Below are 108841 nucleotides of genomic sequence, written 5' to 3' on the forward strand. Positions count from 1 at the left end.
TCAATGGCTATAAACTGCACCCGAATAATATGGGTCACCTAAGTGGCACCTTGGCTATTCATATCTCGCATCTTTGATACAGTTAAATCCCATTTCAAATACTGAATTTTAACAGGCCATAACCCAAGTTTGGTATTCCTCTAAGTGTTAGCAATTCATGAACTCAACAGTAAGCACTACAGTCCTCTGTCAAGGAAGATGTAAATACAGATGTGTGGAACTTACATTTATGCAAATTAGGTACAGCCCTCAAGTTCCTACCAAGTTGTGAAGACACCCACTGGCGCTGTCAAGTTTGAGCATCTCTGATATAAAGGTGAAAGTGTGATTAAAAGACCAAGGAAAGACCTTCTCAGGAAACTCCTATATTTTCCTTATCTTCTGATTTGTCAAGTACGTAATGAGCCACAGATGAAAAAAGCTAATCATTATTATCAGTCCATTACAGAATGGAAAAAATTCAGAATTGCTGATGTGACCTTACACCTGTTTAAAAAAACAATACTATGAATTTTGGGTAGGGTTTTCAAAATAACCTGAGGGAGTTAAATGCTCATCGACCCTTTGTGAACTGTTCCTTGAGTGGTAGCCAACAACACTCACACTGAATAATAAAGCAATCATTTCCTTTTTAAAACATCTTCTTATAAATCAAAACAATATAATACACTAATCACCACAAAAACTAAATTTCAGATACATTTGAACTATTTCATTACACCACTTACAGGGACAGAAAATCAAGGGTACAGCTGTTTCACAACAAGGCCCTTGTTCTCTGTGCCACACTCAGAATCCTTCTCTCATTAGCAAAACCATTTTGCTAATGTTTAGAGGAGTAAAAATCTTCCAAAATCTGAACCACATCACTATCAGTATCTTGATGTATGTACATTAAAGCCAGCTCTGTGAGTTGACTTTCACATAAAGAGCTTTTTAGCCATGTCTTGACTGTCTGCAATACCCTTATATGTTTTTCAAAGCAACACTGATTGGCATGGTGGCCCAACAGAGAGGGCAATGTTGAGATCAGGATAGGATGCTGGCATCAGCTCTTGAAGAGTACTGAGAATGCTGTTTGGCTGCTCATCCCTTGGAATGTCTATCCATTTTTCAGGCCATCTTTGTAGTTCTGCTTTAAAATTATCAAGGTTAGAAAGGTCCACTTTGTATGCATCATTCAGAGCCATCACCGTATTTTCATTCTCTAATACATGAAGTTTATCTGGCACAAGGAACTGAGCAAGAAAACGTGAAGAGCAGTCTATCACTTGCCTCTGAAGCTCTGAAATTACATGGTCCAGGAATGGAATGAATACATTCCTCCTGTCATATTCACCAATGTTATCATAATTCATTTTTCTGCCACGTGTGGGTAGAAGTGACTCTTCAACAGAAACAGCATCAGCCGAACATTTCACTTCAGCATACAGGGAAGCAAAATGTGGGTTGTCATCCGCTCTCAATCTCCTGAGTCTATGAAGAAGAATATTTGCTTCATCCAATACATAAATTAGATCTACAGTACAATGCTGCATATATACGTGCAGAGATTTTGTACATGAAAGTACGTTTTCAACGCACACCATATTAACCAGAAAGTCAAATTTCGTGATGAAATACAACAATCTCTCAGCATCACCATCATTATCAACTATTTTCTCTTAAGTAATCAACAACCACAACTGACTGTTTTGAAGCTACTCATTGTATCCATCTGACTCATCCATTGTGTGCTGCAATCCAAAGGCACCCCCTCCATAATTTGATCCTCTTCTTTCTCACAGAATTTATTCAACAAGCTGTGAGCTCCTGCAGTTCTGTAGGCTGAATGCTAGGATACTTTATAACAGCTTTCAGCGTGGTTATGATTTTGGAGAAAGCATAAAAAAAGTTAGCCACTTGTTGCACTGCACAAGACTGAACAATTGCTGTGTTCAGCTTGTGCATCCTGCAGGCTGAGTGCATGGCTGCTGGAAGGATTTCACAAATTCTTGCCTTCTGACCACTTATATTGCTCATCATGTTACAGCCATAGCCCCTCAGCAGTTCCTTCTGTAACCCCCAAGTGGCTATTCTAGCCATGAAAAGCTCTGTAAGGCTTTGTGTTGTATCAAAGGCTTCTATAAAATCAATGAAGTCTTCAAGGAGTTCTACTTGCCCATCTTCATTTCAGTGGATGTAACGTATAGCCAGTGAAATGTTTTCTTTTGCTAGACAAGCACTAGCTGCATCAGCAATTAAACTGAAAAACGGTGCTGCTTTTACTCTCTATAATCTTTCTCCGTATATGGACTCCTACCAACTTTGTGAGCTCATTTTGCATTTGTTCTGATATGTCCACTGTACTATAGGGTCTATAACTAAGCTGCTCTTTCAAATTAGGGTCCAGTCCTGTGATATAACATGAAAGCGCATGTATAATCTTAGTGTTTATTACTTCTCCCCTCACTAAAATGTTCTGCCTTCTACAAAGGATGGTAATTTTAACTATTTGTTTCAGAGCATGCTGATTGCAGTCTGTCAACTTTTTCTTGTGCTCAAATGCAATGAATTCATCTGACTTTGCTATAGCGAGAACATGTTCTTTGGATTTGCTATGTCTCTCAAGTATTTTCTTGCCATTGGACCAGTCTTTCAAGGGAATGGAAATCAAGACTGCTTCCTTGCTGTTGTTAAACACAAAGAACACTCACAGAACACAGCATCCAGATGTTTGCAGTAATGTGCAAATTTATACCCTTGTAAGAGCTGCACTCTGCAACAACAATATTTCTGAGTAGCTCCTGAGCCCATTAGTGTTTTAGGAAACTGAAATTTGAAGGAGGCAACTTCCGAGTTGCTAAGATGTCCTTCTTCTGATTCTCAGTCAAGTTTACACAATTTAGATGGCCAATGTCATTATCCCTCTAGAAGCCCTGTAGAATGTCCTCACCTTCTCAGTCCTTGACTTGAGGTATGGCTGCTCTATAAAAACTTTATTTTACAATAGAAAGATTCAGTACTTCTCCATTGTGGCTTTCCTCAGCCTTCCTTCCAGATGTAACTTCACAAATAGCATGACCTGGTGCACTGAGACCTTCTTGGAATTACAGCAAGGAAGGCAAACATCACTACTGATGCATTGTAAACTACAGTGCTGGGAGTACCTTCATCATCGTTATTCTTACTATTTACAGAGCTGACCAAGTGTACAAACTTACTGCATTAGAAAGGAGATCGTGATTTTGGGTCACTTCTGTTTCTGTTCTGAATCTGGCTTGGGATTTTTTCTCATTTAAGCACCAGTTTCTCGGCAGGGCTGACTCCATGCTGAGACAACTGGTGAATGAAAGCAGACACTTGTTTATCGGAGGACTAATAAGATCAACTATCCTCTCGCACTGCAAAGGGAACCTCCCCCCCCCCCACACACAAACCAACGGCCCATGGGCAGCAAACGCACGGGCTGGCACAGCATCACTACGGGACATGCACCCTGTGTCCGCGCCCCGGCCCCGGCCCCGGCCCCGGCCCGCTGCCCTGCACCAGCTCTGGGCGCACCCCGCTCTGCGAACTCCAGCCCAGGCCCGGCCGGCTCCAGGCAGGACCCGCGCGCCCGCTGTTCCGCTCCGCGACAGGGCGCGCGCACGGAGCCGCCAGCCTCTCACGCATGCGCATCACAGTCGGGCCGCGAGCGAGACACTCCCAAAACAAGACAGCTTACTACGCATGCGCATCGGTGAGGCCGCATTCTCGCCCCTTCCGCGCCCGGCGTGCTTGCCACGCATGCGTGAAAAGGATGAGGTAAAAAAACTCGACCCGCCCACCTCGATCGTGTGGCACGCATGCCTATTGGAGGAGGGGCGGAAACGATTCCCTTCGACAACCACCGGGAGCGCCTGGCGTGCATGCGCACTCCAACTCCCGCAGGACCGCAAGGAGCATGCGCATCTGGAGGGCGAGCTTGCGCCCGCCTTCTCCAGCGCGGGTGCATGCGCAGTAGAGGATCGGAAGCGGCGTCCGGGCGCGGCGGAAGCTGCTCGCTCCTTTCTGCTCGCGGGCGGCCATCATGGTGAGTGCGTGCGGCCGCGGCCTCCGCCACCAGCCTGGGATTCCGCCCCTCCCCCCCCCCAGCCCGGCGCGGTGGGAGCCGGGCCCGGCAGGGCGCTGAGCCGCCCCCTCCCAGCGACCGGAGCGGGGCCGGGGCCGGGGCGTGGGGACCCCGGGCGGGACCCCACTCGGGGAACGTGTTCTGCGGAGCGGGGCTCGGCCACGTCTCCATTGGCGCCTGCTGCCCCCATCCCCGAGGGGGGGCCTAAAGCTCCGGTCCATTGGCGGCCTCACGGGCCGGGCCCCCAGTCGCTTGGCTGGCGGGGCCGATGGTCGGGTGAAGGCGCTGGGCCGGGCTGCCGTTGCCCGATTTTGCACAACCTGCCGCCCCCGGCCTGTCACGCTGGAAGCGAGCGTGCGTCTCCCGCGCCACCTTGGACCGGCACCGTCAGCACTGAGTTTATAGCCAGATTAACACACTCCCCCGACACACACGCCCCCACGCGCGCGCACACCCAGCCGTAAACTCTGAGGGGGCATATTCCACCCCCGACCCTTCGTGTGGTGCCTGCCACCGAGCTGGTCCCACCCCCCGGCGACCAGTCCTTGCCTCCCATCCTTAGGGATAAGATATATTACTCCCCTAGCAGGGGAGGGAAATGCCGGGTGCAGTTTGCTTGGAGTATGATTGACTCCTGACTGAAATGCTAGTGAAATTGTGGGCCACATCTGTCTGTCTCCTGGTTTCCCTTCTCCTGGAGGGGCCTCTTCTGTCTTACCTGAGCCTACCTCTAATGAGGGATTTTCAAATTACACGTACAATAGAAACACAAGACAAGAAGGAATCGCTGCATTTTCTGAATTCTAAACTGAAACTGGTCTGAATGTGCTAGATCTTCTGTCCCATGGGGCAAAACAGCCCCTGCAATTGAAGGTTTTGTAGATAGCAATTTCTGGTTTTGGTCGTATTACTTGTGTGCACACTCCTAATTTCAGTAAATCATTTCTTCCAGGTGTTCAAACGTTACGTTGAGATTGGCCGAGTTGCCTACATCTCCTTTGGGCCACATGCTGGCAAGCTGGTGGCAATTGTGGATGTTATTGACCAGAACAGGGTAAGCTTAGAGACCTTTAGTCTTTCCCCTCCCCAATTCTTTCATCCTCTATTTTAAAGGTATTTTTTTGTACAATATTGATTAAAATACTTCAGTTTTCTATATATCAGTTTTTCCAAGGGGTTTACAGTGTTAAGGAAAATGGAATACAAATACTCATGTGCACTTCAGGTTTTAAAAATTAATCTTTGTATGGAAACTCTTGTAAGGTTCCAAAAAGTTAATTTTTCAAACAGTTATGTTTCCCCTCTCAGGATCAATAGTAAGGATTAGAAGGAAGGTCCTCTAGTGGATCAGTAACTGGTTAAAAAACAGAAAACAAAGGATAGGAATAAATGGATAGTTTTCAGAATGGAGAGAGGTAAATAGTGGTGTCTCCCAGGGGTCTGTAGTGGGATAGTTAAGCGCAAAGTAGACTGCGAGGAGTTACAAAGGAGTCTCAAAACTGGGCAACAAAATGGTAGATGAAATTGAATGTTGATAATTACAACGTAATGCATATTGGAAAACATAATCCCAACTATACATTCAAAATGATGGGGTCTAAATTAGCTGTTACCACTCAGGAAAGAGAGCTTGGAGTCATTGTGGATAGTTCTCTGAAAACATCCACTCAATGTGCAGCGGCAGTCAAAAAAGCTAACAATGTTAGGAACCATAAGGAAAGGGATAGATAATAAGACAGTAAATACCATGTCATTATATAAATCCATGATACACCCACACCTTGAATACAGTGCAGTTCTGGTTGCCCCATCTCAAAAAGGATATTAGAATTGGAAAACGTAATCGAAGGGCAACAAAAATGACGAGGAGTATGGCTCATAAGAACATACTACTCCACACAGTGTACAGTCAATCTGTGGAACTCGTTGCCAGGAGATGTTGTGAAGGTCAAAAGTATAACTTGGTTAAAAAAAGAACTCTAGATATGTTCCATGGAGAATACCAATGGCTATTAGCCAAGACGGTCAGGGATGCAACCCTATGCTTTGGGTGTCCCTAGCTTCTGACTTGCAGCTTCTGGCAGATGGGATGGATTGCTCAATAAATTGCCCTGTTCTGTTCATTCCCTCTGAAGTACCTGGCATTGGTCACTGTCAGAAGACAGGATACTGGGCTAGATGGATCATTGGTCTGGGCTTGTATGGCCATTGTTGCATTCATATCTTTCTAACAGGAGCTGAATACCTGTATTGGATTCTTGTGATTTGCAGAGGGACACTGCCTCCAAACACCTCATCACAGTTTCTGCTCTTTTTTTTTAATTTTTCCTGTCTTTTATTTGTACTCATTTTCTTTAACTTTTTGCTTCCTGAGTCTCCCTGCTCATCAACTGAGCCTGTAGTCATATATAAAATGAACTGTTCCTTCTTGCATTAGGGAGGGGGAAGTTACACAGAAGTGTTCTGCACCTTTAGTTGCACCTGTGGGAGAACATGCATGGATGAGGGAAAGGGGATGCATCTGAGATTATGAAAGTTTCCCAGTCCAAACTCTTTCCTTTGTCTCCATTGGCCTTCTGTGTTGGGGAAATAATGCTTTAAATAAATGCCAGTTGATCTTGCCATAGAGTTTGGATAGTTTACTCTACTCTCGTTATGTTCTCCAGTGTTCCAAATGCATAGTGCTCTCTTCCAGTTTGTAACACTTTCTTCATGTTGATGGGTCACAGTTTATTTGGAAGTAACTTTCTGTAGTCTGTCATGGTATATTGGAAAAATGTTAGTGAACCCATTCAGTCACTCTTGTTCTAGGCGCTGGTTGATGGCCCCTGCAGTGGTGTAAGAAGGCAGGCTATGCCCTTCAAGTGCATGCAGCTAACCGATTTTGTACTGAAATTCCCACACAGGTGAGTTGTCCTTCCTTTTGGGCTGTGCAAAAGGTACTGACTGTTTAAACCTGACTTAATGTGAAGCTAATTTACATTGTTTTTGATTTGGTGGAATTTTGTTTCTACATTTTAGAAAAGATATGGATATATAGGTGTTTTCTTAAGTTATCCCTAGGGTCTAAATTTCAGAACTAATCATCTTTTATAATGTACTAAGTGATTTAATGTGTGTGCTGTTAAGACCTGGCAGACCATATGATCATGGTTAAATGTATTGGATTCATTGCTATGAGTAGCAGATTTGACTGAGGCAGATACTGGCCTGTGTTACATACAAGGAAAAATTATAAATGAATCACAGTAATGCATAACTTCATGCGTTGTCTCCTAAACAATAGACTATGGCTACATATTCAAAGTGAAGTATTCAAGATTTTCTTTATTTGGAGAACTATGTACCCTATATGTCGGTGGATTGAATTCCAAGTCTTTTCTCTCCAGCTTTTGTGATACATAAAATCACTAAGCCACAATCACTATTGGGTACAACTATGAGACCTACTATGCTGATAAAGCTTCCATAACTTTGAACTCATAATTTCTGTTTTTTACTAACCATTTTAGATGAATGCCAGGAGAACAGTATCCCAGTGCATTTTTCTAGATTGCTCCTCCCTTCAGTCCTAACTGCCAACACCAGAAAGAAGTTTAGTATACTTTTACAGGACTTTGATTACATTTGCTGTGTGTTTAGCACCTTTGACATGTACTAAAGATGTAACCTGTCTACTTGGTGTTTGACTTCACTTATTTAAAATTGAAAGCTGGAGCAGCACCAAAGGAATTGATTTGTGTATGATGATGATGCAAATAATATTTATATGAGATTGTTTGTTTAAATGCAGTGCTCGTCAGAAGCATGTGCGAGTTGCCTGGGAGAAAGAAAATATTAATGAAAAATGGATAGGTACAAGGTGGGCAAAGAAGATTGAAGCCAGAGAAAAGGTATGTTTGATCTGCAGTGTGATATAAAATACTCAACACTGCACTTAGCATGTTACTAAAGTTGTCAAATATAATCTAGTAGAAAAGTTGAGATTAAGTTTGCAGAGTAAGACTAAAGGCAGAGAAAACATGGGTTGTCAAGTTGTAAAGTAAGTTGTGTTACTGAAAACCAAATGGTTTTACCACTAAATTTAATCATCTATTTTTCTGCTTTGCCATCTCTACAAAATGTTTTTTGCCTATTGTCTGCATCATCTGATACTTCCCAGCTATGGAGATAAATGACATGTACACTGATTTGTAAAACCACCACTAAAATGAATTTACAAAGTTCTTTTGAGTTGTCTGGTTGAAAAGCGCAAAATATTTTTTTTTGCGAAGTTACATTTAACTAAGAAATTAAACACTGAAGATTTCAGTTACCTTTTAACTGAAGTGCAAATTTTCTTCAACAGAAAGCCAAGATGACAGACTTTGATCGCTACAAGGTCATGAAGGCAAAGAAAATGGTAAGTGGTTAAATGTATAGCTGTCTTTGGATAGTTGATTTGTGGTGTGTTACAGGCAAATCTAGCTCTTTATTCTGAATCAGATTCAAATACATAATTCCTTATACTAATTTTTCTGTTCTTTTTGGAATCAGACTTGCAGAAAACTAGAGAAGCAATATAAATTTGACCTTTGAGTTCACTGATGCTTGTTCATCACTGTTTTTCTTTTGAAACACTTACTTCAAGTTCAGTCTATATTTCTCTTTTAAGTCCATGCTAGCCTTCAAGGCTATGTACCAGACATCTCTGCAGTTGACAACTGAAGTTGTCTCAAATTCATTGATCCTTTGTGAGGGATTGCTCTTGACAATATGAAACGTTACTTTTCCTCTTTTTCTCAGAGCTACGTATTGCTGTAATAGCAATGCTGCCAACCTGTGAAAAAATAAACTGACTAGGAGTCTCACCCAGACTTGTAGCAGTCCTTTGCCACTTGAGCCATCGAAGTTTCTGAAATATGTCACGCCACTATATATAGTGCATGTGATATCTTTCTGCGATTTCAGTACAACCTACATCTGCTGAACAAACAGTGATTATGCTAAAAGGAGAGAATTTGAAAGTCATGAGTAGCACAGATTGTTCATTTGCTGCTCTTATGAGACTTAATGTTACAAAATTATTCCTTTAATTTACAGAGGAACAGGATCATCAAGCATGAAGTAAAGAAGCTCCAGAAGCAATCTTCCAAAAAAGCATAAACTGTCAGTAGTCAAATAAAGTTCCAGTTTACTATACATTTAGTGTCTGTCTTTGTGTTGTAATATTTACAAATATTAAGGTAATGTATATAGATCACTTAGGGTCTTACCCAACAATAAGTAGCTACCTGAGCAATTTACATTCCTATGAGTTGGCGGTGCTCAACACATCACGAGAGCAGGCCCTAAACCAGCAATGAGAAATGAGTGCGTTACTGCTTGCTTTTCATGTGCTTCTGGACTACAGTAGCTATAATGTTGCATACCCAAGTTAATAGTAAATAGCCATTAAAATCCTCAAATATATTTTATAGCAATTTGCTATGGAAAAAATGTAGCATTGATGAAGCTACTTTACAAAAAATCATACTTGAAACACAGGATTATTGAAGTAGAGTATGATCTTTCTGTACAAATCCAGGGTGTAGGTTAAAGTGCGACGTTGTCTCTGTATGAAGCAAGAAACAATCCCCGCCCTGCAGAATTTAAAACCTGTGTAAGTGCTAATGTTTTGCATTCTTTTTAAAGGCTCAGACAAATAAGAACTATTCATGGTTAAATTCTATTCTAAAATACATCCTGCTTCAAAATTTACTTCCACTACTCTTCTAAATGGTGTAGCTCTGTTCTCAAATACTTCAGAATTCTAGGCATGTCTAGTGACAAGATAAACCCTTGTCCTGTGTGGCAGAATTTTATACTGAATAAAATCATGTTATAAGGTAAACACTTCTGGAAACTATTTAAAGAGACACTAATTTAAAATCTAGTTGCTTAAAGTTAAATGTGTTTTCTGTTACTACAATTGTCCATTAGGCTATTTGTCGTACAGGACCATTTTCTTAATCTTAATTTTTTCTCTCCTATTGATGTAGAAAAAGCATGTACAAACAAGAGAAACTAAGGACTATGCGGGGGGGAGGAATGAAATTGCCTATATATTGAAGAATTGACTTTTCCCTGTAATGTTGTAGTTTTAATTAAAAAAAAAAAAAAAAACAGGTAAATGATTTTTGTGTTTTGTCCATTTTAATGGTAATTGAAATGCGTACTGAAGGCATCTGTTTGGTCTACTACAACGGTTGCAGTTTATCAGTGCTTACTAGGTCATCAACGGGAAAGATTAACAGCTGCAGAGGAACAATTGAAAGAACTATCTCCCAGGTTATTAGCTATTCTGTAACCATCCAGGATGTGTAACAATTAGCCCAATTATACCCAAATCACAACCCTTAGAATTTGTTCAGTGCTTATACTGGAACATAGGGCTGCATTTTGCATAAGTCTTCAATTCACAACATTGGTTTAATTTTTTCCCCTTTATTAAAATACCAGTGAAGAGCTAAACAGCCCTTAATGTTTTCCAAAGACTGATTCTAATGTGGAAATACCTGCTGTTAACTCTACTGTGGCAAAGCTGCTGTGACAGTGGGAGGAAGGCTGGTCCAGTGGGTAGGGTGCTAGCCTGGAAATTGAGACCCAGATTCAATTTCTTGTTCCATCAGACTTCGTGACTTTCACTAAGGCCCATGATGGCAGCACAGCTATGGTACTCTAGTGGTATAGTGTAGATGCTTCCTACGTCCATGGAAGAGTTTTTCTTTCTACATAGAGTAATCCACCTCTCGAAGAGGCGGTAGCTAGGTGGACAGAACAATTCTTTTGTCAACTAGCCGCTTATAGATTCATAGATATTAAGGTCAGAAGGGACCATTATGATTTAGTGTGACCTCCTGCACAACGCAGGCCACAGAATCTCACCCACTCCTGCGAAAAACCTCTCACCTATGTCTGAGCTATTGAAGTCCTCAAATGGTGGTTTAAAGATTTCAAGGAGCAGAGAATCCTCCAGCAAGTGACTTGTGCCCCATGCTACAGAGGAAGGCGAAAAACCTCCAGGGCCTCTTCCAATCTGCCCTGGAGGAAAATTCCTTCCCGACCCCAAATATGGCGATCAGCTAAACCCTGAGCATATGGGCAAGATTCACCAGCCAGATACCCAGGAAAGAATTCTCTGTAGGAACTCAGATCCCACCGCATCTAACATCCCATCACAGGCCATTGGGCCTATTTATCATGAATATTTAAAGATCAATTAATTGCCAAAATCATGTTATCCCATCATACCATCTCCTCCATAAACTTATCGAGTCTTGTACGTTAGGGATTAGTTAGGTTGACCTATGTTGCACAGGATGTGAAATTTTTCACAGCCCTGAATGACTTAGCTAGGGTGAACTAATTTTTAAGTGTAGACCAGCCTTGAGTCTGCGAGCCTCAGTTCCGTAGCTGTAAAGTGGTGATACAGCATTTTCTTCCAGGGATGTTGAGGATCAATACATTAAAGATTGTGAGGCACTATGGTAATGGGGGCCATAAAGTACCTTAGATAAGGTACTTAGCGTACACCTAAACTGCCAAAAAAACACCCCCAAACTGCAGCAGCGAGTCTGAGCCCCAGTGAACTGACTTGGGATTGTGCTATGGGCTATAAATAGTAAATGTTTGGGCTTATGTGAGATCCCAGGCTCTGAGACCCTCCACGCTGGCCGGGTTTCAGAGCCAGGGCTCCAGCCTGAGCCTGAACAACACCACTGCTATTTTTAGCCCTATGCTGCAATTCCCATGAGCCTGAGTCAGTTACCAGGGCTCTGAGGCTCTCTGACATGGGTCTCTTTTGGCCATGTGAACATACCCTTAGACTCGTAATACCTTTGCTGTGGACAGCGTCGTCGCTGAGTTGGCAGCAGGGGAATGAAGAATCCAGCCTTCGTTTTCATTCATAGCTAATAGAAAATAAGTTGAAGCCCAGACACTTGGCTCGTACCATATACATTTTTGTATAGTAGTTGTACCTGCCTTTGTGCAGTGCTAAGTACTACTAGCATTTGCACTTCAAGCAGTGTTTGTCATAGAAAAATTAATGTTTGGCCCCTTTTGACGCTTTCAGTAGCTACTGCTGTTTTTGTACCAATACTCTGCCTTTCTGTAAAACGCAGATTCTGTCATGCTGGTGTGTTGGCTGCACTATTGAAAATCTGGAGGGAATGGAAATAACATTTTGTAGCTTGTTAAATTTCTACTCTGCTCTTTAAAGCTAAATGACAGGATATAAACTCTTAACTATGTGTACATGCTAAAATGCTTTCTATTTCAAAGCACTGCTCATGCACGAATATGACAGCTGAAGCTGTTCGGAATGTTTCTTTTAATCTGCCTATTCCTACAGTGTGATAGAAGCCGTTACAAAAATTCAACATGTATTCAGTAATCTGAAAATACAAACAGGATTTAGAGGTTTCAGAGTAGCAGCCGTGTTAGTCTGTATCCGCAAAAAGAAAAGGAGCACTTGTGGCACCTTAGAGACTAACCAATTTATTTGAGCATAAGCTTTCGTGAGCTACAGCTCACTTCACTGGATGCATGTAGTGGACAATACAGTGGGGAGATTTTATATACACAGAGAACATGAAACAAGAGTGTGTGTTACCATACACACTATAACAAGAGTGATCAGGTAAGGTGAGCTATTACCAGCAAGGGGGGGGGGGGGGATGGGACCTTTTATAGTGATAATCAAGGTGGGCCATTTCCAGCAGTTGACAAGAATGTGTGAGGAACTGGGGGGGGGGGGGGGGTGTGTGGAAATAAACATGCGGAAATAGTTTTACTTTGTGTAATGACACCTCCACTCCCAGTCTTTGTTCAAGCCTAAATTAATGGTGTCCAGTTTGCAAATTAATTCCAATTCAGCAGTCTCTCACTGGAGTCTGTATTTGAAGTTTTTTTTGTTGAAGAATTGCCACTTTTAGGTCTGTAATCGAGTGACCAGAGAGATTGAACTATAAAAGGTTTTGGTCCCCCCCCCCAGTAATAGCTCACCTTACCTGATCACTCTCGTTACAGTGTGTATGGTAACACCCACTGTTTCATGTTCTCCGTGTATATAAAATCTCCCCACTGTATTTTCCACTGCATGCATCCGATGAAGTGAGCTGTAGCTCACGAAATCTTATGCTCAAATAAATTTGTTAAACAGAATTTAGTTTCTAGAGCCTACCACAAGATGAAAAGGAGTACTTGTGGCACCTTAGAGACTAACCAATTTATTTGAGCATGAGCTTTCGTGAGCTACAGCTCACTTCATCAGATGTTTACCGTGGAAACTGCAGCAGACTTTATATACACACAGAGAATATGAAACAATACCTCCTCCCACCCCACTGTCCTGCTGGACAGTGGGGTGGGAGGAGGTATTGTTTCATATTCTCTGTGTGTATATAAAGTCTGCTGCAGTTTCCACGGTAAACATCTGATGAAGTGAGCTGTAGCTCACGAAAGCTCATGCTCAAATAAATTGGTTAGTCTCTAAGGTGCCACAAGTACTCCTTTTCTTTTTGCGAATACAGACTAACACGGCTGTTCCTCTGAAACCTACCACAAGATGGTGCTGTTTAACTCCAATTAAAAGGTTTTGCAGTCTGAGGACATCTAGTCTTTTTCATCCACATCTGATGTAGGCAAATATGCTGGATTCAATTTGCAAAACATTCAGTGAAAAACAATCCTTTGTTTCCATGAAATAAACTAATTTGCAAGCATATTCTCAAGTGATGCATATTTAACTTTTGTTGCAAAATAGAAGGTAGTTTGCCAAGGCAAATGGGGAAGCAGTTCCTTGTTTAGTAGAGAGAGTTGTGTTGAAAGAAACTGAGAAGCAGGTGGACTTGAAATTATACTGTAAGACTGTCAGACTACTGTCATATATCTTCACAAAACAAATAAACATGGCCTCTGAAAGAGAAACAACTGTCAGAGGATGCACCAGTGTCTGCAGGTACTTCGGGCTACTTCTATAACTGCTGCTAACAGCAAAGTCCTAAAATAAAAAATCTGCAGGAATGAATACTGCAGGGGGTGAAAATGGGACCCTCAAGTCTTTTGTCTCTAGATTACACTAAAATCTAGCCTGAGTTCATTCTTAACATCTGCCAGTTGCACTTGTCTAAAGTGGACTAAATGAATTACTACGGCTGTAGACTCCTACATCAGACATAATTTAAATGAAACTTCAACAAAAATCCATTTTTCCCTGTGTTTGGGTAGTACATGTAGTTTTCTTATCTTTTCAATTAAATAAACCTGCAGGAAGTCTCTGCACAGAGGAACAGTGTGGTTTTGATAACATTCCACTTGTTAAAATCTTGTTTCTAAAATACAATGTATGCACACGATAAAGCATACAAATATTTCTCAGGGTCCAATGACATCACAACTGTCTCCAGCTTCACTCTTATGGTTCCTAGAATGTTGTGAAAAGAATCCTTTAGTTTCATGATTACCCGTGTATTAACAACCCTTTTCTCTATCTGGAAGGACTGGTAGTGTGTTCAGGCCTTGAAAAATCCAGTCACTCAGGGTGAACTGAAAGCTTGCTCTGGTGAGTATGGGGCCCTGCTTCTGCAGAATATAAGCAGACTTGGGAGGGGAACCCCCCTTCCCTCAAAGTGGCCCCTCAAACTGTGGGGTATGTCTCTCTAGGGGCATGTAGAGGAATGTTTGGGTGTGTGTGGTGGGGAGGGAGCACCACCCAGCCTTGCTCCATCCTCAGCTCTGTGCCAGCCCCACCACCAGCCTTGGTCCCTGGACTGGGCTAGTTGTTGGAGAGGGTTTGAGGCATTGGCCTTATGAAGTGCTTTCTTCCCCTGCAGGAGACCTCACTTGCCACTTCGCAAAAGGGGAGACGGTCTCAAGGCACAGACCACTCCATCTGGGTCTATCTAGTGCAACAAGCTCGCAGGTTTTAATGTCTATCTTGCATGCTTTGAGGTTGGTCTTCAAGGTGTCTGTATTTGTGGCTGGGGTGACTCGTAGGGCGTGTTCCTGTGCTCAGTTGGCTGTAGAGCACCACTTTCAGGATACAGGAAACCTCTGTGCAGACCACGTGTCTGACCCAGCGAAGTTGACCTCTGATGAGCATACTCTCGATGCCAGGGATTTGGCATCTCTCAGTGTTGGCGATCCTGTCCTGCCACTTGATGTTGATGACATGAAGGTGGAAGCTATCCAGCTGTTTAATGTGGCATCAGTAGAGCATCCCGGTCTCACATCTGCAGAGGAGTGAGGTGAGTACCACAACACGGTCGATTTTTATCTTAGTTCGGAGGCAGACTCCACGCTCCCTCCAGAGCCTGTGGGTGAGCCTGCCAAATGCCAAGCTGACCATTGCCATGCGCTGAATGACCTCATCATTCAACATGGCATTGCTGGAAAGTGTGCTACCCAGGTAGCAGAATTTCCTGACCAAGTTGAGAGCTGTATTGTCAATTGTGAGGATGGGCTTGTGGTGCTCATGATACTGATGGGCTGGGGCTGGGGCTGGCTGGTACATGAGCTGACTGGAAAGATGAAGCATTTTGAGGCACAGGCAAAATGGTTCACAATAAGCCAAATGTCCTCAAGCACACATGCAATGAGGGCACAGTGGTCACCAAACAGGAGCTCTCTTAATACCTGTTCAATGACCTTGGTGCAGGCCCTGAGTCGCAGTAGCTTGAATAGACCCCCATCTGATCTAAACTGGATGTGTACACCTCTCTCAAAGTCCTGGAATGCAAACAAGAGCCTGGCTGAAAGACAATGGCAAAGAGCACTGGAGACATCTTGCATCCTTTTTTGGTGCCATTGGTGACAGGGAAGGCTTCTGTTGAGTCACCGCACTCCATCACCCTGGCCATCATGACATTGTGAAATAAGCGGATGATAGCAATCCTCTTCTCTAAGCAACCAAATTTATGAAGCAGTTTCCATAGGCCCTCACGATTCACTGTGTCAAAGACCTGGGTCGGGTCAACAAACGCCATGTGCAGGTCCTTGTTCTGTTCACAAGCCTTCTTTTGTATTTGTTGGGCTGCAAAAATCATGTCCATGGTGCCATGGCCAGCACGAAAGCCTCGCTGGGACCTGGATACCCTGAGTCCACCAGATGGGAGACAAGCCTGATGAGGAGAGCCTGTGCAAGGATCTTCCCTGCTAAACACAGCAGTGAGATTCCACAATGGTTGTCACAGGTAGATACACTTTGCCTTTGGACAGATGGACTATGAAAGCGTCCTTATACCCCTGGGGCATGGTACCCTGTTCCCATGTAAACTTGAAAAGGCTGGTGAGTTTCCTGACTAGATGGGCATCTCCACATTTGTACACTTCAGGTGGAATGCTGCCAGGTTCTGGAGACTTGCCTGCAGACATCTGCTTAATGGCCTTAGTAACCTCATCTAAAGAAGGCTACCCGGCCAGCTCCTCCAAGACAGGATGCGGTGGGAAGTTGATATGAAATATACTGCTCCCAAAAAGGATCCAGGTACCTGTTAGAAATCTTATCACCTTCCCTCTTTGTGTAAATAGAACAGGCTTCTCACAAGGACATTGGCCCTGTACTTTGCTGATGGAGCTCCCTGCCCCACCCTTGTTTTTCTTGTCTACCTCTAGCAGTCGGTACTGGTCAATATTTTAAGACCTGTATGTTTCTATCATTTTTTCTTATAGTATGGGCGTCCCTGAGATTTCCTCTGTTCTCCTTTAGCAAATGAAAAGGCCTAACTGCTGTTCCCAGCTCAATTAGCATGTGAGCTGAGTAGAACTTGCAAGCAAGAATATTTCCTGGAAACAGCTATTAAGGAAGCAAAGTAAGGTAATGGGTGGGCGGTGGTCTTGGCTCTGATTATGGGACCTTGGGTTACAGTTCCTGTTCCTTTGTCCTTTTGGTTTCTGTGAATAATATCTTCAAAATAGGAGGAGGGCTCTTGACTACAGCTGGAAGGGAAATGGTTTTCCTGTCCTGTGAAAATTTTTGAGACTATATCACATTTTCCTGGTCTCATTGGAGCGAAATCAAGACCTTTTGTTATTTTTTGGAAAAAGAACATATCTTTTGTATGGGAGAGAGAGACTAGACTGGTGGTTAGGGGATTCACCTGAGTTGTGGGAGATTTGGAGTAAGGACTTGAACTTGGGTTTCCACATCCTACCTGAGTGCTATGACCACCAGCCTATAGAGCAGGGGTGGCCAACCTGGGGCTCCGGAGCCACGTGCGGCTCTTCAGAAGTTAACATGCGGCTCTTTGCATAGGCACCGACTCTGGGGCTGGAGCTACAGGCGCCAACTTTCCAATGTGCCCAGGGAGAGGGGTGCTCACTGCTCAACCTCTGGCTCTGCCACAGGCCCTGTCCCTACTTCCCCCCTTCCCCCCAAGGCCCCCACTCCTTCCTGCCCCCTTCCCTGAGCCTGCCATGCCCTCGCTCCTCCCTGTCCCGCCAGAGCCTCCTGTATGCTGCAGGAGGCATGGGGAGGGAGCTGATGGGGGGCTGCTGACGTATTACTGTGGCTCTTTGGCAATGTACATGGGTAAACTCTGGCTCCTTCTGAGGTGCAGGTTGGCCACTCCTGCTATAGAGTCAGTCTCACTCAAGTTATCCTGTAGGCGGGACTGGAACCTGGAGCTCCCAGCTGAGTGCCCTAGGCACTGGGATATTAGATATTCTGTGGTGAGTCAGGCTGCCTTTCTCTGATCAAAAACTCTGGCCTGGACACGAGAAACCTTCCTGATGAAGGTTTCATTGAAACCAGTCCTTTCCTGCAAAAAGTTTCAGTTTTGATGAAAAGCCATTTTGCTGAAAATTTCCCAACCAGCTCCTCTACTCACAGCATTGGGCTGGACTTGAGTCTGAATATTGGCACTACATCATCTCTTGCTCAGACATTTGGAGCTTGCATTGGGATCTTCATACCTCCGAACTAAACTACTGATTTTACTTGATTCTATATTGGATTCCTGGCTACCCGAGAATATTTGCATTTACTGTAGTATTTTATCACAGCACAAATATATGGGTATATAGGTTCTAAATGCATTGATTATTTAGCAGTCCTTCTGTAATACCTCTTCTCTTCCTTCTCTACACACACACACAAAAAAGGTTTAATCGTTGGAGGCTGAAGCAGCCTTGACAACTGTAACTTCATACTGATATCAGTGGGAGCTTTGCCATACTTGCCCCATACACGGCTGAGCCCTAAAATTCAGCTATTGATAGAGAGAGACACTTGTAAATACATGGAAAACTCTATCTTTTATTGAATCACTTGCTTCATGTCAGTTTCCGGATTCAGGTGCCAGCCTGTCAATGCAAATAAAAGCCACAATCCCCCTGGCCAAGTCTTTGTAACTGGTTTTTTAACAAAGCTTTCAAAACATTGCTTGCAGGCGGAAGTGGCTCTGTAATGCTCTTATCTGAATTAGCCCTTTGTGCTAATTACCAACGTCAGAGTTATGCTTTTATACCCAGCATGGAGTAAATTCCTTCTTCATAGGACAGTGACCTAGTTTTCATATAGAAGATTCTATTAGACAGTTCCCCAATGGCCCTATGGTATGAAAGTATTTTTTGTGGTTTTATCTAGTTACTATTTTTGTGCTTTAATTGCTTACTATTGCTGTGGAGAGGAGCTGAGCTATTATTGTTGCCATCACAGCTAGTAGAGTTAAGCGATTGTCTAGACGTGTGCTTCAGGCGTCTCTTTGAGAGCAGGATAGGGCCAGAAGCGGTTCTGCTGCTCCCTGGTATTGATAAAGGCATGGGTGATGGGGGTCTCAGTGGGAAATTCAGCTTTGATGAAAATGTTAGATGCTTTGAAGAAGCAATATTGTTTATATTTAAATAATATAAAAGGATATGATCTCTGAGATTACAGTAGGAGGCCTACTTTAAGGCATCCAGTGGGATACTGCAACATCTGAATACAAACTACTTCTCATAGTTTAATAAAATGTTTGATAAGTCACATGCTTATAAAAATCAGTGAATAATAGAACAGGTTAGAATCAATCATTTTGCAGTGAGGTGCTGTTCAAACGTTATGTTGGAAGGAAGGGAAAACTAGATTCTTGGTTTTTTTTCTGGGGGAAGAGGGAGACAAAGGAGCCTTCAATTTTTTTTTTTTAGGTTTTTGTTTATTTTTCCTGCTTGTCTTTTACATTATAAATTCAGGTAATAGCTTATGCTGGAAAAGTCTGTGGATGGCTGGAGAATTGGTCCATCAATTATGACATCAGCAAAATGAAGTAAGTGACATCAGATTGGTAGAAAGGGGAAATCATTTTTAGAAGAATGTTAAAAATGTTTTAAAAATGTAATTAAAATGCCTGAGAAGCAGTTGGGAGTCGATATGCTTTTGTTAAACAGTTGAATTAAGGGCTGAAAAAGCTCAGAGTTCTTGTCTGAGACCTCTAAGGAGTTCTCCAGAAAAATAAGGGAAGACCAGATTTGACATTTCTTATATTTCTAAGGTTAAAACAACAACTGCAACAACTCAGGAAAAACAACTTCAGACTAAAATCCCTTTCAGGCCTCCTTTATTCATGATAAGAAGCAGACAACAAGCACAAACCTTTCATTAAACTCTGCAGTTCACCTTTAAGGGTATGTCTACACTACCCGCCGGATCGGCGAGCAGCGATCGATCCAGCAGGGATCGATTTATCGCGTCTAGTCTAGACGGGATAAACCGACCCCCGAGCGCTCTCCCATCGACTCCTGTACTCCACCACCGCGAGAGGTGCAGGCAGAGTCAACGGGGGAGCAGCAGCAGTCGACTCACTGTAGTGAAGACACCGCGGTGAGTAGGTCTAAGTACGTCGACTTCAGCTATGTTATTCACGTAGCTGAAGTTGCATAACGTAGATTGATCCCCCCACCTAGTGTAGACCAGGGCTAAGTTTCATTAGCTCAGCTCCCTCAAAACATCTCCACCCCATATTGCAGCAAATCTGCCACTTCAGCTGGGGCTTTTCCTGAGCTGGGAGGGATAACTGCATCAGATTGTACTGTGAGGGCTTGATCATGCAAGCAGCTGAGGACTTTGCAAGACTGGGCCCCAGTATAGCTTTATGCCAGAGGATCCCAAAGTGTTCTGCTGCAATCACTCACCAGGGAACTACAGAGCTGCAGTAGCCATTCTGCATGAGCAGTGCATGACATGTGTAGTTAAATAGCATCTAGGGAATTAGGTGCCTAAATATCTTTGAGGATCTGGGCCTAGGGCCTTCTCTGGACTGAGCTTTTTTCTGGAAATCTCCCACCATTACTTTAGCATTGGGACTCTCCCCAGGTGCTAGAAATGGTGGGCGTGCTCGTGTACCAGCTACGACACTTTTACCCCTGTGCCCCCTAGCCTTGCTCAGATTTAGGCAACGTGGTGGTAACAATGCCAGTGAGTGGACTATGATAGACCTCCCACCATTGCTAGCACCAGGGCAGCTTCTCAGAGCTTCGGCAACGGTGGGAGATTTTTGGAAAAAGCTCAGGGAAGGGACAGTCTTGGAAGAGGCAGCCACCAAACTGAAATCATTTGGGCCACACATCAGATTGGGGGTCAGCTGTGAAAAGTTAGTGAAAGAACCTGCTAAACTCCTGACTGTCCGGAGCCGGTGAGACCGCTAACAAAGCATCAGTGAGCTTTCTCAGTCAGCCCATCTTCCTTTGTTGATAACACTCCTGCTATCTTCTACTCGTGCAGTTTAAAGTTTCTTGTCAGAGGACTAATAGTTTGTAGCTCACTTGCTTGGGAACCCAGATCCAAATATGGGAATGACCAAATGATCACAAGAGTTCTCGGCCCCAGATTTTGCTAGGTTTTGCCATCCCCGCAACAGCAGCATTTTAGGGCTGCTGGCAACTACAGAACTAATAATAACATTGCACTTGCATAGCGTCTTGCAGCAAGGTTCTGACAGTGTTTTACTGACATTGCACCTGTGAGGTGGTGGTGAAAAAACTTTATTTTACAGAGGAGGCCAGGGAGGCACAGATAGCTTAAATGGCCTGGAAGCAAGTTATTGGGAAAGCCAGGATTGGCACTCAGGAGTAGAGCTGGACAAAATTTTTCAGCGGAAACTATTTCACAGAAAGAAAGAAAGAAAAAATGCAGATTTGGGTCAATTGCAACATTCTGTGACTTGTGTTGACTTCTAATTGTTTGGGTCAAAATGAAAAAAAAGAAGAAAAAATTGGAAATATCAAAATGAAACAATTTGATTTCTTGGGCTATATTCACAATGGAATTCCAAAAATGGTGCTGGTGGTTCCCCCTTCCCCCCAAATCCAATAGTCCAGCTGCTAGCAGACTCCCCTGGGCTGTGGGAGACCCAGGTTTGACTCCCCATTCTGGAGCAGGGGCTTGACTGCAGGTCTCTGCATTGTAGTGGAGTGTCCTGACCACCAGGCTACAGGATATTCTGGGGTGGGGCACTCTCAGTCTTGCCTCCTGAAGCCGTTCCACCTTGTAATACATACTTGAATAGTCACTAGGCCAGAGAGAGAGCATGAGATTGTGCTATTGCTTGTTTGTTAGGGCTCTCCTGTAAGAGGCGGACACCTGAGTTCCAGTCCCTACTCCAGTGACCATATAATTATTTAACCCACATCCCAGGTGTATGCCCTCTGACCACCACCATCACCACGGCCTCCTCCACTTTTGTGACTCTAGCCCTTTATTTCATTTGCTTTTATTAAACATCAGCCCAAAGGACACATTTTGTTTGCGCTGAAATGAATTTTTTTTTTCAATTTTTTTGTGAAGCTGAAAATTCCAAAAAGGTTTGGTTTTGGTTTGACCCGAACTGACATTTTTCCCCCTGATATTCTTGGAACGGCCAGTGAACTGAAAAATCAGTTAGTCACACAGCTCTCTTCTGCGTCACAATTCACCCCTCTAACCTCGAGACACCACTCCTCACACCTATAACAGCCGAGCTGTCAGGAGGCATTCATGAGCCTGTATGTTTGTAAGATTTTTTCCTAGACCTGATCAGATCTTTGGGGTTAAGTACCACTGTACAGTTGGGTCAGTGCCTATATTTTTTTCTGTCCTGCCATAGTGCTGACAAGGAGGTTTTTTGCCCTCATTTTCCTAGTGGTATCATGTAAAATATAGCAGCTCTGAGGTCAAAACCCTAGCTTATGCTAATGGCCGCCTTCCAGACCAGGATTTCAAAAAGAAATAGACCACTTAGTTTTTTCTCTCCCTTTTGTATTTAAAATGTTATTAAAAGGTGTTTATTTTTCCTCTGTTATGTACAATCCCACTGATTGGAGCTGGAGACTTGCTGAGATGCATGGGAAGTGTGTTCTTGCCTGGTGCTTACTTGGCAGCGGGGCTATTGCATTAGAAGTGAACTTTCCACTGTTCTTTTGCACACACAAGCATTTAGCGGCAGCATGGTGTCTCTGAAATTTAAAAGGCCTTTGAGACCAGCAGGTCACTCTCACCTTCTAGAGAGGCAGAGCATGAAGCCAATGAAAACCACTGTGCCATCTGTGATGCTTTTTGAAATCTGGGAGACACTTTAGGATATTACGAATACCAATATTGTAAAATTGCAATGAGTTGTGCCAGATATGCCATGTAAGGTATCTGCAAAAAATGTTATAATTTGCCAGGCATGATAATCTTGTCTATATGTGTTGTGACAAGATGTCTGATGTTAGTCTGGTGGGTCCTGTGCTTTTCTTGGCGGGGAGCTAAGATGCTACCCCTTGCCCCTGTTCTTGGGGCATCAATGGCCCCACTAGTGGCTCAGGAAGGTGGTAAAGGAGGGAAGGGTCTGGGTTTGCTCCTCACTCTGAGCCCCAGCCCCTCTCAACCCCTGTGGGTTCTTACCCTCTTCCCCCTTGGGTGGGGTACCTGCAGTCCTTAGATGCTGGGGAAGGGAGTCTCCCTCCCCTACTGGGGCAGGGTCCCCCTTACTTTGGTTTTCTGATTTTCCAAGTCTCACAGCACACATCCAAGCTCCAGTCCGTCCGTCCGTCCGTCCGTCCGTCTTTCTTTCTTTCTTTCTTTCTTTCTTTCTTTCTTTCTTTCTTTCTTTCTTTCTTTCTCCTCTCCTGTCTGCCTGAAGCAGGGTGGTTTATTAGGTTCCTAACAGGGCCTTAATTGACTGCAGGTGCTCCAATTAACTTGCAGCCACCTTCCCTAGTCTACAGGGAATCATGCCTTAATTAGCCTTGATCTTATATATTTCCCCTCTAGCACTCTCCCACTGCCCTGTATCACAGTGTGTATCACTTTTTTATGATAAGTTATAGATATGTATGTATATGTATTTCCAAACTTGTGCTGTCTCTGGGTGACACCCCCAGAATGGCATCAGCACTAGGCCTGCTTGATGGCCCATCAAGGGACATCAACTGCACAACAAACCCATTGAAAGGGCCGGGGACTACATTTTATGACTCAGCCAGGCATGTAGGGACAGAACGCTAAGGTTTTTCCATGCCATGTGCTGGACAGCTTGTGTTTGGAACAAAGGATGCACAGGTTGCATGGCAAAATACTATAAAAGGCAGCTGCATCTTCTCCATTTGGTCTTCATTCCTGCTTCTTTTCTTCAAGCTTGCTTCTTGTCTTCATTCTTGCTTCTTACCTCTGGAGTAACTTTTCTACAAATGAAGCTCTGAACAAAGGACTGAATGACCCATCATCAGCTGGACTTTCAAGCCAGCAAATTCACCAATACGGCTAAGAACCTAGTATATGGACTTTGAAGTCTTTGTATGTATGTTACTGCTTTACCATTTAACATCTGTCTGCTTGTTCTGTCTTTTTTCTTTATACTAAACCTTTAGTTTGACACACTAAAGGATTGGCTGGTCGTGTGGTATTTTGGGTAAGATGCAAACCTCTACTGACCTGGTAACGTGGCTGGCCCTTTGGGGAGGAAGGGGAGGTTCCAGCACTCCTGCTGGAGTGTCTGGTTTTTAAATATTACAAAGTTAGCAACCCTAGCTCAACTGGGCTACGCTGAAACCCTTTGGCTGGTTGCTGTGGACGGGGCATTGTTTAAAACGTATTCCAGCCTAGATCGCTGCTTGAACTACAGCCTGGTTTTTAACCCTGTGTGGGACCATCCAAACCCAGTTTAGTGTACTAGCTGGCCAAATGATGTTATAAACTAGTCTGGCTGCAGCTGTGCGTGAACCATGCTTTACTCTGGTTGTACATACAGTAGTACCGGAGGGAGCCAGTAGTTATAGCTGTTTCCTGTGGAGCCCGGCCTCATTCCAGGGCATCGTCTAAGGTGTGCATAGAGTCAGAGAAAGCATGTTGCCTCATGCCGGGCCATATCCTCAGCTGGTGCAAACTGGCCCAGCTCCATTGACTTCAGTGGAACTACTCTGATTGACGCCAGGGGAGGAGATGGCTGTCAGAGTCCCTTGGCTTCCGCAGTTGAAAACGTGTATGTGCCCTGCTCCGGAGGACGTGGGGAGCCAGAGATTGTATTACATTTCCACTCTCCTGTCATGAGGAACCCCTTGCTTTTTAAAGGGAGCGCCTGGCATGTGACTCTGATGGAGCCAGGCTTTCAGGGAGCAGGGCCAGTGTTGCTGTGGAGGCAGGGGCACTGGAACAATTGGTATAGTGAGGGGGCTGACAGCCATTAAACCCTGAGCATGATGGAAACTGCTTCAAGCCAGGGGGTGCAGCAGCAGACCCAGCACCCCTAGTTCCATCACCTATGTGTGAAGGGGGCAGGCCTAGCATGGATGCCTCTGTGCAGGGTTTGTGGGACAGACCTTGCTTTCTTCTGCAAAGGGGGGGCGGGAGGGCAGAGGGAGAATGGAACCTTTCCTCCCTTTTCCCAAAGAAGCATGAAAAGAAAATTTACGGAGGGTATTCCCACATGGGGGTATGAACTAGCTCACAATTACTACACAAATGGATCAGGCAGCTGTGAACAAAAGAGAGGGTGAAAGATTTAGGACTCCCACTTGGGCAAGTTAATATTCTCAGTCAGTGCCTTGGGGAGGTGAGAGCTCATGCTGTCAAAATCTTTCTCTCATAGCAGCTGCCTTATCTGGGTTAAGTGCTGTGGCCCTCAGGCCCTAAAAGCCTTTGACAAGTACTCTCTAGCAACAAGACCATCAATGTCAAGCTGAAGTATAGCCTGGAATGCCAACATGCAGTAATGTTCACAATGAGTTCAAATGTAGTTGAACTTGACCTGTGCAATGCACACTCGAAATAGGGCTAAACTGGGACTTGAATTGTGTAGAGGCCCTCTGCATGGGGTGATTTTCACCCCTTATGATGCATCTGCATAAGAAATACATACAAAATATTTAAGTGCTGTGCTTAGTGCTCTGCTTCTGCCCCAGAGAAAGCACAATCAATGACAGAAGTGGTGAAGGCAGGACACACTAAGAAACCTAGAGGAATAACAGCTCATATTCTGTTCACTTTTTGTGGGCATTGTGAAATAAGTGATGAATAAGGGGCTGGGGATTTAGAAAAGTAGCTTGATACACTGGTGTGGAGATGCCCGGCACAGAGGGGTGGCATGGAGAAGGGCACAAAGGGTTATATATCTCGATTGTGCTGCCTACAATATCTTACAAGAGGCAACCATTTCAAAACTGGTTTCCCAATATGGCAGAAAACATCACACACATGCGATGGGCGAGAATCACTTCTGGATGAAGTTTCAGGTGGTTTCTAAAGTAGCTCACTCACAGGAGGAAAATTTTGCAATGTGATTGAGACAGATATATAAAATCTTGTCATTTTAAAAAATCATACTCTTTGACATTGCCACAGCTTGTGCCCTGCAAAGACTATTCTGTGGTCAGAAAAGCAGTACAGTGCTTTTAGTATATACTCTAGGTTTGAGCTATAAGAATAAGTAGGTACCCCTGAAAGGCTTAATAACTCTGTTTTGTCCCTTTCTCTGTATGTTTGTGTTTGAGTCATAATGATAACCAGGGGGCAACAGAAACTTGTGGGACATGTAAAAGCTGCAAATGCTGAGAATATATGGCCTTCCCACAGATGTTGCCGTATTCTCCAGAATCTTAGGTTTCATTTAAAAAAGTATTCTAGCCTCTCTGGTTGTAAAGATACCCTTGAGGATGTGAATTCCCCCTCCCCTTTCTTCCGCTCCCCCCCCCCGTCTGCTTTGTCTAGAGTCCAGATCTGACTGACTGAAACAATAGCATCAAGGGAAATGTGAATTTACACCATTCATCTCAAATGGGATAAGTTCTTCAGCATGTTTATGGAAATTTAATAATTGCTAAAAGTGACTCATAAAGGCAAAAATAAAAATACATTTGTTTGTGATGTATAAAGAAAACCTGGAGAAAAATCTGCCACATGCACAGCAAAATCAAGTTTTTTCTCCTCTTTGTTTTTTACATTAGAAATTCAGGTCCTGTCTGCCGTGAAAAAACCCAGAGAACTTGGTTGGTGGTAGGGTTGGTCAGAATCTGAACCCAGCTTCAGAGCTCAATTTTTGTGACAGGCTGACAATATCCTGTAAAATCCTGAACAAACTATGGAATTAAGCTAAACCTTACTGAATTAGGGTTAATAACTTTGGGGCACATTATATTAAAATGCAATTGTGTATGTGTTATTGTGGCATTGTACATATTCTTCTCTAGTAAGAAAGGGATGCAAACATACTTTCTCTGTTATCTGCCCCTTCAAAGCCACCCCTTGGAGAGATGTGAATACACTAGTTCAAACTAGATTTTCCAGGGAACAGCACAGAAAGGATTTTTGGATAAACAGCCTGGTTTTAAACTGGTTCGGGGCCTTCTTCCTGATCCAGCAAGTGGACAGAATCCCTGCTCCACAGATGGCTCCCATCATTTGGGAAGGGTTGAAAGGACATGGGTCAGCTGAAGCCCCATAAAACTGTGTGCTTGTGCTAAGCTAAAACTGCGATGAACTTGTAACCATAAGGAAATCCCTGGAGCTGGAGGTGTGAAGAACTTGTAATCACTACTCCTGGGGAAATTCTGTGCCACTGTGCACATGCAGAATTCATGTCCCGCACAGATTTTTTTCTTCCACAGAAAATACATTCTGCTGGAGAATTGCTGCAGTTATGCCTTTCACCCACTAAGGGCCATTGTGGTACCAGAACAGAAGGCAGCCACTCACCAGACATAATAGCCAATAGTGAGAGAGCAGAATCTGCATTCCTCACAGTGCCCTGCCTGGGGGCCAGGGGAGTAGGCACATATGGAGGGGACAGACAGAGCAAGGCATGCGGGGCTGCTGTGAGGGCTCACAGACTAGAGTTCAGCAGGGCTAGTTGGGGGGACAGACTGGGGCAGGGGCTGAATGGGAGTGGGGGGGCAGGGCCATATGGGATGGGGTGCATTGGGACAGAGAGGGGTGGAGGGACACATGGGGATGGGGGGTGGGGTTCAGGGACACATGGGGACAGAGGGGAGAGGGGTGCAGAGACACACTGGGGTGGGGGAGGAGGGGTGGCTGAGCTGGGTGCAGGGACACATGGAGATGGGGGAAGGGGGGTGTAGGGACACATGGGGACAGGGGCAGATGTGCCTGACTGACAGGGAGAGGCAAGGGGTCTGTCAGGGTCTGCAGGGCGAGACTCCCTAACAATCCCTTCCCTGCCAAAAAACCCTGTTCCATACTTCTCCCACCTATACCCAACAACCCTCGAAGTTCACTCTTAGACTCCTTCCCAGCAAATACTTCCCTCTCCTTCAGCTCCTCTGTTATCCCTGACTCCCGCAAGCCTTTGCACTGCTTCTAAGTGGTGCAGGAAATGCGGTTCTGTATTATAATTTAAATGTAATTTAAATGTATTAATATGCCTAGTAAGGAAACTATTTGTCAAAAAAAAAATCCTGAATCTTTTCATTGTCTGTATTGTTACAAACATACTTGTTGACAGGTATTTTGAAATAAATTACCAAAATAATTGAAACTGGTGTGATTATATGGTGTTATTTTGACAAATAAAATATGCAGAATTTTGAAGAATTTTAAAATATTGCATGCAGAATTTTTATTTTTTTGGCACAGAATTCCCCCAGTAGTAAACCACAAGGAAACCCCTCGAGGGGGACCAGAGCCCATATTAGAGTTGGGGTGAACTTTAATAAGCTTCTTAGTATGCATGTAGGTTCTTTTATAGTTTTTAATATATTTTTTCAGTAGTGCTTTTTACCTTAAAGTAATCTTGCACTGAAAGAACTGTGTGGTTCTTATAACTGTTGACAATCACTCTATCAGTCTGAAGAGAAAGCAAACAGTTGTGCTTGGCAACCTGTCTCTGCTGGGAACAACACAGTTAAGGCAGGAAACTGTGCACTCTGGAAGGGGGAGAAAGACACAAGTCTCCACCCAAGAAAGGTTGGAAAGCTGGAAGTCTGAGAGGTTGTTGGACCACTGAGGGGGGTTGCCCTAAACTGTAGTGGTGGTGGGAAGGGTCGGGGGGGTTGCCACAATCTGAACCAAGATCCAGATCTCAATTTTGCTAATGGAGCAAACTCTGAAGCTGAACACCCCAAACCACTGGGGTGTTTGAAATCCAGAACTAAACTTTGCAAAAGAGACCCAGCTCTAACACTATGTTGCTTCTTCCACTCTTTCCATCTTTCTCTCTTTATTTTGCTTTCTTTCATGCTAAGAAAGGCTGCCATAGCAAGGCTGTTCATACAGCACCAAAAGTTATGATTTAATAAGGAGTCTAGGACCATTACTGACAGATGTCATAGATAACTAAAAAAAATGAGACATTCTAAGAATTTCTAAGCAGCTAATTTGTAAGCAGTGGCTGATAGGCAGTGATTTATGTGGGTAGGGTTCAGGCCTCAAAAATCCATTCAAGCTTATAATTACCTTGGTGGATATGGGAAGCTGCATTCGTAGGCCCCCAAACTCATTATAACCTCACATATTTCCAAATGAAAAAGAATAATTCAACTTTTCTTCTCCTAGAAGCAAAAATGGCTCTCTGTTCTCTGTAGGTTTCTTTGAAATCTATGCCACCCATTAACTGCCTTAGCCACCCAAGGCAATTAACTGATTCAACTTCACAGTGAAAGAAACAGACCAACAAAGTGTAGTTTGAAAAAATCAACAATATATTTCTCCCTTTTCTGTCTAGCTTTTCCTTTATGGCGAGGTTGAGTGCCAGAGATGAGGGATGAGCCTGTGGCACGAGACAGACTGGGGTTGGGTCTACACTAGACGTTTTTCCAGTATAGTCACGTGGGATAGGAGTGATTTTTTGGTGATATTGCTATACCAGCAAAAGCTGTAGTACAGAAACACTGCCATAAAAGTCCCTTTGCCAGGTTAGCTTATTTTGTTCAGGGAACTGGTATAAGCTATATTGACAAAAGTGGTTTTTTTTCTGGTATAAGCGGTGTCTGTCCTAGCAGGAATTTGTCAGTATGGCTATGCTGGCTCTCCTGGAAGTGGGGTCTCGGTCTGGGACTCAGGAGGCCTGATTCTCTGTTGCCCTATGTCTTGTTTAGACATTTACGTCAGTGCAAAGAGTGTGTAAAACAGCATTGTACACGGGCTTTGCACTGGTTTAAACAACGTAACCAGGGGCAGGGCAATGGGAGTCAGGCCCGGGATATTTGCTGTCTAATTCCTGGCTCTGCCACAGACTGGCTGTGTGACCTGGGTCTCAGGTTAGCAAAGGCACACAGGAAAGCGAGGTGCTCAACTTTCATGGAAAGTCAATGGGGTTTGGAAGCTTAACTCCACTTTGTGCCTTTGAAAAGTTCCCTCCTCCTAGATATCTTGCTTTCTGATTTTAACATTCAAAGCTGGGTTTGGGTGTGCTCCTGTTAATTTGGTACAGCGCCTTTTGTGAGAGAACAATCTGCCCTAAGCTTTAGAGAGGTTCCTGTCTGCTTGGCTAACCCTTACTTATGATAATCTGCCTTTGGGTTGTCCATTGTGTGCTATCACCAACCACAAGATGGCAAAAGCAGAGCTGCTCCTTACCTCCCACCCATTGGCATCTCATTGCCACTTTGGTGAATGTTTTTGGTCCTCATTTGAACTGGCTGCTCAGGAAGTCAGTACTGAGAAATGTGTGGATGAACACAGTTCTTCTGCTTAAGTTTGGTGTGCTTTATGGAAAAGTCCTATAGAATTGGCTATGGATGCAACCAACAGAGTTTCATACAGTATTTAATGGGGTCATCCTTCCTGAATAAAATTTAAACCTCCCCGTAGAGTTTGATAGAGAATCTACCCCTGCTATAGAATTCTGCTGGTTGGTTTAGAACACTACAGGAAGTATATCACGCTCTAGTATATTCTGTCAGACTCAGGAAATAGATCATCTTCCAAATGCTCATAAATTACTTGGGAAAGCTGGGGAGTGGGTGCCCCACCTCCAAACTCAGACCTAAATAAACCTTGAGACTGGACTGTTGTATAGCACAGGTCCTGCTCACCAAGCGATCCCCCTCTTTGAGCATGTGGGCAGAGAGGGGCTGCGAATGGGTGGAGTCTTTATTCCAGTTCCCCTGCTTGCTGGTTAGATGCAAGGCGGTGATGTAAACTGCTCCCTTTCCAAGGGTTGTTATAACTTATTTCGCCTGCCACATCAAAGGAAAGTGAGTGCGGAATATGGCCCCTCAGAGGGCTGTCTCTGCAGCACAGTGCCTCCTGGGAGACTGCAGCTCATGGCTGTATCTAAAGGCAAATGTAGCTCTCCGTGAATAGTGAAACCACTGCAGTGAAGCCAGCAGCAGCAGCTGCTAACAGTTCCAAGCTGTTAGTCTGACGATGCCATTTCTGAGTGCCTCGGCGCATGGAAATAGCTTCGACCCTCTCGTATCACTCAAGAGTGAGTGTGAGACGAGCCTGTTCCTGCAAAGTCAATCTGCCTCGAGGAAAGCAGAAATTAGTTCTATGATAGCTGGTCTGCAGGTGTCAGGAAACTTGATTTACTGTATCCAGTAGATTTATTGAAGGAGGGGTGTGTGTGTCAGGAAATGACTGTTTTCTACATGACTTGCCCTCCATCCACCCAGCACGTACTCAGAGCTGCTGATGGATTTGTGACATATATTCTCAGTGCAGCAACTTCTGAACACCTCTGGTTTATAAAGTGAATGTATCTGGCTACAATCCCAGCGTGCATATCTACCCTTCTAATTTTCAGTTCAAAGGCTGTGATGTTCATAGATCTCCAGGTGGAGTTCCTGATAACATTTTCAAGCTATTGTGTAAGAGTTGGGGCCTGTTCCCGTTCCCACAGAAGCCCATAGGAGTGTTGCCAATGGACCGCAGTGGGAGTAAGATAGGAGCCATTGGCATTAGTGGTGGGAGTTTCAAAAGCTGCTAAGAGACTTAGGAGCGCAAAGCTCCTTTGGCCCTGATTCTCTGTTGCCTGGCACATTGTGTAGTCGTTCACAACCATGCAAAGGCATGGCGAAATGATACCAAGTCAGAATGGAGCTGGGCACTGGGGGACTGGGCCCTTGTTTAGTTGGCTTGATAACTATGGGCCATTGCATTCCGCCCACTCATTATTCTCTCGTGCAGAGGGGATGACAGGCTCTCACAGGCAGAGTAGGGAAGCCCAAGCAGCATAATCCTTCCTTTTCCATCCATATCTTACAGAAGTCCCTTTGTGTGAACTTCAGGGGTTACAGAATGTGGTGGCTATATCAGTGGTTAGAGCGGAAGATTAGCTGCTCCACACAGCACAATCCACTTCCAGACCTGTGGAGATTCTGGTTGAATTCCCAAGGGCAGTTAATCACTATTTCAGCTTGCACCGTTTTAGTGCTAGTGTGGACGGAGGACTCACTGGCATAACAACGGTTTCAATAGTCCTGCCGCCACAGTCCCACAATGCTCTAGGCAATGCTGACATTTCTCACAAATTGTGCTAGGAATTGTGGGATAGGTTCGCTTGTGGCAGAGCAACTGCAACTGTGTGGATGTGGGGCAGAACTGTAGCAGTTCAGACTACGAATCAGCATGACTAGCATGGATGCACCGAATTATGGTCAGAGACTCTGAATACACTCACCAAGAGAAGCTAGTGAATAAACTGCTGAAGTATGATGCCTTCCTTCTTCGCTTTAGAGTCCGTAATTAAACAGAGTCCTCCCATCCTGGGTCTGAGTCTGAACAAATCTGCCAATTCTGCTCTCTGAAGGAGCATGGGGTGGCCAAGGTTAAGGAAAGTCGTTCTATCATCAAGTTCCAATGAAAGTCTTTGATGGTGCTGCATCTGCAGCTCTGCCAGCCACTGCTGGATTACGGGCTGCTGTATATCAGCATAGAGCCCAATCTCTGAGCCTCCCTGGGTAGCACCTTTGCAGAAATCTTTATTCTCCTGTATCACTGGATTCTATCTGATTTTTATGCTGCAAACCCAAGTCAAACCTTCCACATAAACAACACAAGCTTTCAAAATACTGGGAACGGACTTTTACTAGGAGCCCAGACCGTCAGGTTTGCCAGACAAGTTCAGCCCAATGATCCCTCAAGTCTGCCATCCTGCTTCCAGCAGTGGTCCGTGCCTAGTGCTGACAGCAAATTCTTCAGATGTCAGGCATGCATTATAAATGGTTATTTGCATGCAGAGGGAAGCTGGAAAGACGAGATGGATCACCTGGCACGTCAATCACAATTCACAATGCCAATCCTCCCCACAGAATAACCGTGTTCTCCCAGCCCGAATCATTGTGATAGGAAATTGCATATAAATAGAAACATTTCAGAAGAAAAAAAAAGGAAAGGCAAGTAATTGAGTCCAAAAGGAAATGAATGGTGAGGCAAACAGATGCAGCTCAGCTAAAATAACACTGCAGACAAATACACTTCTATTTGCCTCCCTCCACCCCCAGATAAGAAATGTGTGGAACTGCCTGTTCTCAGTATAGATGCTGTGGTACCCAAAAGCCAAGGCTGTGGTACCCAAAAACTACCTATCTATCTAGGGCATGGTGAGGGGGGAGGGGTTTCCCAAGGGCCCAGGCCCACCCTCCAGGCCACCTGACTGGAGCTGGAAGTTTGTCAGAGGGGCAGCTGGGCCAAGTCTGAGTGGTGGTGTGACCCCATGCACCTGCTTGCTCCCCCCACCTTTGCAGTCTCTCCAGCACCCATGGGCAGTGGGCACCTCCAGCCCCTGGGAAGAAGCAGAGCAGGGAGCACCAGGAAAGCCCGGTCCCTGGGATGGTGGGAGGATTGGAGCCAGGCTTTTGGTGCTTTCTGGGGAAGTGGAGCTGCAGAAGCAAGATGGGGTCTGGGGCTCCCCAAACTGCCTGGACCTTGGTGGGGGAGGTGCTCTCCAGTTTTACTGCCTCTCTGGGTAAGAGCTGGGGGCTGGGTGTGGGGCAGGGAGATCGTTCGGCTGAGTGCAGAAGCGAGAGCTGGGAAAGGGGCAGTGGGTGTGGAGCTGGGTGCAGGATGGAAAGTGTGGGTGTGGGTGTGGGTGCTGGGACAGTGTGGGGAGGAGTGTGTGGGGCTGAGTACAGTGGGAGAGAGCTTGAGGCTGGGTGCAGAGCAGTTGAGGGAGAACACTGGGCCCACTCATTAGGAAAATTATGGTTGTGCTCCTGTTATCCATTCATCCATCCCTCCCTCCCAGTAGTGTCTAAGCACTGTACTCCAGGGGACTTATTTTCTACTGTCTTGCATGTTGTGCATGACTTGACTTCTCTTGATAGAGAGTGCAAAGTTGGTGTGAAAAAATGGTACCATCCTGGTTTGGTAACTTAGTATGCCCATGTTGCACAGGTGTCAAAGACTACACAAGGGGTAAAGTAGTGGAGTATCAGAGCCAATGTTTGTTCTTTATTAGATCCCAGGTAGATAAAATACAGGGAGATAAGACAGACATTTCTGGAATAATTTAGGTTTCTGCAAATCCATAGTTTGGGCTTTCTTGCTTTTTTTTCCTGTTGGACCCTTTCTACAGCAGCCAGCAAGTGTTTGCAGGGGGCAATTTGATTGAAAGGGCAATTCATCTAATAACCTGGGGGCCCTCAGCCATTGGAAGGTCATGTACAATGTTAGTGAATATTTAGCTATTTTCTTACTTGAAGGGTGAGAGCTAAAAATCAGAAAGAGCAAAGTGTATGATATTACCCTGCTACGTACTACTGTAGATAGCATCCACCCTACTGCCAGCCATTCTGAACAGTCACTGATCACAACAAGGGCCATGTGGCCTAGGAAAGGTCCCATGAACTCCATGTGTATGCACTATCATGGTAAGCTTGGCCACGCCCATGTATGGCTTGACGCCTTCTTTGTGTAAACTGTGTATGTTGACAGACTGTACATCCTTTAGCCAACTTTTCAGTGTGGATATTGATGTCTGGCCACCAGACCTAACTTGTTGGCAACGCTTTCATTTTAACCCCCCCTTGATAGTCTCAATGCAGCTCTTCCAGCACTTCTGGTGCAGCTTCCTAGGGATGACTGCTCAAATACTCCATAGTAGGCATCCATCATTAATGGCTAGCTATAGAATGCGGGGAGAATACACTTGTGTTTGGCCCACAATTCTTTCTCAGTAGCCTCATACAGCTGTGCTAGAAGGGGATAGTTCCAGTTGCTTTCTTCAGCATCATACAGGTTATTGGTAAGGTATTGCTTTGAAATATGTTACAAATACATCTTTTGCGTCTGACCTGCAGGTTAATTCCCCACTACTCAGCAACAGTGGAGGTGCTATTAGCAGTTGAAACAGTTCCTGTATTCACTTTACATTGAGGATAAACCCTACTCCTCACCACTAAACCCCGTTTACCTTTTAGGGACAATTTTTAAGGCAGCCTTTACATTTGTACATCCAGTTTTATGTGTTTGTACATGCAAACCCTCTTATTTGGACACACACATATGAAACCATCTACCCATGCAAATAGGTGTGCATAAAAGTTGTGGAACAGATCCGAAGCTAGTGTAAACCAGTGCAGCGCCACTTGCCAACGAAGCCACTCTGAGTTAGACCAGCATAGATGCTGAAACTAGGGGTGCTGGGGTGCTGCTGCACACCTTCCCCCTCTGCCCCTCCCCACAGCGCCCTCTGGCTTGAAGTGGTGGTTTCCATTCTGTACAGGGTTTACAGTTTGGTTCAATGGCTCTCAACAGACCCACGATAAAAATTGTTCCCGCATCCCTGGACACCAGCTAAGGATCTGGCCCACATGTGTAGGTTTTAGAGGCTGGTTTGATCACTTCAGCATTTGTATGCACAGTTGCCTTTTTGCACATGCAAATGCAGTTTTTTGAACATGCAAGTGCAGGGAAACCCACTGACTGTTAAGGAAATGAGCACATTGTGGAGGGGACCAAAATATTTACTTGTGCCTCAGGAATGTTGTAAGTTTTAATTAATTAGGTCTCAGTCCTGCTCCTACTGAGGTAAGTGGAAAAATTCCTATTGACTTAAATTGAAGCTGTTCCAGGCCTTAATAAGAATGGTTTTAGGGGTATATCAGTATACAGCTTTACCACTAGATGGCAGTGTAGGCAAGCATCATTACAAGCAATATGGGGCTTTCACTGCCACAAAAGCATCCCAAACATTTAATTAATAAAAATGATGTGATGGGCCAGTAAAAAATAAAACTCCTGCCATATCAGGAATGAAACCAAGAGGCAAAAGGTGACCTAGAGTGTTCTCAGAGCCCAGCTGGCAGAGCTCAGTGCTTGGTTTAGTTGATTTACTTCGCTAGCTGGCTTATGCTAACGTGCGGGTTATAAATCATGCTGCGTGAGTGCAAGTCAGACTCATTTCTTTTATGTCTGACCTTTAATTCACCTCGTATCCTAGTTATTATTTGGAGTTTGAATAGCGATGAGGGATGTTAGGAGCCTCTTTATATATATATAAACAAGAGTCCACGAAGGAATTAAAAATCTCTGGGCCTGGAAGGACTAAGTGCAGTGAGAGTCAGGAAGCATTATATTGTGACCTTTACTTATAACTGTCTAACTCTTTGTGTAGCCTTACAAGACATGCCAATGAGGCAGTGTGGTCAGTGAATTGGGCACTAGACAAGGGCTCAGGGAACCTGGGTTTTAATCCCATTGTGTAACATTGGCCATGTCACCTCTGTTTCCTTTTAGCACACATATAGTGCTGGGTGGGAAACCGCTTTCTCATCCCATGAGAGATTTTTGACATTTCAAATTTTCCATCCCAAATTGGGACATTAAATTAAAAATGTCAAACAAATGTCGCAAACCAAAAATCCAAAAAAGGCTTTTGGTTCAGGTCAATCAGAATGGTTCATTTTGATTTCAACCTACCTCCGCCCATTTATCCGTGAAAATTCATTAACATTTCAAAACAAAAAGTAACTTTGACTAAAAAAAACACCAACATTTTTCCGTTCTACAATCTCAAAACTTGTTTTAAAACCAAAAATGTTTCAATTTGTGAGTTTAATTGAACCAGATACTATTTCACAAACCATTCTGGTTTTGACAAATCAGCATCTTTTGGCTAAAAAAAAAAAGGTTTAATTGAAAAATTCACGACTGGCTCTGAACACAATCTCAGTTGAGGCCTTCAGATGCTACCACAATATAAGTAAATAATAATGTGCCTTGATCTTGTTTATTTCACTGGTTGCTCACTGGGGTAGTACGATGTAATAACTATAAGGTGCCTGTGAACGGGGCCAGCTCTAGGCACCAGCAAAACAAGCAGGTGCTTGGGGCGGCACATTTCTAGGGCGTCATTCTGGCGCCGGTCCTGCCGCCCCTAGAAATGTGCCCCCGCCACCCCAGCTCGCTTCCGCCTGCTCCCCTGAGCGCACCGCCGCTGCTCCACTTCTCCACCCCCACAGGCTTGCCGCGCGAAACAGCTGTTTGGTGCGGCAAGCCTGGGAGGGAGGGAGGAGAAGCCGAGCTGCGGCGTGCTCAGGGGAGGCGGCGGCGGCGGTGGAGCGGAGGCGAGCTGGGGTGGGGAGCGGTTCCTCTATCCCCTCTCCCCCGTTACTTCCTGCGCTCCCCCCAACCCTCGCTCACCTCCGCTCCGCCTGCTCCCCTGAATGCACTGCCTCTCCCTCGCCTGAGAGGGAGGTGGAAGAAGCAGAGTGGCGGCATGTTCAGGGGAGCAGGTGGAGCGGAGGTGAGCGAGGGTGGTGGGGGGAGCGCAGGAAGTAACGGGGGAGGGCGGTAGAGGAACCACAGGAAGCAATGGGGGGGAAATGCAGCATGCCCGGGGGAGCAGGCGGGGAAGGGGTTGGGAAGGGGCAGAGTTGGGGTGGAGCCAGGGGCGGGGAGGAGGGCACACCAAAAAAGCCGGGGCGGCCAAAATTTTTTTCGCTTGGGTCGGCAAAAATCCTAGAGCCGGCCCTGCCTGTGAAGGTACTGGGGCATCAACCATACAGTCATAGTCCAACACAGCATAAAAGGGCCAAAGAATGGCTGCCCTTCTGTGGCTGTATAAAGGGAAGGGAAGGGAAAGGAAAGGACATGGGCAGTGGTGAGCTGGAGTCGGTTCGCGCGAACCGGTTGTTAAATTTTGAAGCAGTTTTAGAACCGGTTGTTAACCTGCTTCCCTGCAGGGGGTGCTGAGGCTTTGGTGGGCTCTGGCCGGGAAGTGATGTAATTCCTCCTCCGGCCGCCAGGGGCGCTGCGCTGCGGGAGTCATGTGGGCTGCCGCCGGGCCCTGGGCACGAGCCCTGGTGCTGCTGCTGCTCCCCCGACCCCTGGCCCTGGGGCTCCCGCTGTTCTGCTGGGCCTGGGCTACATCCTGCTGCCCGGGCTGCTCCGAGCCGCTCTCCCCGTGAGTACCCACCACCCTGCCCGCAGCCAACCCGTCTCCAGCCACCCCCCGCACCCCCTGCCCTGCCTGCAGCCAGCCCCACACCCCCTACCCTGTCCCCAGCCAACCCCTGCCGCATGCACCCTCTGCCCTGCCCGCAGCCAGCCCTGCACCCCCTGCCTCCAGCTAGCCCTGCCCCACGCCCCTGTCTGCAGCTGGCCCCTGCACTGATGCCTTGCAGTTCCCAGGGCAGTAACCCTGCACACCTGCTTCAATGAGGGGTGCAGGGAGCAGCTGGGACCCACACATGTGCACACCCTAGGGTGACCAGACAGCAAGTGTGAAAAATCAGGACAGGGGGTGGCGGGTAATAGGAGCCTATATAAGAAAAAGACCCCAAAATCTGGACTGTCCTGGAATTTTAAAAATTTCTCCTGGGAAAATACGGACGTGTGGTAACCCTACTGATACAAAAAATACATACTGTGGCACATCCCTTAAATCAGAACTTTTTATAGGGAACCGGTTGTTAAGGTTTTGGCAGCTCATCACTGGACATGGGGCCTCCTTCCCTCAATGCAACCATATAGGAGACAGACTTATTGCTGGGCAGCAAAATCCACTCCTTCCTCATAAAGCCCAAGAGTTCTGAATTTATGTGGAACACCTTTGTGCCAGTGGCACGGGGTGCTGAGCCACTGTGTCCATCGTAACCTTCTAAACTGAGATGCCGGGCTGGCAGGGACACCCTTTCCACAGGGAACTGGGTCTGTGTGGGCACCCTTCTGTGACCACTGGGTCTGCTGGCTCTTCTTCCCCACTGTGCAAAGTTTAAACAGTGTTGAGAGCCTCACCCTGTTCCTCTGCACATTGGTGAATTTCACTTCCAAGTTCAACAGAGGGCCCACTAACGGAGCTGGCAATGCTGCAGTCCCCAAAGGGAACATGCAGAGCTCAATGGGTTCCCTCTTGGAAATACCCTCCCTGCCAGCTCTAAAATTCCTTCCTCCATGATTTAACTCTGGATTGCACTCTGCTTTCCGCAGTATCCCCCCACACACCCCAGCAGTATCCCCTTCCTTCTGGCCATGCCCCCAGGTTCCTCCACCTCCATTAATACCCCCGTGCTGAAGCGGACAGGTGGATCACTGCTGGTTCACCAGTCCTGCTCTGAGGACTCAGAGGTGGTTCATTGGTATGAGATTGTCAGACTTCGAACTGTGGTGGTGTCATCTCTCCATGAACCATCTGTGGTTCACGGTCTGGGGCTGTAGCAGAAGGAAGGGAGCTGGAAGCTGTTCTTCTCATAGCCCTTCAACTACCAGCTCCCTTCTCCTGCTCCTTCCTAGCCTGACGGGGCAGGAGAGCTGGTAGCCAGGAGTGGTGAGGAATGCAGCGTTCACCAGCTCCCCTCCTGCTACTCCTGTCCCAGCTGGTCATTTGCTCAGTTGCAGAGCAGGGCTATAGCCAGGGCATTGCTGGGCAATTGCAGGGCATGTGGAGGGCTGTAGCTGGTAGAGGGGATACTATAGAGGGCTATAGCTGGAGGGAAGGAGGCAGAGACTGAGTGTCTTGTCCATAGGGTGACCAGATGTCCCGATTTTATAGGGACAGTCCCAATATTTGGGGCTTTGTCTTATATAGGCACCTATTCCCCCCACCCCCCATTCGCTGTCCCGATTTTTCACTCTTGCTGTCTGGTCAACCTACTTGTTCGGGAGTACAGTTAAGGACCTGTGGAGCTGGAGTGGGAGAGTATTTCTGGGGATGGTGATGGGAGGGAATAATGGGCACCAGGGTGGGGGTTTAGGGTGTGGGGCTGAGAGGACAGGGGCACTTCTGGAGAGCAGGCACATACGGTGGGAGTTCTGGGGGAAGGGAGATACTGCGGTGCATAGGGGGCAGTTTCACCTGGTGAACTCAGGCGTTTGCTGCCTGAGGGAGCTGGCAGAGAGGAGAGCTGCTCCAGCTAACAGCCCACACTTTGGGCCAGCACGTTGCATCCACGCTGGCCCTCAGTCAACCGAGCCTGCACTGACTGGGGCTCTGTTGGGGGTTACCCTACAAATCACAGGAGGGCTAACTAGCACTAATTGTTGGCTCACTGAAAGTTATATGCCTGCCAGGGGTATTTCAATTGGCTGAGGGGAAAAAATGCTGTTTACCCTTGCAAATGCCTCCAGTATGGCGCAGGCCGTGCCTCGCTGAACAGGAGTGCGTGTGAAGCGAGCTACTTCTCTGAAGGGGAGGCAGAATCCAGGCTTCAGTGAAATACTGTTTATCAGATGCTTTGAGCTCCTGAGCTGATGAAAGCCGCTACAGTAGCCAGGCCAAAGCATTATTTTTTTGATAATTTTATTATCAGATTGTATAGAAGTTTTGTCCCAATGTCCCAGTATGCTTGAACACGTATAGCACTATATGACACAGCCCTTCGTTATGTCATAATGGAAAGCAAAAATAATTGGATAAAAAGCAAAGGATTTCTTCTCAAGCATCTCTGCAGTTAGTTATCGTTTGCTTTCACTAGTCTGCTATTGAAACTCCAGGATAAATACAATCCCGCAATGTGTTTCCTATGGTCTGTGCCACTGAAGGCCGGGGTAGCTTATTTCTTCTAGCTTTTCTTTACCTGTGTGTTTTTTTGCTAAATGTAGCCTCAGTGTTTAAGAAAGCAGGCAGGGCTTTTATTGTGAAAAGAGCCTCTTCAAAGTAGCTGGCAGCCCCCCCCTCTCTTCTCCCCTCCCCACAGGGAGGTGGGTCTGGACTGCCGGGCTGTTACACACTTTAAAACTAGCAGTTGAAGTTTGCCAGTTGTACACTGTGGATATGCACTAGCTATTGAAGTGCATTGGGCCCATAATACCAGATTATACTCCTCACACTCGTGCACCCATCCAGCACACGGCTAAGAACAGTTCCAGCAAGGAAAAAATAACACACACTGGACCCTTCTGTAAAGTTTGATGACAACTTACCAGCAAGGATTTATGAAAACCAAACACTCTTTGGAATAATTAGCAGGAGGTAGAAATTGCAAAAAGCCCCGGCTGAGCAGTGCATATTGGTTGGGATAGGCACCCTGGAGTGACAACATCTGGTTGTAATTAAAAAGGAGATAAAAATGGAGAGAGGAGACATTGATTAGTAGATGAAGCTTTTTTAAAATTTTTGTGTGTGTGTGTGTGGTTTCTTCTGCAAACCCCGTGCAAAAGCCCTGCAAATGGATTATGCCTAAGAACCACAGGGTTTAGTTTCTGAAAAGGACAAGACTACAGTGTGCAGTGTCTTCTGCAGGAGATGAACATAGAAGGTGGCTAAGAAAGAAGAGGAGGAGCCCCTCTGTCTGCATTGCAAAGATATGGTATGATTTACATGCTTTACTGCAAAGCTTGTGGCGTAAAAAGGCGTTCGGGCTGTTAAGAAGCATTAGCCATTCAGGATAGTCATAGAATCAGCCAGGCAGGTCATTTTATTGTCCAAGGTGGTACTGAGAAAATTGGGCTTAGACCTGTTTAGATGGTTTGGTGCACAGGTAGGCAAACAAGAAGCTCATCTTCCCCCTGTTAAATAAACGTTGTCTGGATTCATTCTTTATAATTTTATGGCTGGACAGTCAAGAAACTGCAAAGAGGCTTTGAAATACAATTCCCCAGAGGTCAGTGGATAATGCTAGTCTGGTATATCTGGTTATTCAGAAGCACGCTTGCGCCAGTTTGCTCTGTTGGTCAGCTAGGTGAAACAGGGAACATGTCAGCAGAGAGGGTTTAAAAAAATAAGTGTAGTCAAGAAACTGCAAAGAGGCTTTGAAATACAATTCCCCAGAGGTCAGTGGATAATGCTAGTCTGGTATATCTGGTTATTCAGAAGCACGCTTGCGCCAGTTTGCTCTGTTGGTCAGCTAGGTGAAACAGGGAACATGTCAGCAGAGAGGGTTTAAAAAAATAAGTGTATAAAGAAATAAACTATGCAATCTCTGGTGACATAGTAATAAATAATTAACTGAATAATTGTTGGCTATACAGACTGAAAGGGGATGGATAATGAGCCTGGATAGTGAATAGTGGAACTCTGCTACCGTTATCATATCTGTATGTACAAATTGATGAAAGGAGTGGGAAAAGAAATCTAAATTGAAATTCCTAAGGCCACACAATCAGCTAGTTTGCTGGCTTTTCCCTCTCCAGACTTCCAATTATAACCCCTCATGATCCTCGTTTTCTTTCTCCCACTCTGATGTGCCTACTTGAAAGGATGGGGCAAACTTAGAGCCATATGAAAATACAACATTCCTGTGGTGAAATGTTCTACCATTGTGTTTTGTCTGTTTTCACACTCATGACACACTGTTTCCATTACAGTTTCACCAAAAATTTTTTAATTTGGCTGCATAAAAAGTGCAAAATTGAGAAATGCCACACATTAAACCCAACTTTTCTACAAATGGTCCTGTTTTAACATGAAGATTTCCTGAAAACCAGACTAGTTTTAACTTGCAAAAAAAAAATTGCTCAGATTTGTGGCAAATATTTTGTTACCCACTAGTACAAACATGTGAGCCTGATATGGAATGAAACCAGTTTTCTTTTCTCCCCTCAGTATTGGGTTTCATGTTAAAGGTGAATTGTCTGTCTCTGTTCAAGATATTTGTGGTTCCTGTAAAACCTGCTACTTGTGGAGATACCCAGCACACATTATAGAACATGTCAGTTGTCAAAGTCTTAGACTCCCTGTCCACTGCATGGATTTGTAAACTATTATAAATCAAACCCTTCGTTTCTGTTCTGCCAGTCAACACCGTTTATTCCCAACTAGCCTGAGGGCATCATAGGATGGCGCTGATGGTAACAGTGCCTCAAAAACCCTGGCACTAGCTAGCCACTGACTAGAGAATTATATAATCAACAGCTATGCAAGAGTCTTTTGGAGATCAAGAATGCAGAGCTTTGTGTTTTTAAGGTGAGAGAACAATAGGACTTCAAAAAATGTGAAGTATTGCTGAGTTGTGCATTGACAAGTGCACATACTGAATAAACCCATACAGTTCATGGTGCAGCTGCATGGAACTACTGCTGTGGTATGATCTGTGTAGCTGAATGGTTTTGGTTAGTAGAGAGCTCAGCTGTGAATCTGACCAGTTCTGTTATCTTCAGCATCCAAGAGGTGATACTCTTAAGGTCTGATTCTGCAAACTCTTGGCATATGAGTAGTCCCACTTTTAGCCATGACAAATCACATGAGTAAAGTTACTCATTGGTGTAAGGGATGGCAGGACCGGGCACTCCATCATGAATGATCCAGATGGGAAAGTTCTGCATGGTAACAAATGAGGATTAGGCACTGATTTCTCATTTTTTAACTAATTAAATTTAGCAGCACTGGTGAGATGTTCAGGATTGTCAGCCCTGGAGATGCTGTGTGCCAAAGAGAAGTTCCTTATGCACAATGTGGGGACAGACATCACTGATCTGTTCAGGCGATATATTAAGATACACCCACAACCGTGTATTTTATCAGTTAAGGCTTGTGTCTTGGCACCTGAAATGAAAAAAAGGCAACCTACTTCCCTAACAACAGCATTTCTCCAGTGGCCGTACTGTCATGTCTTATGCGTTAGTCTAGAGGGTTGTTATTTTTTTTTTTATATAAAGCAAATAGCAAACCCGCCTCCCCACCCCAACCATCAGGAAGAATATGGATCAGTCTGTTTCCTCTCCTTCCCTGTAATCTCACAGGTGCTGGTTGTTACCATGGAGAACTTTCCCCTCTGGATCATTCATGATGGAGGACCAGATCCTGCCATCCTTTACACAAGTGAGTGACTTTACTCATGTGAGTAGTCTCATTGACTTCAATGAGACTTCCCCTTCTGTGTCTCTTTGCCTGTGTCCTCTTGCTCCCTCCCAGTCACATGAAGAGAGTAGAGCATTGGACTTTTGGAACCTGTCTCCCTTTGTGTCAGAGTCTCAGCTATAGTTAGGTGAGAGCAGTCTCCCTGAGGAGTTTCACTGACTTCAATGGGACGATTCACACAACGAGAGTCATCCCTGTGTAAGTGTTAGCAGCACTGGGTTCTAAGATGGCTGGGTGTTTCAGCCAGGACCTCCATGACAACCAACACTTCTAGTTTCCGTTTCCAGTCAAATGGCGTTGGGTTTGCCCTGCTGGACCGCTCAATACCAAGCAAGCCTCCCCCAGGAATTTGCACAGTAATGTATAGCTGTGGCACGGGCTTTTTTTAACTATTAGGTATGGATCATCCTTAATAAAGGATGCTTGACTTCTCACACAGCTACTTAGAATAGTAATTATAATCTCATGAGCCTTGAATTTGCCTTTTTATTAACACTCCCTCCCACCCAAAAAAAAAAAAAAAAAGCTGATTTCCCATGACAAGCAGCCAGCCACATTGCCGAGACAAGGTCGGGTTCCGGAATGGCTAGGCTGGGCGCTACATGAGGAGGTGGTCCGAGCTGCCAAAGGACTTGCAGGCAGAAACCATGTGCCTGGGGGCTTGGCTTGTTTCACATTTATGGCTCCTCCACTGATGAGTTGTCATTTGGGAGCATTGTGGAACAGGAAGCTCCCGGGGACACTTACCCTAACTGAAGTAGAGCCTAATAAAAGTGGAGCCTGGTTCTAAAAGGTAAAGGGTCTGATGCATGTTCTTCACTCTGGTGAATGGCTGGGGGCTGGAAGATGGGGTGGGGGAGGGGGTTGCACAGGTGCAGCATGCTGCTGGGTAAGGCGAGGGGCCAACCCAGCACTGCGAAGGAACAGGAACACTGAGTTGATGCCCGCCCTTTCTCCTAGAGCTCCAGAACTGCTGGGTTTGGAGGCTGTGGTTACATGTTCTAAGGAACCTCCGGGTATATCCTAAACCCTCTGCCACCTGTGGGGGCAGGGGAGGGGGTTATTGCCACAGGAGGCTGGGATAGAAATTGTCCTCCATTTTCAGCATAAAAAGCATTTACTGGTATTTCAGTTTAGAAGCTATGGTAAGATGAGCTTCATCAGGGTCATAAGAACCTAGGATCCACCACGACAGTTCAGACCAATCGTGTGACCAGTCTGTTACCCTGCCCTACCCAGTGGGTGGCCTATTCTGAACACTTAAGAAGGTAACTTCTCACTTGCACCCCCCTGTACCCCTCCCCAATAATGTATGTGGAAAGTGGGAGCTCGGGGCTGGCCTCTAGCCTTACTTCAACCATCTGAAACCATGGAGCGTGATTACCCCTAAAACACCAGGTCAGACTACAAATGTAATTACGAATCACAACATTATAGCCAGACACTTAAAATCCGGCCACCGTATGTGACTCTCTGACCTCCAGCAGCAGTGAATTCCATAGGAGGACTATGTTCAAACTTATTTCCTTTATTATGGTTTTAAGTTTACCAGCCTTTAATTACAAGTGACTCACTTATTCTCTTATTGGGAGACAGTGTGAATAGGAGGGGCGATCAGATATTATTAATACTTGTACATCCCCAAATACTTCAATAAACTCCTCTCCTTCCTAGACTAAATAATCCCAGGATGCAGTTTAATCCCAGCACTGGACAGGTTTTTGCCTTTTTTTTTTTTTTGAGGGCTGGAGGAGTGATTTAAACTGGGGAGGAGGATACCTTTCTGAAATCCATACGGAAACAATTCTGTCTGCTTTCAATAAAGTCATCTGCGATGCAGGGCCTTCCGTATTAATTCCCTCCCTTTTCATCTGGGGTGCCTTGGAATGCTATGAATGTACTTCCTTGTTGTCCAGGAAGAAAAGATTGAAGAGATCTTTGCCAAACTGCTTTTGAGGGAACCTGACACTGTCCTCATTAGGCGAGAACTCTGTCGAAATGAGTGCACTGCAAGCCCTTTTGGAAACCGAATGATTGCTCTAAATTTTTTGTATTAATCTGGTGGTTAAAAACTAAAACTGAAAATAGGCAAATAAAAAAAATACCCCACAGAAAAATAAATAAAACTACTGCCTCATTGGATTGGGAGCCAAAATCTTAAATGATACTTAGCGGCTTTTCAGGCATTCATAGCAGAGGCTGGTAATCCCATCAAGATGGAAAAATATAAAAGAGGATATGGTTTTATGTAGTGCCCCTCACACACTGTCTACCCCAAAGTGCTTTGCAAAAAGTGCAGGCAGTGATTTTCTGCTACCTTGAAACTTTGTTCTGTGTCGTACAGACAGATGGCTGTCAGTTGGCTGCCTTGCAGTAGAGCAAAGATTTGAGTGGGATGAAGACAAAGGTACAAGCAGGAGTGTCTGTTCAGGGTGGGAGATGCTGAGAGAAAGGGAACCTTTCCAGGGTGGATCCAAGGTCCACTTAACCTGTTAGTTCACCAGGTGTGGGGATCCTGGCTTTGATTGGTTTTGTGAGAAAAACTGAGGAGATGCCACCTATTGTACTTGGAAACGTATCATGTGGCCATTCAACATCTTGAAAGATGAAAGGAAGCACGACGAAGTCAGCCAGTCAGTCAGTCAATGGTGCTTGATAGTGGTGTGAGAGAAGATCCCAATGCGCGAGCGGCAGACTTTCCACAGTGGCACCAGGCCCGCGCGGCAGATGGAGGTTGGAGCACACTCTGCTTTCTGGCTCACCTGTGGGCCTCAGCCTGGGCTCTCTGATGGTTCCCCATGATGACTGCACCAGCCTTGACTCTTTTTCTCCAGACTGAGCAGTTGTGGGCAGGCTTCTCCCAGCTGTCAGTGGGAATGCTGAACTTCTTGAGATCTTGCTTGACCTTGTTGCTGTATTGGAGCTATGGCCTTCCTCTGTGCTGCGAGTAGTTCTTGAGTTGGCCATAAAGCACAGCCTTCCACAGACAATCTTGAGGCATATGCTCCACGTGTACTAGCCAGTGAAGCCTGCGAGCATCCAGCATGGTCTGCATAGACTGTAGGCCGCTTCCCTAAAGGATCTTGTTGTTAGTGATCCATGGATCCCAAGTGACTCCAAGGGACAGTGAAGGTGGAAGCTGTTCAATCTCCGCTTCTGCTTGGAGTACCTGACCCAGCTCGCACAGCCATAAAGGAGGGTACTGAGGACACAAGCCTGATAAACGGACACCTTTGTGTTCAGGGTTAGCAGCTTGTTCCAGACATGTGAGGTAAGTTTTCCAAAGGTGACAGAGGCTTTGCCAATAGTTGCATGAAGTTCTCTATCAAGGCTTACTGAGCTGGTTTAAGCTGAGCCAAGATAGCAAGAAGTGTCCAGAGTTTCATTACTGACATAGATGTTAGGTGGGATGTTGGTACCCTGTGACATGACAACTGTTTTCTTGCTACTGATGACCATGCCAAACTTGCTACATGCATCAGCGAATTTATTCATCATGATCTGCAGTTCATCAGGTGAGTTAGAGATGAATGCAGCGTCATCTGCGAAGAGCAGATCCCAATAGTGCGCTGGGTGACATGCCTTTTGCTCTGAAATCGTCTGATGTTGAACAAGCTGCTGTCTGTCCTCGATTCAATTAGTGTGCCAGATTGGTCATTTCCAAAAGTGTACTGAAGAAGAATAAAAAAGATGCCAAAGTCAATAGACACTAAGACGCAGCCTTGCTGCATGCCAGGATCTATGCTAAACTCAGACAATGTTTCATTTTCATACTAGATAGTTGCCTTCATTCCCTCATGGAACTCCTTAAATAGGAAGAGCACTTCTTGTGGACAGCCAGTTTTCGACAGGATCTTGTATATGCCATTCCTGCTAATCGTGTCAAAGGCCTTTTGTAGGTCAACAAATGCTACATAGAGAGGTGCCTGTTGTTCACACCTTTTTTCTTGCAACAAGCGCATTGTGAAGGACACATAGACAAGTCGTAGAATGTCCTGCTCTGAACCCACACTGGCTCTCAGGATAAACTCTCCGAGCAAGCACTTGGAGTCTTTTCAGCAGGACCCTTGCAAGCACCTTGCCCACCATGCTGAGCAGAGATATCCCTGGGTAGTTGTTGCAGTCTGCTCTGTCCCCTTTATTTTTGTACAAAGTAATTATGTTTGCATTTTTCAGATCCAGGTATGTGGCTTTCTTCCCAGCAGGTGCAGAGAAGTGCATGGATGTTGCTCACAAGCTTTCTCCCCCCTGCCTTTCGGAGCTCCGGAGGGATCTGATAATTTCCTACTGCTTTCCCAGATACAATCTCTTTGATAGCCTTCTCTACATCTTTGAGAGTCGGTGTTTGATCCAGCTCCTGCATCGTTGGAAGCTGGGGAATGACAGCTAAGGAGGTATCACAGATAATGGCATCCTTTGAGTAGAGTTCTTTGTAATGCTCAGTCTGTCGGTCAGGATGGTACCATCTTTCACTTTGAAATGTACTAACAGGGAAGCAGATTCTTGATTCCTGTGTGGTGGGAAAAGTCTGCCTATCCTCACAAAAGAAAAGCAGACATTTAGTGGCAGGTTGAGAAGAATTAGAAGCAAAATCTGGTGAGCTGCCAAATATTCCCTTCCCCCTCAGGCAACTTCAGTGTAACTCATCACAAACAAAGGGAATATTGTTGAGTGCAAATAAAAGCAGGAGACACAGATGCTACACAAAGGAAAGAAGCATGTTTCTTTGGGGCGGGGGCCTGTTATTCCTTCCTCTTCCAGACAAATATAAAGGCTGATCTGAAAACATCTCGAGGTAAGCACACCGGGCAGGCAGGGAAGTGGTGGTGGGAATAACAAGACCATTCAGAGATCTGCAGAGCAGAAACAGAGAGAGGAGAACCTGAATGATAATGGATGTAACTGTCACTGGAGTGAGAAGTTGGACTGACATGCGCTGGTGTCCCAAGTCCCACTGCACTCTTGGAAGATGCTTGTATAGGAAAACATTCCCCAGGCAGGCACACACTCGTCAGAGCACTGATTTATGTCCTTCTTGGCAGAGGAAATAGGGAAAGGTTTTGAGAAAAATCCATGTACATTCTGAATACTCAGATTGAAGGATTCGGCCTGTAAACCATTGCTATGTTTCTAGACTTCGCTGTTTGGCGTTTCCAGATTCTGCCCTTCTTAAAGGGCTCAGGGGCAACTGAAAAAGCCAGGCTGGGCTGGTTATGGGGGGAGAGAGCTGGGGGACAGGACTATCCCCTTCCTTCCACCTGGATGATGGTTTTAGTTTCGTAGTTACCCTTTCAGGGATGTTTGGATGAGTTGATGCCTAACAATTGTGAAGTGCTGATTTGGTCTGCAAAGCCATAAATTGTGTGTGTCCAGGTTATGGGATCTGGTCACCTCACTCTTCATCTGAGGCATGGTGGCAACAGAAATCAGCTCAAGTGCTGGTTTGAACAGACCTTCTCAGTAAAGACTCCTTCACTGTGGAACTTCTGCTTTCCACCATCCCTGTTCAGTGGGCCAAAACATGTAGTTTTGGGTCTTCAGGGCATGCTGCCACAAGACACCTGTTCTCCTAGGCTTTTCCTGCAGAGGGGCGGGCCAATTGTGATTTAGGAGTGGGGGATGGGAGGACAGAAGAATCCTTCTGTGATTTCTTTGGCCTATTCAGTTACTTTTAATCTTTGTGTAGAGCAGCTTTTCTCAAACTGGGGTCCATGGAACCCCAGGGGTCTTCAAGGGTACTCCAGGGCGTCCGCGGGTCCCACTGATCAACTCCTCTCCCTCCCTCCCTCTCTCAACTCCTCCCCCTTCCTCCCAGCGCCTCCTGCACACTGGGGAACAGCTGTTCAGCAGTGTGCAGAAGGCACTGGGAGGGAGGGAAAGGAGGGGGTATGGGGCGCGCTCAGAGGAGGGGGCAGGAAGAGGTGAGGTGGGGCCTTGGGGGAAGGTTAAGGAATTGACAGGCCTAAAGATTTAAATATCCATCAGAAAATCCCTCAATAGAAAAACTATCATCTGCTGAAGCATAGATCTCACACCCCATTTGTTTAAATTCATGACTGACTATTGGTGTTTCTGAGGAAATCCCAACCAAGGTGGGTTACTGAAAAGGCAAGCCCACTGCTTCCAGGAACTCTGATTACACATGTGATCCTGGAACAGAAGATGTTTGCTTGTTATGTTTGCTTATTTGCTTATTATTTCAGAAGAATACAACCCACAAATAAACTGCCAGAATATGCAGCCTCCGCAAATGGGTCAGCATGGATTGCTCGAATTGTTGGCTGAGTCAAACTGTCCCCATCCAACCCCACTAATGCTCTCGAGTGTCACCTGTCATGAATCCATATAGCCACATGCACAGAGACTTCATGGTCATCTGCTAAACTGCACAGGGAATAGAACCCTGCACATTCTTATCCAAAATCAGCAGCCCGTGCCCTTTGCTCTCAAGGAAACACTCCACTAGTTGCCACTGTCAGTAGTAGTGGGGCTTATAGGTTCTTTGAAGGCCAGCCACTAGAGAATGACATAAGCACATAGCTGAGCCCATCCAGGAGACAATTGTGTTGCATATACACATGCACACCACCCGTCAAACAAATCTGGTTTGTACTGGCCCAGGAAGGAGAAGATTCCTGAGATGGCTTCTTATCCTGGGATTTTCTGCATAGCAGCCTGCTGTTGCTGAACTGGAATCAAGATTCCTAGATTTCAGAGCATCTTATCCGGCTACTCTCCATGTAGCCTGTGAATTCAGTGCTTCTCAGTGTTGTTTGCATGAAGCATTTGCTGCAACATTTTACCTAAAATAATATCTCTCTGTGAAATAGACAGACGGCAAAGCTAGTCTCCACAGTCCATGTAAAGATCCTAACCCTGCATTTGGGAAAGAGGGCGAGAGGGCATCTTAAAGCTATTAATGTCAAAGTATGGCATGCAGGAGACAGTTTATTTTTGTAAGTGATTTATATTAACTTCCGGGATTAAATCTGTGGTTTTTAAGTTGCAGTATACATAGCATCTGAATGAAAAGTGCCCTTTCCATGAATCACAGGCATCACTATGAACTCCCTATAAGCTGAAAGATTTATATAGCAGGGGTGAGGAGAGTTAGGGAGTATTATGAATTCTTTATTTTCATAAGCCAAAGTCACAAAATTAACTGGTTAGGCCACTCTAGAATCACCAGCTAGGAGCAACCTATAGCATTTGAGCTGAACAGAACTCTTATGACTAATATTTATGCTCTCATTATCTGTTTCCCAATACAATTCTATAATTAAAATACATCCCAAGTGATGTTTTCCAGCAAACATATCTAGGTATTTATACCGTGCTTATCGCCATGGTATCTGAAGGCCTAGAAGGCCTGAGCCATGGTCTACTGAACTCAGTGGAAAGACTCACAGAGACTTCAATGAACTTTGGATCTGGCCCACAGTGGTTTATGACTTTACAGAAACAATAGAGCTACTCATGTCACTGACTGAATGTTTCTTCAACCTGCTCCAGTTTACAAATAGCCAAAGTGCTGCCCTTTGGGAGGAAAAAAAAAGTGTCTTCTCTGCAGATTTCTACTGATCTATGGTCCCAATTCCCATGCTTAACATAAGGCACATTCTTAAGTTCCACCAACTTCAATGGAATTAAACAGCTTCTTAACTGGGAGGGGCTGCTGAATCAGGCCTACAATGGGAGCAGAATGCCTGCCATGCTGAGGCAGTGCTTTGTTTGGGAAACGCATAGAGCGGTGAGCAATCATGCAAACAACTTGACCAGAGCAGGGCAAACTATTCCTGGTGACCAATCTAGTAGGCAATTAACCCTTTTTTCTTTTAGGAAATCAGCAAGCAGATGCCACGCTATGAATTTTGTCATTATTCAAAATTATTCATCTGATGTTTAATGAGAATGTATTTCAGCCTCTGGCATGCTTATGAACTATTTGTTCATATTAAGGTTATAATGAAATCCCATCGTGGAATTTGGATGACATAAACAAATGATTTGAGGTGTACTTGTTTGGTTTATAATGTAATCAGAACCGGTCAATGTAATGGCAGCCTTATTATTATGTACAATTGCTGGAATTTTCTTGCTGACATAAAGCAGTTTTTTAACTTTGGAAAATGAGGACTTGGGCAGATTTTGTTTTAAACTTTCTTCTTAGTAAAGGAATGTGCCATACGGTATACAGCCCATCATTCAGCAATGATGTACCTAGAATGGGAGGGACATCATAGGAAATATGTGAAACAGACCTGTGACTGCGAGGTGACAATAAGCATGAGAAATGTGATTCCCTGTCTTCAGCAACAGAAAACCCAGGGTGAGTGGAACCCTGACATGAAATCAATGACATAGTAGATTAATAGTAACGAGGATCCTGTCAAGATAAGAAGGTGCAGAATTTGCTTCTTCTTTCTCCTCCTTCTTACACCATTTTGTAAAGCCTATATCATTTTTTGTATGTACTGTATTTACTCCCCCCCCCGCCAAATGAATAAATACTTCAGGCCCAGTGATGGGAGGGGGGGAGAGAAGGGGAAGGATGGGGGCACTCATATCTTGAGAGCTTCCTAGCAGCTGGGTGTGGTACTGCACTCTTCTTCCTGCTCCTGGCACCCCCTGTAGGTTGCCAACCTTGCTAGCAGATTTTCAGCAGCTCAGCCCTTTGATCAAGTCTCACAGTCAACTGGACGAACCCTTCCCAGGATAGCAAAGGGTTCAACAAACTGTCAGCACTTATCAGGGTCTTCAACCCTGTTTCTAGGCCCTTTAAATCCCACCCCTCACTCAGGCTTCCCAAAAGAGCCTTGTCCCCTTCTTGGGACTTAGGCCACTTTCCCAAGGGGGAACGCAGGCCTGCCCACTGCTCCAGGTCCCAACCCAGGGACCCTATAAACAGCAGCCACAACTGCTTCCTTTAATTAGTTGCTGCTATTCCCTGCATAGGCGCCAACTTCCCCTCTTTCCTCAGGTGCTCGACCCCCCCCTGCCCCTGGCCCCATCCCCACTCCACCCCTTCCATGAGGCCCCACCCCTTTGCACCCCTTCCCCAAAGTCCCTGCCCCAACTCCACCCCCTCCTTGCCAATATTCCAACTCCTTCCCCAAATCCTCGCCCCGGCCCCACCTCTTCCTCGCCTCCTCCCCTGAGTGCGCCACATTCCTGCTCCTCCCCCAACTCCCGGAGCGTGCTAATGCTGCCAAACAGGTGTTTGACAGCGGCGTGCGGGAAGCACTGGGAGGTAGGTGGAAGAGCAGGGACGAGGTGCGGTCAGGGTGGGGAGAAGGAGGTGGGGTGAGGGGGAAGGGAGCTTGGCTGCTGGTGGGTGCAGAGCACCCACTAAGTTTTCCCTGTGGGTGTTCCGGCCCCGGAGCACCCACAGAGTCAGCGCCTATGATTTCCTGGGTAGGGTGACCCTATTTCCCAAAGGGAAAATGGGACACTGTGCAGGGCTGGCCCAAGACCCCCTTTCCCCTCTGTGGGGCTGGCCTGAGCTGCTTGCCCGAGCCCTCTCCCCACCGGGAATGGGCCTGAGCTGCTCGCCCAGCCCATCTCCCCACACGAGACTGGGGCTGGCGTTGCTGCTCACCCAAGCCTTGCCTGCCTTCCGGGTGAGGTGGGTGCTAGTGTTACTGCTCGCTTGAGCCCTGTCTGCTCCCCCGCCTGAGCCCAGCCTCCCTTTCCGCATGGGGCTGGCTTAGCCACTCCCCCCTCCCATGGTCCTCTGCATCCCGCTTTTTTGACAGAAGTGGGCATTTGTCCTGTTTGCTCTTGCTTAAAAAAAGGACTGTCCCAGCCAAAACGGGCCTTCTCCCATATAGCCCCTTTCTCTTCACCCTTCTCTCAGGGCTGACGTTCACAGATCCTCTTCCACCTCACTGAATGCACAGGCTGCCAGAACCTGTCTTCTGGTTCTTCTCTGCTCCCAGCCAAGAACTGAGCCCCAGCAACTCCTTTTATCTGATCCTGCTGGGCTCTGATTGGCTGCTTCTATGCAGCCTCTCTAGGCAACGCTGGAGGACCCAACCTTCACTGCTCCTTTCTTGGGGCAGGGTGTGATAGGATCACAGATCCTCCAGCAGGGAGCCTTGAAGGGCTGGGTACACCCTGTACACCCTGTTCAGAAAAAGCATATCAGCACCTGCTTAACTCTGAGCATGTGCCTAAATCCGATTGAAGCCAATGGGATATTAGCGTAAGCTTAACTTCAAGCACATGTGTAAGTGTTTTGCTGAATTGGAGCCTCAGTGATATTTTCTAAACCTAAATAAGTAAAAGAATCCTGCCAAAAACAATGCCAGCCGCTCAGCACATGAGTAAGGCAATCAGAGTTCAGTTTCAAGCTCCCAAGAGGGCATTCCCTCCTCTGGGCTTCTTAGGGCATTCTGTCTTTACTGTCACTATATTTTGCAAACTTTTGGGAGCAAAGTCTGTGTCCATATCACATGCAGCACCAGGCTAGTTGTGCTTAGCCAATAATTCATACACTGAAACATGTCTAAAGTGACTGCTCATGTGGCCAACCAAAATCAGTTGCTCAACAGGGGTGGCTTTCTAACAAAGATGGAGAAGGATCGCGTTCAATATGTATCTGTATTAAAAAGCTGTACAGTGCTTTGCACAATAGGGTCCTGGTCCACCTAGGTGCTACTACACTACAAATAATAATCATAATAATATATTTGGGGATGTTCTGCAGTGATGTCTCAAAGCAGAAACTTCCTGAATAAGGCTTCAGTCCTGCAAACACTTACATATTGGAGTAAATATACACATCTGAGTAGTCCTGTTGAGTTCAGTGAGATTCCTCACATGTGTTTTCAGGATCAGAGGTTTAGCTGTCTTTTTACATCTCACAAAAATAGCTGAAAGGTATTTCGAGCTTTCATCAGCAATGAAAAAAAATCACCGTTGAGCAGGATATACTCATGGATAATTCCAGTTCGAAAGGAGGTTTTGGGGGGAAATTTGTAACACCCAAAAAGAGGGAGTTAGAATTAATTTTAAAACTTCTTGGAACCTTAACTATAGCATTCCATACTAAATGAGAATATTAATATATAGTTCAAAAGCTGCATGGTTATCTTCTTTTTTCATCAAATATGATTCACTAGGCCATGACAAATGGAGGCTGGGTATGTTGTCTAGTTCCGCATCTAATCTTAAAATCTATGAATCCACACACAGGGTAAGAAGGATGTATTCTAGGAATTATTTTGGGGAAGTTCTATGGCTTGTGTTATACAGGCGGTCAGACTAGATGCTCACAATGGTCCCGTCTGGCCTTGGAATCTATGAACCTATGAAAGCCGACTCAGACTCCAGACAACAAGGTATTCAATACTTCATAAAACAAGCAGTAGTGTTTCAAGCCAGGGCTACCTTTGACTCTGGCAGTCTTAATTTAATAGCCAGCTGTACTACATTCCCTCTGTACAAGTCATCCATCTTTTCACAGCAGAATGATATAGCAGGACACTGAGTACTTGGCTCACAGAAGATGGACTCTGCCAAGGATTTCTACCAGTACACATGCTCAGAGAACCTGTCTGAAAGGTATTGAATTAGGTTTGAAGAAAGGGAACCTTATTGTGTGTAACAAACCTCAGTTTCCCCACCCCTGCGCCTTGGGGCACCGTTCAAGGATCAGGGCCGTAGGCGTGCAGTAAAGAGACAGTCCCTGCCCTAAAGAGCAAACACTTCATAGTTTTAGCAGAAAATGCCACTAAATTTGAGAGTCCCCATCGCTAAAGAGATGCACGGAGCAGATGTTTATTTTTCTGAAAGGGTGTGATTTTCAATGCATAGTAATAGCTGCTGATTGTTGACTCCGAGTTAGGCCAGTGCAAACTTGACTGTGACGCTGAATAGACACTGATTACCATTGTTACTGAGCATCATGGTGTATTCTCTTTCGTTTCTTCGATCCCTCTCTCTTGGGATAAGCTAGGAAATTTAGTGCAAAAATGACTGAATGAACCAAGAAAGAAAGAAAGAAAAAGACATTCACATGCCACATTATGGTTACATTGGAAAAATTCAGGAAAGGCGAAAGGTGAGAGCCTGGATCCTGCCCTGTGTCAGGGCAGTCTAATGGCACTCTGCTGGTGCAAAGCAGCCCTAAAGATGGCTTACCTAGGCCCTGGAGGATTTCCTCAGCATTTGGGGATCCTCAGGTTGTGTAGAGCTGCTTTAGTGGGTCCCATGTCAAGCCCCCACCCCCCACCCCCACTTTGGCTCCTAGCATGAGGGGTGTAGCTGAGGGAAATCAACATGGTCAGGGCTTCCTTAGGTCAGCTGATTCCCCCAGCTGATGGAATGGTCCCTGGGGGCTGTCAGCAGCTATTGGAACTAACAGGATATCTGCACTGGGGCTGGAAGGTGTAATTCCCAGCTCACACAGACATACCTGCACTAGCTCAATCAGTGCTAGCCTGCTAAAAATAGAAGGGCAGTTGAGGCAGCACAGGCGAGCTGTACCCAGTATGATCCTGCCAGAGATGCTTGATGTGTACTTAGGGCAGCTAGCCCCTCGCACCTCCACAACTACACTTTAACATGCTGGCTTGGTCAGAGCTAATGTGAGTGTGTCTCCTTGAAGACATACTCTGTGAGCAGCGCTGATGTTGCTCTAATGTATTCCAGGCATCAGTCCAGTGCCAGGATTGCGGGAACAGAAAGATGGCTCCTCCTGAGCTGCATCAAGGTCTCATCAGCCACAGCTCTGGATCTGGGCTGAGTATGTTTCCCTCACAATCTTAACTCTGCCATGTTATCATTTATAATTTATTGTCATTGTGCCCAGGGGCCTTCTGAGAAGAGGGGGCCCATTGTTCTAGGCTCTGTACAAACATAGAATTAGAGACAGTCCCTGCCCTGAATTGTTTACAATCTAAATAGACAACATAACTAAAAGGGTAGGGGAAAGGCATAGAACATACAAGCAGAGCGAACAATACAGTGGCTACAAACATTATGTTCGTTTCACAATTTTGTATTCATTTTTTTGCATTCGTTTTGTTATTTAAATACTTGATGGGCTTCTGGCCATGCAGCAAATGCTATTTATTGGACAAGGCTTTGGAGAAAGTTAAGTGTATGTTCCCAGAATGGTAGGGGGTGGAATGAGCTTTTCAGCTGTTTTGTTTTACCAGCTAGCTGAGTTAATTTGTTAACCTCTATGGTTGTCTAATGCTATGGGTGAGCTAAGTTGGTGTTATCCATATGGATTTATTTTTAATGCTGCTGGGTGGTCATTATTGTGTTTTTGTGAGGCAAATTAATTGTCAGATTGCCTAGAGCTTTTTGCATAGGTGTTTTTTCACTATGATTTGAATCATACTCCTAATCTGTTTACCCAGTGGGCTTCATCTGAGCTGGAGTCCTCTGAGCAGGGAGGAAACTGTCCACTTATTTCCATGGAAATCTTTTGTGGCGAGGGCTTTTGCCCATTATACTTCAGGACTGTGGAGTTCTCTCTGTTGAGCTACCAACAATGCCAAATTGTTAAATTTGGTTTTAAGAGAGAAATTGAAAACATACTTCTTTTTTATTTTGAATTCTGCCAAAGTTCAAGCCCCCTAGGAGTTAAATTTCAAAGATAAAAACTCTGAGCCACACTTGAAAAAATGCAACCCTAGTGATCAAACTGCATTCACAGCTCTTCAAGATGCTTTGTGTGAGCCGCGTTCTATCATATTTGCAGTTGATCGGCGAGAATTCATAGTGTTGTCTTATGGTTATAAAAGTCTCTTTTGAAAAACCAATACAACTTTTCACATCTTTTATTGGTTTTGTTGGTAGTATGCCTGCTGAGAACTGAACTTAATTTCCAAGAAGGACACACTGTACCTGCCAGTTTGTCAAACTGGCAATGCAGAGCTGTATGTATGGTTTTCATTTCAGACTGAATTGAAGCCATAGCATAAACTGGAGCAGTTTTACAGCATGGACCTGAAGCAAGTATCTTTGGAAAACTACTTACACTGGGCTTGTAAATACACTCTTCCTGTAGCATTATATTTATTATCATCATCCCCTGTTAAGTATGCAATATTCAGCTGCCAGAAATAACATAAAGAGTATAATGAAATGATGGGTTCCACCCTGTATTTGGCTGTGACACTCTGAGTACCTGTAGAAGAGCTCTGAGGAGCTCAAAAGCGTGTCTCTCTCTCACCAACAGAAGTTGGTCCAGTAAAAGATATTACCTCACCCACCTTGTCTCTCTCATAAAGAATGTACTTTCTTCCAGTTTGTTGTTGTTGAGGTGGAAGGGAAAACTTGACTCCCTGGTTAAAGCTGGGAAAGGGAAACTGGGAGAACTCTTGTTTTGATTCCCAGTGCATGATTCTGAGCCTAGAGCAGGAGTGAAATAAAGCCAGACTGTGCATGCCCAAACCAGCGCTTGCTGACAGAAAAGACAAAGTGGTTTTGGAAACAAACAATGCTCCGACTGTTTGGTCAGTAAACCAACTCAAGGGGGAAAAAATGGCTCCCGTCTATGTCCATCTGGCTCCCACTGGATTTCTGTGTCTAGCTGTTCTACTACCCCAGATGAAATGAAACTTTTCAGACCGTACTAAGGCTGTTTAGAGAATAAAACCAAGTATGGCTTGGCTTGATCTTTTTAAAGCCACACATATGATACATGGATTTTGTTGGCTATGCTCTTCACACACAGCATTTTCATCCTTGACCAAGGCCGGTAACAGCAATCCAATGAAGTAACTATAGTACTGTGCATGTCAAGAAATGCTCTGGGCCAGATTCTCAGCCCACCTGTGCCAGGTGATGGAGGGCTGCTTTCGTGACCCATAAGATGGCCATGTTCCTGCTGCCGAGACAGCACTATAAACAGACAAGATACAACCAAAGAACGGGGGAAGGAGACAATGAAAAGAAATAAAGTAGTGCCGGAGTTTGGTGTGTATCAAACCTGTTAGTTCCAGATTTTTGTGGGTGTCTTTTCTCTGTGGAGGTGAATAGTTCACGGCTGGTTCCATGGAAGAAGCGTGTTTCAAGGAGGGACCTGAAGGAGTACATGTGGGGAAGCTGAGACTTATGGGCTGATTCGGATCCCACTTAGACAAGCATAACTCAGGAGTAACGGCATGGGCAGCAGTAATATTGCACGGATGTTTCTGAGCTCCCAGGGCCAGACTGTGAAGCCCATACTCCCACTGGTGAGCTGCTATTCACTGTCAGGACCACAGGACAACTCATGTGAGTAACTGCTCAACAGACTGAGTAAGGGGTTGGGGCCAGATGCAAACACTCGTACTCACACTGAGCAGCAGCTTACCCCACAAGTGGTCCCACTGAAGTCAGTGAGACTGTCTGTGGAGTAAGATGCTACCCAAACGGAGAGAGGGGATCAGAATCTTAATACCAAGCCTTAGTTTTTTTAGTAAGGGTTAGACTGTGACTCGGGGAGTAAGAACTTGCAAGCCTGTGCAGACATCCAAAGCTTGGGTCTCGGTGCATGGGAGTAAACACGTGCTGTGTGCCCACTTCTCACCCACCTGCTCCAGGTAGGGGGTCATAGGCAGAGCTTTGGCTCTGCCCTTCCTGTGTCTCAATGGCCAGGGCATCTAAGCCAGCACAGTGTGTGTTGGGTATAGGCCTGCAGAAAATTCCTGCCCCACTGGAGCAAGAGAGAAGCAGGGCAGAAACTGTGAACAGAGCACAGAGGTGTATTTGAGTCATACTGCATCCTGGGGTACTTTTGGGCTCTGGCGGTGTATGCATTGTTCCTTGCTCCAGACTGTGCTCACATCACAATATAGGCCTTTAATACCAAGTTTTGGGCAATTAATTCAAGAAGATGCCAGTAATCTAGGACATTACGTTCTACTTTCCAAAGCGATGCGCTCTGGAATGGCTTACCCTGAGCCATATTCCTCTTGGAAAGGACAGGGCAGAGATTCATCTCTGGAACGAGTCATAAGCATTTTGCTTCTTAAGCTCTGTCTGCCCTCCAGCTTATGTCGGCAGAACTTGTTGCTCCGGGGTGTGAATAAACCACCCCCCTGAGTGACATAAGTTACACCAACAAAAGCGCTCGTTTGTACAGCTGTATGTCGGCGTAGCCATGCCCTTATTTTCACACAATAGGTAGATCCCCAACTGACGTGAACTGGTGTCACTACATTGTAATCGAGCTATGCTGATTTATTGGACCAGATCCTCAGTCGGTGCAACTTTGCTTTCCTTTATTTTCCCCTCCCCCATCCCAACTACTGCTTCAAACAAAAAATAAAAGCCCATATTCAGATCTGATATGACCACAGGCAACTCCGTTCAGGTCACGGGAACTTTACCCCCTTGCAACAAGTTTCAGATATTAAGGTGATGAGCGCTGTACAACCCCCAAAGATAAATGTGTTTGCGTGTGGTCTAGGAACTCTCTTCATATGCAGTTGTTGTTCCTGTTCCTGGCAGCTTTAAAAAACTGAGTTTGGAGCTCAAAAGGAGCTGAGAAATGCAGGTGTTTTCATTTTTATATTTAAGTTTTTCTGAGGGTTCTGAAACGCACCAAGCAACATCTGCTTTTCCTAGTAGAAAGTGCGTGGAGCTACTAAAACTGTCTCCTTGTCCTGTTCCCTTCAGACTGAGGGCCTGTTTTTGCATTCAGAGGAGGACAGGAATTTCTGGAATGCATATAGTAGGCCCAGTCCTGCAAAGTGCTGAGCCTCTCTTTGCAGGATGCTGAGTGCCTCTATTCTATTCTATTGGGGGTTGGACTAGATGACCTCCTGAGGTCCCTTCCAACCGTGATATTCTATGATATTCTATGATTCCCTTTAGGAGCTGAGAGCACTCAGCACCTTGCAGGATCAGGTTTGCTGTGTGTGTTGCTGTTTCTGTGTAAGGGCTGTAACAGCAGGAGAGTTATGAGATAGAACTCAGACACTAGGACTGCATCAAAACCAAGAATCAGCTGTTTCTATTCAGCCTGATTTGTGCAGCAGAAAAACAGATGGTTCTTACCTTCAAAAGGCTTTTTTATTTTCCCGTTGCTCCAGATCTTTTCCATGTGTGATTGTAAAGGTGGGGCTTGGGTATAGCATTGAGGCAGCCTTGCATCTGGGCCTCTTCCCTTCTTTCCTGAAAAAGTACACTACTTTTCGTCTTTGTTCTCCAAGTAAGGGGATTGGTCCTGCTTTTGGGGATTGGTCCTGCTTTGAGCAGGGGGTTGGACTTGATGACCTCCTCAGGTCCCTTCCAACCCTGATATTCTATGATTCTAAACGACTTACAGATGGGAACCCAGAAGGATTCTGATTGAAGGGTCAATAGCACCAGGTCCTGCCGGGTCCTGGAGACTTCTCTGCCCCACTTTGTGTGTGGGTCTCTATGTGGAAATAATCATTCATTGATAATTGCATGGCTCTTTCTAAAGAGTGGGCCTGATTCGCTTCTCACTTGCACTGGTGGAAATCAGACTGAAGTCAGTGGAATTACACTTACGTCAGACTAACGGAAATGAGCGAAGAACCAGACTCCACAAGTACCTTTTGCTGAACTAAATGATATTTCTATATGAGAAGCCAGGGGCACGGCCAAAATTTGCCTAAGTAGGGAGACCAAGAGGTGCTGATTTTTTTTTTTTTGGCGCCTGGGGGCTTGTCTCCCTGGAACCAAGCACATGATGGGTGGGCTCAATGGCACCTAGGAGGCACTCCCATCCCCAGGGGCACAGATGGAAGCTCCCTCCATTGCACACAGGCATGGGGTCTTCCCCTTCTAAGGAACATCATCTCCTCAAGACCCCACAGCCCTGGCCTCCTCCCACCTCACCCAGACCAGGGGCCCTGCCTTGGGCTGGGTGGTCCCCAAGCTGGATCAGCGACCTGTAATGCCTCAGCAGCTCTGTGTTGCAGACTCAGCCATGCTCGCAGCCACGGAGGAAGCTCAACAGGTTGGCCTGGCTCTATGGCTTCATGCTGGACTGAGGCAGATCCTGCACACACCAGCCACCCAGCTGGGGGAGTAACTGGGGGGTTGCTGAAGGGAAAGGGGATGTTCTCTGCAGCCCCTTGTGGCGTGTAGCTCTCAGGGATTCAAACCCTGGACATGCAGGCCAGGGGGGGGGCGAGGAGGATGGACTGGGCCCCCTTATTGCACCCCGAGAGAAGCAATTAAGTAAGAGCTCTAAGGTTTAATCACTCCAACTGTGCTCTCACTTGTTCTTGTCAGCAGCAGGAAGTCTGCCTAGTTCTTGGTACGGAGACGTCCAAGGAAAACTCATGGTGCTGCTGGAAGTGGTGGTGGTGATTCTGTAGCTCCTGGAGGTGAGCACTGATCCCATGCCCCAGGATAGCATGAAAGGGTGATGTGCTGTCCTTTGGGTGTGACGTAAAACTGAGGGCCTAAGTGCTTGTGTTCAGTGAAGCTTCCACACTACTTTTCATATGAGTAGGGTTACATTAGCCCCAGGACCCTTACCAGAGTCCAGCTTGAGGAATTACGAGTGCAGAACAGCAGCTTCATTCCACCCCAGAAGTGGCTGCAATTCAGAAACGAGTGCTTTCCTAAATGGAGAGTACTTTTAACATAGCTTTGCGTGAACATTTCAGCTTTTTGCCACATGAACGCCTAGAAGCAGAGCCAGCTGCTGTCTCCAATGCCCTTAGCTTATTAGCTCCGATTTCAAGCTTTTCTTCATATAAACCGTTTCTTATCTCTACTCTGGCTCTATCATGCTGTTATGTTTGCCTCGATAGGATTGTGTTTCCAAAATAAATAGTTCCAAAGACAGAAGACAACCAAAACCCATTTTCTGTCCATGTTATGCCATGTCACATCACAGTAAGAATTTTTTGTCCCAAGCTTTATAATTTGGCCTTGTATCATTTCTTTGCCTAGAGTGCTGATCCCTGGCTTCAATATCAGATTTATGTGAAAGTTTGGCTGAATATGCGAAAGCATGTTTGTTTTAAAGTTGATTTTGTTTCCAGTATAGCAATTTGTTTCAAACTGTCTAACTTTTCCCAGGCAAATTGAGTCAGGCTCTTTTACTGTAACAACACATCTAAACATATTACACTGTTTCAAATGTCCGGATTTCAATGGCTGCCCTAGTAGGGTGACCAGATGTTCGATTTTATAGGGACAGTCCCGATTTTTGTGTCTTTTTCTTATATAGGCTCCTATTATCCCCTCACCCCCTGTCCCGATTTTTCACATTTGCTGTCTGGTCACCCTATGCCCTAGCAACAGTTCATAGTGTTGCCTGCTTAAAGAGTGTTGGAATCACTGCCATGCTACCTACAGGCTTGTATGTACATTGCTTCCCTCTGTTCATTGGAACCAAAGGTGCTCAAGTGTCTCTGAGTGCCCAGCTCTCTAGTGGCTAGCCTATGAAAAGGCTATTTATTCGCACTGGTTTTGAGTCACAGGGGTCCATGCAAACCTTTAAAAAATGTTGGTTTCTATATGTTTTCACTCGCCCACCCCTTGTACCCCGAGATTCATTTGTTGCTGTTGTGTTTTGTCTGTTTTTTTGCACTCCCCAGGCAGACCCATTGAGTTTTGCTTGATCTCCATTCAAAACCATATACGAACTCAGATTCATTTGAAATGTAGACCTTGGTTTGCCAAAAGGTTTGCTGAACATGGACCAGCTCCAATTGTTAGCCCTACTCCTAGTAACAACAATGGAAATTCTCACTGATCTCCTATGTGAGAGGTCTGTGTTTGGAACAGTGAGTTTTGAGTTCTATGCCACGTGGATGTGGTTTAGCTAACAGCTGTGGTTTCTTTCACACAAAGTAATATGGTTTTCTTTTGCATGTTTTCCATATAGCGATGGCTTTGTAGAACTGTAAGAATTTCTGCAGTTCATGTGAGTTCTCAGTGGATTTCAGGGGTTGTTTTAGATTATTATTATATTTTGGAATTCACTTCTGAACCATTCCCAGGACCTATAGGTTGAGATTTTCAAACGAATTTCAGTGGGGTTTGCTTAACTCTTTTATAGTCTTTTGGAAATCATTGCCACAATACCAGTGCGCTGAGCTACTCCTAGAAAATCTTTCTTTCTGTAGGAGGGAGAAATATGGTGATAAGTGGGGACAGAAAGTTATAAAATGTACCAACCTTTCATACCAGGAAAGTTCAAGTCCAATGCAAATGAGACCGTGGTCTCAGCTTAGGCCCCCGTGAATATTTCTGTGCACTGCAGCATGAGACAAATGCACAGCTAGCATAGATAAAGGAGGCCCAGTGCTGTAATACAAGGGGTTATTTCAGGCCAAGGCCGAGCTGCGTAAGCTAAGCAATGAAGAGTAATGTGCATAGCATCTGCTCACAATATTCCCATCTCCAGCTTACACTTTTTATCAATCTCTTATGAGCCTAGAAAACATGGCTATAAAGAAAAAAGATCTGTCTTTGTACATAAAGATGCATAAAACAAAAGTTGGTAGTCTCCCTCCATACACAATTCCCTGCTGTTGGTAAAGCAGCGATTTTTCAGGCTCCAAATATAGTAGATCAGCCTTGAACCCATGCTGCGTACAAGACAGATCAACTCCCAGTCTTTCCCTTGCATATCCCAAACAAACAATGCACCACTAAGAAGCTCTATCAAAATCATGCCAAGTCAAACTGAACTGTGAAATATATTTCAAGTGTGGAAATGCCAATGGTTTAATCAACACTTTGTGGCAATCTCTGTTCCTGTCGTCTTAGGGGACTTGTTGACAGAGTTTTTGTACTACTTGAATTAAATTAGTTTAAAACTGATACACTTAAAGCAGTGCAACCCTCTAGTTTAGATGCAGCTATCGTGGTATAAAAGTACTTCTAGTGGTATAGATTTTTCCTATAAATTGTGTGTAGACCAGCCCTAAAGGCAGGGCTGGCTCCAGGCACCAGCGAAGGAAGCAGGTGCCTGGGGTGGCCAATAGAAAGGGGGGGGACTGTGTCCATGATTGGGGCAGCATGTCCGCGTCTTCGGCGGCAATTCGGTGGCGGGCCCTTCACTCCCTCTCTCCCTCTTCAGCGGCAATTAGGCAGCAGGTCCTACTTCTTTTTTTCTTTGCCGCTTGGGGCAGCAAAAAAGCTGGAGCTGGCCCTGCCTAAGGGTATAGTCCATTCAGCAGAGGACTAATTTGGAAGAGGTAGTTTGCTGGGGAAAAGAAAGAAGGGAAAAGAACTTAAGATTCTGGAAAGAAGGAGTTAAGGCAGAGGAGAAAAGTGTTAGTGTCTTTCAGACTCACAGGACTGAAAACCATATTGTGAAATAAAACAACAGCAAAATGCTTTTCATGTGTGGATACCTTTATAATACTGACATGTGGCTATACAGCAAACTCCAGCATTCCCTGTGCGCACTGTTGTTGTCCCTGGCTGCATCTTGGCTTTTCATAAGACAGCTTGTGGTGTAGTCTTAGGCAGCGAGCCCTGCCAACTCCGCAGCCTTTAGGTCAGGAGGCGAAAAGAAACAGTGCATTGTAGGAATGTGACTGGCGAGACTCAGCTCACGAGAAATGGCCAAACGAGATGTGCTCCTGGATATGACTTTCAGTTTGCTTGGCGGAAAGGGGCATCTTTCATTTTATTTGGAGCCATATATTCCCATATCTACTAGGCAATAATAAAGAAATGTAAAATGATTGTTGCACTGCTAATTCTGTTCCTCAAAATACCAACTTGTATCATCTGAGAAGTGCCTGGTAACTGTTGTAACACGCAAAAATCTTGTGATACTCTTGTCACCCCATTAGTCATATAGAAGTGCTCCAGTTAATGCCCAGGACTCACTCTCTGACTGTGTAAACACAAAGGCTGCGATTCTGTGCTACAGCTCCAGGAGATGCAGTACAGCAATGTTCAGCCCAGGGTGCAGCCCCCTAAGCAGAGCAGGGCATATGGGAACAGCTGTACTTCACAGCACTGCCCTCATGTAGGCACTCCTGCTCCCAACACATCCCTTCCTGCCCTTGGCTCTGGCCTGACACACCCCGAGGCTGGAGTTTGTGAGGGGGCCTATGTAGGTCAGCCTTCACTAGTCCTATACTGTGCAGTGTCCAAAGAATTCTCCCAGCCAGCTTACGGACTTTTTATAGCCTCTGTACAATAACCAAAGTGGAAGGAAAGGAGTACTTGTGGCACCTTAGAGACTAACCAATTTATTTGAGCATGAGCTTTCGTGAGCTACAGCTCACTTCATCGGAGAAGCCCTACCCGTGGCTTCAGATTGCAGTCTGAATACCAATGCCCCCAGGCCCATAATGAATGTACCTTCCTTTCAGAACTGAATTTACAAGAAAGTTATGCTAGGCAAAATTCCTGTTTGCCTAGCCCCTGCAGTGTATGCTGCATAACTATATATGTAATAATATTCAAACACAAACTAGCGATGGACAAACCTTAAGTGGCAACAGCTAGTTTCTCATGGTCTGAGGGTGCTCACACATGGGTTGTGAGTTAAGCCTGTAACAAAGATATGAGCTATCGACAAAATTTGGATCCAGATCCAAACTTCCTCACCGCTTGAGAGTGTTCATAGCCAGGGATTTAATTCAGGCACCTCTACTCACCACAAACACAACATGTACTCTATGTAAATATACCCCTTACTGTGTATACATGTGCAGAAATCTGAAACCAAGAATTCTGCTTACTTGCCCTGTTCCAGTTCCTGATTTCCTCCAGTGCTTATTCAGCTAAATAGTCATAAACATAATGAGGATCCAATTCCATGAGTACTGGAAGTCAGTGCTTTTCCTCAGCCTAAGGCAGGGGTTCTCAAACTGGGGGTCAGCACCCCTCAGGGGGTTGCGAGGTTATTACATGGGGGCGTCACAAGCTGTCAGCCTCTACCCCAAACCCCGCTTTGCCTCCAGCATTTATAATGGTGGTAAGTATATAAAAAAGTGTTTTTAATTTATAAAGGGGGTCACACTCAGAAGCTTTCTATGTGAAAGGGGTCACCAGTACAAAAGTTTGAGAACCACTGGCCTAAGGCATGTTGATGTGGCTTGACCAGTAGAAATATAGAGTTATCGGCAGAGATAGCCACACCAATTTATATGGAACTGCCCAGATTTTCAGCAAGTGGGAATAATGGATCATCACCATGGGAACTTGTGATGGGTTGTCCTCCCCACATAAGGCCTGAAGCAATTAAGGTGGCTAGGTGGGTCAATTAACTGCCTTGGCTACACCCGTTGATACCACAGGAGGCACTTTTTCCACAATGACAGGAAGAAATTGGCAACTAAAAGCAGAGAAGTTGAGAGGCTGCTGGGTACAGCTGCTGTGTATTTATCATTTAACAAGATGTACGTGAGGTCGTCCCGGAAAAACAGCTATACTAAGAGGGAGTTAAGATTGAGAGTATGTATCAGTAAGATAAGGGTAAAAATCGTTACATGGATGTTGTAATATCACTAAACCAAACATTACTCACCCAGGAAATTCAGAGTTAAGGTTACACTTAAAAGAAATCCAACCATGATAAAGTGAGGAATGCATAGGCATTCAGAGCATCTAGACAACCGTAATTCTGCCCTGTAGTGACACCATGCAATAACCATATGATTATAAATTTTTAGTGTGCGATCCCAGATTGAACTGGCTTTTAAAGACACATTAGCTATTTTACTTATTTTCCCCTCATGATGCACCAGCAGCAGAAGGAAATAAGTTATTTCCTTATTAGAACACGGAATCATCAGCTGCTTTGAACGATGTATGTGTATTGGGGAGTGTTGTGTGGGGTGTCTCAGTGCTGATCTATAATGTGGCCAGAAGGAGCAGCACAAAATGCAGTCTCATTGATCTCAGTGCAGCCCTGATTTAGGCCCCAATCCTGCTGGCACATGGGCATGCTTAACTCTACTCCTATGAATGATGGTCCCATTAAGATCAATGTGACTGCTTACAGCAGTAAAGTTAAGCATGTGCATATATGTTTGCATGATCAGGGCCTTAGATACATGCATTGCACTAAAATGAAATGGGGCTATTATTCTGGTGAAAGGACAAGTGCCACTGAATCTGAAAAGGGTCACTTTTATGTTGAATAACCTGTCCCCATCAAAGTCACTGCCAAAACTCTCAGAGGCTTGAAGGCTAGGGCGGGGGGGGGGGGGGGGGGCAGGATTTCACCCCATGCCAGAGGATAGGAGTGGGAAGTGTTGACTGGTGGAATGCAACAAAACACACTGCATTGCACAAGGAAAGTCAGAGGAGCCCTTTCTACTGCTTTTCTCATCATGGCAAAATAAGAATAATTTCTTGGTTTCTGATTCAGTTCTTTCTTGGACCTCCACCAACCTAACATTCCTCAGTCTGAGCTTATTCTCCGGGTCACTGACAAACAGATGCCTACAATCTGGGCACACAAGGCACCTGTTTTACCATTTTTTAAAATATAAGAATTCATTTACTGCACAATTACAATCAGTGACTAACGGCAATGACATCTTTAATCCTTTCTTTATTGTTCTCCAATTTTCTAAGTGAATTCTGTGCCACATTTCCAGCCCTGGAGTGGGACATCCTCTATTCACAGAGTAGGAACAGCACAGATGGAGGCAATACACTTCTGAAGCCCTTAGAGGAGAGGAAAGTGATCAGGAACAGTCAACATGGATTCACCAAGGGCAAGTCATGCCTGACTAATCTAATTGCCTTCTATGACCAGATAACTGGCTCTGTGGATGAGGGGAAAGCAGGGGATGTGTTATTCCTTGACTTTAGCAAAGCTTTTGATATGGTCTCCCACAGTATTCTTGCCAGCAAGTTAAAGAAGTATGGGCTGGATGAATGAACTATAAGGTGGATAGAAAACTGGCTAGATCGTTGGGCTCAACGGGTAGTGATCAATGGCTCCATGTCTAGTTGGCAGCTGGTATCAAGCGGAGTGCCCCAAGGGTCGGTTCTGGGGCCAGTTTTGTTTAATATTTTCATTAATGATCTGGAGGATGGTTTGGACTGCACCCTTGGCAAGTTTGCAGATGACACTAAACTGGGAGGAGTGGTAGATATGCTGGAGGGTAGGGATAGGATACAGAGGGACCTAGACAAATTAGAGGATTGGGCCAAAAGAAATCTGATGAGGTCCTGCACTTAGACGGAAGAATCCCATGCACTGCTACAGACTAGGGACCAAATGGCTTGGCAGCAGTTCTGCAGAAAAGGACCTAGGGGTTACAGTGGACGAGAAGCTGGATATGAGTCAACAGTGTGCCCTTGTTGCCAAGAAGGCTAACAGCATTTTGGGATGTATAAGTAGGGGCATTGCCAGCAGATTGAGGGCCGTGATCATTCCCCTCTATTTGACATTGGTGAGGCCTCATCTGGAGTACTGTGTCCAGTTTTGGGCCCCACACTACAAGAAGGATGTGGAAATATTGGAAAGAGTCCAGCGGAGGGCAACAAAAATGATTAGGGGGCTGGCGCACATGACTTATGAGGAGAGGCTGAGGGAACTGGGATTGTTGAGTCTGCAGAAGAGAAGAATGAGGGGGGATTTGATAGCTGCTTTCAACTGCCTGAAGGGGGGTTCCAAAGAGGATGGATCTAGACTGTTCTCAGTGGTAGCAGATGACAGAACAAGGAGTAATAGTCTCAAGTTAAAGTGGGGGAGGTTTAGGTTGGGTGTTAGGAAAAACTTCACCTTCACTAGGAGAGTGGTGAGGCACTGGAATGGGTTACCTAGGGAGGTGGTGGAATCTCCTTCCTTAGAGGTTTTCAAGGTCAGGCTTGACAAAGCCCTGGCTGGGATGATTTAGTTGGGGATTGGTCCTGCTTTGAGCAGGGGGTTGGACTAGATGACCTCCTGAGGTCCCTTCCAACCCTGAGATTCTATGATTCTATGAATGCAACTCCCCACGCTGCCCAGCCTCCCATGGAGGAACTACCTCTAGAGATAGGAAGGTAGATCATTCTCCATGCCCATTCAGTCCTTGGTCTGTTGGCTGGGATTGCCAGTTAGGGGACCCATATTACTATTGGGCTCTGCCTACACTACGAGCTGGGGATGGAATTCCCCTGCTTGTGTACAAGTACTCTCATCGAGCTAGCTGTCGTATAACTAGCAGCATAGCCGCAGTAGCCCAGGTAGAGACAGTGGAGGCATGTCTGAGCCATGCTGAGTACAAGTCCGCATGAAACCAGTGGGCACGTGCTTTGCATGGTGCAGCTGTGTCCCTGCTGTTGGAACCAGTGCTACCATGGCTACACAGCCATTTATACGTGTGCTACTTTGATGAGAGCTACCCCGCATATGTGCACATAATCCCAGTCCTAGCCCATAATGTAGACATAGCCTTAGTGTCAAATGTGATGTGGGAACTGGGCAAACACCACCTTTCATATGGGCCAAAGACAGTCTCTAGGAACCCGGGCAAGGTGTAAACAAGCACTAAGTCATCTAAGAATTTCTATTTCATCAGTGACTGACTCAACCAAAAAGGCGAGGTGAATAAAATTAATTTTAATGATCATTAATTTTTGTTGCTTAAGCTTTTAATATTAAACGTTTACCATGAAAAATGCATCAACAGTAATGTTTTTCTATTTTGATTCAGTTATACGGCTAAACAAATGCCTGAAAATCTGTAACAGGTCAGCTTCTGCTCTGACTGGATTCTTTTTAGGATGCCTGTCAGGAGCCACTTGACATAAATCACACTGCAAGCATTTTTTAATCTTAGCAATCCTTCTTGTGCCAAAGGAGGCCCCAAAGCTGCAAACCAGCTAGCTGTGACAGAACTAGACCTTTCGAGAGAACACATGGAAGTGGGAGTTGAGTGCATTGCTCACCAAACCAGGCATATTCAGAAACACAATGAAGCTTTGATAAGTGTAAGCCTGCTACAGGAGTATATCAGACCTGCTAAGCAGATGGAGACCCTGTACTTAGAGACATCGGGCGGAGCTCTCCTGCTCCACATACCCCCATCCCATCTGAAGTGCAGCAGTTCTGCATTGCATTTTGATGTTGTGTCACATTGTCCCAAAGGAGGGGGTTACAACTGTCACTTGTTACCTTACAAAACCAATTGGTGAGAGAGCCTATACAATTATTAGTGTCCCTTCCTCAATACACACTTGGCAGGTGTGTCCATTTCCATTGCACCAAAAGTAAACTACAATAGGAAGTTGGCTTGGTAAAACTTCGGGCTCAATCATGGGCCCCGCTCTGCATCCATGCAGGTGAGCTTGGGGTTTGAGATACCCCCTTCCGTTTCTGTGTTGGCTATCAGCGTTGGAGTCACAACAGCAGCCACCCGGGGTCCCCTACTCCCCCTCTCATACACATCATGGTGGTCATCCCAGTGTGGAGTGGGGAGCATGCTTCTCCAGGAAACGGACTGCCATAGCTTACTACTCCTATGGAGCCGGACTGAGTTGTGACTGAGTCACTGTCTGGTTCCTGCTATGCTGCCCCTTCATCTGGACAACTGTGGGACTAAATACAGCACTCAGGGAGAGACACTGTCAAGTAAATCGGTGGGTGTGAGCTTTCCTCCTGATTTACTGTATGGGGTATGATGAGCAGAGAGGGGCCAGCTTGCTAAAGAGGCTGCTGAAGGGACCCAGGGCTGAATAAAAAACACACGTCACTGAGGACTTCATTGCTGTAGCCAACTTGCTGCACAGCTCACAGAGGGAAACCAGTATGAGGAGATGTGATACTTTGCTCGGTAAGGGGCAGGGAATATCTGGGCACAGAACAAAAGACTCAAAGTTAAATGCAGTAGAAATCTGCCTAGGGAGTAAGTAGTAGAATTGCTCAATTGCTTGGGTTAATTTTCTGAGATCCCTACGCAAACATTTTTAGGCTGTTCACAATTTATTGAGCCTTTTTGTTCTGTGTTCGTACAGTGCCTAGTGCAATGGGCTCCCGGTCCACAACTGGGGCTCCGAAGTGCTAACATATTACTAAGTATAATAGAAGTATTATTTGTGCAAACAAATACAGATGCAATGTCTCTTTCCTTTAGGCTAACAGTACATACAGTTTTAAATTCACCACCCCTTGCTTGTTATTTAAAGGGTGCCATAAGCAGGAGTGCATGGCATTTTGCAGGCAAGTAAAAATGTGACATGCTCTTTATTACATGCCCATCCTATTTGTTCCTTTTTATTCATTTTTTTGAACACATATTTATTTGACATTTATTTAATGATACTAAAAATTGAGCCAGGAAAGAGGATGAGAGTGGAGATGAGCAAAGGAAGGCTCAGAAGAGTATTTTTAGGTGGCGTTTGAAGGAAGGGGGTGAGGTTATGAGGCACAGAGGCCAGAGAGGATGTTCAGATGTGAAAGACAGCATAAAAAATAAAGGTGTGGGGCTTCTTGTGGGAGAAGACTTTAACAGGGACAAGAAGGTGAGCCAACTTAGCAGAACGTAGGGTGTGCGCTGGAACATGGGGCAACATGAAATTTTGATTAAAAAACTAGAAAGATATAAAATTAACAGGGTACACATTACATGGATTAACAGTTGGCTGATTGACAGGTCTCAAAATGTAATTGTTAATGGGTTATTATAATCAAATAGATGTGCTGCCTGGTCCCACAGAGAACATAAGTATGGCTCTACTGGGTCAGACCAAAGGTCCAGCTAGCCCAATATCCTGTCTTCCGACAGTGCCCACTGCCAGGTGCCCCAGAGGGAATGAACAGAACGGGTAATCATCAAATGATCGATCCCCTGTCACTCATTCCCAGCTTCTGGCAAACAGAGGCTAGGGACGCCGTTCCTGCCCATCCTGGCTAATAACCATTGATGGACCTATCCTCCATGAATTTATCTAGTTCTTTTTTTAACCCTGTTATGGTCTTGGCCTTCACAATGTCCTCTGGCAAGGAGTTCCACAGGTTGACTGTGCGTTGTGTGAAGAAATACTTCCTTTTATTTGTTTTAAACCTGCTGCCTATTAATTTCATTTGGTGGCCCCTAGTTCTTGTGTTATGAGAAGTAGTAAACAACACTTCCTTATCGACTTTCTCTACACCAGTCATGATTTTATAGACCTTAATCATATCTCCCCTTAGCTGTCTCTTTTCCAAGCTGCAAAGTCCCAGGCTTATTAATCTCTCCTCATACAGAAGCCATTCCATAGCCCTAATCATGTTTGTTGCCCTTTTCTGAACCTTTTCCAATTCCAGTATATCTTTCTAGAGAATGGGTGACTACATCTGCACACAGTATTCAAGATGTGGGTGTATCATGGATTTATATAGAGGCAACATGATGTTTTCTGTCCTATTTTCTATCCCCTTCTTAATTATTCCCAGCATTCTGTTTGCTTTGACTGCCGCTGCACATTGAGTGGATGTTTTCAGAGAACTATCCATAATGATTCCAAGATCTCTTTCTTGAGTGGTAACAGCTAATTTAGACCCAATCATTTTATATGTCTAGTTGGGATTATGCTTTCCAATGTGCATTACTTTGCATTTATCTCCATTAAATTTAATCTGCCATTTTGTTACCCAGTCACCCAGTTTTGAGAAATCCTTTTGTAGCTCTTCGCAGTCTGCCTGGATCTTAACTATCTTTAGAAATTTTGCATCATCTGCAAATCTTGCCACCTCACTGTTTACCCCTTTTTCCAGATCATTTATGAATATGTTGAATAGGACTGGTCTTAGAACAGACCCCTGGGGGACACCACTATTTACCTCTCTCCAGTCTGAAAACTGACCTACCCTTTGTTTCCTATCTTTTATCCAGTTACCAATCCATGAGAGCACCTTCCCTCTTATTCCAGAGCAGTCCCACAGGCCCTAGACTATTTAACATTTTTACTGATGGCCTGGAAGTAAACATAAAATCATCACTGAAAGTTTGCAGATGACACAAAAGTTGGGGGATGGTTAAATAATGAAGAGGACAGGCCACTGATACGAAGTGATTTGGTTTTCTTGGTAAACTGGGCACAAGCAAACAATGCATTTTAATATGGCTAAATGTAAATGTATATCTCTAACGACAAAGAATGCTGGCCATACTTATAGGATGACGGACTCTATCCTGGGAAACAGTGACTTTGAAAAAGATTTGGGGATCATGGTGGATAACCAGCTGAATGTGAGCTCCAGAGTGATGCTGTGGCTGAAGGAGCTAATGCAATTGTTGGTTGCATAAACAGGGGAATCTCGACTAGGAGTAGAGAGGTTATTTTACCTCTGTATTTGGCACTGCTGTGACTGTTGCTGGAATACTGTGTCCAGTTCTGGTATCCACAATTCAAGAAGGATGTTGAAAAATTGGAAAGGGTTCAGAGAAGAGCCACAAGAATGATTACAGGATGAGAAAACATGCCTTGGAGTGATAGACTCCAGGAGCTCAGTCTACTTAGCACAACAAAGAGAAGGTGAAGGGGTAACTTGATAGCAGTCTATGAGTATCTACTTGAAGAACAAATATTTAATAATGGGCTCTTCAATCTAGGTACAACTTTCAGTGTCTGGAAGTTGAAGTAGACAATTTCAGACTGGAAATAAGGTGCCCAGTTTTTAACAGTGAGAGTAATTAACCATTGGAACAACTTACAAAGGGTCATTCTCCATCTCTGACAATTTTAAAGTCAAGATTGGATGTTTTTCAAAAAGATCTGTTCTAGGAATTATTTTGGGTCAGTTCTATAGTTTGTGTTACACACGACGTCAAACTAGGTGATCACGATGGTCCCTTCTGGCCTTGGGATGTATGAATCTATACAAAACAAGAATGAGACAGAGGCAAGGCAGAGATATAGAGGGATATGGTAAATACAGATCAAAGTCCTGCAATATTAGCAAATCCACCACTGAGGAGCATTCCTTATATAGTGGTAATCTATGTCTGTTCAGATGTTCCTTTAAACTCTCCTGCTCTTCCACTGTCCCCAATAATAAGACATTATCAGTCTGCTGGTGGTTCAGTGAGGCATGTTTTGCAATGGCCAGGATGCTGCACAATTGGCTTTTTAATTAAAGTCTCTGCCTTTTTCACTTTCTTCTACTCTTCAGGCCAAATTCAGCCTGGGTGAAGCCCATGGAATTACATCACAGCCCAGTCCTGTTCCCATTGATATCACTGGGGGTTTTCTACTGGCATTACTGGGAGCTGAACTGGAGCCTTAGCGAGTGCTAACACAATATGATCTAAGGATACCATTTGCACTGATCAACCCAACTCCCTGCAGGATAATACATTTCATGGAGACAGCTTCTGCCCTAGCTCTAGCTATCCCCCATGATGCGATCAATAAGGTTGTCCTTTCTGACTCCACAGGCTCAGAGATCCTGGAGAAGAATGAGGCTGAAGAGACCACCTGTGGCTGGATTCTGCTTCTTGCTTGCCTTCTCTGTGGTGGCATTTACCAGTTTTCCTCTGCTGCTTCCAAACAGCTATGGGGAGTCCGATCTCCAGTTCTTGGCACTGGCTGAGCCACATGGGAAAGTCATCCGGCCCAGGCGTCTGTGGACAAACACCACTGCCTCTGTCCCCCAGTGGGCCAGGAGCTTTGACCACAGAGAATGGGAACCCTCTCCCCCTGGCACCAATCAGGAAAGGCAATCCTCACACCATCCCCAGTCTGCCCGCAAGCCAAAGAACCAGCCAAGTATCCTGCGCCGACAAAACCACACACTGCTGAAAGCAAAGAGAAAGCATAAAGGAGAGATTAGGAAACATAACATTGTTGTGAAAAGCTCTGAAGCCAGCAGTAAATTACAGCATGAAAACATTCCCCGCAGGACCAGTGGTGAGAAGAAAAGGGAGCTTAATACTCATTTTTCTCTAAATAATACAGGGAGCAATGTTCATTTCTATAAGCTTACAGGGAAGAAGGCAGATATGAAACCACAAATGGAGGAGGCCCCTTTCTTTTCTCCTTCACTCAGCAATAAAAGGGGTTTTCAGGAAGGAAAGCCAGAGGTTGCTTTATGTCTTAAGAACCCTTTTGCAAGCCAGCCAGCTGTGGCACAGGACCGACACAAACCAGATGTGCAGGCAGCCGGCGCTGAGCCGCAGCATTCAGATTCAATTAAAGCCTTTATCTCGGAAGCAGATAGCAGGCAGCCCTTCAGAGGTGCAGCAGGCATGCAGAGACAGACAGGCAGTTACTCCCAGGAGCCTGGAGAACCAGGAGATCATTTCTGGGTGGGTGTGGCCACGCAGTTACAGACATCTGAATGGTGTATGAAGACTCCAGAAGATGCCCTTTCTGCCAAAGGGGAGGGCCACCTGAGGTTTGGTGAGAGGATCCCACCTTGGTTTACTGCAGATGATGTGCAGAAGATGAAATGGCTGGCAAATAGCAAAGTGGTGACCAAAACCAGAATTCCTGCCCATGGACAAATCCTCAGAGTCAGCCTTTTGGCCAGACAAGACACTTCCCCATCTGACCCTAAACGAGACTGTTCAGATGGGCTCTGTGGATTAATAAAGCGACCCAGTGACCTCTATGAGGTGCTAGCTTTCCACTTGGACAGAGTGTTGGGGCTGAATAGGAGTCTGCCTGCAGTGGCCCGCAAATTCAGCAGTCCCCTGCTGCCCTACAAATACACCAATGGTGCAGCGAGGCCCATCATATGGTGGGTGCCAGATATCCAGCACCTAGCTGATGCCAACAACGACCAGAACTCTTTTGCAGTGGGGTGGCTACAGTACCAGTCTCTGCTGCAGCAGCGGTGTGGCATGGTGGATTCCAGGGCAGCTCTCGGAATAGCTCCATGTTTGAGTGTCCTGCACACAGAGTGGGCCAAACTGGCACTCTTTGATTTTCTCCTACAGGTATGCTTGGTGGTGGAACAATCCCCGTCTCTCTTTTTTCTTCTCTTTAGTGTGTGTGTGTATTGGGCATAGCTATAAGGCTTGTTTCTGTTAAAGTCTTGTTTCACAAAGTTGGGGAGAGGGGAAACCTGGGAAGGTCTCCAACTCTGGAGTGTAAAAAAAAAAGTGAGTCAAAGAAACCCAGCAGAAGTGCACATTATTACTCTCATAATTCTATGTGTATGCAGTGTTTGTTGTGGATGTGTCGGTTCCAGGGTATTAGAAAGCCCAGGTGAGCGAGGTAATATCTTATATTAGACCAACTTCCATTGATGAGAGAGGTAAGCTTTCAAGCTTATGCAAAGTTCTTCAGGTCTGGGAAACATACTCAAAGGGCCACCGCTTAATACAAGGTGGAACAGATTGTTTAGTGTAAGTAGTTAAAACGTGGTAAACAATCTGTTCCACTTTGTATTTAGCAGTGACACTCTGAGTTAGTTTCCCACACCTGAAGAAGAGCTGTGTATCTCAAATGCTTGTCTTGCTCACCAACAGAATTTGTTCCAGTAAAAGATATCACCTCACCCACCTTGTCTCTATAATTATACTTGGCATTAATAAAAGACTTTCCATAGTCAAAATGCTTTAGAAATATTAATTAACCCTCACAAAACTCCTGGGCAGCAGACAGGTAACCATTATTATTCTGATTTTATGAATGGGGAATCTAAGGCACAAAGCCAAATGACTTGCCCCAGGTCACACAGCATATCAGTGACAGAGCCAGGATTAAAACTCAAGAATGCCTGGCTTCCAGAATAGTCAAAGTAGCCTGTGCAAAGGTGTGTGTCTCCATCGAAGCTCATGGAGTCCTTCTTCAGACACTTCGCTGAACAGAACACATCACAGCACAGTGAAAGCAAATGGGAGGTTGAAAGAGAAAGCAGAACGTAGGTCCCAATTGTTTGGTTTCCAAACCCAAATTAACATCTGAAATTAAAACTCACTGATTTTGTTTGTTTTCAAGGTAGGAAACAGTGTTTTTTTCCATGCAGATTTGTGGTTAAAATAGATCCTGGACGAATGTGCAAAAGTTTTTTTTAAATAGTCCTTTTCATATTCAAGTGGCATTCTCCAATTAGGATGATTTTGTAGTCTGTGTTATAGTAGGTTTATGAGGTCATAACCACTGTACCACTACCCCATGGCTGTGAGTCATTTTGAATCAGATTAGTGGAGTTCACAACACCATTTGATAATCAACCTGTGACACAGGGCTCAGTCCTGCAATCCTTACTCAGTCAAATCATCCTATGCACTGAAATGACACTACTTACCTGAGGAAAGGTTGCCTGACTGAGCCTTGAAGAGCAAAGGCGGGGGGTGAGGGAGAGGAGGCAGGCTGGATACTGGGGCCAGAGCTCTTGCTGGAAATAAATCAGTGTAGATTCATTGACATGAAAGGTGCTGTGGTGACTTACACCACAAGTGTAGTTCACCATCTGTAAGCACTGTTACCATAAGACTTCACTCAGCCTCAGGACAACCCCGTATTCCTAGCAGGAACACAGAATGCCTGCAGTCTGGACTCATTCATGTTTTCCTTAGCTTTTCAGTTTGTCATGATCATCTAACCTTATTTGAATTCTCAAACTGCAGATAAAGAACAGAAAGCCTGGATCATCAATCAGTAGAACTTTGTACAAGGATTTCTCACACAGATGACTGATTCAGTCAGAAGCCTGAAACTGACACCAAACCAGGGGAATTCTGCCTTTAGCAGGGATATGCTGGATTGCTGCCTTATTACCAGGGGAGCTGTCGCTATCATTTGTTTTAATTTTTCAGGTTTCAGAGTGTCTGGGACTTGACACTGGAAAAGACTGAAACCGTACACAGTAGCTTTCCATTCCGAACAAACCTTCAGTGTCACAGTTGCTGGATCAAGTGTGGCAAGCTTCTTAAACCACCAGCCCCAGTCTGTTTGCAGAATGAACTACCCTTCAAGTAGAGAATTGTGCAGCAAAGCAAGGAGCTTCATCTACTTTTGCTGGGTCTTTGCCACTCGTTTCCTGGTTAGCATTACGCCAACCAAGTCAAACAGTGATGCCTGAAGTACTCCAGGCTTCCTCAAAAATGTTGGCATGGGGTTATGGGCAGAGGATTAGGGTTCCTAGAAAAGGAGATGTCAAGAACTCTTTGACTTACCAGTGGGCAAAAGCAGCCTAGTAGAAGCATCTTGTGAGAAACAGCAACTTGTAATTACAAAATACACACTTGTCCCTCGAACATTAACCCCATTCTGTCCTGGCAAAGCTGTACGTTTGCTATTACGTACAGTATTGTCCTAGCTCTGCAAGCTTTTGGTCCTCAGGACCTCCTGATCCTGAGAGTGGCTGACTTCAGTGGGAGTTGGGGACACTCAGCATCTCTCATGGTTGGCTACCAGAGAAGCTTGAGTAACTCCGGATCCTTTGATACACATTTTATAAGGCAATTATTGGTTATTGGTAAAAGAGAACATTGCTTAGTAAAACATATTGGTTGAATGTCAGTGAGTGTGTGTAATACGTGCCATTCATTATGTTTAGGAAATATGTTGAATAATCTCCCACTATTTAAAGAGTTATAACAAAAAGTATTGGACATACATTCTCAAAAGTCATTCCCACCATATGGCTGTTCAGTGATCTATTGTTTGGGCAAGGTGGAGTTGGAGATCGCAGTCCAGTTCCTGGTGGACCAGTGTCCACAATACAAAAATTCTTATCACAAATAATGGGAACCCTTGTTAACAGGCTCAGCAGCGAGACAGATGACTGAATGTGTAGCGAGGGCGAATTACCCCTTTGATCTAGAGGATGTCCAAATATAGGTCAAAGTTTAGATATACTGCAGTGGGTGGAAGTGTGCACCTCATCTACCCAGGCTGTCTCTGTTGTGTCAATAAATAGCAGGCTCCAGGCTCCAGAGCTGTCAATTTGCGACCTATCATTAGGACTAAAAGAAGAAGAAAAAATATGCATTATGCTAAAGGGAGTCTTGACTATTGTCACTCGCACTGAGGTATTCCACACAGTGAGAAGCATTTCTTCCCCCGCATGGCCTCCTCTCTAGGAATCCAACAAAACTAAAGCAGTGATACCCTTAGAAATACCTCATTGAAAAGACTTTCTATTTTGATTCAAAGAAGAGAGATGGGGACCTGACTCTCCATTGCCCTGCAGCTTGTGTCATCACTTACATCAGTGCGGCTCATTACCATTCAGATGTAGCAGCATTCTGCACCCACTTTGTCCAGGTGGAAATGACTACAGGAAATGCAGAGCAACAGGGAATCTGGCCCAAGGCCGTTTATGTTTTAGACCTGCCATTAGGCTGTATCACTCAAAGAGACCTACCAAGGATATTTTAAAAACTCAGCTTGTGCCCCTCTTTTAATCTTTGTGCTGTATAAAGAACGCTGGAAAGGTGGGGATTTTATCTCCTGTTCAGCCTTTATCCTCTGGGCTCCTCTGATGTCACCACTTCATTCGCCCTTGTAGTGTCTTCCAGCCGAGACAGGACCTGATTTTCTAATTTGAAAACCCCCCCAACCAACCAAATATGACACAAGCACATTTTCAAACACCAAAAGCCCTTCCAACCTGCTTTATGTATCAGAGAGACACACAAAAAGGCCTTTTTTTGTCATTTACAACACACATTTAAACAAAAATGTCTTTACTTTCACAAATCACTGTTGGAGTAGCTGTCAATCTTCAGTAAGCGTGTTTAATAATCAATGTGTGTGGAAGGGAGAGACGGCTGGTTTATCACCTCTCAACATGCTGTGCAGTTGGAAGCTCAGGGTAAAAGTTGTGCTTTTGTATAATTTGTGCATGCTGGACTTGAAGGGGAACATGGATCCACAGGCAAGCTTCAGACACATCTGACCTGATTCTGATCTCACTTATTCTAGTTTTATCCTGGTGTAACCTCACTAGTTTGGGTGGAGTTACTCCTGATTCACACTGGTGTGAGGTCATGCTCATTTAAAAGAATCTTATGTCAGTCTCATGTTATCCAGACTCTTTTGTTCCTGGGTGTCTTTTTGTTGCTGAAAATCAGCTTTTGTTCCCTCCAACCAGGATCCTTTTCCCATCATGGAGATTTTCCTTCTCTTCTGTGTGTGGATTAAGAGTGCTTAATCTTACATCTGGAAAATCAGAACTTGCTGCTATGGGGGATTATTACAGTTTCTCTGAACAGAGAATTGTGAGTTTAATTAGGGGCAACTGAGAGAAAGAAGAGATGGTTTATATGGGAGATGGAGCCTTGTTTATACACCTCAGGGGTATTACTTACCACTGCAGGGACAAGCATTAGCGAGAAAAAACTATCTGAAAGGTTTTAAAAAATCTCTGCTAAAATATGTGTTCCCATTACTTTTTTTTTTTTTTGGCAGAGCTTAACTATTAATCTTAATAACCTCAAAGTATGGCTGGCAGAAGGGGTCAATCACAACTAGATGTAACAAATCCAGTCATGACTGGAGTATGTTACATTAAAACGATTAACATTCATATTTAAAGCTAATCTAGCAGGAAATAAAATAAGTGTTTAAAGAGCAGAAATGGAAATTCTGGGATCGGGTTTTTTGGGTGTGACTGTTACTTTAGAACTTACTAATAAACACATCCGGGTTTGAGTTAGTGGCGTTATGGGGTGAAATCCTGGCCCGAATGAAATCAACGGGAAAATTCTCTTGACTTCAGTGGGACCAGGACGTCACCCTTTTTACTTAAAAACCGTATCGTCAAATCCTCACCTGGTGTAAATCAGCATAGAAGTCAGTGGAGCTACACTGATTTACACCATTTTTCCATTCTGTGCCCCCCTCATTCCAGTACCACCACTTCCCATCTCCCGGCCACGAGCATATCCTTGTGTGATGTCAGGCCTCGATAGTGAGGGTTATTTGGTCCCCTACCCCCCGCCAGGAAAAAGCTGTCCAGCATGGATTCCTTCTTTGCTCTTTGATTCAAAATCCTCCACAACTCCAGAGTAGCAATTTATCTCTGTGCCAGGAGGCTTTGGAAAGTAACTCTCTTATAGGATAACACAAATGCCCCTTTGTGGACTGATTGCCAGGGCACTATGTGAACAGTTACTGCCTCTCCTCCCGCGTAGAGATATGGCAGATCTCAGATTCAACCACAGCAGTGATGGGGAGACTACAGTGGGCCATGGGCATAGCAGACAGAAACCAGGCAGTGACTCAAAAATACCAGGAAGAGGAAGATTTGGGACAAGTTTATTCTCTTTTCCATTTCCTTTCCCCACCACTCGGAATACTTCAAGGGCCTGATCCAGCTCCCACTGGGAAAATTGGGCCCCATAGCAAAAATCTCATTGGATTAAATGCGAAGGTTGGGCCCTCAATGAAAAGGATGATGTTTGAGGGAGACTTTTACCCAAGGTGTTAAGCAGACCAAATGACAAAAACAACCCACAGAGTTTTTTAATAGCTCCAAAGAGATCACCACTAATGGAAAAGTACTATCAAGCTAACTAGGGATGAAGCTAGCAGGATATTATAGAAATGAAACAAAGTTCTTCAGAAATGACTCAAAAACCCTATAAGATTTAATAGAGAATGAAATCCTTTGGATCCTGAACCATTCTGTAGAATTTGGGATCATGGATAGAATTCAGTAGTGAATTCTATAGGATGATCCAAAAACTCCATGCCGGGGTTATCATTCTGTATTACGTTCTGTGGGGCTTTCCCCTAAGGGAGTGCCTTTCTAATATACAGTTGTTTCACACTGGCTCCCAAAGGCCAGCTGCACTGATCAAAATCCTTTATAAACACCTCACAGAGACTACTCCTATTTTTCATACTGTAGCTCACTAACATGATTCAAACCGCTCTCTATGAACCTCTCTCCACAGGCAAAAAGTTTGCTGCCAAGAAAAATCTCCAGAAGAGAGAGTGCAGTGTATTGTGAACACTGCTGTTCACTCGTGGAGCACTGCTGCTAGAAAGCAGGATTAGAACACCTCTGTTTCAGTTATCTCCCAGTTTGGCAATGTCTGCAGCATTCATCTCTTAGGTAGTGATTTTTAGCTTTGAGTTGGCTGGTCATTTCACATACCATCTCTCTCTTGATTTGGCTCAATAATACTGCCTTTGTCTACACTTTCCTGCCTCAACTGGCAACATTGATCTTCTGGTAAACATGGCAGGAATCCATCAAAATACAATAGGTTAAATCAATCCAAATCCTAGTCCCTTTTGATGTCAACAGCAAAACTCCCATTAACTTCAGTGGAGATAGAATTAGGCCCAAATGACCCAGTTCCATGTGATTAAAGTCTCCTAGGGATGTTGTGAGAACCACGGTTGATAGAGATGTATGAACCTTACATAGCAAAACCCCACTTTATGCAAAACTCAGATGGTGTCACAGGAAGGAAACTGGCCACGTTTTGTCCAAAATTTTATATATGGATCCGATTCTCATTTACTCTGAGGCCCCTTTGCACACCCCTGCAATGTAAAGGGGATGGAAAATGCATGCATATATAATGTGTGCCCTCATTAAGGCTCCTTTACATTTGCCAGGACAATGTGAAGGAGCTTCAGTGTAAATAAGAATCAGCCACACAAGGAATTGCCCATACAAACCAACCTAGAGAAAATATTGCATTTCTCTGGTAAAATAAAATCAAATCTAGAATAACCATCCCTGACCTAAGCACCCCCCATCCCTCAACCCATCATCCTTCAAGAAATGTAGGAGAAAATAGGTAAGGGTTTCAGAATGTCCTCAAAGTCAACAAATGCCAGGTCTATCAGACCAAGGCAGGGAGTGAGTTCCAGAGCCAAGTGACAGCCATTATCAGTGTGTCTCCGACATGCTCTTTTGTTCTTTCTTCCAAGCTGTTCCCAGTCCAAATCCAGAGAAAGTTCTCCTCTTCTGTAATGCAGATAGCAAACTACAATCGGCTGAGGGCTAGGTAGGTGGAGAGCTGTGATCACTGCTCCTGACTGGCTAAGAATTGCACACACCGTCATTGCTGTTACCCCATCTCCCTCGCCCTCCCCACCACAACCCACTCATTTTCATCATTGTACTGATGGGTCTTGTCTTCTAAACAGCAAGCTCTTTGGGGCAAGGATGGTCATTTACCGTATATGTTTGTACAACACCTATTACGACCGGGGCCCTGAGCTGGTTGGCCTCTAGGCAGTCAAGCCGTCCAAAGTTAGAAAATGCTAGAATGAAGGTTGCCTGTGCAACATTAACCCAGCCCCCTTCAGCATATGTGTTATGAGACAGCCTTTAAGCACATGATCACAGACTAGTTTTTCCACAGAACAAAGGCCCACAGTTAGCTACTTGCTGCTAACAAAGGAATGTAAAAGGCCACGACTCAATTCCAGCATCTGGAGGGGAGTGTGTTGTAGTGCTTATAGACCCGTCTGTCCTTGTACCCGCAGCCTTCCCTTGTCTCCCTCTGCTTCTCTCCATCCCACCCTCCCACATCCTCGTCCTACCCACCTCCCCCTCTCCCCTTCCCCACACCATGGTTCCTGCCCCCACCTATCTTCATTCCACTCAGTGCAAGAATCAGAGTGAAATTCTATGGTATGTTATGCAGGAAGTCACACTATACGATGGCCATAATGGTCCTTTTGGCTATCCTGTCAAACTATATACACTGCTCCTAGAGAGTGACTTGCTACCATTTTGGAAGGCTGGAAACTTATTTAAACTTTTTTGGAGTGTTTGGCAAGGCATGAATTTTTCCAGATGGTGCTTTGTTCTTTTGGTATGAAACCTGCAATATGTTGCAACATGGTAACTCTTCCAGGCTGGATGAAGCCTTGCAAACCCCAAATATAATATAATGGAGCTTAACTAAACTCAACGTGCCTTCACCATCGTTGGTTAGAATCCACTCAACTTGTAAAGAGCAACTCAGAGGGGTGAGAAGTGAGAAACTAAGAGAGCCAAAAGTGATGACAAAGTTCTCTGACACCCATGCGGGCCAAAACCAGCCAGTTATGCACAGCTCTGAGTCTGATCCCCTTTGCCAGCATCCAACCGCTAGTAGTAGTATAGTATAAAAAACTTCCCCAACTGTGGTTTAACCATCCATACACCTGCTATTTCTTTCTCCCTTGGGCTTCAGGGGACCCAGGTTTTTCTAAACTGTTTCAGTTCTTGTAAAAAATATGAACTAGAAAGTTTCCTTAGAAGAAATATTTGTTTGCACAGTATCATTTTATTAACTTTTGGCAATGTAACCAAGTGTTTTTGGAAGCTCAAATAACAATTTATTATGTCATTCCAGCAATTTCCTATCAACTGTGTACAAGTCAAATTCAAGACCTTCCCTTTTTTCTCCTACACCTGCCAGAAAAAGGCTTAGATTTCCATTACAAGCAGGAACCCCTCAAGCACTTTACAAAATCAGGCCTCATATTTTGTGACTTAAGTGGTCCAGATAGGTCATATTCTCTCCCTGCACATTAAAGCGCTCTGCAGTATAAGGCAGCCTCTAATATATGGGCTGTTGTATTGTAACTACTCGTGCCATTGAAATCCCTTACAAACACCTCCTTTCCAACAGGACATTTACAATAAATAGTCTCACTCCTAAATCGTAGACCTTCGAGTTGGGAGACCTGCGTTCTATTCCCGGCACTGCTCTAGACAGTCTCTGTGGCGTTGGCTAAGTCACTGAAATTCTCTGCTTCCGTTTCCTCATCTGTACAAGGGGTATAAAGCTACTTACCTCCTTCATAGGGTGGTTGAGAGGCTCAAATCATTAATGCTTAGAAAGCATTTGAGATCATTAGATGGATGGTATGTGTCTGTTTCTATTACAGAAATGTACACGATGTAATAAACTGTATAGGTAAAGCCTAGATGGAATATGGTCTTCCCTGGGCTCTACCTATACTGTAAATAAAGACACAGACTGTCCAGGGGAGCAGATGTCAAACGAGAGTAGGTGTGTCAACCCTACACTGCGCATCACAACTGTTCTGCAACATCATCATCGTCAGCCAGGGACAATTAGCCAAACCAGCTCCTGGAGAGATACTTAAGTCAGATGTCAGACTCAGGCTGTACCTTATAACTTCTGTTATTCTAATATACATTTATTCCTTGGTTTCCTAAAAACAGTCTCCCAGCAACATGCTAAAAGATACGGCTTCCCAAATTCCAGTGGGTGGAGCACAGGCAAAACGTTCCTATCCAGATGGGCACACATAACAGTTACCACAAGTACCGAGTAAAGGAGGTTTTTTAATGAAAACCCAATGTGGGCTGGGGTCAGCCTTCAGCAAAGGAGGAGAGGGGATAGAAAGGTAGGTATTCTATAGTAGGATGGGTCTGAGTATGCTAATAAAATGATATAATAGAACAGTTCTCAAACTGTGGGTCATGACCCTTCTTTAATGGGGTTGCCAGGGCCTGCATTAGACACTCTGGGCTCCAGGGCTGAAGTTGAAGCCTGAGCTCTGCCACCCAAGGCTTAAGCCCTGAAGCCTGAGGGCTTCAGCCCCCCTGCCCAGGCCGTCTTGGTTCGGGCTATGGCTTCAGCCCCACATGGAGTTGTGTAGTAATTTTTGTTGTCAGAAGGGGGTCATGCTGCAATGACGTTTGAGAACCGCTGTAATAGAACCATGAGACTGATGATATTAATGCATGTCTCAAGCCTCTGAGCATGCCCAGTATGAGTTGGCTGTTTCTAGACACCTGAGCAGACTCAGACTCAGTTGAATACTTTACTTGTGCAGTTAATAAAAGGGCTGTTCCCTCCTGAGGCAGGACATAGGAATCTGATGTAATATATTTCATGGGAGTTTTTCAGATGACACCTGCAAAATCTAGGTCTTGTCTGATCTGCATGAACATTAAGGATCCCAGGCCTTTTGTCATAAGAGTATTTCCATGATGCTCATTATCCAAACTGACCCTCTGTCTCACTGGCATACATGCTGTTGGCTGCCATCTTCCCCCCCCAGAGTGGTGGGAGGGAAGTCACAAGATGTTATTGCCCATTCTCATGGGCAATTTCCCAGTTTGCAAAGCTGCATTTGTGGACATAAGTACCCATCCAAACTGGAATGCAGTTACCTTTGAAAATGTGGCCAGTGTCTCCTCCTGTGCATGACAACTGGAGGATTTTTTTCGTAGTCTCCTGGTAAGTATGCCGAGTCAAACGTCTGGCTAGTGCACAAGCACACTGAGTCTCTCTGTAAATCAGCTGAGATTTTCTTTATGTTCTGCACAGTCTATTAATTCTGCTATCATGGAAAATGATGTAAAAGGTGGGAGAAATCAGCGTGCTGCACTTTCAGGCACCTAGATGTAGGATGTGCATGGAATAAGTGTGACATTTTCCTGAGTTCAAATGCGTTTGGTTTCAGAAAATACTTTAGCTCTTGGGTTTCCTGGAAGGAGAAATATTGCCTGGAGTGCCTCATTAAACATCAGCTGATGGGCCTGTGTTAAGAAATACTAGCAGGGCATCAAATTAATTAATATGGGATCTAAGAGGGCTAGGAATATAATGGTCACGCGAATCAAACTGTGCATTCCTTATATCACCTTATTCCTCTGTGCTTTGATTTGAGTTTGGGGTTCAGACAAAACACAATCCAGCTAAAATTTTTGGTAGGTGTTAAGTTGAAATGGTGGAAATCACCTAGTATCACATGGTTTCCACTGAAAATCAGAAATCCCTCCTTGGCACCTGAAACTCAGGTCAGGTTCACTTGAAATTTGGCCCAGCCTGACCAAATGGTTCGCGAACCTTAGCAAACCTGACCTGAGTTACAGGTTCATAACCCCAAACCAGGCTATATAGATTCACAGGTCTCTGGTTTGAACCAGATTCCTTGGCAACCTCATGCAAAATCAGTCAGTTTCTCTACCAACTCTGGAAATTCTGCCTGCCTCAGCAGCACTGGTCCCGTTTCAGGAAAGTGTGATGTGTTTGCAGGAGCTGATTTATGTGGCTGTGCTCTGGCCAGGCCTCTTTCGGAGAAAGCAGTGAGTCAGTCTCCTGTATGCAGCCCTGGCACTTTTGCACACCTCTGCGGTGATTATTATATAACCGAGACAGCAGACTGGCTGCCTTGTACAAAGCAGCATAAAAACCAATAGCTTATTGTGACAAAACTAACAGCGTGGGGCATGAAAAATTAGAAAGGGATTATGGCTTCTGGGTTTCACTGGATAGTGATAACTTTAATCTTGAAGGAGAATCAAATCCTATTTCTTCCTCCAAGGATATGGAGTGTCATGCGTGCAGCACAAGTGAGGTGGTTCCACTCTTTAGGAGTGGAGTAGAGACAAAGACAGGGGCCCATGTTCATGTAGAAAGTCTATGCACACGTAGGTGTCATGCAGCCCAATACCTTCTGCCTGGGTTTAGTAAATGGAGCAGGTCAGAGGGGAGTGATGGTAAGACCAGCCCGTCTGCCATTAGGGGCATCCACCAGCCATTACCTCTATGGGGCAAGTATACAGCAGGAGGGCAATGGACTAAAGTAGCGACCCCATAACAGCCCATGAAAGGACTCCTTTTCCCCTGTGCCAAATCATATGCTTAGGGGAGGATTTGACCCTAAGGATTTGGATGACAATTTCAGACATGCCAGTTGCTGCCAGAGGTGGCTCCTTCCTAGCGGTGGTGGTTCTAACATTGGGTCACTCACCTACCAAAAATCGGGGGAATAAACCCAAAGTCAAATAGCTTCATCCCTATGTCAGGCTAAATTCAAAGATGTTAAATTAAAATCTCGACATTGGATTAAGGATCCACAAGAGGACAGTTGTTTCTGTGCCCCGGACTGTATAACGCACACTCCAGTAAAGGCTCCAGAGCAGGAGCAGGACTTCAGGGAGGGCATCAGCATTTCATTGAATGGGCTGTCAGGAGTGAGGAGGAGCACGTTCAAAAGTGCCCATGAATTACTAAACACAGATGCAGCAAAAGCAAGTTACAGTGTCCCACCTGGAGTATCCACCTTGGTCTGCAAACTGCACGCAGGACAAATCCCGCACTATGCAGGTGTTAAGAATGCACCAACGGGCCAAGCAAGTATAAAACAATTCCCCACGCTCCCTTCTCCCTTCTTCTCATTTCTATCAAGAGTTGTTTAGATTATTATTAGGGAAGGGTGAAATGGTTCATATAAAACAGGAACCAATCTAAACCTTCATCCAGCATTTGAATTTGCCTGAGAAAATCCCTTTCTGAGGTTCAAAAAAATCAATTAACTTATTTTTTTTTGTTTTGCCTTAGTTTTTATATGCATCTCCTCTTTGTTTCAGATAGAAACAGAATCTATTCAGTCCATGCAAACATCGCCTACTGAAATACTGCAAGCAGGAAGTGTCTGAAATCTTGCAGGAAAGCCTGTTATTGGGAGCTTTGCAGTCCACTTTCCAGACTAAAATGGTTTAGCTAGAGTACAGAAAAGCAACTAAATTTCTGAATGGGTTTCTGAACACCCACCAATCTTTTATATAAACAGCTCTTTCAGTAACGAATAATCTGGATTTTTCTCTAAATTTTATCAAGCTTTTTTCTTCCAGGCACGAAAAGTTCCCTGTTAAACTACAACTTAAGATCTCCATCCTGAAATTCCTGAAGCCTCTAAATACTTCAGATGTCACCCACAGGTTCATGACCGACTGGACCGTTACTGCTGTGGATTTCAGCCAGACCCTGAAGAACCCTGCATGGAGGAAATGCTTCATGAAAAGTGTAGGAATCCTGCAGAGCTGGTCCTGGTCCACATCCTGGTATGATATTGCCAGACATTGTGTTTGCCTCCATCCCTTCAGTTTCTAATGTCTACATTTTCTATAGCAGGCCAGACTGGTTCTCTGTTATTGACTCTTGTTATGTTTTTACCCCCACCGCAAAGAGCAAAATATGTCTAGGTAACTTTTATTTCAGGGTAAGAGAAAATAAAGAACAAGTAAAATGTCTGCAGGTTAGATTCTTATATGTATAACTAAGTCAATGGGACAATTGGTGGAGTAATTTGTTGCTCAGTGTAAGTAAAAGTATAGTAAGTATAAGTGTATCTGAATCTGGTCCTGAGAGTCGGTGAGGGTGAGCGAGCAGCAAGCACAGTGTGTGATCCTCTTTGTAACATTCTGTGTCTGTAATGAAAAGCAGTGTGACAGCATGAGGCAGGGAGACCTCTCTCCATTTAAAGTTACAGCCTTAAAAAACAGAATGACATGATCTCCCTCTGGCTGCATAGCCCCGTACGCTCCTCTGAAGTAAAAGTTCAGCATGACATAACAGTCAGACAGTGGCTGTATTCCTTCAACAATACACACATTTTATTCTGCCAGAATATTAAACAAATGAAATTCAATCTACATGTCTTCTCACCATGAAATTAAATAGCGTGCTGATAATAAATATTGTCCCTGGATAATAATAAATAAAATAGGCAGTTAAGAATGAAGTGTGATATTGAGGTTGCTCAGTAACGTTAGATAATGACAATCTGACTTTCATCTTAGAAATCTACAGACCAATTTAATCCTTGGGGACAAGATGAGTTTAACTTTAGGGACCTGGCCATGGCGACTCTCTGCCTTTTATTTGGCGCAGATAGTACATATGTTCAGCAACTTAAGACTTTTGGGTTAAATTGTGGTTTTGCTATCAGCTCCAAGGTAAAGGGCAATGCATTGTCGCACTGGCCTGGGTGCAGACAAGAAGCTAGTCTCTAAGAGTTAATACGTGATCCCTGGTTCCACCGTTGCTATGGACTGTCGTTGCTGCCAACCCTAAATGTTCCAAAATCACTCTTTGCATACAAATTACCCTTCCTCCCAAAATGTCAGCTCAAAGAACCCCCCCCCAAATTTGAACTTCTTGCTTTTTTCCTACCAGATCCGGGGAAGTGAGCCTTCTCGCTTGGTGTTCATTGACAATGCAGGCAGACCTCACCATCCGGAAGCAAAACTCGACTTCAGGCTACTGGAAGGCATAGATGGGTGAGAAGGGCAACAGAAGCAATTCTAGCTAACAGTACCGGAGGGTCACAGCCCAGGCCACTGGAACATTCCCTTCCTTTCGGAATATATAAGGCAGAACAGTTAAGGTTCTTCAATAAAAACAGATGTGTCTCTAGAGAAAATAAATTGGACTGGATGGGGCTTGCCTGTGTTTGTGAAGTTTTCTTCTAGACAGTGATTCTTAGGGCTCACCACCAGTAGAAAGACTGAGTCCTTTACATTCGCATATACCTCGTTGATATCTACACCCCCGCCACAACCATGTTTGTTCCACATATACCATGACTGAAAGCTTGTGCAATCCCACATTCGTATATCTTAGTTTCTTGGATTGCCTTTTTGCTCAAGCCTCAATATGGGGGGGCTGAGACAGGTCGCCGTCAAGATAGTGGAAAGACTCCCATTGATTTCAGTGGGGTTTGGATAAGGTCCTACCTGCACAGATATCAGAAACACAAATATAGGGCCTCAGTCTGAGCTAACATGCACCAGTGTAAATCAGGAGTGGCTCTACTGAAATTAATGGAGATACAGTGGTATAAAATTAGAGTGAGATCAGAATCAGGCCCTATGTGTGCATATTTCACACTGAGGTGAATATTTATATCTCACACTGGGGGAGGCTGATGACTATCTCAGAAACTATAAAGCATATTATTTTCCCTGTAACTGGCAGCTGCCCAAAATAGCAAACAAACAGGTATTTCAGTATTTCATGTGTCATTGCATATCCAGCTTTCACATGTTATCAGTCTTTTGATTTGAGACCATTTGGATTCATTTCTGATTGCACTGTTGTGGAAGCAGCTCGCCTATTACAAGCAGAGTTTTATATAGTTTACATCCATTGTCATTTGTTAGCAGAAATGGGAACCACTCAATCCCCTGGACCAGAATAATCCTGGACTTTGAGTAATTTGAAATCTGGACATAGCTCCAATTCTTGCCACTTGAGTCCCTTTCTATGTGCTAAGGAATAACTTGTCCCAAGACACTTGGGCAACTTGTGTCCCCTAAAGCATATGCCTGGAACCTATTGGGTTAGCAGGGTAATAGCCCTTTAATATCAGGGTATATTTCTCACACTGAATTGCTCTCGTGCATCCTCGCAAGAGCTGGACATAGACCTAAACTGAGGATCTAACCCCTCCCTCCCCCCCGAACACTGAAGGGTTGAAAATCCAGATTCAAATGTTCTTGGTGAGGGCCAGCTCTCTCACTCTGTGCTTATTAAACTGTTATAGCTTTCAACATCTCTGCAGCCAAGAAAAATAGTTAGCACCAAAACAATCTCTGCTTTGCATAAAATATGAACAGAACAGAACTCTGACTACTTCCAGGGACAGAGACAGAAATGGAGCAAACACTATTCTCCTGCCCTAACCCCTTAGCTATATGATTTTATCTTTCCAACTCCTTTTCTTTCCCTCTTCTGATTTTCTTCATCAGGTTTCCTGAGACAGCTGTGACCGTGCTCAAATCGGGATGTTTACAGAACATGCTTCTGAAGTCACTGTACATGGATCAGGAATTCTGGGAAAGCCAGGGTGGATACCAAGGACTTAGACACTTGCTTCAAGTCATTAACAGAAGAGGACAGATCCTACTGCAGTACATTCAGGAACACAATCTGACAATCTTTAAGGATTCATCACTTTAAAACATGCCCCTACAAGAGCAACACACGCCTGATATAAAGTGCAAGGTTGCAACCATGGGTACACCTCGGTACTCTAAAGCTTTTATGATCAGAAGCTGCTCTTGAGTGCTTGGTTCTTCAGAATCAAATTCAGCAGCACATCCTGAAGAAGTAGAATAGATCCCAGGAAGAGACAGATGGGGGAAAGAAAATTTCTGACACATTACAGAAAGGCTGGGAAAATGAATTTACCAAGTATTTTATTGAGCACTGACTCCAGCTTGGATTTTCAAAGGAGTTGAATCGCATTGAGATTTTGGGCACCTAACTCCCTGAGGTTCCTTCAAAAATCTTATCTTGAATGTTATGGCAAAATACTAAGGACAACATGAGAAATATTAACTCAACAGTTTGAGAGACTGACCAAAGCTTATAGAAGCCAGTGGGAGTCTTTTAATTGACTTCAACAGGCTTTTGATTAAGCCTTAACTGCTTCAGAAGTAGTCTATATATGACCAGTTTGGTTTGACATAAGCAAAAAGGGTGGCACCTCCAAAGCGAATTATATATATAATGAAATAGCATGTGAGCGAAGATAGGTCTTCCTCAGTCTAATGAATGATGTGCCTATGGATACTGGATGTAGATCAATTAATGCCAGCTGAGAATCTGGCCCATAATGCATTTCAGCAAGCATCTGGCAGCAATTGCTATAATTAAGATTGAAAACACTTTCTAGCCTAACTTGCTGTTTTCATACACTCAATGCTTCCTGAAACATTCACCTTTTGAGCTGCAATTTTCCATGCTAGGTCCAGAGTGAATTTTTATTTTATTTGGATAAGTTTGAACTAAATCACTTCTGTCATGTTTTGAGCTATGGGAGAATTAAGCAAAAATGCCTCCTACTAAAGATCTTTTAAATACCCTTTTTTGGACATGGCAGCAGCAAAACAGCTGTCCGAAACTTGAAACCTTCCTTGGTTTGTAGAAAAATATTTTTTAAAATGATAAGCACCTGCAAAATGACTTCTGAGCATGCTATCTGCTAAGAATTTTGGCACAGCCTACTTGAGTCCTGTCTTATTTTTGTCATCACTGTACATCTGCCTGGCTGCTCAGACAGTGAGTGTGATTGTGCCTCTCTGACTAGTGCTGAGACAATAGAGATGTCAGAAATTGTAAATGTCTCACTGAAAAATGCACAGCAAAATCCTCCAAAAATACTTACTTAAACATCCCGGCCAGGAAAAAATTGCAAGTGCAAAATAAAAAAAAAATAATTGGGGAATCTGGTATTTTAGGGTCTCTTTGAAGTTTTCATTCTACAGTAGTCCTGACATTCTAATTGCATAGTTAGTATTTGCTATATAATCTAAGGCCAAGCTTTTCAGAAGTGACTAGTGAGTTCAGGTGCCCAGCTTGAGACACTTTATAGGTGCTTGATTTTCAGAAAGTGTTAAGCACCCATTCTCTGAAAATCAGGTCCCTTCAAGGTGTCCCAAGTCAGACACTCAATAACTGAGGCCCCTGAAATCACCAGTCAGTTTTGAAGGATTGGCCTGTATTGTTTTCTATTACAAAAATCCACCACGGTGTAAACAAATATGCTGCTACCCTACGAACCTGTTTTACAGAAAATGATCTCCAGGCAAATAACAGGAGCAGAAGAGGTTGGAACTCACCCCTCTCCCACCATATTCCCCTCAGTGAGGTGTGAGCTTCAAAAACTAAAGGGGATCATTTAAAAAGCAACCATCCGATTGCACAAGCAATTTCCTTTTCTCTCATTTCTTTTGAAGAGAAAGATTAAACGATACAAGTGATGTTAGTGCCATGTTCATCAAGTCAAAACAACTGCTATTACCATAAAAAAATTGTAACCACCAAGATACTACATTGGCCTCCAGAGTGACCACATCATTTTATTGTGTGAAATCCTGTCCCGCTGAAGTCAATGGGCATTTTACCACTGACTTCATTGAGGGCAGGATTACTCCATTGCTTTAATCTTTCTCCCACTCCTTCCCCATCCTCACCATTTGTTGTCACCTCCTGTGTTGTCCTGGCACTGAGCTGCACAGGTGGACCGCTGTGCCCATGTGGAGTCCAAAAGAAGTCCATGACATCACAGAGATGCCTCATAATTGTAAGCGCTACGCTCAGCAGTAAGTAGAAAGAACAGGAGGACTTGTGGCACCTTAGAGACTAACCAATTTATTTGAGCATAAGCTCAAATATGCATCGGTACGCATCCGATGAAGTGAGCTGTAGCTCACGAAAGCTTATGCTCAAATAAATTGGTTAGTCTCTAAGGTGCCACAAGTACTCCTGTTCTTTTTGCGAATACAGACTAACATGGCTGTTACTCTGAAACCAGCAGTAAGTGTTTGCCGACCGGGCCCGACATAAGACTGTAAACTCTTATGAGCACAGAGTAAGTCATTGCTCGTTCTGTGAAATGCTATGCACAGCTAAAGAGCTACATGAATAAATAAATAATAACAAGAACAATAATACTGCATAATTAAATCCACAAAATGTACTGCAAAAGTTGAAGTCCTAACAGCAACAGTCATTTGGCCATCTACCATATGTGTGATATGTTCCATTCTTGTTTTTTCTGGCTGATGTATTTATGTTAATTTCAAACAATACCACAAAACACATATGTTGGACAATGGGGCTGAGTTAATGTTGCTTTTAGAACCAAAAACTTTGTGTTTCCTGACTTCTTGTGGTTTTTGTCTGTTCAAATTTAACACAGCAGAACATGCAGTTTTTTGCATTTTCTCATGTATATGTGTGTGTTGGGTGGTTAAACTTGGAAGATGTCACTTCTGTATGTGTAATAAATGAAAAAAAATCCTAAAACAACACTAAGATCTGCTACTGATTAATACATATCTGTGTGTTCTGAGTGGACAGTAGATGGGGAGGGCTCTCAGTTATTATAGAGAATTCTTTCCCAGGTGTCTGGCTGGTGGGTCTCACCCACAAACTCAGGATCTAACTGATCACCATATTTGGGGTTAGGAAGGAATATTCCCGCAAGTGACATTGGCAGAGACACTGGAGAGTTTTCGCCTTCCTCTGCAGCCTGAGGCACGAGGGTCACATGCTGGTTTAAGCTAGAGTAAATGTGGATTCTCTGTAACGTGACATCTTTACATCAAGATTTGAGGGCTTCAGTAGCTCAACCAAAGATTATGGGCCTACTATAGTAGTGGGTGGGTGAGGTTCTGTGGCCTGTGATGTGCAGGTCAGCCTAAATCAATGGTCCCCAAACTTTTGAAAGTCATGCCCAACCTTCCCCCTGTCTGCCCCCCCCCCCCGCCCGCCACGCTCCTCAGAGCCAGGGCAAGGAGTGGGGCTGTGGCTTGGGGTTGGGGGAATGCAGACAGGGATAAGAGGGGCAAGGCTGGGGCTGCAGCTGGGAGTGGGTCTGGGGCCAAGTGCAGAGCTGTGGCCGGGGCTGAGGCTGGGGGTGGAAGCAGAGTTGCGGTGGGGGCCAGCAGCTGGGCCCCCAGCTGGGTGCAAGGTACACTGAGGCTGGGATCAGGGAGGTGCAGGTCAGGGAGCCAGGGCCACAACTGGGGGCAGGGCTGGAGCAGAGCAGGGGACAAGATGTGGCTAGGTGGCGCACCCTCCCTGCCCCTGTGGGAGCTTGCCTGACCGGCCACCCCCCCAAAGGGTTCTTCCATGCCCCCTTAGTGGTGTGTGCCCCACAGATTGGGCACTTCTGGACTAGATGATCATGATGGTCCCTTAAAATTTATGAGAATGTTTAAATTGTATATGCAGATAAATATACGTTAAGTTTTTCAAAGCAGTCCATGAGATTTGGCCATTAAAATTAGTGGAAGATGTGTGGCTAAATCCTCTGAACTTCTCTGAACATTTCAGTCTATGCTGTATATGTTAGAGCAGTGTCTTCACGCTGCTTCCATTCAGGATGTGTCAGGTTTCCCATTAACCCAGTTTTAGGGTTTGATAACTTGATCAGAAAAATTCACTCTAGCTTGACACAGGGCCGGCTCTACCTTTTTTGCTGCCCCAAGCAGCGAAGCAAAGAAAAAGGGGAAAAAAAGCAGCCGCCGAATAAGAAGAGGAAAGGATGATATCCGAGTGCCGCCCCAAGAACGGCCGGAGCGCTGCCCCTTCAGATTTGCCGCCCCAGGCACCTGCTTCCTTAGCTGGTGCCTAGAGCCGGCCCTGGCTTGACAAAGTGTCGTCTGAGGGGTGCGTCTTTCTTTAACCCAATTTCACTGGGCATTTATAGCTTCCATGTATGCAAAAAGACAATACAAGCTGACGCTTCGGGGCGCTTGTCTATGCTTACATAACTCAAACACAGCTTTGGTCTGGCAAGAAGCCAGTGACATCCTCCCTGTGGATATGTCTGAGACAGGCAAGTAAAGAGGAGGAGCTATAGGGCTAGACTGGGTTGGGCCCGATGTGGGTGTGCAAGAAGGATGGGCAGGAAAGAGGTTTCAAGGAGGCTTTATATCACCTCTGCTACTGTGCTGCTGAGCAGGAATTCAGAGCAGCAGCCGTGTTAGTCTGTAGCCATAAAAAGAAAAGGAGGACTTGTGGCACCTTATCTGATGAAGTGAGCTGTAGCTCAGGAAAGCTAATGCTCTGATAAATTTGTTAGTCTCTAAGGTGCCACAAGTCCTCCTGTTCTTTTTGAGCAGGAATTGTCACCATTTGGATAGTTGCGTTTTGGGACTGGAAACATTGGGGCAACTCTAGAACTGACAATGATGGTGAAAACCATATAGCTAGGGCCCTACCAAATTCACGGCCATGAAAAATGCATCACGGGCTGTGAAATATGGTCTCCCTCCATGAAATCTGGTCTTTTGTGTACTTTTACCCCCATACTGTACAGATTTCACAGGGGAGACCAGCGTTTCTCAAATTGGGGGTCCTGACCCAAAGGGAGTTGTAGGGATATCGCAAGGCTATTTGAGGGGGGTAGCAGTATTGCCACCCTTACTTCTGCACTGCCTTCAGAGCTGGGTGGCCAGAGAGCGGTGGCTGTTAGCCGGGCACCTAGCTCGGCAGGCAGCGCCTCGCCCGCAGCAGTGTAGAAGTAAGGGTGGCAACACCATCCCATGCAGCTGTTACTTCTGCACTGCTGCCTTCAGAGCGGGGCGGTCGGAGAGTGGTGGAGAGGGTCCAACTCTGCAAGCAACAGCGCAGAAGTGAGGGTGGCAATTCCAGACCGTGCCACCCTTCCTTCCGCGCTGCTGCTGGCGGTGGCTCTGCCTTCAGAGACGGGGTCCCAGCCAGCAGCTGTCGCTCTCCATTGCCCAGCTCTGAAGGCAGGGCCGCTGTCAGCAGCAGTGCAGAAGGAAGGGTAGCAATACCGCAACCCCAACCAAGTCCTTTCTGGGTCAGGATGCTACAATTAAAACACCATGAACAGCACCATGAAATCATGACATTTACGATTTAAAAGAGCCTATGACTGTGAAATTGACCAAAATGGACCATGAATTTGGTAGGGCCCTATGTATAGGTCTAGGTGGCCTCTCCCCTTCACCAGTTGGCTGCACCTTGTCAAAGGGGAGTTGAGCCAGCTGCCACGTGAGCTCCTTAGAGTGTCTGGAGGCACAATGTTTCTGGAGCTATTGCTGGCGTAGTGCACCTTTGCATTCCTCCTACTATAGACTGTGGTTTAAAAAGCCACATAAGAATGTAAGAACGGCCGTACTGGGTCAGACCAAAGGTCTATCTCGCCCAGTATCCTCTCTTCCGATGGTAGCCAATGCCTGGTGTCCCAGAGGGAATGAACAGAACAGGTAATCACCAAGTGATCCATGCCCTGTCACCCATTCCCAGCTTCCAGCAAACAGAGGCTAGGGAACACAGCTAGGATCACAGGGATGAAAGGGATCACAGCTGCAGTTCTGATCATCATCCAGCAGTCTGGAGGTTTATCCAAATGTGTTTGATACAGAAATTGGTGGGAAATCTGAGGCTAGAAATACCATTGGCCGCAGCCTTTGCAATATCACGTAGGAAGAAACCTTGAAAATAGTGGGATTTAAATCAAAGACTAAATGAGAACCCAACTCAGGTTCATCAGGTGTTGCCAGGTAATGTTCATATTACCCAGGATACTATACTTTTGGATCATATGGTTTAACAAAGCTCTTTGATGCACACGCCACATGATTATCGGTGTAGCTCCTGTTGTATCGCAGCATCTTTTTGTCTGTCTTCTTGGGAGTTAAAGAGCAATGACACACACCACAGACTTTAAAAACTCCCATAACAAGTGCATCTGCCTTTCTTCAGCCACAATTGATTATCATGGAAAATGATTTCAGGACAACTTAGGATGGAGAGCAGCCCTCAAGAGCAGCAAGAAAGATCCTACTTTCCTACAAATGTTCCTAGTAATAAAGAATCAGAGGAGAGAAACAGAGACAGAATTGTTGTTAAAGTGATGGTTTTCCAAAGTTATCCATTGCACATCAGCTAAGGGCCCAATCCACCCCCTGTACTGCCCAATCGACTGTACTGCATTGCCTTTAATAGGGCACAGGATCAGACTGTATCATAGGTTTAGTCATTTTAAAACAACACAAATGCCAAAGATAGATAGATAGATTTTCCATGTACAGATGGAAATCTAGCACCCCAGAGTACTTGGTTAATCAGAAAAGTTTGGTTAGCTCAAATGAGCTAAACAAAAATGAATAAGTTAACTATAATTGCCTTTAGAGTCTGATTTTTTTTCATTCAAGCAGAATCTAACCATCTAAACCGTGAAATCTGTAAAGGCATGTCACTGTAGAAGTCTTAAGTCTAGAATTTTATCTCAGATGTTTTAGGGCCATATCTTGTCGTAACCTACACATAGGCAGACCCCATTGACTCTCCACCTGTCCAAATGCAGGAAATAAAATTTGAGAGCTTTCATAAAATGCACTTTGGTATGCTTCTCTGTGTGTAAGCCAGTGGTTTCCCCCCTTTTAATGAAACAGGCATGACTTATAGAAATGGATTCATAGCTACGTACCTATAAGTAAGAACAGATCTCCTCATTGGAACCAACGTAGAGAGCTGCTTAAAAACAAATGGTGTGAGATTGCCCTTGGTAAATTATATCCCACGGGCAGCAGCAACCAAGAGAACAGTTATGGAACTTAGAAGCCAAACATTACTAATGACTTGTGAACCTCAAGAGGTTCAATGGTGCAGTTTGGATAGGAATAAATGTGTTTATCACTCCCCGAGTGTAGTCTTTTCTCTGTTGATATGTGCCGGTGTGTCAATAGCGGATCAGTATGAGCCCCTAAAGCCAGGGCCGGCTCTCGGCTCCAGCAGAGCAAGCACGTGCTTGGGGTGGCACGTTTCCAGGGGCGGCTTTCCGGCCATCCCTTTTTTTCCCCCTAGCCCCACTCAGTCAACCAATGAGCCCCTGTGTGGGGCGCGGCGGCAGGCTCAGCACGGGGGTCCCAGCCCGGGGGCGGTCCCTGCCCTGGCCTCCCACTGCCAGGGGAGCAGGGCGATGCAGCTCCTCCACCCCTGCCCGCCCCTGCCACAAGCAGTCACAAGCAGCGGAGGATCTGCGAGCCGAGCGGAGCAGAGCCCAGGATCGGGGCAGGACTCGCAGCCAGTAAGGGACCCGCTGCCCTGGGCGGCTCGGTGCTGGGCGGGTGCCCCTGATCTGCCTCCCTCCCCGTGGCTGACCCACCCCCAGCCGCTCTGTCAGTTACTGTCCCCTCTGTGGGAGTGGGGCCGGGTCTGAGATCGGGCTGGGGGCCCACGGGCAGGATGTACATCCCCAAGTACCTAAATCCAAACACTGCTCTAGCATTACGCATTCTTTTAACATTACCAGGATCAGTGGCTTCTGGTGAGCGCAGTTTCTCAAAACTGAAATTACTAAAAAATTATTTGAGGTCCACCATGTCTCAAAATCGTTTGTCAGGACTCGCATTAATTTCAGTTGAAAGGACCATTGCAAAACATTTAGATTTCACTGAATTATTAAAAGACTACACAAGTATAAAAACCAGAAATATTCAGTTCATATAAATTTTTTTAATTTATTAGAAACTGGGCGTACCGGAAGACACTAACATTTTTCATTACCGTGTATAGTTGAACCCAAATTGTTTGTAATTGTGATTTTGTTAAAATTAAATGAATACTGTAGCAGGGTGGTCACCCCGCTCCTGCCCGGAAGGGTTAAAAGCAGCCCTGGGGGAGGGCTGTGGCTGGGGAAGGCTGAATGGAGAAGCAGTCTCAGCTGTGGCCACTCCCCAATCAGGGCCCAGCTGGCCCTTATAAGAGGGCAGAGGGCCAGGAGCAGACAGCCCCTCTCTCTGCCCTGGTCTACACTAGGACTTTAGGTCGAATTTAGCAGCGTTAAATCGATGTAAACCTGCACCCGTCCACAAGATGAAGCCCTTTATTTTAACTTAAAGGGCTCTTAAAATCGATTTCCGTACTCCACCCCTGACAAGTGGATTAGCGCTTAAATCCTTGCCAGGTCGAATTTGGGGTACTGTGGACACAATTTGACGGTATTGGCCTCCGGGAGCTATCCCAGAGTGCTCCATTGTGACTGCTCTGGACAGCACTCTCAACTCAGATGCACTGGCCAGGTAGACAGGAAAAGAACTGTGAACTTTTGAATCTCATTTCCTGTTTGGCCAGCGTGGCAAGCTGCAGGTGACCATGCAGAGCTCATCAGCACAGGTGACCATGATGGAGTCCCAGAATCACAAAAGAGCTCCAGCATGGACTGAACGGGAGGTACGGGATCTGATCGCTGTATGGGGAGAGGAATCCGTGCTATCAGAACTCCATTCCAGTTTTTGAAATGCCAAAACCTTTGTCAAAATCTCCCAGGGCATGAAGGACAGAGGCCATAACAGGGACCCGAAGCAGTGCCGCGTGAAACTTAAGGAGCTGAGGCAAGCCTACCAGAAAAACAGAGGGGCGAACGGCCGCTCCGGGTCAGAGCCCCAAACATGCCGCTTCTATGATGAGCTGCATGCTATTTTAGGGCACTATTTTAGGGCACCACTACCCCAGCCATGTTGTTTGACTCCTTCAATGGAGATGGAGGCAACATGGAAGCACGTTTTGGGGACGAAGATGATGATGATGATGATGATGAGGTTGTAGATAGCTCACAGCAAGCAAGTGGAGAAACCGGTTTTCCCGACAGCCAGGAACTGTTTCTCACCCTGGACCTGGAGCCAGTACCCCCCGAACCCACTCAAGGCTGCCTCCTGGACCCGGCAGGCGGAGAAGGGACCTCCGGTGAGCGAACCTTTTAAAATACTATACATGGTTTAAAAGCAACCATGTGAAAGGATTAATTTGCCCTGGCATTCACGGCTCTCCTGGATGTACTCCCAAAGCCTTTGCAAAAGGTTTCTGGGGAGGGCAGCCTTATTGCGTCCTTCATGGTAGGACACTTTACCACTCCAGGCCAGTAACACGTACTCGGGAATCATTGTACAACAAAGCATTGCAGTGTATGTTTGCTGGCGTTCAAACAACACCCGTTCTTTATCTCTCTGTGTTATCCTCAGGAGAGTGAGACATCATTCATGGTCACCTGGTTGAAATAGGGTGCTTTTCTTCAGGGGACACTCAGAGGAGCCTGTTCCTGTTGGGCTGTTTGCCTGCGGCTGAACAGAAATGTTCCCCGCTGTTAGCCACGGGGAGGGGTGAGAGGGGAGGGGGTAGCCACGCGGTCGGGGGGGGGGGCAAAATGCGACCTTGTAACGAAAGCACATGTGCTATGTATGTAATGTTAACAGCAAGGTTTACCCTGAAAGACTGTAGCCACTATTTTATAAAATGTGTCTTTTTAAATACCGCTGTCCCTTTTTTTTTTCTCCACCAGCTGCATGTGTTTCAATGATCACAGGATCTTCTCCTTCCCAGAGGCTAGTGAAGATTAGAAAGAAAAAAAACTCACTCGTGATGAAATGTTCTCTGAGCTCATGCTGTCCTCCCACACTGACAGAGCACAGACGAATGCGTGGAGGCAAATAATGTCAGAGTGCAGGAAAGCACAAAATGACCGGGAGGAGAGGTGGTGGGCTGAAGAGAGTAAGTGGCGGGCTGAAGAGAGTAAGTGGCGAGCTGAAGACAGGGCTGAAGCTCAAATGTGGCGGCAGCATGATGAGAGGAGGCAGGATTCAATGCTGAGGCTGCTGCAGGACCAAACCAGTATGCTCCAGTGTATGGTTGAGCTGCAGCAAAGGCAGCTGGAGCACAGACTGCCACTGCAGCCCCTCTGTAACCAACCGCCCTCCTCCCCAAGTTCCATAGCCTCCACACCCAGACGCCCAAGAATGCAGTGTGGGGGCCACCGGCCAAACAGCCACTCCACCACAGAGGATTGCCCAAAAAAAAGAAGGCTGGCATTCAATAAATTTTAAAGTTGTAAACTTTTAAAGTGCTGTGTGGCATTTTCCTTCCCTCCTCCACCACCCCTCCTGGGCTACCTTGGTAGTCATCCCCCTGTTTGTGTGATGAATGAATAAAGAATGCATAAATGTGAAGCAACAATGACTTTATTGCCTCTGCAAGCGGTGATCGAAGGGAGGAAGGGAGGGTGGTTAGCTTACAGGGAAGTAGAGTGAACCAAGGGGCAGGGGGTTTCATCAAGGAGAAACAAAGAGAACTTTCACACCGTAGCCTGGCCAGTCATGAAACTGGTTTTCAAAGCTTCTCTGATGCGTACTGCGCCCTTCTGTGCTCTTCTAACCGCCCTGGTGTCTGGCTTCGCGTAACCAGCAGCCAGGCGATTTGCCTCAACCTCCCACCCCACCATAAATGTCTCCCCCTTACTCTCACAGATACTGTGGAGCACACAGCAAGCAGTAATAACAGTGGGAATATTGGTTTCGCTGAGGTCTAAGCGAGTCAGTAAACTGCACCAGCGCGCCTTTAAACGTCCAAATGCACATTCTACCACCATTCTGCACTTGCTCAGCCTGTAGTTGAACAGCTCCTGACTACTGTCCAGGCTGCCTGTGTACGGCTTCATGAGCCATGGCATTAAGGGGTAGGCTGGGTCCCCAAGGATAACTATAGGCACTTCAACATCCCCAACAGTTATTTTCTGGTCTGGGAATAAAGTCCCTTCCTGCAGCTTTTGAAACAGACCAGAGTTCCTGAAGATGCGAGCATCATGCACCTTTCCCGGCCATCCCACGTTGATGTTGGTGAAATATCCCTTGTGATCCACCAGAGCTTGCAGCACTATTGAAAAGTACCCCTTGTGGTTTATGTACTCGCCGGCTTGGTGCTCCGGTGCCAAGATAGGGATATGGGTTCCGTCTATGACCCCACCACAGTTAGGGAATCCCATTGCAGCAAAGCCATCCACTATGACCTGCACATTTCCCAGGGTCACTACCCTTGATATCAGCAGATCTTTGATTGCGTGGGCTACTTGCATCACAGCAGCCCCCACAATAGATTTGCCCACTCCAAATTGATTCCCAACTGACCGGTAGCTGTCTGGCGTTGCAAGCTTCCACAGGGCTATCGCCACTCACTTCTCAACTGTGAGGGCTGCTCTCATCTTGGTATTCATGCGCTTCAGGGCAGGGGAAAGCAAGTCACAAAGTTCCATGAAAGTGCCCTTCTGCATGCGAAAGTTTTGCAGCCACTGGGAATCGTCCCAGACCTGCAACACTATGCGGTCCCACCAGTCTGTGCTTGTTTCCCGAGCCCAGAACCTGCCCCATTAGCACCATGATGCATGCATTGGCAGGGCCCATGCTTTCAGAGAAATCTGTGTCCATGTTCTGATCACTCACATGACCGCGCTGACGTCGCCTCCTCGCCCGGTATCGCTCTGCCAGGTTCTGGTGCTGCATATACTGCTGGATAATGCGTGTGGTGTTTAACGTGCTCCTAATTGCCAAAGTGAGCTGAGCGGCCTCCATGCTTGCCTTGGTATGGTGTCCGCACAGAAAAAAGGCGCGGAACGATTGTCTGCCGTTGCTCTGACGGAGGGAGGGGCGACTGACGACACGGCTTACAGGGTTGGCTTCAGGGAGCTAAAATCAACAAAGGGGGTGGCTTTACATCAAGGAGTATTTCAGGCAGGACTTCACGGAGGGTTCCAGTAAGAAATGGTGCACCTAAGTTATTCTTCTTATTGGAACAAGGAGGTTAGTCTGGCCTCTGATTGATACGTGGCTAGATTTACCTCTCTGCACCTTCCCTGTGAGTGACTGCAGTGTGACCTAGAGGAATGAGTCCCCTAGATGGGGGGGGGGGGGAGCAAATGAGTACAAAACAAATCTGGTCTATTTCTTGTTTTGATACACTCCATCTATCTTTTACATCTTTGGCTGGCAGCGGACGGTGCAGAAGGACTGCAAGCCATCCACATCTCATGGCTGCCCGGCAGAAGATGATGCAGTAGGACTGCTAGTAATCCGTATCGCCTGCCTGTTCACCATAAGATGGTTCAATAGGACTGACTGCAGGACTAAAGAGAATGACTTGATTAAGTCACTCCAAATTTAGTCCCTGTGCCCATGTCTGTCCAGGCGCTCCGAGCCGACGCAGCCAGGAGCACCTCGGACATGACGACGACGGCTACCAGTCCTATTGCACCGTCTGCTGCCACAAGGCAATGGGTTGCTGCTACTGTGTAGCAATGCAATACCATGTCTGCCAGCACCCAGAAGACACACGGTGATGGTTAGCTGAGCGGGCTCCATGCTTGCCGTGGTATGGCATCTGCACAGGTAACTCAGGAAAAAAGGCGCAAAATGATTGTCTGCCCTTGCTTTCATGGAGGGAGGGAGGGAACGGGGGCCTGATGATATGTACCCAGAACCACGCGCGGCAATGTTTTAGCCCCATCAGGCATTGGGATCTCAATCCAGAATTCCAATGGGCAGCGGAGACTGCGGGAACTGTGGGATAGCTACCCACAGTGCAACACTCCGGAAGTCGACTCCAGCCTCGGTACTGTGGAAGCACTCCGCCGAGTTAATGCACTTAATGCACTTAGAGCATTTTCTGTGGGGACACACACACTCGAATATATAAAACCAATTTCTAAAAAACCGACTTCTATAAATTTGACCTAATTTCGTAGTGTAGACATACCCTCTGTCTCTAGAGGGAGAAGTGCCTGGCTGCTGGGAAGCTGAACAGAGTACCTGAGGGGAGGAGGGCTGGGGAATAGGGTAAGGGAGCTCCCGCCTAGAAAAGCCCCAGGCTGCGGCCTTGTCAAAGGCCAGAAAGGTGCAAGGGTGCAGCCCAGGGTAGGCAGAGGCAGCTGGTCCAAACCCCCCTTGCCTGTGATGATTGGCTTATACAGACTGCAGTCCCAGTAAAAGGGGGCTAGATGGTGACTGGCAGTAGCCACTGAGGAGAGGTGGGGATAGTGGGTGGAGGCCCCCCTGGGTGGGGAGACCCAGAGAGCAGGTGTACTGCTAGGGGGCAGTGTCCAAGGACAAGGGGCACTGGGTCTGGGAGGGACACGGGGGGCCAGTGGCAGCGAGGCATCAACCTGCAGAGGGCACTCTGGGTCAAAAGAGCTAATTCCCAGGATGACCAACAGGAGGCGCTGCAGGGGTGAGTCTTGCCCCATTACAATACACTAGTAGGAAATTGTTTTATTTCACTAACCGCAAATTCTCCGTTTTCATTTTTTTAAATTTTAAACAGTCAAATCCCCCCCCAACCAAAAAAAAAAAAATTGCAAAGTGCAAACGTGTAAAAGCCAAAATAAAAAAAGGGACGGGGGCAATTTTTTTTTTTTTTTGCTTGGGGAGGCAAAAAACCTAGAGCCGGCCCTGCCTAAAGCATTCCCATGCCCTGAGTAGGAAAGCATAGCTACCTACCGTGGGAACTGCAAAATCTAGCAGATGAATCCACATTTATCACTAAATCACCAGATATCAAAATAATCTGTTTTTTAGAAGGTAATTTGATTGATTTATATTCTTTGATACTTGTTTAAATATTTACGCTGAACAAGCAAAACCCACACCAATATGAGATTATTGTGGCAGTAGCCTTTCAGATTTTTGAAGGTAAATTAGTTTGACATTTTATTTACAGCCAATGAAGAAAGAGAGAAACTCTCCCTGTGATGGATTTTCCTCATTAGTTTGGAGAATGCCTCAAGTAGAGCTTCTGACATTGTTTCTTTCAAACGGTTAGACAAACAGTTTATCAAAAGGGTATAAAATTGTCAGGAGATGAAGCAGATTAATGATCAGTAACAGGAAGATCCCTGAATTTATGGTATAAGTAGCAGAATTGTTGGAGCTTAAGAAACAGTTTATTAGATAACTTGTGCGCACACACACACGTATGCAGAATATGAAGACTTCAACATGCAGAATGGATTTACAGTTTGTGTAACAATAAACAGTTCTTTTAAAAGATGATTATTATCAATTTAACTGCAGATGGTGCTGAACTGGAATATCTTTGTATTGATCTTCTGAGGGAGCACCCAACAAATACTGCACCTAATACATGAAGCAGGCTTCCACCAACCTAATGTGGTCTGTTTCAGAGTAGCAGCCGTGTTAGTCTGTATTCACAAAAAGAAAAGGAGTACTTGTGGCACCTTAGAGACTAACCAATTTATTTGAGCATAAGCTTTCGTGAGCTACAGCTCACTTCATCGGATGCATACTGTGGAAAGTGTAGAAGATCTTTTTATACACACAAAGCATGAAAAAATACCTCCCCCCACCCCACTCTCCTGCTGGTAATAGCTTATCTAAAGTGATCACTCTTCTTACAATGTGTATGATAATCAAGTTGGGCCATTTCCAGCACAAATCCAGGTTTTCTCCCCCCCTCCTCCCCCCACACAAACCCACTCTCCTGTTGGTAATAGCTTATCTAAAGTGACCACTCTCCTTACAATGTGTATGATAATCGAGGTGGGCCATTTCCAGCACAAATCCAGGGTTTAACAAGAACGTCTGAGGAGGGGGGTGGGGGCGTAGGAAAAAACAAGGGGAAATAGGATACCTTTTAACATCCTTTGACCACAAGGACCAAGGTTTTCAAAAGAGACTAAGTGATTCCGGTGCCTCAATTATTGGGTGCCCAATCTGAGACACCTTAAAGGAGCCTGGTTTTCAGAGGTTGGGTGCTCAGCACTCTTGGAAAAATCAGATCTCTTTAAGGTATCTCAAATTGGGCACCCAGAATCTCTAATTAAATTTCAAGATTTTAGCCAAGGTGTTTTGGTGTTATAATGGAAACCAGTTGCAGACTTCTCCGTTTGGATCACCTCTATATTTGCATATCGGCTGTCATCTAGAGAACATTTTCTCCAAACTGAGCCCTGCTGGGGAAGGTATGCGCTTGCCAAGAGTTCTTTTCTCCCACCCGCCCTTTGGGTCATCTTATTTTTTAACTCTCTCATGAAAGTCTGTTAGCTTACGGGTTCTTGTCCTTTTTCTTTCTGAGCCCCTGCCTCCACCCCCATGCTATAAAAGCTCCATGTCCCACCTGTGCCACAACAACTGTCGCTCTGCATATAAAAGCCAGGGCCGGGGTTAGGGGATAGCAAGCAGGGCAATTGCCCCAGGCTCCATGCCACAGGGGGCTCCACAAAGCTAAGTTACTCAGGCTTCAGCTTCAGCCCCGTGTGTCAGGGATCAGGGCCCTGGGCTTCAGCTTTCTTCCCTGGGCCCCAGTAAGTCTAGGCCAGCCCTGCTTGGTGGATGCCCTGAAACCTGCTCCCAGCCCCAACCCCCCCCCCCAGGGGGCCCCCGGATCTCTGGTTGAGAACTGCTGTGATGACTTATTATTTCTTACCAGTTCAGAAACACTTAGATTGAAAATTCAATCCCCCGCCCCCAGCACAGAACTGGCAATGGCGTAACTACATGATGTTTTTATACTTAGGTTAAGGAAGTTTGAGAAACACTGGTTTAAAAGCTGCTATAAATCTTAGTCTCCACTTGTCTCTACCAGGTGGCATCAGTTTAACAGGGTGACTATTTTCTAGGCTTGCCAAGAACATCTTAAAACTTGTATCATTGCCCTGGCAAATTTCAAGCCCTTAGCACATCATTAACTCTCCAGCAGATTAATCCACAGAGCCGAACTTTACACAAAAAGAACGAGGAGTATTTGTGGCACCTTAGAGACACAAGGACTCCTCGTTCTTTTTGTTGATCCAGACTAAGACGGCTACCACTGGAACTTTACACAGGCAAGCACTCTTCCCCCGCAGTGTCATTCGCTTCCTGGTTAAAATGTAGATTTACACGAGTCACCCAAGCAAACAAACCGTTCAGGGCTAAAGTGTCACAGAGAAGGGGGATGGATGCTTTTAGCAATACAATACTACAGTAGCTAGGGCTGTGCTTAAATCAGAACTTGGACCCCATATTCTCCCAAATTTAGGTGGGTTCAGAATCCATACCCAGGGCTGGCCCCTCTTGGATCCAAAAGCTTAGGCAAGGGCATTCAAATTTCCTATCTGATTCTTGGGCCTGTCAATAACTTTTGCTAAAAGTAAGTGTAGCAGTCGCCAGTCTTCTGTCTTCCTCCTTCCAAAATATACAAGTAGCAGCTTTTGAGTTCAGACTGCTGCAAAGGGAGAATTCCATTTGTCCCCGTGATAGTCACTGAAGCACTAATCTGTTTTGCTAATTAAAGACAGCCTCCTAAGAAAAATCTCTCCTCTATGGGCTGCTGATGCCACATCACTC

At 45.3% G+C, this 108841-nt stretch overlaps 2 protein-coding genes across 5 annotated transcripts; both read left to right on the top strand.

Moving 5' to 3' along the window:
- The first annotated feature begins 3911 nt into the window (after positions 1-3911).
- On the top strand, positions 3912-9274 carry RPL14 (ribosomal protein L14). Its single transcript, XM_048838709.1, has 6 exons — positions 3912-4054; positions 5046-5147; positions 6905-6999; positions 7887-7986; positions 8442-8495; positions 9176-9274. The coding sequence occupies exons 1-6, from the start codon at positions 4052-4054 to the stop codon at positions 9236-9238; spliced, it is 417 nt and encodes a 138-aa protein (XP_048694666.1). The 5' UTR covers positions 3912-4051; the 3' UTR covers positions 9239-9274.
- Positions 9275-40636: 31362 nt separating this feature from the next.
- GASK1A (golgi associated kinase 1A) lies at positions 40637-95006 on the top strand. Of its 4 annotated transcripts, XM_075125713.1 has the most exons (6): positions 40637-41197; positions 43569-43647; positions 74949-76451; positions 89129-89251; positions 90366-90469; positions 91940-95006. In XM_075125713.1, exons 2-6 carry the CDS (start codon positions 43612-43614, stop codon positions 92148-92150), a joined length of 1977 nt encoding a protein of 658 aa, XP_074981814.1. In that variant the 5' UTR covers positions 40637-41197; positions 43569-43611; the 3' UTR covers positions 92151-95006. The 4 variants fall into 4 exon arrangements, with proteins under 4 accessions (XP_074981814.1, XP_048694656.1, XP_048694657.2 ...); XM_048838699.2 differs by lacking the exon at positions 43569-43647; XM_048838698.2 differs by lacking the exons at positions 40637-41197; positions 43569-43647 and adding an exon at positions 48219-48481.
- Positions 95007-108841: the final 13835 nt, after the last annotated feature.

The sequence above is a fragment of the Caretta caretta genome, chromosome 2, assembly GCF_965140235.1.
Source record: "Caretta caretta isolate rCarCar2 chromosome 2, rCarCar1.hap1, whole genome shotgun sequence".
NCBI lineage: Eukaryota > Metazoa > Chordata > Testudines > Cheloniidae > Caretta > Caretta caretta.

Bases quoted from the DNA above. Each gene is read 5' to 3' on its own strand.
- RPL14 (XM_048838709.1), top strand. The intron at 5,148-6,904 runs GTAAGCTTAGAG...CTCTTGTTCTAG, and splicing joins ATGTTATTGACCAGAACAGG to GCGCTGGTTGATGGCCCCTG. The intron at 7,987-8,441 runs GTATGTTTGATC...TTTCTTCAACAG, and splicing joins AGATTGAAGCCAGAGAAAAG to AAAGCCAAGATGACAGACTT.
- GASK1A (XM_075125713.1), top strand. From the start codon at position 43,612: ATGATGGAGGACCAGATCCTGCCATCCTTTACACAA. The intron at 89,252-90,365 runs GTATGATATTGC...TTTTCCTACCAG, and splicing joins TGGTCCTGGTCCACATCCTG to ATCCGGGGAAGTGAGCCTTC. The intron at 90,470-91,939 runs GTGAGAAGGGCA...TTTCTTCATCAG, and splicing joins CTACTGGAAGGCATAGATGG to GTTTCCTGAGACAGCTGTGA.